Source organism: Pinus tabuliformis, chromosome 3_2 (genome assembly GCF_031772625.1).
Source record: "Pinus tabuliformis cultivar Carrire ecotype Pingquan chromosome 3_2, CPIR1, whole genome shotgun sequence".
NCBI lineage: Eukaryota > Viridiplantae > Streptophyta > Pinopsida > Pinales > Pinaceae > Pinus > Pinus tabuliformis.
The window spans coordinates 300793845-300938023 of NC_142302.1; positions in this window are offsets into that span (position 1 = coordinate 300793845).

The following is a 144179-nucleotide window of genomic DNA, read 5'->3' on the forward strand; positions in this document are numbered from 1 at the left end:
TTAGCCACAACCTTTTTAACCCATTTTCAATTACCGATAAGGTACGAAACAGGAACAGAACTCCTTACCAACTTCAAACAGACAACGGCCACTCACATATCTGATCATATACATGAGTGGTGACGTCATCGTAGGATGGTAAAAACGTACATCCCCGATCAGCGCTTAGCTGAATGGTTTATCAAGTCATTACTACCTTCCATCACGGAAGATGTGGCAAAGGGGGGAGTCGTAACGGAAGAGCAAGTTATCGCTCGTGCACAATACCTGGACTTGATCTATACTCAGTCCGGCACGCTCTATGACAAAATACCTGACGCCCCTAGACCGGAATTCTCAATTCCTCCTCCTCCTAAATCAAACAATGACTCTCACGCCGGTGATGGCGTGATTGGCACAACGGACACGAAATCGACAAAGGCTACATCCAAGAAGGCCCGTAAGATTTCAGGTCAAGATGCAAAAGACGAACTTCTTGCTTCGGAAGTAAATGCCGTATCGACAGATAAAGGCAAAGAAACCAAACAACCAGGAAGCAAGAAGAAAGGCAAAGGGAAGAAGAAGAAACAGGATGAGTCATCTCCTGAAAAACCTTCTACAAACCCTTCTGGGCAAAGGAAACCCCCTGCGGGGTGTCATATATGTGATGAGGATCATTGGACAAAAGAATTTCCATACAAAGCTGAGCTTAAGAAATTCTTTAAAAGTTCGAAAACCTCAGCAGTGTTAACTGATCCATTTCCAAACCCAGGAACGAATCTGGTTGAAAGTGGAAATGCTTCCCTGTCTCAAGTGCTAATGTTATCGGTATGAAAACAGCAAAATGATGCTTTGATATCGACAAGGAACAAAGATTACGGGAATCCACAGCTGCCGAACAACAAGGATAAAGATCAACCAAGTAGTTCGACAACAACTTCGACAGAAGTTGTGCCACCCACCATTCCTGAATTAACAATAAAACTGCCAAAGGGAGTAGTACACAAGTCGAAATTTAATCCCCGCGCTAGAGCGGCACAACATTATAACATAGTGGAAGATTTGGCCCAATCGCCATCCGCTATGTCAACTCTTGAAATACTACAAAATTGCCCATCCCAAAGGCAGACGTTATTATCAGCCATTGGTGGGATTGACCCAAAGGATTCCAATCTTGTATCCTTCGATCATAAGGGATACGATCCTCAGTTACCATCTCAACTAGCTTTCCTTGTTCAAGTGAAAGCCCTCAACAAAACTGTTCATCAAACAATTATTGATGAGGGGGCATCTACATGCATTATGTCGATGAGTTGCTGGAAAACTTTAGGATCTCCAACCTTGTCGCGATCTTCGACGACATTAAAAGCATTCGACGGAAGGACATATACCCCATATGGTATCCTAAGTAACTTGAAATTTGAACTAGGAGGGAAAACAGTAGAAATTGATGTTGAAGTAATCGACGGAAACCTTGATTACAACATCCTACTGGGAAGGCCCTGGATATATGCCATGGCCGCAGTTGTGTCGACCTACTTCAGGAAGATTGCATTTCCCTTCCAAGGAGGAATTACAATCATCGACCAACAAACATTTCTCCCCAACAGTTCACAAGTTACGGGAAGCATTCCAATGATCCATGGAAGCAATCATTCGCTCCAAAATATCGGAGTAGGTCTCCTAAAAGACCCTGCCTTAATGGGTACTTTTGCCCTACTGCCTCCGACTAATCTAGCGGAAGTGGCCACAGTGGAATATGAAATCTTCTATATCTAATGGATTTGGATTCCAAGGACGGTTCTTATCTCGTGTCAACCTCGTTAAAAAATGAAACAAGTTGTCATGAGGATAGTTCTTTTACTGTGTCAACCTCATTAAAAAATGAAACAAATCCCCTTTCCAAGTCTCAAAGGTAAACCTTCATTCCAACCACCGAGTTGAATGCAATGAAGCTTGGGGGGCATGCACCTCGATTTGAGTTATTATGTTGGGGGCATGCAAACTTAGTGATTTGACCAAGTTCATTAGGTCAAATTAGCCGTTAGAATTTTAACCGTTGGAGTCTCTGCACACTACATTTAATCGAGCTAAGCCAGATTGGTTCTTCAACTTGTCCTGACGATGAACCACACTGGTTGGTTCGAAACGCGTCGACAAAAGATTGGTTATGTGATTTTGCCGAAGACTATCTTAACAATGTTATGGATCACAGAAGTCTAAATTCCTTAATAGTTAAAGCTCGTTAAAAAATAAACATAAGACATGAGCAAGTGTTTCAATCCGCGTTTAAGCTCGTTAAAAAATGAACTATCCTCCGGTAAATAACCGTCGTGAATGTAGTACTTCAGCCATTAAAGCCTTGGTCGTGTTTGCACCGTCACCTCCACTTTTCCATTGGCCGATCATTCACCTCCATTTGATTGTTTACCCATTTTGAGGAACAGCTGCGAAGAGTGATTTCACTAGCCATCCTTGTGACACTGCCGTGATTGGAAAATTCCAAACCTTACCTGGAATCAGCTGCTACCCATTTTATCACTCGTTCCTCAAAAGACGAGTCTTCTTTAAGCTCTTTTCATTTGACTCGTAAAATATGAAAAGATTGCCGAGTTTTGGCCTTCCAGCTCGTTAAAGCGACGGGAAGTGCTATCCCTCCTCTAGATTTTAATCTTTTTGGACCTGAGGGATTATTGCACAAAAAGATCGAGCGCTTGTGTTGTTCGGCTCGTTAAAACTATCAAAAATTCATCCCTTATATATTGTTTTATACTTTTTCGGACTTAAGGGATTAGATGACAAAAAAGGAATTTCGGAGTTAACTTTACGTACCTTTTCAGACTCTCTAAAAATGAAAATGACCGAGTTATCTTTGTCGTTAGACTCGTTAAAAAAATTAATAGCGACAAACTTTTCTTTAGACGAGAACGAGTTTCACTATCGCTAGGCTCGTTAAAACATAGCGATGGGTTTGCCCGAAGGGAAAATTATAGAACAAGCATATGTTATCCTCCTCAAGCTTGACAAAAATAAAGAGGTACTGGTCAGCAATGACTGGGGAAAATTCGGAAAAACTCAAAGAATCTTTATTGGTAGCAAGTCGCTCTTGAACATGACACTTCCACTCCGTGCCTGAGTCGGGTTGGGTTGTTTCATTCACCGGTCACATCACCATGGTCACGCCATACCATCCACATTTGGGGTAAATGCTACCAATCCATCACATAAGTGTTGCTGATATGTTCAGGAGAAGTCATCCAGAGAAATCACCTGTGTCCCATCCACTACCATACATCATACTTCATTCTTTCATGACCGCCATCCTGAACCATATATCATCAGATCGTTTTCACCTCCATCAAAATCATTTGCTCCGTTCCATGTCATTGATGTGGGATTCATTAAGGCCCTCCTTTGACGGATCGCTTCTTGTCGACATCAACTCATTATCCAAGAAGTTGATCTAGGAACACCCCCTTCAGTACTTTGAAGCTTGCATGCCTCAATGGCAAGTTTCTCACTTCCGGCGATAGGTATACTTCAATGACCTTCGACCGAAAGATTTTGTGTGGTGTTCGACACCAAGTCCTTTATCCACACCACGTGAATCGTACTGCAGTACCTTGAGGGTCATCATCATTATCGGCGATTCCTCTCGCGCTTGTTAACAGTTTACATCATTGAATGGTAATCAAGCGATATCTTTCCATGTTCGACTTCAGAACATTTCTCACATGGATCGACTTGTACTTCGAGTGAAGATCAGACGAGATTGAAGACCCCGGATCTAGTTTCATCCATCCGGACTGCGATATATATTCAGGAAAAATGAAGACATTGAAATGTACAGCATTGCAGCACAGATAATCATCCTACCAAAAGGATGATGGCTCTATCAGAATCATCAGTCTACCATCAGACGATTGTCTGTCCTATGTACATGAAAATGAATTTATAAAGCTGAGCATGGGAATGCCCGCCTCAGCTAGATCATGAAAAATAGTATGAAGATAATGTATTGTATTTTATCTTATTACAGGTCTCCTCCCAGCATTGAAAGAACTTCGGATCCTCCTAATAAAGCATTTCACCCGATAAACGTCCTCATACTTTAGGGGGCAACTGTTATAGACATTTTTGTGCCTTACAGCTCTAAGCATGAAATGTCCATAAACCAAGGGATCCTAAGTCCCTAAAAGTGTTGTTCCTGCCCCTAAAGGAACAAGGTCAACAAATTACAGCTTCTCCCAGAAGTTCTCCACCAGAAACAGCTCAGAATCAGTCAAATCTGGATCATTTCAGCTGCTCCACTAGCTACCTACGTTGCATAGCACCCAAGTACACTAGCTAGGTGCGTTGAAACGCACCTAAATGCACTACCAAGGTGCATTGAGCGGAAAATGACAAATGGCAGTGCCATTCCGCGAGGTGGAAAGACAATGGAAGCTTCCAGAATCTTCCCCAATGGCACTTGCCTCACTGAGTTCGACCAAGGATGAGTAAGAGGCTCTCAGTCTCCAAGTGGAAGCAAGAACTGACAAAGAGAATACATTAGTCAGATGACAAGCTGACTCATCCTCTTTGCATACATCTATATATGGATCCCTCATCCCAGAGATCCGAAGGCTGGAATTTTGTACATTGCAGAGAATTGCTGTTGGTTTTGAGATTGATATCAGAGTATTGGGTGATTTATGCTTTGTTGGAGGTGAAGAGGGGATTCCTTTGCTGGGAGGGTGATGCTGGATCAGGAATCATCGGTTGTAACTCCTCTTGGATCTTCTTGTTATAACAATAAAACTATTTGAGTTTCTCCTACATGCTTGTGTATCATTGATGTTTGTTACATTTGTATGTTTAGCTTAAATATGATCCTAAGCTATTTATGAATATAAATCCATGTCTTTGTGTAGTTTTCTTCTTCTGTGATCTTACAGGAACTTGGTGAAGCTGGGCAAGTAAGGGAGCAGGTAGCTGGAAGCTGTCAAAGAGGAGAGAGATTGGATCAAAGGACTAGCACAAGACACAGGTTGGTTCATCCTATTCCTCTTCATTTATAGTTCATAAAGAAGAATACAAAAGTAGTTTTCTCTGTTTGTTGCTAAGGCACTATCACACCTTAGTGGGATAAGGTCGTTCTGAATAGACACTTTTCCCCACAACAACAACCCAAAAGATATTGCATGCTGGCTATTTCTGGCCATCTTTGTTTAAAGACTGTATTAACGTGGTCCGAAAATGCCACAACTACCAAATTTTTGATCGAAATATGCGTGCTCCACCTGCTCCTCTCCACCCTATAATTGTCGTTGGTCCTTTTACGAAATTGGGTATCGATTTTATTACATGTAACCCTCACTCAGCCGGGGGGCATGCATATATCATCCTTACGGTAGATTATTTTACCAAGTGGGCCGAGGAGATGCCTACATTTGAGGCAGACGGCAAAATTGCTGCGATTTTCATGTTTGATCATATAATTGCTAGGTTTGGTGTTCCACAAGCGATTATCACTGATCATGGGCATCATTTTCGAAATATTATGATGACTAAACTTACAGACCAACTTGGCTTGCGTCACGATAGTTCAACTCCATATTATCCACAGGCTAATGGTCTAGTTGAAGCCATCAACAAGTTCTAGTCATCATGGTCTGACGAATCATTGGGATTCATAGGTAGAATTGGCATAACATGCTATTTTCAGCGCTTTGGGCATATCAAACCTCAGTAAAAATGTCAACCAATTTCACTCCTTTCCAACTAGTTTATAGTTTGGAAGCTGTGTTACCCATTGAATGCGAAATCCCATCATTGAAAATGGCCATAGAATTACTTCTAGCCACTTCCAAAGAGGAAAAACGTTTGTTGTACTTGGCTCAGCTAGATGAGAATCGACGAGATGCTGCATTAGCAATCAAAACTCATGCCAAATGTATTAAAGCTCAGTATGATCGAAATGTTACACCTCATAATTTTTCGGAAGGAGACCTAGTCTTATTGTATGATCAAGCAAATGATAAATTAGGAGCTGGAAAATTTGTACCCATGTGGCATGGTCCTTATGTTGTTAAGCGAAAGCTGGCAAAAGGGGCCTATGAATTGGTAGACTTTGACGGGGTCTCTTTAGGTAAACCCAGAAATGGTCTTTACCTGAAGAGATATTATGCTTAAATCTGGGTGTGGAGATTTTTAGTTAGGGTAGTTTTCTTTCTAGCTGGTGTGTTTTAGATTAAAAAGTGTGCTTAGCTTAGAGAGTGTTTTTTGTCATTATTCCTTCTTATCTTGATTTTACTCTTGATATTGCAGATGTCGACGTCTCTCCAAACATACATTGGTTTTGCTGATGGTGCTTGTCGTAATACACGGAACATTTCTTCCGCATTTTGGTTCATTTATTCGCCCTCTGATGAGTTGGTATCTATGCATGGGGTAAGCCTCAGTCAAACAACGAAAAACATTGCAGAGTATATTGTAGTGATTGAGTTATTATCTGAATCCATCTCATTTGGGATTCGGAGTTTGATTGTGAGGTTAGATTCTGAACTCGTTGTATTACAACTTAATAGAGTGTATGCCATTAGAAATCCAGTGTTATTGAGATTATTTTTTAGAGTTCGTCTCTTGGAACGTGAATTTGACTATATTGAATATCAGCATATTCCAAGATATTTAAATACATTAGCAGATGCAATTGCTTCTCGAATGTTAAGTAGAACATTTGCAATAATCAAACAAGAAAATTTAAAAACATTCCATATGTTATGAAACCAGCTCAAGAAAAGATAGGTCAACGCCTTAGAATTTAGCCTCTTCGAGGGGGCAACCTCCTTTACATTACATAAATGAACAATTCTTGGATGAGACAAAGGAAAATACCTCCTTTCTATATATAGGAGTCTAAGGGGTCATAACATAATCAGAGCCGACATAACAATAATAATGTAAGGGCACAATAATAACAATAGTGGGCTTCTATGGGGCACAAGAGTAACAATATGGGCACTACATGGGTACATCAATATAATAAGTGGGTTGTACTAATAACAATAAAGGGTTACACTAGTAGTATAGGGGCCTAACATGCCCCTTTCCTTCAAAAAGCATTGTCCTCAATGCTTGAGTAGTTCTTGATGCTTCTGTATAAAATTCTTGTCCTCCCATGTGGAATCTTCAGCAGGTAGGTTCTTCCACTTGATGAGATACTCTAAAATTGATTGATTTCGTAGCTGTCAGGTTCTTCTTTCTGTGACTACTCCAGGTTCCAATATGATTTTTCCTTCCTCTTCAATTTCTGGCAATATTGTTTGAATTGGGATCTTTTGCAACTTTTGAATAAGTGGCCATACTTCTTTGTCATTCTTCCATTCATCCCTTGCTTCATTTCTCCAATCTAGTTGGATAATAGAAATAGCACAAAACAATGCTTCCACATCCTCATCCTTGAAGAGTCTTCCCATTCGGTAAGGTCGCCATTTTTTAAGTGCATGTAGTATTGCCAACATTTCCTTCTCATAAATAGCTTGCTTTAGATGTAGCAGTAAAAATACCCAATCACCTACATCAAAACATTTTTCACTATGATGTTGATCTACCTGTTGTTTCATTTGATTTTGCACCGAAGTGGCGTTATCCTTTAAAAGTTGGAGAAATTGTTGTTGATGCTCGATGTGATATTTCACTGCTTGAACCTTTTTCTTCTTGATATTTCCTTCTATCTTTAGAGTTTGAGGCGTGGTAATTTCTTCCAATCCTTTACAAGATATGGTTGGATTCATTTCTTGACGCTCAATGTGATCTTTCACTTCTTGAACATTTTTCTTCTTGATATGTCCTTCTATCTTGATAGTTTGAGGAGTGGTAATTCCGACCAGTGAATTACAAGATATGGTTGGATTCATTTCTTCTTTCTTCATGTGATCTTTCACTTCTTGCACCTTTTTATTCTTGATATGTCCTTCTATCTTGAGAGTTTTAGGAGTGGTCATTCTTGCCAATAGTTTACAAGATATGTTCTGATTCATTTATTCTTTCTCTAGGGTCGGGTCCTGGCATATATCCTCTTCTTTTGATGTTTCTTGATCCTTTTCTTCCTCCTTTTCATACTCTATGTAAAATAATTTCTTCTTAGCACACTTATGACCTTTAGTGCATTTGCTATCACAATTGTAACAAAGCCCTTTTTCTCTTTTTTCTTCCAATTGTTGTGGTGTAACCCTTGTAGGTTGTGGAAGGCTAGGAGAAACAACACGTCCATCTTTATAGTTGTGAGGGGTAGACTTCCTTGTTGCCATAATTTTACTTTCAAATATGTCACAAAGCCTTTTTACTCTTTCCAATTGTTGTGGTGTTTCTCTAAAGAAGGTGTTGCTCTTTGTATCCTCATAATGTGCTATCATTTCCTCCGTGAGAATTAACCACGTAACAAGTTGTTTACGAGAACAAAGCCCTTTATACCATAAAAATTGATCCGGTTCTAAATATGAAGATGCAATACATACCTTTTGTAACAGTGGTACACCATATAGATCAAAATATTGCTCCATCTGAAGTATCCAATTTACCGGATCCTTGCCATCAAACTTCCTCATCTTGCTTTTTCTTGATTTTAGGACCTCGATCTTGAAACGACTGTAACTCTGTACTTTCAGATATTTAAGTTCAGAAATTGCTACCTAGAGTAGCCCGCTGTTTCCTCTTTCTAATGCCACCAGTCTGATCCAAATTGGATTCTCCAAGAAAGAGTTATGCACAATCTCCCAAGATGACCTGATTATAGACCTTTCCAGAAGAGCGAAATTGTATGAAGTGCCACGTGTCAATTTTTTGACCTTTGGCTCTGAAAAATATATAAAAGAAACTACAGTCCGTCCTCTTTCTGTACCTTTTTATGAAATTTAAATTCAATGCTCAGAGAGAAAGTTATGACGATTTTCCCCAGGTCACCTGTTTGGAATGTAATTCAGGAGTCTGCAAAAAGACCATCCTCCTTAGATCATATCTCCGCAAATATAGCGCAAAAATCTCTGAAATTTGGACCCGAGGTTTAGCGTGATTTCTTCTCAAATGGGTTGTTTTTGTAACTTCTGAAACGTTGCAGAAAAAAGGTTATAGCGAAAATTCCACGATGACCTGTTTGGAGCAGCGAAACCCTAGAATCCAAAGCTCTGATACCAAATGTTATGAAACCAACTCAAGAAAAGATAGAAAAGATAGTTCAACGCCTTATAATTCAGCCTCTTCGAGGGGGCAACCTCCTTTACATTACATAAATGAACAATTATTGGATGAGACAAATGAAAATACCTCCTTTCTATATATAGGAGTCTAAGGTGGTCATAACATAATCAGAGCCGACATAACAATAATAATGTAAGGGCACAATAATAACAATAATGGGATTCTATGGGGCACAAGAGTAACAATATGGGCACTACATGGGTACATCAATATAATAAGTGGGTTGTACTAATAACAATAAGGGGTTACACTAGTAGTATAGGGGCCTAACACCATAACATGTTTTACAAGATAAGCCAGTAATAGTGATATAGCATAGCATAAAAGTGTGTCAAATATACATCGTCTTTGATCATAGGTTGAAAAACACCTTATGATCGGCAAAAATGATAGTACAAAAAGCAAAAATGTCATATGATTCTGCAACATGCGATCATCCTATCACTGGTGATGATCACGATAAGAAACCACTGTACGGGCCACCCTACAAAGGAACCTCCTGAAAGGTCCTGGGACCCCAATCACATAGCGTTGTAGCCTAAGAGGAATGTCATCTATGCTGGTCTCTGGAATGTACGCTTTCAAACACTCTAGATGGCTTTCCAATTCGGCCAAGGTCTCTGTAGATTCATCCTGTGGGGTTGGTGCTGCTGCAGCTGGCTGTTTCCTCTCATAGGGCCGGAGAGTGGTTGGTCATCGTGGACCTACATCTGCATTTGAAACTTTTTACTATCAATTTTGGGACGAAATAAAAACAAAAATTAAAAATTAAATTAGAAAATGTTGAAAATGATTTTACCTGAGTCATCCCATTGCTCTCCTAGTGGAAGAGCCATGTCTGGGTCACTACGATAATCTATCCCAGCACAAGGAAAATCCTGAATAGTAAATACTTGGCTCTCCAACTAATGAAAATACTCAGGTGTAAATCGAACGACTTTTGTTCCCTCCTCAGGATGACGAGCCATAACTGCAACCCAACGCATCAGTTTGGGCTCTCGGGGAAGTCCAGCTCCAACGGTAAGATGCTATGGGACCAACATTGGGACCCTCTATAGACCAAAGCTCATAACTAAAGCACCATATCCAAAGTTCTTCAGTTGTCCGTTCTTTGCTCTAGTCAATTGGCCTTTTACATTAGCCAACACAGCCTCGCACCAATTGAAGATGGTGCCTCAAAAACAGTCTACTGCCATCCGCATTTAGGATCTAGTGGCCACATGTAGTGTTGCGCTTCTGTAGAGCCTGGTAACAATAAATGCAATCACTTTGAGTTCAGGACGGGAGATGGTTTTGATATCAATCCCTTTGTCTCTAGTTTGGTCGTTACAAAACTCTAACCGGAGGCTATCGACAGACTGTCCACCTGGCCTAGTCCCGAATAGACTCAAATGTTCACCTCTCTTAGGCAAACCAGTCAGAAAGTAAATGTCTTCCAGCTCCATTTCGAGCTGGTGGCCACCAATAAAGAAGCAATGGTCCTGTATATTCCACCTGTCTACCAACCACTGCAAAAAGTCCACCTGGGCCCTCATGCCAAGTATGGCCCAGAATTTGTATAAACCGCATGCCTTCAATGCATCAATCAAAGGTTGATGATTAATTGTGGCAAGATTCACATCCTTGTGCTCCCGTTCCCGCCAGTCAAGCATGATGTATACCCTACATTCAATAAAAAGGCGGATTAGAATATTTAAAATCAAAATTTTTGGGTGAAATTTGAAAATTTTAAGTTTGAAAACATATTCTTCGGAGACCGCACCCTCTATATTAGAGACAGTGCGTAGGTCCGCACTCTGCCTTCACGGAAAGTGCGGACCCCTGTCTTTTTCCTTTTACAAAAAAGTCGGGGTCCGCAGGTTTCCTATGCTATGCCTGCGGACCCCCACGCGCGGGTTTTTAACCTAAAAATTTCCTAAAAACAAAATAAAGCCCTAAAAACAACTTTCAAACAGATGAAATGAAAGAGTATGATGATGTGGATTACCTAGAGGTGACGGCGTTCGATTCCAACGGATGGATTTTCCGCAATATTCACGGGAAGTTTTTGACCAAAAGCTCTCTTTTCTCACTCTGAAGTCAAACAGTAAAAATGAATTTACAAAATCCCTTTTTATAAGCTTTTTTGAATAAATGAATTTTTAATTTGTTTATTTTTCACTTTAAGGAGGTGACTTTTGAAGCATTTTTATCTATTTTAAACAGGTATGAGTAATGTTTGAGTTTTTGTGCAGGATAACGAATTTTTCAGGCAAAATTGATCATTTTTGACAAAAAACATTAGAGTCACCTTTAAACTCTTTTTCTGACTCCTAAAATATGAAAAGATTACCGAGTTTTTCTTTTTAAGCTCGTTAAAACGGAACTAAAAAGATGGTCCACTTACAGCCCTTTTCTGACCGTAAAAACATGAAAAGATTGCCGGATTTTTGTTGTTTCAAATTCGATATTGGTTATAAAACGACATGTCGTTGATCGCTTTTTTACTTTTTCGGATCAAAGACACTAATTATGAAAATTACTCCTTGGTCGTAATGGTCAAGCGGTTCTCTCAAGTATTATTTTATACTTTTTTGGGCTTGGGAGACAAAAATTTACGAAAAAGGACAACCATGGAGTACTCTCTAAAATTGAAAAACGCCGAGTTTCTCCTATACTGGACTCGTTAAAATTTAATAGTAAAGGACCTATTCAATTACAAACAGGAACGGACCACTCCTTCTTAGGTTCGAATTTAAACTAAGTTGGACTCATCCGAAGGATGAGCTTCTAATCAAGAAAATGTTATCCTCCTCAAGCTTGTTAAAAAATAAAGAGGTACTTGCCAGAAATGGTGGGGGAAAAGAGAGAAAAATGAGCCTATTTGTCATACTTTGTGTCTCAGAAAACATTTAACCACTCTTGAACACGACACTTTTTATTCACCTGGGTTGGGAAATCCTTTGCCTAACAGTTGACCAAACCATATTGAAAGTCTTCAGCCGGTTTCTGGGTATTAAATTTGGGTCAATTGTCACCAAACCATCTGCTGTGTCGTTATGTGTTGAAGAGGTCAGTGCAAATAAACCATTCATCTGCAAAATATCTGTCATCCATCTTGACCATCCCTGAGTTAGTCCTTGCAACTATATTTCTTCAAACTTGATCTATGAATTCGTGTTGTGGGCTTGCCTACGACGGATCGCTTTCTATCGAATTTAGCTCATTATCTAGAAAGATGATCTAGAAATCGTTAGTACCTTGGGATCTGCATGCCTCAATGGTAGGTTTCTCGCCTTCGACGATAGGTTGCATAATTGACCTTCGATCAAAGGATTCCGTGACATGTTCGACATCAACACATCTATTCACATCTCATGGATTGTACTGAGTACTTTGAGAGCCATTGACATTACTGGTGGTTTCTCCCACACTTGTTAACAGTTTACATCATTGACTAGTAATCAAGTGGTTTCTACCATGTTTGACTTCGACACATTCATTCACATGGATAGAATCGTATTTTTTCGGGAAGTAGAAATCAAAACCCTGGATCTAGTTTCCACCATCTAGGCTACGAGGAATTTTGTATTCATTATATAGTAGACTATTCATAAGAAGATAGCTGCATCCATACTGTGTCTACATGTGTCTATACTTGTGATGTATTACAAGATCATTCCTATATCAGAGCGGTAGTTAGTTTTCTAGTAAGTTTTGATCTGAGTATGGGAATGCCTACCTCAGCGACGATATGATCTCATACATATATTTTGTATTGAATGTTTTTACAGGTTCCAACCGGGCTCTCCACAAGATGATCCTCGAAATGATAAAGTACTTCACTCTTCTTAGATGATAAATGAAATCCTCATCTACTACAGACTTCACACTTTAGGGGGCAATCTGTTACACAAAATATTGTCACCATGACTATTTGCAGTCAGTATGGGTCTATCATCATTCATATTGTCCTCCTTACCAAGTCTCAAACCTCAGCTCTTCATGTCAAGCTTTAAAAATGAGAGAAATTCCTTAAAAATCAATAAAGCTCTAGTTCCACACTTTCTCTTACTGTTACCTGCGGTCCCGCACCCCTTGGTCATGTTACCTGTGGACCTGCCCGCTCTGTCTCTAAAGGAGTGGGTGCGGACCACTGTGAAAGTCAAAAAGGCACAAGTTTATTCTTAAAAACTCACTTTGGGTTAATTCTGGATGATTCTAGAAGGAATCTTGATGTGGATGGTTCGCTCCTAGGTGGTTCATGCATCCCAAAACTAAAGGAGCTAATCCCTTGATGAGAGGAGCTTATCCCTTTGAAGGAGGGTTTTATCCCTTTGAAGGTGGACCTAGTAACTTCCCTCCATTGCACTATAAATTAAGGCATTGGGCTGGTTGCTAGGGAGGTTAGAAGTTGAACATTTTTAAGGGTAAATGTTGTTGGAATTGAGACTTCCTAGTTAAGCTTGAGAGGAGATATTACATACCTTTTGGCCTCATTGGGAAGAGAGTCAAACTTGTCAAAGTAGAGGAGATTCTTGTTGGACCCTGGGAGGAGCTTGTACAACATCAAGTTACCAAGGTTGTAAAGTTCTTCTTTGATTAAAGTTAATACAATCAGATTCATTTTTCTCAATAAATTGTCTTATATGGTTTGTTTCATGAATTCCTTGATCATCATGATAAATATGCTTTGTTATATTGGCTTTTCAGGTGCTATTTAATGTGTGTGCTTGTTTGTGTTTGCAGATTCTTTACAAGGGAGCTCATTTGGATCAATGGAGCGTGGCTTCCACAAACTTGCGCTGGACCCGAGGTAGGCCTAAAACACTTGTTTGCCTTTATTTACAAATTGCATATTTAGAAAAGATAGAATTTGTTTGTTTTGCTTGTCGCTAGATATCATTAGATACTAGGGAGGTCGTTCTTGTCTGCAAGAACGACTTATCCGACCAACAATACTCACTAGGCACATGTACCTTGTTGTTTGAAGATACTAGTGTAACACTCTCATATGCTGACAGTTATAGTCAAGGAATATATTTAAGTATATGGGAACCGAGCCTTCATACTAGTTGGGACTCCTACACTAAATGATGTGAGGTCTAGTTTGGACTTCACATCAGAGAGATCCCCTTGGTTGACAGATTTTCGGCACCATCAACTCTACCAATGGCACAATTTTCAACTGGGCTAGCATACTCGTCAATGCCATCAAAACAAAGTTTCAGATAGTGAAGAACCAAGATGAAGGTGAACAATCACATTTCTACATGGCCTCATATCTTCTAGATGTAGTTTGTGCAAAATATTATTTGAAGTCTTAGGATTGAATTAGACCCCAATAGAATAGGAAATTGTGCACATATGTTACAAGAGTTTGTAGAACTGAGGTTACAAGCGCTCATTCGATAATATCTCAAATTATTTCATTTCTCCACTTCAGAGTGATTTTTTGGGTGATGATCCTCCATGTATGTTGGAGATGTGTAAGAATTTCCTTCACAATATTGCATATTGGTTTCCAACAAGAGAAGTTATTACATAAGAGCTTTTGGCACTTACAAACCTCCCCATGTTCTCCCTACACTAGCCATGGACAAAATAATATTACAAGAAGTTACATATCAATTCACTACAGGATTGTCGAAGACATAGGTAAAAGGTAAGAAAGGACCTTGACCTATCTTCCCACTACATATTAGAGCATATACAATACATAATTTCAAATAGGTCGAAGGCAAAGCTGACGATTTGTTACTCTTTCATTTTTTTTATTTAATATTTCACAAACCTAAGATGTGTTGCAAAAGCGCATTGTAAAGAAATCAAGTTTAAGTGGGATTATGCTCATTTTAAAGAATATGAGGAAGAAGCAATCAAAAACTTCTATAATACTACCAAAGTAGAGGATGAAATTGTATAGAATAAAAGGGAGAAAAAACAATAAGACAATGATACCCAAGAAACCTTGCGTCTTGAAGCAAAGGTGGTCATCCTCAAAAGTAAATAGGGAGAAGAGGCCAATGAATAAAATCAGAGGAAGAAAAAAGGCTTTCGTGTAAGAATCCCAAGAAAAGCAACAAGAAGAGGATTAAATTCTAAAGAAACATGAAGAGGAGAAAAGGATAAAAGAATCCATGAAAAAGTATAATACATAAATAGCTAAGAAGAAGAAGGAAGAGGAAATGAGAGAAAAGACAAGATGAAGAACAACTTAAAAGAAAAGTGGAAGAAGAACAAGAAAAGGTCGAGGAGGAACAGAGGAAGGTAGAAGAGTAAGAGAGACAAAGGAAGAAAGAAGAAGAAGATAGAAAGAGTAAAGAAGAAGAGGAAGTCAAAAGGAAGCAAGAGGATCTAACCAAGAAAATTGAACAAGATCTACTCAAAGAACAAGACAAAAAATCAACAGAGGATCAACAATCAAAATCTTCAAATATGCAGTTAGATATTCCTCCTTTGGACATCTACAATCTACTCCAATTATCGGTACACATGTCCCACTACAAGAATTTGGCATCCCATAAGAGGAAGAAGAGGAAATTTTGGATCTCACCAAGATCATTTTCAACCAAGTTTAATGTAAAACCATGCAATAAAGGTGCAAGTGATATGCATAGAATCTGACTAAGCCCATATCGATGGTAATGAAAAAGGAAATTGTCATGAATAGCAGCCTGAACCTAGAGTTGATAGCCTTACCAGGAACCACTTTTATGACTACTATAGAATTTAAAATGAGCCTATTAATGAAGAAAAATGTAGAACTAAATGCAAAGCTTGTTTCCTATGAAGAAAGGGTTATACAAGTGTAGGGTGAGAACCAAGCCTTGCTCGCTTCACACTCCCAAGGTAAATGCTTACAAACATCCATTTCATATGAATTATAAATACTAGCAAAATAAATGGACCTAGCTTATGATGAAATGATGACCTTGCATCAAGTCATGGCTTCATTCCCTAACATGCACAAAGAACCAAAAGAAAGGGGAGTGATGATCAAAGTAGCCAAAAAAATAGTTGAACATATACATGAATGGTCTGATCAATACCCTGATGAGCCTGAAGAAATTTCAAAGAAAGATTGGATGACAACAAAAAATGACATAGTGTTTGTGCACATGAAGATGTAATCACATGACAAATTGTCTAGAGATATGGAAAAAGTGATATCATCGTACCGACACTTACTTAGCCCACTACGGTCTCTTGTCAAATTACATAGGATTCCTTATGTGGGAACATTAGGTGAAAAAAAAAGAAGAGGAAGTTAAACAAGAGATTCAAGCATTCTTAGAGCCCATCAAAAAAGTCGCTACAATGGATAACTTGGAAGTTTTAAAGGAGATGGACACTCAATATGTGGTTGAGCCTATGAGGCTATACACTAAGCTGGTGACTCTCTCTAACTAGATACAGGGTAAGAAGCCCACACTAGTACCAAATTCACTTGAATGCCTACAAAAACATGGGGATGAGTTACATCATTGAGTTCTGACTCATGTAGGAGAGTATAAGTTATGGTAGGTATATTTGGTTCAAGATTTGCAACTCAGTGTAACAAACCTTTCTATTACTAGATTAGTTTACTAGCATTATTTAATTTCTTAATATGGATGTAAATAGTATTTGGCTGAGAATACATTATATCATAGAATAGGGAAATTTGTGTGGAATATGAAAAGTAATTGAGAGTAGATGAAAGGTGACAAAAGGTGCAAGGGTGCCTTATCTACTATAAATACGCCCTCGTGGATCAATGGAAATGACTTTTAGTTTTGGCTTGAATTGGTGCATATTATTTTTGAACTAATAGAACTTTGTGAATGCAAGTGGCAAATTTGCACTTCCACTTATGGATGTCATGGGATTTTTATGTGATGGTGTTATGTGTATTTCAACTTTTGAAGCTCTTTAGGCCTAAGTATGAAATTATTTCATGTGTCATCAATCATTGTAAGAGTTATGCTGTGGTGAACGTGGAATGTGTTGCACTTATCTTATGTTTATGTCAGTGAACTGCTTTATTTATTTAGGCATATATATTATGTATGGGATTGTGCACTCTCACATGCTTTCATGAGATTATTGATTATTAAATTTTTTATGATCAATGAAATAATTTCTATCAAATAGATCAGTTTTATTTGAAGTTTTCCTAACACTTTTCCTCTTAGGATCTATGTCAATCCTACTTATTCGTTGTTATATGCATAGTGTTTCACCTGTTTAAATTCCATAAGTCACTCATTTATGTTTGTTGAAGTATTTATTTTGTTGTCTAACGATTGTTGTTTCTTTCATCCAAAGAAAACTTTAAGAAATATGATGGTTGTCATGCCTACATACTGGATGGAACTGCCAAATCAAATGTTGTAGGTCTAGTTTGGATTCTACACTAAGGAGATCCCCTTATTGTTGGTGATATATTCCAATCCATAAAAAGAGTTTTGGCACTAGAAGGAGGGCCCACTTGTTGTATTACTAGTACTATTTCTCATTCTTGTCTTGACTCTTCACTATAGGCTAGTAATTAACCTCCTCCTCTTACTCCCATCCCTCCTACTCAGGAAACACCTACACTCAAAGTCTCACCTAATAATTCTAAATTTTCCTATGAAGTCGCCTATGAATAGCTGAGAGCTCTACATCCTATTACGCATCAATTTTTTAGGAGCCTTAGACTTGTCCCTATTGTAGCTTCCCTTACTCATACACGTTCAATGCAACCTTATCATACCATCAAGGAGTCCTAGTGAGTTCAACAGAGGAATTGGTTAATGTGACTATGGATGATTTTGCAAATGATCTTGAAAGACACTAGATTGAAGGCCTTGAAAATCAAGATATTTTGGAAGAAGAAAACCCTAGGGGAGAGAATTTAGAAGGTGTAAATTGATGATGACATGAGAATGTTGAAAGACTGTGGGGTGAAGGGAATATTAGAAATGGAGAAAATATAAGGAATGAGGAAAATCTTAGGAATGAAAGGAATCTCAAAAATGAGAGAAATGTGAGAAATCTAAGGGTTCTAAGGAATCTAAGGAACCAAGAGAATATACTTGATAGTAATGAAGGCTCAGGATCTGATTCAGAAAGTGACGAGGAAGACAACAACAATATGTCTCACAATCAACCAAGAGGAAATCAACAATAACCTCTAGCTTAGATGGCTTAGTCTCCTTTGGATATCTAAGGCCTTCTTCATGACATGACCCGGTATCCATAGAAGCATCTCCTGAAGTAGGGCCCAGAGAAAGGAACTACCACCGAAGATCACATCAATAATTTATACTTGTCATTGTAGATGAAGAGAGTGCAACACAATGATGTTGCATGTAGGTTATTTCCCAACACCTTAGAAAACAAACCTGCTACATGGTACCATTCCTTACCCTTGGCAACCATTTGGTATTTAGATGAGTTTCAAAATGCCTTCATCAAAACATTTTCAAAAGAGAAGACACCTTCGATGCTACTTACAGAGTTGAGTTCGTTGAAAATGGGAATGAAGTAAAAGGTAAAAGACGTTAATTAGTGATTTACAACAATCTTGAACAAGTTGTCAGTTGATGTTCTTACTCATGAATCCATCACTATTTATTACTATAAAAAGGTTTTGCCTTATGTTATTTCTATGTTTTTAAATAAATAAGAAAAAACTACATTGGTGGAGAACTTTGCAGATGCTCTTATGGTTGAGAAAGACCTCATGTCCATAGTAGCACTCGAGCATGCTTCACATGATGATTCAAAGGCCACGACTAAGAAATATTAGGCCTCATATAGTAAATCTCATGATAAAGACTCTTTTTAGTTTGAAGCTCTAGATGAATCTTTAAATTATTTAAGTAATGAAGTTCCTAAGTTGAAAAGAAGGACAAGTGAGAACTCATCTGGTAGCAAAATATCTAAGCTTTTATTCAAGAAAAATGGTAATCCACTAGAAAAATCAACTCAAATCTCTAATATGAATATGTTGTATCGTTTGCAACACCCTCCAAAATTTTGGCTTGCACTCAATTTTCAGAGCCTTCCTTGGTTTTTCCTTTATGGTTGCAAACACTTAGGCTCATTCTGTGAGCTCCCTTTGAGTTTTTTCACCCCTTTTGCTTGTTTAACCAATTGTCAACATTTGACATGTTGATTTATTTTTCATGACTTGCGGTATCATTCTAGTGAGTTTAAAGGTTTTTCTTTGTGTGTTTGAGTTGTCCTAGCTATGTATACATCTATCGCACTCATTCAAAAAGTTGTAATAATTGTCGCGCAACTGTTGTCACAATCGTCCGAAGTTCTATCTCAAGGGTCACAATTGTCACTTTTAGCTCTAAACAATCTCACAAAGGGCAATACTTTGTCTTGTTTTATCGGTGGTCAATGTCATCATGTTCTCGAGATATGCTAAGTTTGTGATCACAATGTCGAGTCCTCACAGGTACACTTGCTTCCCACACCTAGCCATTTTTCTCAAAATCCTTCCAACCGGACAACCCCCCTCTCACTGGACCCCAACTGGGATACACTACGTAGTCTCATCCCTTAGTGATATTGTTGTGCTGCCTAGAACTATGTAGTGCTTGAGGCTATCTTCCGGGGAAGTTGCACTATACAATCCCAAAGGTGAGAATCCTTCCTTCCTTCCCAGAATTGCACAGAAACTTCCTCAGAGCCCGAAGTGAACAACACACTTCACAATATTGGTCATCAAGCCTCCCCATTTCTAGTTGGAACCCCGCAATATGGAGAGACCTAAGCCTGCTTTACCTCCAAGAACTACGCAGATGTTTCCTCCCAGTGTCTTACCTCAGCCAAGACTCATTACTCTTAGAAAATATGCAGAGTTGTCCCTTCTTGTCCTTCTACTTCCCTGTCTTGTCTTCCCTTAGAAAATTTCATAGAGGGGCCACCCAGAGTCTTGTTGAGGCCTCGAAAATCACTACAACAACATGGGGAAAACCACCTCATCCGGACCTTAAAGAAATTCCTTTTCTGTTTGGAATAGTGGCTCTGATTGGTTTAACTAGGTCCAATTACCTTCTCCCAACCGCTATTAGCTTTAAATATGTCTTCAATTGCTAATATCTAGGACCATCAGATCAATTCTTTGAGATGATCAAGCAAGAAGAATGATCTTTAAGTTTTTTTGTGGAAAAACCAAACTAATCTAAATTTTTTCCTCAAAAGAGGACTTCTAGGAATGTAGAATTAATCTAAATGCAAACTAATTCTAAAATGTAAGTTCTATGATAACATATGCAATACTAAGTCTACAATTTAATTAATATAACCTATCCTGATTGAAGGAAGGGTTACCCTTCTCTCAATCGAGAGCCAACTTAACTTAATGGGAAAAGAAGCTTTAAACAATTAGAATTAAGATGGAGGCATTAGATCAAGGAGATAGCTCACAAGATCAGATTCCTCATTAGCATAAATACTAACAATTAAAAACTTAGTAAATAGTTACATAAGTGGCTATTGAAAATATATCTTCTGGCTTAGGGGGTCTTGACCGAGGTTCAAAGTTAGTTGCGCCAACCAACAAATCCCTACACTACTGGCCTTTTCGGCAACAACCCGCATAGCACAGGCTATAGTCTCACCCAAATCAATATGGAGGCATGCTAGAACCAATTTTCTGCATCCAGAGACTAGTGTGATGTCTTTTAGTGCCCTATATTTGCCTTTGCGTAGATCGATAAGCCCTTAGGGCTTGGTATTGCAACTCTATTAAAACATTCTTCAGACCTTCGCAAAGGTATACGATCAGCCTTTGCAGAGCCTTAAAAGTCGATTTATCCACTTACATGAATTAGAGAAAAATCCTTAATTAGTGTTTGTGCAGATCTACTTAATTTATTTAGTAAACATAACAGAATTCATCACACTATTCGCAAAAGTACTTAACATGCATTGCGTACATTTATTAAGACTTATTCAAGAGAACCGTGCACCATTAGATCAATATTCCATAAACAAATTATTCATAAACAACATCTATCATAAACTACATTAACATAAATAAATAGATATGCACAGGAATTCTTCGGTAACTTTCTTTATTGATCTTCAATGCAAATTTATAGACTCAAAACTACCTTGTGCACTCAACTGCAGGGGTCTGCGCACTCAACTGCGGATTCTACCTAGGCCTATGTGCACTCAGATGCAGAGATTTTATTCTCATATATAACCCACTTCTATGTGTTATCACTTCTCTTCTATTGACCCATTACATCCAAGATATCCATAATCTCTCATGACCTGCCATAGACTCTCTAAGACACACCTATTTATAGCCTTTTCCATACAATCCCATGGTCCTCGGACCATTGGTGGGTCTCAAAACTGACTCAAACTTTACATAAACAAGGGGCTAAAACTCCTTTGACTCTTGATCATCTACGCGCTCTGCATCCATAAATCGTGGGGACTTTACATTACTTACAAAAATATATCAAGACTTGGGTTATTTTAACCCAAAAACTGACCCAAGGGACCCTATCCCAACAATATCCAATTCCTTACTTATTATATGCATAAGAACTACAAATATTCATGATGAATTACTGAAATAGTTCAAATAACATATCATGTATGCAAGAAAACTAACATGTAGAAAAGGAGGGATGGTGCACTGCAGCTCCACCTGCTCAAACCCTAGTAGTAATTCTGATCATGGTTAGCCGCAGTCACTATAACCTCTGAACAACATCTACATCTCGTTGTTTCTCACCTGCACATATGCCCAACTACCGACGGTAATAGTCGGTCTACCGTTCCAAGGTATAGCATGGAGGGTATGGAGTTGGATGCCATAAATTAGTTGCTAGATCCCCACCCGGAGCAGGCCATCTTCTGTAACCCTAAGCCTAGATCGGTTCTCGCCTCCTCAGCACCATCCAGCTCGTATCCAGTGCTGGTTGTCTGCCTCCTCGGGCTTATGGCCTCCACAGTACACATTGGGACCCTCTCCATCGACTCACCCGCTCTAGACTACCCACCATTGTCTCCTAGTACCCTAAACCTACTGGCTACATGTTCGTCCCCTCTTTTCAACCCTGCACCGGCTGCAGATCTCTGGTTTTCCAAGATTCCAACATATCGTCTAGGAACTGACCTTGATGCGGCTGTAGAGACATGGAAGACTCTTGACCACCCTAGAGGCTGCGAGGCAACTCATGGCATAGCTCCTCCTTCTAGCTATTTCGATACCCCAGTAATCCAAGCTAGGTCGGTGGAGCCACACCTAGAAGAAAATAGCAACTTGGATCCATTAGAGGACCACCTTACTGCTCCACGTATAGGGTAGAGGAAGAAAAGGTGCATCAAGGCATCAGGCAAGGATTACACCATAAATTTTGGCGAACGACTCACAATTGGGGAAGTTGTCGACAAAGCAGGGAAAGTTCTAGTGGGCAGGGTTTGTGGAAGAACCTATATGGTGAAGTGATTGAGGTTGTGGGTTAAAGTTAACTGGGGAAATATTTTCATACAGCTCCCGGAGGTTCAGATACTGCCTCAAGGGTGGTTTGTGCTTCGTTTTTCCCTTAAGTAATACATGAACTTGGCTCTTGCATGATATTGGCATATCGAAATGGCTCTGGTGCTGCTCAAAAGATGGAGCCCTCTCTTTGATCTCAAAAGACAGAAGATTGGAGTTGGACCTCTATGGGTATGGTTACCAAGGTTACCTCTCTAGTACTGGTCTGAAGAAGTGTTTGTGCGGATCGAGAATACCCTTGGCACCTTCTTGGATTATGACAAATCCATATTACAGTCCAAAAATTGAACCCTAGCCTGCATTCTGGTGCATCCGGACACCTGAGAGGGCCTGAAATAAATAATTACCCTGCAATGGTGCAATTTTACTAGGGTTCAAATCCTTGATTACGAGGGTGTGCCATTTACATGCTGACGCTGCCACAAGGTTGGGCATCTGTATAAGGAATGTCCTCTGGTCTCGAAACCCCCGGAAGCAGTTATGAAAAAGGAGGTAGGAATTGGTAGGGATACCCTTGACATCCCCAGGAAGGCTCCATTTGTAGTACCTGCAACATCTCGGATGGCAACCCCATCCCAACTAGTCTAGAAATCTACAGGAAACTCTTCACGACTCCCATCTCCACCTCTAACTCGAGCCAGGGCAGCAGCTGAAGTGGCTCGAACATCGGGTACTCCTCTCCCCTCTTCCCCTGTTCTATCTTCTTCTCATGCATATTCTACATAGCATCTGCATAATGCACTGGTTCAGGATCACTCCACCTCTCCCTCATCAATTCCCTACCCCCTTCTCTCCCATCACCTGGTTTACTCTACTACTACCCCTACCATCCACCTGGAGGCCACCTCTTCCCCATCATCACCTTCCGTAGTTCCCCCACATCCTTACAACCTGTAATCTCGCCCTCCCTCTGGGAGTTCCCATTTAACACTCTTTAGTCTTGGCCTGTCCCTCCCCTCATCGACCATCAAACCCCTTCGTGGGTGCAAATCTTACCTTTCACATGCAATTCTCCAAGCTGGTGCTGAGGTGGTCTCGGGTAGGAAAACTTCATTAGATTGAGTTCTTAGAGCGAAGAATACCCTTGAATTGGTTCCCCCATGAAATGCCTATCCTTCAGTTGCAGGGGTATGGCTACCTTGCCCAAAAAGCTGGCCCTGCGCAGGCTATTTACCTTTGAGCCTGTAGACATTCTCCTTCTTTAAGAAACCCTCGGTGAAGCCCAACACATGAATCAGATTTTGTAGAATTTAAGCCCAGGATGGGAATTCCTTGCACTTGATGTTATTGGACGATCAGGTGGATTGGCGTTGGGATACAATCCCCAAACCATAAACCTAAATTTGGCGTGGGGAGGAAAGGGGTTCATTGGCATTGATTTTTTTCTGTTGAGCTGGGGATAGATCTCCATGTCATGAATGTTTATGGGCCATGTCAAGGATGCGAGGCTTTCTGGAATCAACTCCTAAATCTCTCTCTTACCTCACTAGACAATCTCATCTTGGGCGGGGACCTAAATTTTTCCATTGGATATAGTGAGTCTTGGGGATCATTGGCACAGATTGACCCACTCTCTGATATCATGGAAAATCTCCTTGATCAAGCTCACCTCATAGATATTCCTATGAATAGACCCCTGCCAACATGGAGGAATAGAAGAGTTGGAGAGGCTGCCCTCGCTAGAAGACTGGACTGTTTCATTCTTAAAAATCTGATGATGCAGTGATTATCTCATTATAGGCAATGGGTTGGAACCGGAGGCATCTTTGACCACTCGCCTATCTACCTTGAAATATCTGGTCCTCCTATCAAGCCCAAAGCCCCATTCAAGTTCAACTCATCTTGGCTTCTAGATCCCTCCTATATTAATCTGGTTACAGACTTCTGGATGCAAAATCCTCCCTCCCAAGGACACACTTGGGCTGGGTTTCTGTCAAAACCTTCTGCATCTCAAGAAGCTCACTATCAAGTGGGCAAAGGAAAAACTCCAAAGGGATTCCCATACCCTCACCTCTATTGAATCATCCTTGGTGCACCTTATGGATGACCACAATAGGGGATTCTTAAGTGTTGAAGCCAAGTTAAATTTGATTGAGTTAGAAAATCAAAGAGCCAGAATTCTGAAGGAAAGAGAGGAAACCTGGAGACTCAAGAGCCATGCGATCTGGCTCAAAGTAGGAGATGAGAACACAAGGTACTTCCAGAACTTTTCCAAGGGAAGAAAAGCCTCCAACACCATCTTGCAAATTCCCACACCAGATGTAAGTATTGCAAAAACTTTCAATCAAATATCACAGTTGGGTATCTCACATTTCAAACAGCTCTACAAGGAGCCACCTGCCTCAAACCTAGCTGATATCATTCAAGTAGTAGGGCACTTCCCAAGCTTTTTTGATCTGGAAGAGGCAGTTGAGCTAACATCTTATGTCACTAGAGATGAACTTGAAGGGACTTTAAAATGGTTTTAGAAAGATAAAAAGCCCTGGCCCAGATGATTGGCCCATTGAATTCTACTTAGCTTTTTTTTACCTCATTGGGAATGACCTTCTCAATGTAGTAGAAGAGTGTCGAACCTCTGGAAAGATGTATGAGGCTATCAATGCCACCTTTATTGCTCTCATCCCAAAATCTGACTCACCTGTATCCTTCAATGATTTCCAACCCATCTCTCTCTGCAATACCCTATACAAAATCATTGCAAAGATCATTGCAAATCGGCTACTCTCCCAACACATTTCTCCTGAGAAATTTGCCTTTCTCCAAAATAAACAGATCCATGAGGCCATAGGCACAACCCAGGAATCCATTCACTCTATCAAATCTAAAAATCTAAAAAACATTATCCTCAAGATAGATCTTGCTAAGGATTTTGTTCGTGTTAGCTGGCTCTTCATTAAGATGATCCTGATCCATTTAGGATTCCCTCTAGCTTTCACAAACTGGATTATCTGCTACATTACCTCGGCATCCTTCAGTGTACTTATTAATGGCTCTGCATCCCATTTCTTTCATGCCGAGCATGGACTCCGGCAAGGATGCCCCCTGTCTCCCCTTATGTTTCTAATAGTGATGGATGGTCTCAGCAAGCTCATTGGCACCGCAAAAAGGGAAGGTAGACTCAAAGGATTGAAAATGAACGAACTTTGTCATCTCATACATATCCTTTTTGTTGATGATGTTATGATCTTCTTGGACGGTAGCATCAGGGATTCTACCTCCTTCCATGAAATACTTATTCTCTTTGAAAAAGCCACTGGTATGGCTGCCAATCAGACCAAATCTACTATTACTTTGTCTCAAACCACCCCTCAAGAGGATAAAGAAGCCCTCCATTTTTTCCACTATCAATTGCACAATCTCTCAAACAATATAAAATACTTGACTTTTAGGATCAAACCCCATAGCTACCGGATTGCTGACTGGATCTGGTTAGTGATTAAAATTGAGAAGATATTGAAATTTTGGAATCATAGATTTCTATCAAGAGCTGGGTGCCTTGTCCTGATAAAATCAGTCCTGGAAGCCACTCATGTATATTGGATGTCGCTCGCCTAGATCCCTCGGGGAATACTCAGGCACATCCAACATATATGTTGTCGATATCTATGGAACGGACAAAGGGAAGGAAAAATTTTTGCTTGCGTAAGCTGGAAGAAAATTGCATTTCCAAAAAAATGGGGAGGGGGGTGGGATTAAAAGACCTGTTTGTTTTTGCCCAAGCTCTTGCAACCAAGATGAGCTGGTCCCTTCTCACTTCACAGAACCTACGGATGACTGTGTCATACCACAAATATATATAGTTGCAACAATTATTGGAATGGGTATGATTACCAGACTAGCCTCGTGTGGGCATTTCCATAGTATCAAAAGCAATCCTACAAACGATGCCCTTCATCAGATCAGGTTTGGCATGGTGCATTAACAATGGAGCATCTGTTCGCATTGGCATTGACCCCCGGATAGGAGGGGGAAATAGATATCAATTGCCACCTGATCTCATATAATACCTTCATCACAGGAATACCACGACAATTGCACACATCACTGATCCCGAGCACAACACTATTATCAGAAAAAACTGGAGGACAACACCTAAAATGGACATTCTTGCACAATGGCATCAATCCTGTGATTCATATGTGTCAGATTTGTTTGAAGCTCATATATATCTAAATCATGAGCCAGATGTACTAGTTTGGATTCCAGCTGATCATGGGAAATACACCCCAAAACATGGATACAACCAACTTCTCTTGGATCGAAAGCCTATACTCTCTAAAGCATGGTGGCAACAGATCTGGAAAATGAAAACTCCTCCCCATGCACGCCTCTTCATGTGGAGTGTTTTATGTAACAAAACTCCTACAGACGATGCCCTTATGTATAGATCTATTCACAGCCCGATCTGGTGCGTTCTAAAACAAGACTCTAAAAACAATGAGCACCTATTTCTGCTCTGTCCGACTGTCAAACAATTCTGGCAAGCTACAACACAACATCTCTCTATGCAGAACGCATGGCAAGGCACTTCTATTCTCTGAGCATGGAACAACTAGATTGCAGCACACCAAGGAGCTAAGGTACAATGCCTATTGCTCATCATCTATTGGACTATATGGCTTACCCAGAACAAAATTATATTCAAGAATGAAACTGTCTGCTAGGCTCTTCTCATTGCAAAGGTCATGGCAGCTTATCATGACATCCCAGAAGAGGCAAACCCTCACATTCGCAGAATCTCAGCACCTGGTCAGATTGATAAATCTAAGCCATGAGCTTATTTCAATGGAGCTGCGCAACCACATGGTTGCAGAGGGGGTTTCATGCTATAAATCTCTGAACATTACTTCTATAAGGTCCAATTAGGACTAGGGGAGGGAACAAACAATTTTTCCGAGCTTATTACTCTCAGACATCTGTTCCATTTTGCATTAGCACATTACTACACTTCTATTCAGATCTATTGGGATTCCAAAATAATTATCAACTGGTTCAACAACAAAAATCATTGTCATGCTATTTCACTACAAAGTATTTTGGATGAAGTCTACAATTACAAAGTAGTGTTTAACTCAGTCTCTTGTCATCATATATACATGGAATATAATGAAGATGCTGACAGACTTTCCAAGGAGGGCTCGCTACTACCTCGAGGCTTGTGGATAATCTGTGAACTGTTGGGAGCAGATTTCTACCAATATCACCATAGGCCATATATAGACCAAGATTACCATAGGGTGGAAAGGCCCTAATTATATATATTTTTGATGTTTTATCGGAGTTCTTTATCCAAATATGTATATACTTATTTCTACGGATATATAGACAACAATCTGAATATGTATAGGAAATGGCTTGGCCATTCATATTTTGATACAACTTGATTCGAATTGGTCATGGACCAACATTATTCGCATATGCCACATGCATCTACTACATGTAATTTTTCTACTTAATGAAAGATTATGATTTTTCTATTGGAAAAAAAAGTATGCAAGCAAACAATTATTATCCTAAATTAGAAGATATCTTGCCGATCTAAGATTATAACTACCTATTCCTATGAAAATTTCAACTCTCATATTATATCTAAAATTAAGCCTGTACAATAGTCTGAGCAGACTTTTAAATGAATTAACACTCAAGATTCAACAATAGTGCATGAATCCAATTATTAACGCGTACATTCAAAATATAAATTGAAATACTGAACTAAGAATTTATTTCAATTAAATCCTGTAAACAATAGTGTTAAACATCCTTCACTGAAATTATCCTTTATTAATAAATGAATTCAAATAACAAATTCTCACAAAACAACGATAGTGCACAATCCTTTGGAGTCTGTAATTGACCTTTGCTTGCAGAAAATGTCTCCTCCTTTCAGAAGTAGTGCATGATAAACAAGAGCTTCTCCACCAATAGATATAATCCACAGTTACAATATTAAAAGCTTCTCTCCCAATATTCAAGACCTATCATTCTATTAAAAATACTAAGAGCTACAATAGTGTAAGCCTCCAAGGCTTTCCTTTCAAATTCTGGACCTATATTTGATACAACAAGTAATATTAAATAGCATAAAACAAATGAATCTATTATGTAGACCATTAAGGGCATTTAAAAAACTCCCTTCAATAATGCTTAAAGGAAAGCAATTTTTTGGTAGAAGTTTCTGAAAGTGATTTGTTGTCTTCATCAGCTTTGTTTGTTCAATCGAATTCTCTGGATGTTTGTCTACTTGTTTGAACTGATCTGTCACTTATCAATACAATTGTCTTTCTCTGTCATGAACTTGAACATGGCAAACATGAATCGATAAGATAAACATAAATGAGATGATGAATGAATTTTATTTTAAACAAATCACTTTTGTAGGAAATCATGAAAACATAGAACGCAATAAATCTGACACTGACGTCATGGAGAGGAATGCGGAGTGAGGAGGTGGAACTTTATGGCTTATTGCAATCGAAAATTAGAGTTTTGGGGAAGATCATAAAATAGTTGAAATTAGAATTGAATCAGGGGAAAAACTTCAAAACAATCACAATTGGTTTAGACCAAGAGTATTTCATATAAAAACCAAAAGGGGGCCTTCTCAAATAAAATCATAATCCCAATCAGGATGGGCAGGAGTCAGAGAAATACTATTCTTTTTTTATTCGTGATAGCCATAGACGCAGGGATTTAAATGAATTGCAGCATATAATTCTATCGATTCTGGTCTAATCGCTATCGCAATAGGCAAGAGCCTTTGGAAAATGCGATAGTTTCGGACGCAGGGATTTATGGAATAGATTTTATAATCTCGTTGGGTCCAGTTATATCACATATCACAAATCGGCAGGGGTGAAGGATTTATTGTAAGCTTTGTCCCTATGAAAATTACGATTGCGAGGTCCTTCGATGACGTCGGGGATGTCGTCATAGTGATGTCACTATTACGTGGTGGATGACGTGGAATAGTGACATGGAAAATGACGTGACAGATGACAAGTAACGTGGAAGGTGACGTGACAATGATGTGGATCTAACATCACTGCTGACATCATATTGCAATCGGCATTGGGCTGAGGCATGAATTTTTAGAATTTTTTTCGATTGCAGTATAGGCCTGGGACATGATATTAATATAAATCATAGTGTATAATCCCAGCGGGTCCAAGCCTTATTGCATATCACAATTGGCAAAGGGAGTGGGGTATGGAATTAAGTTTTGTTATTCACGATAGCTCACGGATGCAGGATTAATATGTATTTTTATGTATTTTCCCATCAGGTCCCGGCCTTATCGCATATCACAATCACTAGTTCGGAAGGGTGTTAGACTTAAGTTTTTTCGGTCTTTGCGATGTCCCAAATGCGATATTTTAACTTGGCGGATTTAAATTTGTGGTTGGTTCTGGAGTGATATTGCATATCGCAATCGGTTAAGGTAGGGGCATGTACTTATAGCGGATCATGCGATTGCGATGAACGTGGGGTTCTTTTTGGAAACAATTAATAACCCATTCTGGTTTGGTCTTTCCTTATGTTTATTTATTATGTTTGATGCAAGGTATTTAGATTTTTATAAATATTTCAACCTTCCGGGATAAAAATTTTGTTTATTTCGTTTTTTCTTAAATAACCCATAATGTTTAATAGTTAAGCCTAAGTATGGTTTGTGTCTCGCGAGCTATTTAATTTGCTTTTTTGGATAATCAAATACTTCTCTAAAATTGAAGGGTCCTTAGTATAATAAATTTCATAGGAAATTTATAATATATTAAAATGGGGTTTGTTGAACAATACAACAATTAGCGATTCACTGGAAGAACCAGTTATCTCTTATAATAATGAAATTATCCAAAAATTTAGTAAAAATCATTTAAGAAGTGAAAACTATTTTTCAAAATATCTAGATAAATAAAAGTACTCTCGCTATAAAAATCATTAAATTGCAATTTCTTTTGAAAACCTTTTGTGAATGAAAAAATCATATTTACCTGTATCAGTCATTAATCAATTGTGAAAATAAAGTAGGGGTCCTTATACAACTTAGCTTTAAAATCTACTTGTTCGTCACGGGTAGAGCCACTACTACCAAAAGCCATTCATAGCCTCAATAGGGTTACCTTTTAACCAACAACAATCCAGTGTCCCATCCATTTAATAGTGTAATAATTAGAGATAAATTTTATTTTCCTTTTCTTTTCTTATTTAATGCTAAAAGACCATTGTCCTGGTTTGGTGGCCAGTTAATGACAATTCCATTCACCGGTAACAATCAAATTGAACAAGATGGCTCGTGATGAGACCCCTTGTCTTACAATTAAAAATTGTAAGCCATTACCCTGATTTGGTGTTCAGTGTCGTAATGTCAGTTTAATTGGTTCCCTATGAACATGGTAAGCAGGCTCGTGATGGGACCTCTTATTTTTTTAGAATTTTTTTTGTTTTTTTTGTTTTTATATTTTAGAATTACACTCTAAAAATTTCATTTTTAATGGATCAAGAGGATTGTTGACTCCTTAAGAGTTTTGGATGACAAATCTGAGTTGAAAGTGTTTTAGTCGTAAGACAGTTGTTAATTTTTAAGGATATCCTTTTTTTATTGAAACTAGAGTAAAAGGATATAATTTTTAAGGTTTTTAAATATTTTACAACTTAATGGAAAAAAAAAAAAATCAGAGTTAATAATTTTTATCTAATTTTCAATTTTCATAACCACTTCCTAAAAAATTCCTACTTTCAAATTGAAGAATCATAAAATGGTTTTCCATAGATGTTGACGAAAGGCCAAGAGTAAATGTGATATGATAACTGAATTCTCAAGATATAACAATTCACACGTATGATGATAAAATCACTCAAAACCAAATCTTAAAGGAAAACTTTACAAAATTGTTTATGCAAATTTCTTAACAAAAGAGGAAAAAGATAATGAATGAAAGATTCCTTCTTATGTCGAAATCTAGATAAATCAAATTTGCAAAGTTAAAAGCATTTAGTGATAATTCAGTTTGAAAGAAGAAATTTGTTATTTATTTATGTTTTTCAAAAGCAGAACTTGAAAAAGAATTTTAACCATTTTTTGATTAGAGTAATGCTTTTGAAGAAAAAGATTAAGGTTTAGAACTTCCCCATTTTGGCTGATTCGATGAAAATCGTTACTGCTTCTTTGAGCTCACAATTTGATCTGGTGAAGGTGTGAAAATGCTTGTGAATAGCTGCAAAAGAGAGTTTCATATCAACAGAAAATAAGAAAACAAAAGTAAAGAAATTAATGAAAGTGAGTATATGAGACTTACCATTGAAGAATTTTATTTAATCTTACCGGAAAGATATGACTTTCTCCAATGGAAGGCAATTAACTCAAAATCATTATTTATTGAATATAATCTAGACTAATCTACTCCTAATTCTAACTTAATGAAGGAAACATGACTATGTATAATCATGCTTCTAATGTAACCATTCTCTCGTTTTATTACCTACATGTATGTATAAGTCAAACGTTAATAACCAGATAATGAAAACAATCAAAATGAAACAAATTTTATTACACACATCTAATGTAAAATTATGTACAAAAACAAGTTTATTTATTATTAACATGTTAGTAAACCATGTTTTTTGAAAAGCATGCTCTAAACAAATATCAATTGGATCATCAAAGAATGGATGAATATTTGTTGGAGAATGAAAACTTTCCAAAGGAAATGATGGCAAAGCATGTTGTGAAGGAAGAACACTCTCAATATTTAAATTGATTAATCATGAATTGGAATGAATTTCTGAATGTCAAATTAAATTCAAAATGGAATATTTTTTTATATTCAGGATTATGAGAAACCAATTCCTCATTTTCACTTAATAAATCTCGATGATATTCAATATTGAAATATTTAACATGCTTGCAAAAAGAAAAGAAAATAAAATAAAAGGATGGAAAAACAATTAAATTGTTATGCAAGCTAAAATTACAAAATAATTTTACAAGGCAATTCTGGAACCTATCATGGATTTCAGTCAATGAATTGCCACTAAAAGGACATTCCCTGTAAAACTTATAATTCAAGTTTCTAAAATAAAATTAGAATGAAATATGTTAGAAACTCACAACATTAACTCATCAAAATTCTCAAAATTAAGTTTGTGTTCAGTAAGAGGAGACAAAATTAAAGTGTATGAATCTTTATAAAATAGATCAATTTTTGAAATTGGTGCACTTTGTACAAGATGTGATTATTTATCCTTGTTTTCATGATAATCACCGTAAATTACTTTCTTCTTCTGAAAATTAAATGGTTGATCTAAAGTAACAGAATCAGAAAATACAAAAGAAGAGGGTTTTGCAATTAAAAATTTATCATCCAAATGAGTAATAGATGCAAAATTTTCAAAACAAAGATTAGGAAGATTATCACTTGAAATATTAAGGTGATCATCATTGACTATATTCTGATTTAAAAACACATTAGGATAAAGAAAATAACGCATTCCAGAGTATAATGACAACTAAAATGAATCATTTATATAACTTTCCGTATTAACATGCCGTATTATAATCTAGGTTTAAGGAAGTTCTTTCAATTAAAGAAACATGTTTTGAATTTTCTGATTTTTCTTTGAAAGAAGATAAATTAATATGTTCATTATCCAAGTCTTGTTGTAGATTGGATTTTACTGGAACTACTTATTGATCACATGCATCATAAAAAATTGTTGTAATAACATTTTCAAATTTTGTATTTATATTGGAAATATTTGTTTTAGAAAGCAGAAAATGAGAATTGAATTTTTTTAAAGAAAAATGTTGTGATTTAATTACAATTTTAGGTTCGAGTTCCATAAAATTGTTTGGTGATTCAAGAATAGTTAATGAATTAAATGTGTCTTGTTCTTCATTAATTGATTCATTATCTTCAAAATGGGAAGAAACAAGATAATTGAAACGTTCAATTAAATCTTTAGTTGAAGGAAAATCATCTAAATAAAATCTGTAACAAAATGACAAAAATCTATTATAAAAATCATCTAAAGATTATCTAATTCTAAACACAAGCTATTGTAACTATAATTTTGATGTTCTTTGAGAAATACCTGGCAAAATTGTTTCTGTGAATGAATCGACTTCTCGGGAAGCACCAAGAACCATTTGCAAATTTGTCCTCTGAATGTGAGAGTGAAAAGCCCACAAATCTCATTATCAAAGATTATTTTAAAAGATTTACATCTATTAACAAAATCAGAAATATGATTTAATGTAGAAATATTAGTCTCGTCTTCGAACTTTAACTTTGACAAGGACTCAATCTGCTTCTTGGTCATGCCTCATGTAGGCTTAGGTGAAATGAACGCGTGACCAATTTTAGGAATGCATATGGGAGCCATGATTAGTTTTAAAAAATGATATAATAAAATTTAAACAAATAAATAATTCAAGGCCCTCCTTCTAGCATAAAAATTGTTGAGGCCTTCAAAATCACTGCAACAACATTGGGGAAAACTGCCTAGTTCAGACCTTAAAGTAGTTCCTTTTCTGTTTGGAATAATGGCTCTAACTAGTTTAACTAGGTCCAATTACCTTTTCCCAACCACTATCATATTTAAATGTGTCTTCAATTATTAATAGCTAGGGCCATAAGATCAATTCTTCGAGATGATCAATCAAGAAGAATGATCCTTAAGTTGTTTTTGTGGAACAACCACACTAATATAAAGTTTTTCCTCAAAAGAGGACTTCTAGGAATGTAGAATTAATCTAAATGCAAACTAATTCTAAAATGTAAGATATATGATAACACATGCAAGACTAAGTCTACAAAGTAATTAATCTAACCTATCTTGATTAAAGGAAAGGGTAACGCTTCTCTCAATCGAGAGCCAACTTAACTTAATTGGAAAAGAAGCTTTAAACAATTAGAATTAAGATGGATGAATTATATCAAGGAGATAGCTCACAAGATCTAATTCCTCATTAGCATAAATACAAACAATTAAACACTTAGTAAATAGTTACATAAGTGCCTATTGAAAATATATCCAATTCCTTATTTATCATATGCATAAGAACTACAAAGATTCATGATGAATTATTGAATTAGTTCAAATAAGGAATCATGTATGGAAGAAAACAATTATTATCTTAAATCGGAAGATAGCTTGTCGATCTAAGATTATAACTATCTATTCCTATACAAATTTCAGCTGTCATATTATATCTAAAATTAAGCCTGTAGAATACACTGAGCATACTTTTAAATTAATTAACACTCAAGATTCAACAATAGTGCATGAATCCAATTATTAACTCATACATTCAAAATATAAATTGAAAGACTAAACTAAGAATTTATTTTAACTAAATCCTATAAAGAATAGTGTTAAAACTTCATTAATTGAAATGGTCCTTTATTAATAAATGAAATCAAATTATAGATTCTCACAGAATGACAGTAGTGCAAAATCTTTTGGAGTCTGTAATTGATCTCTACTTGCAGGAAATGTCTCCCCCTTTCAACAATAGTGCATTATAAACAAGAGCTTCTCCACCAACAGATATAATCCACAGTTACAGTATTACAAGCTTCTCTCCCAAGATTCGAGACCTATCATTCTATTAAAAAGACTAAGAGGTAAAATAATGCAAGCCTCTAAGGCTTTCCTTTCGAATTCCAAACCTATATTTGATGCAACAAGTAAGCTTAAATAGCAGAAAACAACTGAATCTATTATTCGGAGTGTTGAGGGAATTTAAACAGATCCCTTCAACAATTCTTAAAGGAAAAAAAATAGGTAGAAGTTTCTGAAAGTGATTTGTTATCTTCATCAGCTTCATTTGTTCCGTCGAATTATCTGGATGAATGTCTCCCTATTTGACCTAATATGCCACTTATCAATACAATTGTCTTTCTCTATCATGAACTTGAACATTAAACAAGAATCGATAAGATAAACATAAATGAGATGACGAACAAATTTTATTTGAAACAAATGACTTTTGCAAGAAATTAGGAAAATGTAGAGCGCAATAAATCTAACACTAACATCATGGAGAGGAATGCGGAGTGAGGAGGTCAAGCTTTATGGATTATCACGATTGAAAATGAGAGCTTTGGGGAAGATCATAAAACAATTGCAATCAAAATTGAATCAGGGGAAAAACTTCAAAATAATCGCAATTGGTTTAGACTAGGAGTATTTCATATAAAATCCAAAAGGTGGCCTTCTAAAAAAAATCGCAATCACAATCGGAATGGGTAGGATTCTGTTATAGACATTTTTGTGCCTTACAGCTCTGAGCATGAAATGTCCATAAACCAAGGGATCCAAAGTCCCTAAAAGTGTTGTTCCTGCCCCTAAAGGAACAAGGCCAGCAAACCACAGCTTCTCACAGAAGTTCTCCACCAGAAACTGCTTAGAAACAGTCAAACCAGGATCATTTCAGTGGCTCCACTAGCCACCTGCGTTGCAAAGCACCCCAGTACACTAGCTAGGTGCGTTGCAACGCACCCAAATGCACTACCAGGTGCGCTGAGCGGGAAATGACAAATGGCAGTGCCATTCCGCGAGGTGTAAAGACAATGGAAGCTTCCAGAATCTTCCTCCATGACACTTGCCTCACTGAGTTCGACCAGTGATGAGTAAGAGGCTCTCATCCTCCAAGTGGAAGCAAGAACTGATAGAGAGAAAGGACACTAGTCAGATGACAAGCTGACTCATCCTCTCTCCAAACATCTATATATGGATCCCTCATCCCAGAGATCCAGAGGCTGGAATTTCGTACATTGTAGAGAATAGTTGGTTTGAGATTAGTGCATTGGGTGCTTTATGCTTTGAAGGAGGTGAAGAAGGGATTCCTTTGCTGGGAGGTTGATGCTGGATTGGGACTCACTTGGTTGTATCTCCTCCTGAACCTTGTTATTACATCAATAAAACTATTTGAGTTTCTCCTACATGCTTATGTGTCTTTGATGTATGATTGCATTAGTATGTTTAGCTTATATCTAATACTGAGCTAGTTATGAATATGAATCCATGTATTTGTGTAGTTTTCCCCTTTTGTAATCTTGCAGGAACTTGGTGAAGCTGGGCGAGCGAGAAAGCAAGTAGCTGGGAGCTATCAAAGAGAAGAGAAACCGAATCAAAGGACTAGCAAAAGACATCGGTTAGTCCATCTCATCTCTCTTCATTCTTAATTCATAAAGAAGAATACAAGAATAGTTGTTTCTGTTTTTTGCTAAGGCACTATCACACCTTAGGTGGATAGGGTCATCCTGCATAGGCACTTTTCCCCACAACAAATTGGCGACTCCACTGGGGACATCTGTCTAATTAGTTTATTTGTGCTTCTATTACTGTTTTTTTCATAGACTTACAAGTAGCAATCGAACTGCATCTGCCATTTTCAGATGCAAAGTAGACAACTGCTACTTTGATCCACTCACTGGATTTGTCTATGATTTGAACAATGGATTCAAAAATGATCTGATAACCCTTTGTGATAGCTCTTAGTCCTCCTTTAAATCATCCCTCTGATTGTACCTTGCTTGTTGCTTTTATTTGGCCTAAAACCGTAGATTAAACTGCAAACCGTGACCCAGAACCCGGAGAGAACTCTCATTTCTGCTCCAGCGCAGGCTCTGTGAAGAGACTCTGCATTTCAACGCAGGTCCCGAGAGGGCTACCTGCGCTGCAATTCAGTTTCTCTGTGCAACAGGTGCGCTGATCAGCCTTTGCCCTGTGCAGCTGAGGTTCTTTGCTCTGTTTTGTCCAGTTTTGATCTCTGTTTTTGCAGCCTGTGACCAGTATAGGTACCTATCTGAAAACCCCTTTTCTCTGCCTTAATTCCGCCTCCTTTGTACAAAAAGACTGTAGGTGTTTTTATGTGTTTGTGGCATCATTTACAGTTTTCCATTGAAAAGTGAAATAGTCATACTGTCGTCCTTTGATTTAGATCTGTCGTAACTGTCGATTTTGGTCTTAGGAGAAAGTTATTTGTTGTTGACAGTTGATTATACATTTACTTTTTCTTTTGGTTTGAATTTGTCTCTTTTAAGTGTCGAAACAAGTGTTTATTTCGAAAATCGTAAAGTGTCGTAATCTCTTCTACCTTTTGATTTCGAAAAGTAAGCTTGTTTGTATTTGTCATTTGAAAGCGAATTCAAAATTGTACATCAACTTTCTTTTTAGGCATCAATATTAAGAAAGTGAAAAACAAATACATGCACTTGTGCATTTGCATATTGATAGTTTGTATGGCTTGATTTAGGAAAAGTGCATTTACAGTGTGCTCTTTGCTCTTTGAGAAAAGATTGTGTCTTTCTTTTCCCCTTGTAGCTAGGATTTTCATTGTTGAAAAAGAGATAAAGATTTGCTTATCATCTTTTAGATTGCATTTAGGAATTACATCTACATCTCGTGGTGAACCTCAAAAGGCAAACTTCTAAGAAAGATCAACTTAAAATAAACTGAATGAATCTAACAACGCTTTGGAACTTAACGCACAACATAGAGGTCTAGGCTAGAGACGTGTTCCGGCGTCGTAAAACCTGGTAACTGTTGGCCTCACTGATGGTTGGGTGATTCCTCCTGAGAGACCAAAAGTGCCAGTACGGATTGTGCTCCCACGTACCGTCGAGTATATATTGGGAGACCCCTATAGGCTTAAAACCTTTTATCCATAGGAAGCCGTGTCGGCCGCCCTACTGATCGCAATGCACCGAACACAGCATTCAGGAAGATTGACTGCCGTACCGTAAAACGTATTCTACAGTTTTGTGATTGGTTTGGCACACCCTCTACCTAGATCTCCAGAGCAGTCCCTTTCGTTCCTTTTCAGACTCCTTAATGGAAAAGGTCCATCTGAGCACTTGTCACTTCAGGCTCATTAAAAATCGAAGGAGACTAGAGTCATCTTTTGTTTTTTCTTGACTCTTTAAAACTGAAAAAACAAGTTGTGTCTAAAGCATCATAAAATTTATTTTAAACGGAATACTCATCACCCTTATTCCTACGTTGATCTTTCAGTTGAGAAAATGGAGCCTTCCAACCAAGGAATTCCCCTTGGTGGAAATCCTAGTCCCTTCTCCTCTTGGGGAGATGTTGGAGTGCCCCGTATGGCCACATTGTCGCTTCCAGGACTGACAATCAGCTTGCCTGTCTGGCTCTTCTCAACAAATGTCGTTCAGAACACCACTATTCCTAAACAATTGAATCGGCAATTAGACGAATCTAGACTTGCCCACAAACCTTCTACATCCTCTAATTCTTCTTCTCCTCCTTCCTCTTCGCTTGATGGGGCTGGCAAAGCCAAAAGCCAGGTTCCTAAGGAGAAGAAGGAAAAGAAGAAGAAAGAAAAGAAGAAGAAAGAGCCAAAGGCAAATGGAGGGAAACAAGTGTCGTCTAAAGAAAATCCACACACTGCACTGACCAGGCCTAAATCGCCATGTGTCATATGCAAGGGAGACCACTTTCACAGAGATTGTCCTTGCATCCCTCGAATACTAAGGGCTTGGTCTCCCCGCTTGCACAATCCGGTGGCGTCGACCTCTGATAGCCATGTTGATTGCACACCGTCAACTAGCGAAAGTGAAGCCCTAAGACAAAAAGGGAGAGCTAGATCTCCCTGTAGACTGTGCGAGGGCGATCACGCCATCCACCGTTGTCCCTTCTTAGACGAAGCTAAAAGAGTTTTGGATGATCGTCCGGTTTCACCGTTAAGACTTCCTCCTGGATATAAAAAACTCTTGCCGAGTCCTTCATTAGTTGAAAATCCAGCTGGCCCGCTCAAGTGGTCGGCTGAAGAGCCTGTCATTGAAGATGAACCAACTGGAGCCATACCAGACGAAAGTCAAAAGGTCAAGGTGGCAGTTGACCCGGTCTTGCCTTCAGAGGTTCTATCTTTGAATGACTCAATCACTGAAGAGAACAAGGATGACACCATCCCAATCCTCTTCATCAACACAGACTCCGACGAACAAGGGGGCAATTTACCCATCCCTTTACCGCAGGAAGGAAGTTCATCAGAGCCGTACCCGGCCATCTATTCGGTCCCACCTCCAAGAAACCTAGTTGTCTCCTTCGACTGGAATCAACTAGGCAGACCCCGTTTACCAGCAAGCATACCATTCAGAATTATCGTCCAAATATATAGAATGGTCATGGCTGGTACCATCATAGATGAAGGGGCTTCTGTGAGTATCCTTTCCTCTACTGCTTGGAAAGCGCTTGGTTTGCCATCGCTTTTGCCTGAAATGAGAAATCTGACAGGCTTTGATAAAGGAACCAGTCGACCTTTAGGGATCCTTCCCAACGTGCCCATAACATTGAGAGGGAAGACTGTTCAAATGAACGTAATGGTAGTTCAAGGACCCTTGGATTATAACCTACTCCTTGGACGAGACTATATTTATTGCATGGGAGCCATCGTCTCCTCACTCTTTAGAGTAATGTGTTTTCCGCACAAAGGAAGAGTGGTCAAGCTCGTGGACCAGCTTTCATTTCCCGGATCACACATAGCAAATAGTCATATACCATCCTTAAATGGTCTCTTCACGCAAGAAGTGTCTCAACCCACGGTCCGTCCTCCCAATGAGCGCGAGTAATTCAGAGGGATATGACTGGAACCCAGGGGGCATGCATCCTAGTCTACTTCAGCAGGAAAACTTCGGGTATAAGGTAGGTTTCCGCGGGAGAATATGACTAGTCTGTACCCCGTCCGTCTTGGAAGAGGGGTTATTCTAGAAAAAGATTCTCTTGTCAAAGTTATGTGAGTTGACAGAACTTAGTCAATCACCTTTGTCTATTTCGGTAGACATCGTCGAGGAAGTGTTTTGTTTGCTGCGCAAATGAGACAATCTTTGGTAACCTGTAAGAGGTAGTACCCTTCGTGATAAAACGAATGTTTTGTCAGCTCGAATAAAGGGTGACCCTTCCTGATAAAACAAATGTTTTGTCAGCTCGAATAGAGGGAGACCTCGAAACTCTGTTTTATACCTGGGGGCATGCAAACCTTTTGGAGTGCAAGCAAGGGGCGTCTATTTATTTTTTAAATTTTTAGGTCCTCCCTTTAAACCTGTAGGCTAACCCTTTAAACTCGTAGGATTAGTCGTCACCTAACTTGCACAAAGAAAGGATGTGGGGCAAAAATCTAAACATTACCGTTTTATATGAGACTTTCTTATCATATGACTAGATAATCGAGCAGTTTTAGCGCATAGTTCATGCTCGTTAAAAAATAAACATAAGACCGAGCAAATGTTTCCACCCGCGTTTAAGCTCGTTAAAAAATGAACTATCCTCCGGTAAATAACCGCCGTGAATGTAGTACTTCAGCCATTAAAGCCTTGGTCGTGTTTGCACCGTCACCTCCACTTTTCTATTGGCCGATCATTCACCTCCATTTGATTGTTGACCCATTTTGAGGAACAGCTACGAAGAGTGATTTCACTAGCCATCCTTGTGACACTGTCGTGATTGGAAAATTCCAAACCTTACCTGGAATCAGCTGCTACCCATTTTATCACTCGTTCCTCAAAAGACGAGTCTACTTTAAGCTCTTTTCATCTGACTCATAAAATATGAAAAGATTGCCGAGTTTTGGCCTTCCAGCTCGTTAAAGCGACCGGAAGTGCTATCCCTCCTCTAGAATTTAATCTTTTTGGACCTGAGGGATTATTGCACAAAAAGATCGAGCGCTTGTGTTGTTCGGCTCGTTAAAACTATCGAAAATTCATCCCTTCTGTATTGTTTTATACTTTTTCGGACTTAAGGGATTAGATGACGAAAAAGGACTTCTGGAGTTAACTTTACGTACCTTTTCAGACTCTCTAAAAATGAAAAGGACCAAGTTATCCTTGTCGTTAGACTCGTTAAAAACAATAAATAGCGACAAACTTGTCCTTAGACGAGAACGAGTTTCACTATCGCTAGGCTCGTTAAAACATAGTGATGGGTTTGCCCGAAGGGAAAATTATAGAACAAGCATATGTTATCCTCCTCAAGCTTGACAAAAATAAAGAGGTACTGGTCAGCAATGACTGGGGAAAAATTGGGAAAAACTCAAAGAAACTTTATTGGTAGCAAGTCGCTCTTGAACATGACACTTCTCCTCTGTACCACACTCGGGTTGGGTTGTTTCATTCACCGGTCACATCACCATGGTCTCGCCATACCATCCACATTTGGGGTAAATGCTACCAATCCATCGCATAAGTGTCGCCACATGTTCAAGAGAAGTCGTTCAGAGAAGTCACCTGTGTCCCATCCACTACCATACATTATACTTCATTCTTTCATGACCGCCACCCTGAACCATATATCATCAGATCGTTTTCACCTCCATTAAAATCATGTGCTCCGTTCCATGTCATTGATGTGGGATTCATTAAGGCCCTCCTTTGACGGATCGCTTCTTGTCGACATCAGCTCATTATCCAAGAAGTTGATCTAGGAACAACCCCTTCAGTACTTTGAAGCTTGCATGCCTCAATGGCAAGTTTCTCACTTCCGGCGATAGGTATACATCAATGACCTTCGACCGAAAGATTTTGCGTGGTGTTCGACGCCAAGTCCTCTATTCACACCACGTGAATTGTACTGCAGTACCTTGAGGGTCATCATCATTATCGGTGATTCCTCTCGCGCTTGTTAACAGTTTACATCATTGACTGGTAATCAAGCGATGTCTTTCCATGTTCGACTTCAAAACATTTCTCACATGGATCGACTTGTACTTAGAGTGAAGATCGGACGAGATTGAAGACCCCGGATCTAGTTTCATCCATCCGGGCTGCGATATATATTCAGGAAAATAAAGACATCGAAATGTATAGCCTTGCAGCACAGATAATAATCCTACCAAAAGGATGATGGCTCTATCAGAATCATCAGTCTACCATCAGACGATTGTCTGTCTTATGTACATGAAAATGAATTTATAAAGCTGAGCATGGGAATGCTCGCCTCAGCTAGATCATGAAAACAATATGAAAATAATGTATTGTATTGTATCTTATTACAGGTCTCCTCCCAGCATTGAAAGAACTTCGGATCCTCCTAATAAAGCATTTCACCCGATAAACGGCCTCATACTTTAGGGGGCAACTGTTATAGACATTTTTGTGCCTTACAGCTCTAAGCATGAAATGTCCATAAACCAAGGGATCCAAAGTCCCTAAAAGTGTTGTTCCTGCCCCTAAAGGAACAAGGCCAGCAAACCACAGCTTCTCACAGAAGTTCTCCACCAGAAACTTCTCAGAAACAATCAAACCAGGATCATTTCAGTGGCTCCACTAGCCACCTGCATTGCAAAGCACCCCCGTACACTAGCTAGGTGCGTTGCAACGCACCCAAATGCACTACCAGGGTGCGCTGAGCGGGAAATGACAAATGGCAGTGCCATTCCGCGAGGTGTAAAGACAATGGAAGCTTCCAGAATCTTCCTCCATGACACTTGCCTCACTGAGTTCGACTAGTGATGAGTAAGAGGCTCTCATCCTCCAAGTGGAAGCAAGAACTGACAGAGAGAAAGGACACTAGTCAGATGACAAGCTGACTCATCCTCTCTCCAAACATCTATATATGGATCCCTCATCCCAGAGATCCAGAGGCTGGAATTTTGTACATTGTAGAGAATTGTTGTTGGTTTGAGATTAGTGCATTGGGTGCTTTATGCTTTGAAGGAGGTGAAGAAGGGATTCCTTTGCTGGGAGGTTGATGCTGGATTGGGACTCACTTGGTTGTATCTCCTCCTGAACCTTGTTATTACATCAATAAAACTATTTGAGTTTCTCCTACATGCTTATGTGTCTTTGATGTATGATTGCATTAGTATGTTTAGCTTATATCTAATCCTAAGCTAGTTATGAATATGAATCCATGTCTTTGTGTAGTTTTCCCCTTTTGTAATCTTGCAGGAACTTGGTGAAGCTGGGCGAGCGAGAAAGCAAGTAGCTGGGAGCTATCAAAGAGAAGAGAAACCGGATCAAAGGACTAGCGAAAGACACCGGTTAGTCCATCTCATCTCTCTTCATTCTTAATTCATAAAGAAGAATACAAGAATAGTTGTTTCTGTTTGTTGCTAAGGCACTATCACACCTTAGGTGGATAGGGTCGTCCTGCATAGGCACTTTTCCCCACAACAGATTCAGAGAAACAATGTTCTTTTATTATTCACCATAGCCGTGGACCTAAGGATTTAAATGAATTGCAACATGTAATTCTATCAGGGCCAGTCTAATCACTACCGCAATAGGTGGGAGTCTTTGGAAACTACAATAGTTCTGAATGCGGGGATTTATGGAATAATTTATATAATCCATTTGGGTCCAGTTATATCGCATATCGCAAATCAGCAGGAGTGAAGGATTTATTATAAGTTGTGTCCCTATGAAACTTGCGACTGTGGGGTCCCGAGGTGACGTCAGGGATGTCGTCATAGTGATATCACTATGACATGGTGGATGATGTGGAATGGTGAAGTGGTAAATGACATGACAACTAACAAGTGACATGGAAGGTGACATAGTGATGATGTGGATCTAACGTCACTGCTAACATCATATCACAACTGAGATTGGGATGAGGCATGACTTTTTAGATTATTTTTTATTGTGGTATAGGTCCCAAACATGATATCAATATAAATCACAATGTATAATCCTGACAGGTCGAGGCCTCATCGCATATCGCAATCGACAAAGGGAGCGAGGTATGGAAATAATTTTTGTCATTCGAGACAGCTCGTGGAAATGAGATTAATATGTATTTACATGTATTTTCCCGTCAAGTCCGGTCCTTATCACATATCATAATCGGTAGTTCAGAGCAGGGTCAGACTTAAGCTTTTTGGGTCTTTGAGATGTCCCAGATGCGATATTTTAACTTGGCGGATTTAAATCTATCGTCGAATCCAGAGTGATATCACATATCGCAATCAGTTAAGGTAGGAGGCATGGAATTATAGCGGATCATGCAATTACGATGGATGCGGGGTTCTTTTTGGAAATAATTAATAACCCATTCGGGTCTAGTCCTACCATATGTTTATTTCTTATGTCCTATGCGGGGTATTTAGAGTTTTATAAAGATTTCAACCTTCTCGGATAAAAAATTCATTTTTTTTCCTTTTTTATTAAATAAACCATAACGTTTCATACTTAAGCCTAAGTATAGTTTGTGGCTCGGGGACTATTTAATTTGGTTTTTTGGTAATCAAAGACATTTCTAAAATTGAAGGGCCCCTATTTTAATAAATTTCATAGGAAATTTATAATATATTAAAATGGGGGTTGTTGAATAGTACAACAAGTCCCACCTTGCAGCAACCACTGGTGACTTCAATTGCACAATCCTGTCTCCGAGTGGCCAACGTACAATTTTTCCCGATAGTGAAGATTATGCCCCAGAGTTTCTTACTTGAGCTTGAGTTGCGCTATGCATAGTCGCAGTGACTAGTCTCCCTCCCTGTCACCTGGAACTGTGCAATGTGTAGTTAATGGGCCCTCTTCCTAGCTTGTCATCTATCTCAGGCCCGGACCATGGAAAATAATGCATCATCTTAGACTAGGAGGCTTTGGATTTGATGCCATCTTGTCATGAGCGAATTGCAGGAACTAGTACACTGACAGATCATGTCGAGACGAAGAACAAGATGAAGGAGGAGTGCACATGCTAGAAGACAAAGCACATCCATCACTCAGCAACAATAATAGCTTGACATTGCCACCACAACCAACCAGTCCATGTTAGCAGTGTCATGTCAAGTTGTGTCATGAGTTTTCAAAGCCACATCACTACTATGGGCCATATATGTTGTATCCGAATGTAATGTAAATTTAAAATTTAAAGTCCAATAGATGCACACATGAAGATGAAGATTCATGTCAACTGAAAATTCATAGGAAGTTTAATGGTCATGAGGGTAGTCCAAGAGTCATAAGGGTCAATCATCACCCTTGGCTATATATACCCCTCCCATTATATGAGCATGGAATTTTTACCTTGGCTCCTCCCACATAGCTTGGATATTTTCAATCAGTTCTTTGAGGAGCGAGGGGTGGCTTCAATGTCCCACTACTGGGACTAGTGATGTATTGTGTACAGATGTGTCTTGGAAATTTTTCTTAATACAAAATCCTGTTAAGGCCAACACGTTTTCATGCACATTTTGTAGATGTTTGTAAGACTATTCTTTTGACTTTTGTAGTGCATGTTTGTTTCACCTGTACTAAGATAGTTGAACTACTTCGGTTGCTTTATTACTTACATTGTTGGGAATGTGTTGTATTATTTATCATTGTTGTCTTATCCTTATAGACTACTCCATAAGATATTAGACAAACCTTTCTTGGTCACTAGTTATAACAATCGTCACATCTGTGTGGACTATTTTGTTGGATGGTGTACGTTTTTTCTCTTGTAATTCAGTTTTAGTGACTGCCACATCTGTTGGATGTTGGACAAACTTGTTTTGGTTCGTGTGTGTCTCTTCATGGGTGGTACTACCACCTCTCACTTAGAGGCTCACTTTACTCTCCTCCTTTGCAGTAAGAGAACCTAGACACAAGTTACATTACACACTCACCAAACACACTCACATCACTTTTCAAAGATACCAACATAACACTCTCATGTGTTGAACATCAAGAGCTAAGGGAAATCTCTAAGATAATGGAAATTGGGCCATCGTACCAGATGGGACTCCTACACCAAAAGGTGTGAGGTCTATTTGGGACTTCATACTAGGGAGATCCCATGAATATTGGTGGATCTAACACCGTCAAACATTTATGGTGCTAAAAGGAGGGCCTCTAGTATTTTATGGCTTATTTTCCCATTGAACCCACTCATCCATCATCTGGTCAACGTAGTAACATTCACTCCCTATCCCCTATACACAATTATGAAGTTGGTCATTTATCACCTCCCATACTCGAACATGAAATCCCAAATCATCATATCCGAGTTGTCTATCCCATCACCTGTCAATTTGAAAAAGTTGTTGGACTGATTCTAGGAGTGTATGCTCTTCCATATTCTCATAGGAAGAAAAATTCTAGCCCCATAGGAGTGGTAGTTTCATCTGTGGAAGGAGCCATATTTTCCACTCTTGAAGAGCTGGTAGAAGTTGTGGAGAAAGAAGAGGAGCCTACAATCTTTTGAAAGGAGTAAGAAGACAACATATTACTCTCGAGCTCAAGTTCTAGTGGAGGAGGCGAAAGGGAAGGAAACGAAGGAGGATGAGAAGAGGACGAAGAACCGACAGACCCAAAAGAAGATCCATCAGATTCAGAAGAGGAGGACAAAGACGACGAAGAGGACAACATGGCATAACAAAATTTGGAATGGATGACTCGGGGCTCATTGGCACTTCTGGGTGTCCTACACAAGATGTACATTATGATGACGTTGCTTGCAGGTTTTTTCCATGTACCTTGGATAGAAGAGAAGTGTTATGGTACCACAACCTCCCACCAAATTCTATCCAGAACTAGGGGGTGTTCAAACAGATATTTCTTGAAAATTGTGTTGAAGACAAGACCCCTGCCATGTTATTGAAAGAGATGGATAGTCTCAAGATGGAGAAGAAATAAAAGTTTAAAGATTTCAACTAGAGGTTTAACCACATTCTGAACAAGTTCTCAGCAGACACCAAACCTCGTGACTCCATCACCATCGACTACTACACGTCTGGACTGTTATGCTCCTATACCAATAGGTGTCATATTTCATGATTGACTGGTTAAAATCCCTAATATGTTCATCCTTTCCCTGCTTCAAATGTTTTCCATATTTTGAAAAAATCAAAAAGTTAAAAAATGAAAAGAGGGTATGCCCTAAAAGAAAAATCAAAGGGAAAAAGAATAAGATGATCAAAAAAATGAAAAAATGAACCCCAAACAAAAGACCAGGAAAGTGTGCAAGTCCAAATGCCACTACTATTATATTTTTGCAATAAATTGATTGTGTGCAATATGTTGAACTCTTGCCACAGTTGATGAATGGCCAAATAGCTTAATCTTGGCTAGTTCATGTTTCAATTTCCTGTTTTAGTGATAGAGAATAAAATCTATCCAAAATGTTTAATCTTGGTAGATAAATAGATAGGTAGAGAAGCAAAGGAGCTCAACTATTCAATCTGAGCCCTTGGAAGAGATAAGTGCAGATTTAGATAGGCTTATCATGCAACTAAATGAAAATGGATAAGGGTTTGCCAGTCCAAGTGCACCCAATGGCAAAAGAAGAAAAAATGTTAGGTACTGTAGGCTGGGTAGGTAGTTTTGGTGTTGCAGAAGCATGCTTATGATTAATTTTTTCTCTCAAAGATGTTCATCTTATTGTTATCATAAGTACCATGGCAGATGTTTAGATATAGGCCAACCAAAGCATAACTAATTCCGCCTCCTCACCTCCCCAAAATCACTTACTAACCTCCCCCAAAGGATATTAAGATCTGCTCAATATCCCCAAATCACTTCATCTCATTTCATAAAAGGCCTAAAAAGAACCACATTTTTTCTTAGGCACAAAGCCACATTTCTTGTGTAAAACCCTTTTCATTCCCTTAGCCTAAGCTTCTTAACATTTGACTTAGCGCTCGTTTTCAATACATCTCTCATATTAACTCTTAACATTATTATATAAATCCCTATAGTTATTCCCCTTTCCCATATATTGTTAATATACTAAAAAAACCCTATATTCTAATATCCCCACCCCGGTTTATTAGAACCATAAGACTGTGAAATTGTTGTTCAAATATGGATTAGCAAGTTTATCCGAAACCTGTTAAGAACCATAACCCTATCTACACAACCATGGGATTAATTAACCTTTGGTTAATTAATAACCAAACCCACAACCTTGCAAACCAATGATAAATGACCCTGATGCGTTATAAAATTTAATATATTGTATGGGTCCCTCGCCATAAACCTCCGTTGCCTCCAACGAGTGCCAACCGTCCGATCGGCACCCTCCCATCAGACGGCTCCAGATCATATCACACCCCACTCCACTGTTGTACTTTAACTCCTGGGGAGTCGGCGGTATTGCCGTCGTACCGGGGACACATGTCAACCTCCCACCATGCTCGCTGCCTCTCCACCCCAAACCACTCCGGCCCATAAGCGGTGCGGGCCAAAACCGCTTACCGCCCTCCCGCAGGACCTCAGCTAACATCATGACCACATCACCTCTACGTCACCATCCCGTACCCCCGCGTCACGACAAGACGTCACATCTCGATGACGTCATCCGACCAAAAAGCGCCAAAAAGCCCCGCGAAAGCCAAATTTTGTTAAAGAGTTGAGGAAATGTCATTTTCGCCCATTTCTCTCTACAAACTACGTTCATGCAATTTACGTCCACTTCATTGCTCGAGCATACAGTTCACCACCTGGCCAAACAAAGTCCAATATCCTGCTCTGCAGCTCATTGGTCAACCTGTGAATTACACCGGTTCACCTCCAAAAACAGGTATTGACCCCAATTTGCCTCCTGAACCTGTAATTTCATTTTTCCTCTATGAATTTTACCCAACAAGGCCAAATTCAAGTAAAATCAGTCCATAACTCTCAGAAAAAGACACCCCAAACTGCTGTTTTACCCATTTTTCCACAGAAACTTGACCTCCAGTTTGAAAACACAGCAAACAAACATGGAAGCCCCTGTGGCCCTCAATGTCGTGCCCCTCAATGTGCCTCATAAAGACCTAAATTGGTTACCCTTGGCTGACAGATATTTTCAAATAAAAGAGTTATCTGGCGACATGAACCATCTCCAAGAATTTTGCCGAATTAGGAATAGCCATCTGAGCAACTCTGATATCTATGGAATATGGGAATCTAATCTTCCCAGGTATTACCTTCCCTCAGTCAATGTGTTCCCAGATATTATTCACCAATGCTGTGCCAACTATGACCTTGTCAGTAAAGCAGTTATGACCCCATACCAAACTATTCTCTTTTGCATAACTACTGAATCCATCAATGAGATGTTACACTTCCATCCCACTCATCCCCTTGCTCCTCTTTCCATGGGATTTTTGCTCGAGCAAGGTTGTCAATTGACCAATTCAGAAATAACCCGTATTGCACAAATGTTCATGAAACCAGATTGCCAACAGCAAGGCCCACCTCCCTATGTGCATTCCTGGTTCACTGAAACTGGCAGGCTTATTCTTGACATGATATCCTTTATCTTGGGATTCAAAACCATTGAATTTGTTGATGAGACCATCTTAGTTATGTTGTCAATGTTTACTCCAGGACAACCCCCTGCTGTCAAATATGATTATGCCTCTTTCATTGCCAGTAAAATCAATGAGCAATTCATAAATCTATACAGAGAAGGAGTCTTCAAGTACACCTCATTCATATACCACCTTCTGCTATATTATCAGCCAGGCAACTTTTCATTTCCCATCAGGAAATTGGATTCCAAAGGAGAGCGAAGGTCTGTGATCTTTTGGACCTTGGTCTTCCACAATGTTTGTCAATCCCCTTATACCTACTGTGAATTCATTGACTTGTTTGTGCATCCAACCACCACTCTATTGATAGGAGCTCCTCCTCCTAGGCTCTCTGGTGATATAAAGAAGATTTTACAGCTTTCCAAACAATACAACATAGGTGACTGGTACTTCTACCAGAGCCACACTGAAATCAGAATATATGGATGTGAATTATGCGCATTCAAGTTGCCTAGGTATGTGCCTATGAAGTTGTTTGCATTAGAGTATTTCAGGCAGCTTATCAATGCAGATTTAACCAACTTTTGCAATGCAAAGAAAACGGCTCAGCTGAGAATAAAAACCTAGTTAGGCCCTTTTATCATCCATAAGAGGGAGGCATGGGAAGATGTTGATAAGATATTAGGGGAAGAACTTAAATTGAAAAAAAAATCTGGTGGGTGCCATATGACCCAAATAGCTTTATAAGTGACAGAAGAGTAAGAAACAGGTTATCAACTTACATACATCATAGGATCCCTGAAATAGAACAATTTGCTAATCAGGATGACTGGGTAGAGGGTACATTAATAGAAGAAATCACTGAACAAGAAAAGATGGAAAAAGCTATGAAAGATTTAGAAAAAACCCTTGAGCCGAACTCTTTTGGACAGGTATCTTTCAAACTGCCTCGGCAAACCGGAGTTGGTACATCCTCTGCTGGAACTTCACAGCAACTTGTACAAGAAGCTAGCACACCAGTTACAAGGATGAAAAAGGGCAAAGAAGTGGGTTATATGGAGCATCCTATAATGGCAGATCAGCCAGCAATGTCCAAAGAACAGGAGCAAGTACAAATTCCTCCGGTCCAAACCAAAGCAGCAAAGATTCCTGCATTACAAACTCCTCTAAATGAGGAAAAAGACAAGAAAAGAGACAGAGAAGAGGCCACACCTATCAGTGGACCTGCTGAGCAACCAAGCGCAAAGAGGCAAAGATTGGATCCTCTATCTGAAGAGGAAATTATTGAAGAAACAATAGAAAGTCGAAGAGGTGAAAGGATAACTAGCCAGCAGACATCCCTGGTGGTGGAAATATCAACTAGCTCACATAGGCAGGAGCTATAAAGGCAACATAGTGTGGACGTTTCATCCACTAGGCCACCAAGTAAGCAAAACATAGATATCAAGAGGACATTCACAGAGATAAAGGCCAGGAACGATCCACTAAGACTTCAAATTTACAACCAGTATCTTAATATGGCCCCCACAAAGCAGCAAAGATTAATGTCAGCATATGACATTAAAGAGGGCAAAATGATCATGAGTTATTTCAAGCCCAAGGTGTAGCAACCACAATCAGCAGCTGATTACATCAGGACAAATCTGGAGGTCTTGGCCAAGTATATTCATCCAACAGACCAGATTGAGCTGCATAAACAAACTGGAGAGATGGTATACTCCACACTAGCTGATAAAGCTATGTTAGCTCGTAAATTGCAAAACTCCTTGAATAATACCTCTACTCAGTTAGATTTGGAGAAAGCTTCTTCTCTAGCAAAGGACAACAGGATCAAATCCTTGGAAGAAATTATCATTGAACTGGGACACGATCCCAAAGATTACAAAGGCATAAAGGCACTGATGAAGAAGAAAGAAGACAACATCGCTGCATTGAGAAAACAGCTTAAAATGCCTCCTTCCATGCATCCACAGACTGTTGATGTTGTATAGCAGAAATCAGAAGAAGGCATGATGGACCTGCTTATGAGACTAAATGAGAGGTTGAGTGAGACAGAGCAGGCATTGGAGAAATTTCTACAAGAAAAGCAGGGAGAGTCGACCTCCCAGCCACCTAAAGAAGTCCCAACAGTCACTACTGCCCCTTCCACACTTATAACAGTCACCATCCCACCTAATTTCTTCAAGTACACAGAGACTGACGAAACTTTGAGGAAGCTTCAGAGACATAAATTACCAGGACCAGAGTGGTGGCAAAGCATGTTAGAAATTCTATAAACTTATCTTTGGTATCCTAGGTCAATTGAAAATTTTGGACCATCTACTATAATGTGGAGAACAAAAATAAATCAGAGTCATGCAGGTCAAAGCACATCACATCAAGGCTAGGGAATATCCAGGCAACTACAGAGTAGCCATCGTAGAATATCAAAGCATGGCAACTGCAAACCAACTCGTAGCACCTACCTCCTGTACATCTCATAAAGACGGAACAACTAGCACAACATCAAATTTATTACATCGATTTATTGTTCCCATGTTTTCGAGACTGTCTATCTCTATCTGTGTAAAACGCATTAATTGTCATCAGATATTATTTCTATCAGATATTTTGTAACATATTTTAACATTTTTGTACAAATACCCCCCAAGACGAAGTATTGGGGGTTGGTTGGTGGTGGATGTTCATAGTTTTGACTGTAATACTGAAGTTTTCTGGAATAAAAGACTGTTGGAACCATTTTTGTCTGGCTTACTGAATGAGGAATTGATGCTGAGGACCATGTTACAGAATTCTTGAATCATTTTATGGATCAATAAGTCCCTTCTAACTTGTGTTTTACAATTTCTGTGTTTACTATATCATCTATGTTTCATGATCTAAATAATAGAGAAAAAGAATAACTCAGAATTTTCTTGATTGCACTCTGTGTTCAATCTTTGTTATTATTAATGTTTTCTTCAGAATTAGCATAAACAGTGAATTCTTAATTGCTCCTGTTTCCCCTGATTCTTTCATCTTGAATATTTGCTAAGGAATTCTTAATTGCTCCTTAGCAGTAATCATCCATTTTCCCTCTGTCAACATGATGAAGGATTCTTAATTGCCCTTCACCCATTGACTCCATTCCATCTGATTCCAGCCTATAAATTGTTCCATATTTGAGTACCTTGCTCTGTGATACCTCCTCTGATAAGAAACCTAACCTAGCAAGCTATCCTTCTTTGACTCTATCATGCCCAATGGACTGAAACTTTTCAGTTTTACCTCACTGTTCTATTGAATTTCCATCCCTCCAACCAAAACTCAAAACAAAACCCTTGCACTTCATAGCTAGCCTAATATACCTCAAACAAAGCTAAATCATAAAGAGAGAGCCCTCTCTGGATGCAGATTAGCTAGAATCTGTATCTAAAAGATTGGTCTGTGGTTACCTCAGCCATATTCCCTTTCTTACAACTTTAGGGAACAACCTGAGTGATAACATGGACTATCGACCAATATTGCACAGTTTGTCAAGCGCGCTGCGAGACCAAAATTGACAAAAAATTGTGAAGAGGCTATTATCATAGAGAAATACCTACACGCTATTGGAGTCATTGTGGATGACAAATCTACTAAGACTCTGAAGACACAGGCAAGAGGCCTCATATATTTGTGAGTAAGGATAAGGGAAAGGAAGCAAGTACCATTGAAAGTCTTATTCTTTTCATCAAGTCCCTGACTACCGAAGTTGTTAAGCTTAAACAATGGATGAACAAGACAACCATGAGAAATTGGCCTTCTAGGTTCTCTCAAAAGAATAATGTAGCTTCAGACAGCAACAGAAGCCAGCTGACCAAATTTTCACAGAGCTACAATTTGGCTCTAAACCTTGACCAACGCACGATAGATTCATACTACGCATTTCACCATGACAAGCACGTAGAAAGAAAGTGCTAAGAATGGAACCATGGAATGAGCAGCATGGCTACACAGTTGTCCAAAAACCTCAGGGCTAATGAGCAAGCTGAGCTTGACAATGAAGAAGAAGAATTTGTTGCATCCAATGAAGCCCCAAGTACTGGGCATGTAATAAACATGTATCAGCGTACTCGCGCAACCCAAAAGACCACCACCGAGAAGGACCCTCTGAGTAATTGTCTGGCCATGAAGAAAAACAATTTATATAAATTGAGAAGCCAAGGGGTCCCCAATGCGATTCAGATACCAATAAATAAATAAGTCCATATATATTAAGGACAGTAGGTCCACCAGTTAACTCAACACAAAAAACTCAAAGCAAGTCCGGGAAGACAACTACAGCAAAGAGTGTTTCCACAAGAACCAAAGATAGAAGAAGCCCACCGAAAACCACAAATGCATTTCCTCCCTCGAACACCTCGGTGAGTCTCCCCACTTTAAACTATAACATTGTAGAATACATGAAGAAGACTCTTGAAAACATATCCCTATATGAACTCACAAAAATCACGAGTCAGCGAGACATTCTTCTGCAAGAACTTGGGCAAACCTCTACAAGTGATACTACTTCTTCCAACAAGGAATCAAGTAAGTCTCTTAACAAGCTTGCATATGTGCTTAACACGCTCCTAATGGAGGAGGCGAACTCAGTCTACCCACCATTCTTGTTATCATTTGAATCTTCAATTTCAATGTTCACAACTGCTTGGTTGATTCTGGCGCATCAGTCAATGTCATTCCACTCCCCATTTCTAAGAAGATCAATGCTCAATGGAGTAATACAAGTGTGCAAATAATCCATCTAGACAGGACATGTGTACCAACCATTGGTGAGCTCAGAGATGTAATCATTCCATTATCGTCTAATGCAGGAGTTCATCAATGCATGAAATTTGTAGTCATGGACATCTCGGAAGCATACGACTTGATTCTGAGCAGAGACTAGTCAAAAAAGTTACAAGGATACTTTCCTAATGACTGGTCACACTTATGGATTCCATACAAGGGAAGAAACAACCAGATCTGCATCTCCTAAGAAGAGCATCTTCGTAGTCCCCGATGGTAACCTGCATGGACACATCATTGCCAAAAGTGGGATCAAGGTAGATCTGGACAGAGTTCGAACCATGACATAGATTCCTCACTCCGTGAATAAGAAATCCATGCAGTATTTATTGGGGAATATCAACCTCCTATTGTGGCCACCAACAACCCCCTCCTTATTTAGTATTAGCAATAACACTAGGTAAGTGGGGGCCCTTAGTAAAAAATTCAAAAATTCAATTAAAACTCATGTATTATACTCCTTAAGAAAATATCGCATAACGCGAAGAAGATATGACATTTCCTTGTGAAGTAGAATGATAAATTGCGAGAATGCAACACAAAATCCATCGCATCGCATGCATTAAGAAACACTCATAAACGAAAACTTTAAGAAATCGTCGATGGTCGATATTCTACATCGCATATCGCAACATCGCAAAAGCAGCACATAACTATTTAACGAATTGTAAAAATTTGTGATCTTGTGATAACACGATAATGCGATCGGCGATCTTGCGATCGCGCGAAACAGCAACCTGCAATCCTGCAATCGGCATGATCGGCTAACCCTACGATAACACATATTGATAAAATGCGATAACGCGATGATGCGATGTTGCGATGCGAATCGCAGAAATCGTCCATCGCAGATTTTCCCCGGCTCAACATTCAAGAAAAATTGAATACGCGCGTTAATGAAAATTAATGAATGTACGCCAAGTGTTAATGAAAGACAATTTTGTGTTTTTCAAAGAGTTAGTTCATGTCAGGTGGCATGTTTTTGTACATCCGTAGAGCTCAGAGCTTTCTTGTCAATTTTTATTATCATTACGCTCTCCTTATGTGTGAACTGCAGGAAGGAAAGACATAAACAATATGCAGCAATGTGCAAGGAGCGATTAAGGAAAAAGGTAAAGCTCCAATGCTCGGAAGCAAAGAAGAAATGCCCTCATGAACGGATGTCGTATGCAATACAACCGCAAATGTCAGAGCGCTATTGAGCTATTCATTACAGATCTATCAGTCAGAGCCATGGTTCAATGAATGGTTGAACAATGCTGATATCAACATGCGATTTAACGCTCAAGGGTAGAAGTTCACAAAAGCAGGATGTTTGCAAAATTTTAAAGCTTATACCCGGTTAAGGAAAACCGGGTAAAACGCACCAGAAAGGCCCGGATCAAAGAACAGAGGCAGTTTTTGATGCGTGATTAGCGCCTAGCGCTAATCGCGCATCGCTGAGAAAATTGCTCAAAAAGCAAAGTCCTTAATTGCTTAGTCACTCGTAAGCCCAGAAACGCAAGAAAGCAAAAGCATAGGCAATTTAAGGGTTAACCAAGTGGAATTTGGGTTATTACTGAGCATACACGGTAAATCCACATAGCCAGAGATGATTCTAAAGCATATCTGCTATTTTGCTGGAAAAAATGGTGCCAGCACTTGCCATTTCTGTTTGCTTAGCTCAACCAAAAGCGGAAGACAGTCAGCCGACTCTACCCAGGCAAATATTGAATGCTCGCAACATTAAGGAGCAAATGCAGAAACAGTTAGATATTAGATTTAATTTTTAGAAATAATTTTGCTTAGAAAAAGGGTAGTCATTTAAACCGTATCCTGAATATGTGTAATTAAGTTATTTAGTTAGTAGTATTTAAACCCTTCTCATGCATTTAGAGAGGGGTCCAGAAATTTACCAAAAACTTGTCCTCAGAACATGCACTTTTGCACCCTCCGAGGAGGTTTGGGTGAATGAATGGATCAGATTTGTTGATGTTTTCATTTGATATCTGCTACTGATGTTGCACTTCTGTACTCTTAGTAGATGTTAGAGCAAGGAGAAATAAATCATTATTGCTTGAAGCTTATGAGTAGGACCAGTCATAAATGGTACTTTTATCTCTTGACCATTTCGGCTTATATGTTAAAGTGATATACAGTTTTTAGTTGTTTATATGTTATTGCATGAATGCTTGAGTTACCATTTGGCACTTTTGTACGGTGGAACTATTTATTTATGTTTAATGTATGAATAGCTTATTATGCGATATGCTGCTCATAACTGTTTTTCCTAACTTCTTATGCGAAATAGTTCATCTTAATTGATTTCCTTTCTTATAATCGCTAAATGATCTTTATTACCAGTTGTTATATGAAATCTCTTTAGATCGCATAATAGAAGAGTTACATCCCGGGTTAGCATAGATTAGATGTTCTATTTTTATTAGATTACCATAGCATAGAATTAGATTAAAGTTTGAATTAGAATAGCTTAGATAGTTACAGTTAGATCAGCAACATCCAATTCTACACACACACACCCATAGGTTGGGAAACTGGTCCCATTATCCCCAGTCGAACCTGCTATACCAAATGGATAAGGAGCTGCCAACCAAGGTCCGGACTGGGTGGGTATCCCCCTTGTTGACGACTCGATTTTCGGGGCTTCAACATATTTGGCGCTAGAAGGAGGGCCTGAACTATGAATGGAAAGTAAATCCAAATTTGAATACCATTCTGAGAGTAAATTGCCCTCATCATCTCCCCTGACTTCCCCATTACATTTAAATCCAGAGTCAGAAGTCGCTCGAGTATCAACCACTGCTACACACCCTGAAATTTCAGACCAATCTACCATTGAACCTCCCGAAGTCGAATCCCTGATTCACAAACTTCAGCGATTTTCCATCTCCCCTCAAAGGTCTGATAAATATCAAGGCAGTGTGACTTCGCAGTACAACCCTGCTCATCCCCTGACCAGATTAAAGAGTGAAAATTTTGGCGTTCAGCCAACCGAATTACCTCTTCGCTAGGAAAAGAGCAAGGAAATCACTGCAAGAGTCTGACAGTGAGACTCTTTCGTCCGCATCATCCATCTCAACTACTTCACCGCGAAGTCAACCATCCACACCTCCACTCCAGATCATCGTTCATCCGTCCACTGGAACTCCCACAACCCCTATTCAATCATCTACGATCATAGTATCCTCATCCTCCCAGCCACAGGCATCATCTTCTGCACTTTCCTCTGTTAGCAGTTCAACGATGGCCCAGTCTCCATGGAACAACCCTGGGGTAGTCTTAATGCCTGCACCCTTGAGTCAAATACTGGCCCATCCTGAGAAATGGCTGCCCAAATTCAATCCCGAGGCAGGTATGCTAGCAAAAGAGCACATAAATAACTTCATGCTTTCCATTAATCTCAATGGGGTTACTAATGAAGATGTTGTTGTTCGGCTTTTTCCCTATACACTGGAAGGGACAGCCAGGTCATGGTACTTTTCATTACCCTCCGGATCCATTACAAGTTGGGATATCTTCCAGGACCAATTCCTAACAAAGTTTGGTGATGACAGATCAACGGCAATGCTAATCAATAACCTATTCAATCTTAAAGCCGAAGCTAGAGAGCCTATTAAGGATTTCAATTTACGGTTCAACAAAATTTTCAACAAAATTCCTACTGCTTCTCAGCCTAGCGAAGAAGTACGATGCGAATGGTATATTACTGCTCTGCCATCGAACATAGCCATCTTCGTGGACAGGGCAAATAAAACAACCTTAGCTGAAAACATGAAAGAGGCGACAGCAGTAGAAAAACGAATAATAGCCCTGGAAAAGAGATCTGCGATAGAGGAACGTAAGTCCAAAAAAGTCACCTTCAATGAAGACTCCAAGAAGAAACAGCCAAAAGATCCTTTTGATTTAGAAGGATTGCAGAAAGTTCTAAAGACCATGTCCAATGAGATGGTCGACATAAAAAAACAAGTAATGAAAACTTCTTCGAAAAAGCCCTACAGAGCTTTTAAAAGAGGTCCTTCAATAGACGCAAAGCCATCCAATGCTAAATCCAAGGAAGAAGAAGAGGAAATTGCCACTGAAGGGCAGACCGATGACGAAGAAGTTGTGGAATTACAAGGAATGTGGGACTTCATCCTCCCACAAGAGGAAGATCAAGAAGTATTTCCAATTAGCACACGAAGTAAAAATCAGCTTGATTCTCCCCAAACTACCCCTAAGCAAAAGAGCGCAAGCTCTGCAACAAAAGATAAAGTCGCAACAAAGAAAACGACATCCAAAGCGACTCAAACTAGCCCAATCCAAGCAGATGAAACGACTCCACCAAAAGCACTGATAGTCTCGGATGAAATGGAGTACAATATTATTGATGACATGAAAAAGACTAGGGCTAATATCACCCTTTACGAACTGAGCAAATTGAAACATCAACAAAAGATAATGATGAAAGAATTACATGCCGTGCGAGTTTCACCTTTGCCTGCCGCTGTACTTTCTCAAGCTTCCCACAACATGGGAAGACCTCCAATGAACGCGATCAATAAGATTGACCCAAATGACATCGCCTTGATTGGAGGAAGATCAAGATCTCACACTCCCCCATTTCTCCTTACTTATGAAATCTTCAATAAAAATGTGCACAATTGTTTAGTAGATTCTGGTGCTTCATCGAATATTTTACCAAATCTATATGTGCCAAATTAAATGTTCAACCATAGAAATCCGTAGTGCACATAGTTCAGCTCGATCAATCTCAAGTCGAAGTGATCGGCGAACTAAATCAAGTGACCATAAGATTGTCATCCAACCCGAAGGTATGTCAGGTTATTGACATTCTAGTTGCTGACATCCCAGAATTCTATGGCTTAATCCTTAGCAGGGATTGGTCAGAGAAACTCCATGGATACTTCGCAACTGATTGGTCGCACATGTAACTGCCTTACAACGGTAAACCGAATCAAATAAAAGTTGAACGAGAGCTGCACCAGAAGTACATAGTAACGGAGTTAGAGGGAGAAAATGAACCGGTAGTGTATAACAGCAGTATCATTGGCAATTATTCGGTAGATTCCTTCCTCGACAATTTCAATGTTCATGCGTCACCTTATTTAGAAAATTTTGTTTTGTCCCAAGTTGAGAATTTTTCTCGAACTGATAGTTCGAAATGTATTAATTTTTTAGATAAACCTGTAAAGACATCTTTGTTTTGGAAATTATTTTTTGATGGCTCTAGATCTAACAAAGGAGCAAGAACAGGATGCGTTCTGATTAGTCCAAAAGGAGAAAAGATCATGCTTACATGCAAACTCGAATTTGATTGCACAAACAATATAGCAGAGTACGAGGCTTTGGTTCAAGGCCTGTATAAGGAAATTGGGTTAGATGTCAAGTATCTTCAAGTTTTTGGAGACTCTGAGATTGTGGTTAAGCAGGTACGTAACACTATACATTGCTTATCAAGTCACTTAAAACACTATCAATCTTTAGTACAATATCTGACTGAGCATTTCATAGCATTTAATATTTCTTCAATCCGCAGACTCCAAAACGCAAGTGCAGATCTTTTGGCTAACGTAGTTTCTAAGCTTATTCCCTCTGAAGATTTTAGTCCAGATAGATTCTCAATAGAATTAATCTTTAGACCATCCATTCCTGACAACATCACAAATTGGAGAGTATTCAATGATGATCCAGATATCATAAATTTCCTCTCTGAAGGATCCTACTCCAATCAAATAATCGACAAAGACCAGCACGATTGACAATTGCAACAAAATAGCACTAATAATGCTATACCAAAGTCGGTGGTTAAGTTAGAAGACTTATACGATTTGAAAGATCGGTTTAAGAGGTCTACCAATTCAAAACTCTACAGTTCAACTTTGAACTATGAATTAGTAAACCTAGGGACCAATGCTAAACCACAAAACATTAATCTAGGCCTCGACCTAGCCCCTAAAGAGAAACTAGCGTATATTCATCTTTTGAGATAATATAAAAATGTTTTTGCCTGGAATTATGATGAGCTGAAAACATACGACACTTCTATCATCCAACATACTATACCTATGATTGATAACGAAAAACCTGTCCAACAAAAACTGAGAAAGATCCACCCCAATTTAGAAAATCAGATAAAAACCGAGCTCAACAAGTTACTGAAAGCCAGGATAATCTTCCCCGTCAGACATTCCAAACGGGTCTCCAATATGGTACCCATTAGAAAGAAAAACGGAGACATTAGGATTTTCATTGACTTTCAAAATCTTAACAAAGCCTGTCAAAAAGAAAATTTTCCTCTTCCACCTATTGAGAAAATACTACAAGCGGTGGCAGGTTCAGAACTAATGTCTTTCTTGGATGGATTTTCAGGGTACAATCAAGTGTTGGTACATCCTGATGATCAGTTGAAAACCACATTCAGAACTAAATGGGGCACATATGCATATCGGAAGATGCCATTTGGTTTGATTAATGCTGGTGCTACATTTCAGAGAGCCATGGACATCGCATTCAAAGGTTTACTCAATAAATCTGTAGTAATTTATTTGGATGATATAATAGTGTACTCCAAGAAGCGAAGCGACCATCTCAAATACCTGAAACAAATCTTTCAACACTGTCTAAGGTATGGAATTTCACTTAACCCAAAGAAATCTTTTTTCGCATTAAGTGAAGGGAAACTTCTAGGATTCATAGTGTCAAAGTCCGGTATTCACATTGATCCCGACAGAATCAAAGAAATTTCTGAAATATCCCTACCTCATAACAAAAAAGCCATGCAATCTTTCCTTGGTCAAATCAATTTTGTAAAGAGATTCATTCCAGATTTTTCGCGAATCGTGTCTCCTTTGCAGACCATGATTAAAAAGAATTCAAATTTTAAATTGGGTCAAGATGAACATGAAGCATTCAACCTGTTCAAGCAAGCTATTATTAATGCTCCATCTTTAGCAACCCTGAATTTTTCATAATCTTTTATTTTATACACATTTGCCTCAGATAAGTCATATGCTGCGATACTAACTCAAGCGAATCAAGAAAAAGCGGAAGCTCCAATTGCGTTTTTTAGCTCAAATTTACAAGGTGCTGAACTCAATTATTCTGACGTGGAGAAACAGGCTTATGCTGTTTTCAAAGCGGTCAAATACTTCAGACCTTTCTTACTTAAAACCCATACTAAGATCATAGTACCGTTTTCGGTAGTAAGGAATCTTCTAGTGCAGAAGGATGTGGGTGAGAAAAGGGCCAATTGGGTTACTGCCTTACAGGAATACGACCTTGAGATAAAACCAGCAAACATTGTAAGAGGTCAAGGCTTCTGCAAAATGCTGGCCGGAGCATCGCAAATTTCTGAAACTCCATCTGAAGAGGTACAAATGGGTGAGGTAAGCCTAAACGAAGCAGAATCATTATATGCTGATATCATTTATTATCTTAGGAACGGGTATGCTCCTTCACACCTTGATCATACTAAGAAAAGAGCTCTAAGATTGAAAGCTAAACAATATCAGCTCATAAATGATATTCTTTTCAGAAAAAATTATGATTCTATTCTTCTTAGGTGTCTTGAAAAAACTGAAGCTAAAAAATTTTGCAGGAACTCCATGATGGGCCAGCAGGCAGACACTATGCTGGAGATGCTACTGCACATAAAATCTTACGCGCAGGATATTACTGGCCCACGCTGTTCAAAGACTCACACAGTTACGTGAGAAAATGTCAAGTCTGCCAAACTACTGCTGGGAGACAAAAGAAGTCGTCCCTGCCACTACAGCCGGTAAACATCAAGCAACCTTTCAGTCAGTGGGGCTTGGACATAATAGGTGAGATCGTTCCTCACTCTTCTAAGCAGCATAGATACATCCTCACGGCAACAGATTATTTCACAAAATGGGTAGAAGCAGTTCTGCTCAAGACAGCTAATTCTGAAAATATTATTGAATTCATAGATCAATTTATAATCACTAGGTTTGGATTGCCATCTGCTTTAATGTTTGACAATGCATCATACTTTTCTGGAAATGCAATGACTAATTTTGCACTTAAAAGAGGATTCAAACTTAAATATTCGGCCAATTACTATCCGCAAGATAATGGGTTAGCTGAGTCAACAAATAAAAACCTAATTAGGATTATTAAAAGAACAGTTGACCAGAATCAAAATAATTGTCACAAAGCTTTGGTATATGCTTTATGGGCAGATAGGATAACGCAAAAAGCTTCAATCGGCACTTCTCCCTTTAATTTAGTTTATGGGAAAGAAGTGGTTCTTCCAACTCACTTAGCCATTCCCTCTTTGTCTTTAGTACAATACATTGATGAAGTACCCACTTCCTCCTTACAGCTGAGACAAATGGAAATAATTAAATTAGAAGAACAATGAGAACAAGCTAAGAAAATGCATGCTCATCATCAAGCGCTTGTCAAATCCTCTTTTGATTCAAACATAATGACCAGAAAATATTTTCAGATGGGAGATTTAGTTTTAAAGTGGGATAAAGCTCATGAAGAAAAGGGAAAACACACAAAATTTCAAAGGATGTGGCATGGTCCTTTTCAGATTGTTGAAGTCATAGGTCCATCAACATTTGTGTTACAGGATTTAGCAGGTAGGAGGGATCCTTTGCCTGTTAATGGACAAATTCTCAAGAAATATTTTCCATAGAAGATTATTCTTTTATTTTTTTATTTTTTTGGTAGAATAGTTTTTCTTTTCATAATAAAACCAGTTTTAAGTGGTTACATCAGGAATTTACAAAAAAGACACCTATTCTCTTTCAGATTTTGAGCTTTTCACTTGTATAAATAGCAAATCTTTTGGAAAATTGATCTTTATTATTGACAGATACAGTTAAAAACTTTAGCCTAGATATGATACGAGTTTCATCTTCAAGGAATTTGATGAAAGCAACCTTTAGTGAAGAAATTGTTTTATATCAGCACAATGAAAGGTATCAATAACAAAATGAAGATTCTCTGTAGAACAGCTGTTTCCAAAACATCTATTATTGTCGTCCAGAGCCATCTTAAGGAAACAATGACTTCCTCCCTGCTAAAGGAAAATCGCAGCTTTCAGAGGGATAATCCAAGGATACACTATATCTTGAAGAATAAGAGGTCTCATCACGAGCCGGCTTATCATGATCACAAATATCATAACTTACTGACTTTGCCAATACTGTCTACCACAACAGGGCAATGACTCAATATTGTTGCAATCAAAAGACAAGGGGTCTCATCACGAGTCAGCTTGTTCAGCAAAATTATGAATCAAGTGAGTGACTCAGGAAAATCGCAGCTTTCAGAGGGATAATACAAGGATACACCATATCTTGAAGAATAAGAGGTCTCATCACGAGCTGGCTTATCATGATCACAGATATCATAACTTGCTGACTTTGCCAATACTGTCTACCACAACAGGGCAATGACTCAAGATTGTTGCAATCAAAAGACAAGGGGTCTCATCACAAGCCAGCTTGTTCAGCAAAATTATAAATCAAGTGAGTGACTGTGTCATAATTTGGCTACCAAACCAAGACATTGTTCTTTAAGAATAAAAAGAAAATCAAAGCAATAAGTGTAAATATGGATTTTTACTTGAAAGTTGTAGGTCACCTTAAGTAGGATACAGGATCATTGCTGGGTAACAGGTAACCCTGTCAAGGCTATAAACGCCTGTTGGTAGCAGAAGCTCTACCTACAACAAATGAGCATATTTAAAAACTCATTTACAGAGGAGACTTTATTTTATCTTTACAAGACCAAGTAATGAGTGATGTAAATACAAGGACTAGCCTAAGGAAGCAAATAATTAGAATGAAAAGAGGTTGAAACAAAATATCATTGACAGTTTAAAGTATAATGTACTCTATCTATCCATAACAAAGTTTAATTTTCTGAAAAATTTTCTCTTTTGGAAGTTTGAAAAATTCAATAGGAAAACAGAGATAATTGGTTCTTCCAAGTGAATCGCCAATTGTTGTGGCCACCAACAACCCCCCTCCTTATTTAGTATTAGTAATAACACTAGGTAAGTGGGGGCCCTTAATAAAAAATTCAAAAATTCAATTAAAACTCATGTATTATACTCCTTAGGAAAATATCGCATCGTGCGAAGAAGATATGACATTTCCTTGTGAAGTAGAATGATAAATTGCGAGAATGCGACGCGAAATCCATCGCATCACATGCATTAAGAAATGCTCATAAACGAAAACTTTAAGAAATCGCCGATGGCCGATATGCTACATCGCATATCGCAACATCGTAAAAGCAGCACATAACTATTTAACGAATTGTAACAATCTGCGATCTTGCGATAACGCGATAATGCGATCGGCGATCTCGCGATCACGCGAAATAGCAACCTGCAATCCTGCGATCGGCGTGATCGGCTAACCCTGCGATAACACATATGGATAAAATGTGATAATGCGATGATGTGATGCTGCGATGCGAATCGCAGAAATCGTCCATCGCAGATTTTCCCCGGCTCAACATTCAAGAAAAATTGAATACGCACATTAATGAAAATTAATGAATGTACGCCAAGTGTTAATGAAAGACAGTTTTGTGTTTTTCGAAGAGTTAGTTCACATCAGGTGGCATGTTTTTGTACATCCGTAGAGCTCAGAGCTTTCTTGTCAATTTTTATTATCATTACGCTCTCCTTATGTGTGAAATGCAGGAAGGAAAGACAGAAACAATATGAAGCAATGTGCAGGGAGCGATTAAGGAAAAAGGTAAAGCTCCAATGCTCGGAAGCAGAGAAGAAATGCCCTCATGAACAGATTCCGCATGCAATAGAGCCACAAATTTCAGAGCACTACTGAGCTATTCATTACATATCTATTAGTCAGAGCCATGGTTCAATGAATGGTTGAACAATGCTGATATCAACATGCGATTTAACGCTCAAGGGTATAAGTTCACAAAAGCAGGATGTTTGCAAAATTTTAAAGCTTATACCCGGTGAAGGAAAGGCGCTAAAGGCGAAAAACGCACCAGAAAGGCCCGGATCAAAGAACGGAGGCAGTTTTCGATGCGCGAGCATCGCTGCGAAAATTGCCCAAAAATAAAAGTCCTTAACTGCTTAGTCACTCGTAAGCCCGGAAACACAAGAAAGCAAAGGCAGAGGCAATTTAAGGGTTAACCAAGTGGAATTTGGGTTATTACTGAGCATACACGGTAAATCCACATAGCCAGAGATGATTCTAAAGCATATCTGCTATTTTGCTGGAAAAAGTGGTGCCAGCACTTGCCATTTCTCTTTTCTTAGCTCAACCAAAAGCGGAAGACAGTCAGCCGACTCTACTCAGGCAAATATTGAATGCTCACAACATTAAGGAGCAAATGCAGAAACAGTTAGATATTAGATTTAATTTTTAGAAATAATTTTTCTTAGAAAAAGGGCAGTCATTTAAACCGTATCCTAAATATGTGTAATTAAGTTATTTAGTTAGTAGTATTTAAACCCTTCTCATGCATTTAGAGAGGGGTCCAGAAATTTACCAAAAACTTGTCCTCAGAACATGCACTTTTTCACCCTCCGAGGAGGTTTTGGTGAATGAATGGATCAAGATTCGTTGATGTTTGCATTTGATATCTGCTACTGATGTTGCACTTCTGTACTCTTAGTAGATGTTAGAGTAAGGAGAAATAAATCATTATTGCTTGAAGCTTATGAGTAGGACCAGTCATAAATGGTACTTTTATCTCTTGACCATTTCTGCTTACATGTTAAAGTGATATACAGTTTTTAGTTGTTTATATGTTATTGCATGAATGCTTGAGTTACCATTTGGCACTTTTGTATGGTGGAACTATTTATTTATGTTTAATGTATGAATAGATTATTATGCGATATGTTGCTCATAACTGTTTTGCCTAACTTCTTATGCGAAATAGTTCATCTTAATTGATTTCCTTTCTTATAATCGCTGAATGATCTTTATTACCAGTTGTTATATGAAATCTCTTTAGATCGCATAATAGAAGAGTTACATCCCGGGTTAGCATAGATTAGATGTGTTGTTTTTATTAGATTACCATAGCATAGAATTAGATTAAAGTTTGAATTAGAATAGCTTAGATAGTTACAGTTAGATCAGCAACATCCAATTCTACACACACACACCCATAGGTTGGGAAACTGGTCCCATTATCCCCAGTCGTACCCGCTATACCAAATGGATAAGGAGCTGCCAACCAAGGGCTAGACTGGGCAGGTATCCCCCTTGTTGTTGACCCGATTTTCGGGGCTTCAACACCTCCTCAGAAAGTTCATCTGTAATTATGTGTAGATTGTGTTGTAGTAGCTACAACCACCCTCCAAAATTTTGGCTCGCATGCAAATTTCAGAGCCTACCATGGATCTTTTGATTGATCATTCCTTGGTGACTTATTGCCAAGCTGATGATCTCACTTCCTCCTCCTTGATTTAAGAGTTTTTCACATTCTCATCCTTATGTAGAAGGTGTCGTCTTTGGGCATAGGGATTATCATTTGTCATGCAAAGGGAAGTTTGTTCTGCTTCAAGGGGAAATCTTTGTGCATATGAGTTGTTCTCATTACATAGATGTGTTTCACACTCACTTCACACACCTTTTTTCACAAATATTGTTGCATCAAGAAGAGTATGTTTTATATGTTTTGGATGGTCTATGTTGTATCTCTAAGTGTTCAAATGTGTGATCGTAGTCAATGTTCTATCACTGTTCGTAGAAGTTCCACTGGTCCCACACTTAGCCAAATTCTGGAGTTCCCTAGCAACCTAACCTCATCCATCTTTCATGAACTGCACACTTTTCTTCTGCAACCCTCAATCTTTTTCCATTGCCTTCTGGAACTATGCAATGCATAGAGACCCAAACCTCCCTTAGCATCCAAAACTGTGAAGTGGTTTCCTCCAGTGTCCTTCCCTCAGCCGAAACCCAATGTCTCCAAAAACTATGCAATAATGTCCTTCAGCTACCCAGTCTGCCTTGCATCTAGAAACTACATACAGGTGTCTTACCAGGACCCCATCCCGCAACAATGTCTTTCATTCAGAAACTGAACAATGTTATCCTCAATTGTCCAATCTGCCTTGCATCTAGAATCTGCACAAAGGTGTCCTCCCAGGACATCATCTCGATAGCAGTCACTACTTGTTGAAACTACACATATGTGTCTCTTAATGATCACAAGGAAGGATGACATGCCAGATGACTATAAAGGAGTTGAGGAGAACAACCAAGGAACCGAGTTATCGCAAAAGATTGGGACCATATGAAAACTTCGTCGAATGCATAATCATCTAGAGGGTAAGTATAGTAAGTAAAGTACACCTCTTAGTGTATCTTGAAGTACTATTGATCATCATCATATCATTCTATCTTCAATGACATGCGTTGTTTCAAGCACTAAAAGTCATTCCATGTATTTCCTCTATGTGTCTTTCTCCCTGTCACTTGTTAGACCAGCGGCCATATTTTGGCATATGGATTTCTTTGTCATGCTTGCAATATTATTCTAATGACTTTGAATGTTTTGTTTGTGTGCATGAGTTGTCTTTGCTCTACGAACATCAGTTGTGCTCACACACAAAGTTTTAAGCATAATCGCACAAGTGTCGTCACAATCATCTAAAGTTCTATCTCAAGTGTCGCACTTGCTGCTCTTAGCTTTAAGACAGTCTCACTGAGCACATGTTTTGTCTTGTTAGTCTATGTTGTCTTGTCATAAAAATATGCTAAGTGTATGATCATATTGTCATTTTTCACAAATTCACTCACTTTCGACACATCCATTTTCCTGAAAATCTGCTCGACCGGAACCTCCTTCAGCCAAACCCCGACTGAGTTTCATTGTGTAGTCTTAGCTCTCAGTGACCCTACTCTACCACCCAGAACTGCACAGTGCTTGAGGTTGTCCTCCGGGCCAACTACACTACACAATCCTGGAAGTGAGCAACTTGTCTGCCTCCCAAAATTGTGCAAAAGTTTCCTCCACCCCTAATCCAAATTGTGCTTCTCGCAAGATCAGTTATCAAGCCTCCCTCTAGACTACCAGAAACTTTTACTGCACTGATAATTAGGGCTACACTTCTCTCCAAAATTGTGTTGACATGTCCAAATGACCCCCTTGATGCCTGCCCCGGACTTCCTTCAGAAACTGCACAGAAATTATCAGCAAGGGATCTCTTGCCATGCTCTGCACTGTCTCCAGAAATTGTGCATTCCTGTCTGAGAGGTCCTCTGCTAACTTTCTCTACACTACCTTATGAAAATGCGCAAAATTCCCAGCTCGTCTCCCTATGGCCTGCCTTGTCTTCCTCCTAGAAATGGTGCAAACACTAGCAGTCCCTCTGTAGGCATGTTTTGTCTTCCCTTCAGAAATTGCACAGAAATGCCCAACAACCTTGCTATGTCTCCCCCTTGGAAACTGTGCAAAAGTGCCCAACAGTCCCTCTATGGACCCGCTCTGTTCTCCCTTTGTAAATTGTGTAGAAGCTATCCCTTTTAAGGTATCATCTCATAGCCGACACTAGTGACTGTCACTGCCCAATTCTACCTCCCAGTGGTCACTATGTAGTTTTTCCTGATAGTGCAGACCGAGCTCAAGAATTCCTCATCGTGGCCTGAGTTGTGCTCTGTGCAGTTTCAGTGTCTTGTCCTCCCTCCCAATCACCTGGACCCAAACACAGAAAATGATGCATCGTGCTAGACTAGGAGATTTTTGGATTTGATGGCGTCCTGTCATGATTGAATTACAAGAACAGGTACATTGATGGAATATGGTAAGACAACGAACATGATGAAAAGGGAGTTGATGCTAGAAGACTTGCTTGTAGTTGGATGGAAATACAAATCACATCGAGTAGCAAGAAAAAGGAGTACATGAATAGAACCATCTTGTAGGACCAAGTACATTGGAGACCCCACAACACCAAGCTATGCAAAGGTGAAGACGAAGCACATCCAAGAACACATATATTACTCAGCAGTGTAGTAGCTTGACATGGACACCACAGTCAGCCAGTACATGTCATCAGTGTCATTTTGCGTTGTGTCATGAGTTGTCTCGGCCACATCTTTTCTATGGGCCATACTCATTGTAATCAAATGTAATGTAAAGTGAAATTCCAAGTGTTATTAGTAGAATGCAAACACTCATTATGTAATGTAAAGAGTTATATGTAATGAAGTTGAAGAGTCATGAGGGTAGTCCAAGGGTTATAAAGAGGAATGTCAAGTGTCACCCCACGCTTTGCTATATATAGAACCTCATAACTCATAGAAGGGGATTTTGGGAGCCAATATTTTGCTAGGCATTGTTTAGAACAGGCTTGGAGAGTATTGTGACAAGCCTTGGCTTCTCCATAGTGCAGAGCAAGTACATCTCTTTGGAAGAGAAGGTCTTGTTGACTGTAATGTTCCACAATTAGGGCTAGTGGTTGTCAATGGTGTATGTATCGATGGAACTTTCACTTTATATATGTATAAAAGAGCCATCACATCTTCATGCATATGTTTTTATTGTAGTTTGACTATTCTGGTTACTTTAGAAAAGTGTGTTGTTTAACTTACACATTTGCATATGAAATATTTTGTATATGATTGTATGAATCTTGTTGAAGTCGTGTTGTTGGTTCAACTTGTCACTTTGGATTGTCGACTATTCTTCTTTTCATCTTGTGATATCATTCAGCTCATGTGTTCCTTTCAGTTTGCGTACTATTATAGGCTTCTAAGGGACACACTTCCTTTTTCCCCTCCATGTGTTAGAATCCCCATGCATCTCACTTGAATCGCTTTAAGGTCACACACTTTCTTCTGACAAAGATATCACACTTAGCTCTGTGTGCTATCGCAGTCAAGGCATAGATTTATTACCCACTACTGTGACTCTTACTCCAAATGGTCTGAGGTCTAGTTGGGACTTCTTAACGGGGACATCCCGTGACATGTTGGCGGGTCCAACATCGTCAATAGATTGTTAAACCCATTCAAGAGATGATCAAGAAGGATGCATTTTATAGTTGGGGAAATAAGGAAAAGGATGCGTTCACCCATATCAAGCAAGCAATAGCAGAGACACCAACAATTTATAGCCCAAACTTCAACAAATATTTCTTGCGCTATACTTTTAGTTCTGACACTTCAATCGCTCCAGTGCTCAATCAGAGCGACAAGCTAAAAAATGAGTGACCCCTCTCCTTCATGAGTGCGAGCCTGCAAGGACCAGAACTAAACTATCCCACAATAGACAAATAAGCATATGCAGTGTACAAGGCAGTGAAGCATTTCAGACCCTACCTGTTGAAAAACCATTGCATTATCTTTGTGTCGCACACAAGAGTCAGATCACTACTTTTTCACCAAGAGTTGGGTGAAATAAGGGCAAACCAGATGATAGGACTGCAAGAGTATGATCTTGAAATCAATCTAGTTCACACCATAAAGGGTCATGGTTTTTTCAAACTAACAGTGGAAGGAGTACATGCGCAGGAGGAAGAATAAGAGCTCACAGGTTGGGAGCAAGAAATAGAAATTTACAATGTTGAGTGAGGCTCTCCCACTTCACATGGAAACTCTTGGTATGTAGAAGTGCACCAGTACCTTGAGCACAACACCGTCCCCTCTCATTATTATATCCAGCAGAAGAGGGCACTTTGATTGAAATATTTATCTTACCATCTAGTGCATGGGGTGCTTTACAGAAAGCACCACTATGGTATTTTTCTCAGGTACCTAAAGGCATGGGATTCGGAAAAATTTTACCTAATCTCCATGATGGAACAGCTAGGGGACACTTCGTGCGTAACACAACAACGCGCAAGGTTATGCAGTTCGATTTCTATTGGCCTACATTATTCAAGGATGCACATGCTTGTGATTGCAGGTATTCTATTTTTCAAAGATGCGTCAGCAAAAAGCAAAGGTCAGTAACCCCATTGTAGCTTGTTGCAGTGGAAGAACCATTCCAATAGTGGTGCTTGGATATCATTAGGGAGACTTTCTAACATTCATCAAAGTAGCACCGCTATATTTTGACTACCATAGATTACTTTGCATGGTGGACAGAAGAAATTCCGCCGAAACAAGTGAATGAACAGGAAGTCATCGACTTCCTACAACAAAACGTCATCTCCAAGTTTGGTGTTCCTGCATCACTTGTTTTTGACAATCCAATGTACTTTTCTTCATTAAATATTTATGACTTTACATTGGAAAATGGTATTTTTTGAAGCAATCTTATAATTACTACCTGTAGGGAAAAGGTCTTGCCAAATCTACAAACAAGAATCTCATTCACATCATCAAAAAGACCATTTACTATGAACAACGAAACTGGAACTCCTCTTTGGTGAATCATTTATGGTTTGACCGAGTCACACCTAAGCCTTCTCTGAATACCTCCCCAAACTTCCTGGTATAAGGAAAATAAGCCATCCTCGCGCCAAACATTTACTTTCATGCTCTCCAATTATCCTAAGAGTCCCAAGGTAAGATGTGTATTTTATTTCAGCTTAGGATGGATGCACTGCACAAGTTATAGGAAGAGAGGATGAAAGTAAAAGAAAAAATTACACTCCACGAGAACCGTATCAAGAGATGGTTCGATAGAAAAAATTACACTCCACTAGAACCGTATCAAGAGATGGTTCGATAGAAAGTCTGTAGGGACTACTAGCTTTAGTGTGGGTGACTTAGTTTTAAAGTGGGATAAAGCCCAGAAGGACAAAGGCAAGCACAAAAAGTTTTAATCCCTATGGATTGGTCCTTTTAAAATCCATGAGAATCTTTGCCAACACACTTATCGTCTTCAATCACTTAATGGGAAGATTAACTCTCTCATTCTGAATGGCCAAGACTTAAAATATTATTTTTAATGAGATATGGGGTCACACCCTGCGCTATGTACATAGTCTTTGCATTGCTTCATGTGTTTCTTTTGTTTATTGTTTTGTTTTCTTTGTTATTCCGTTGTTTTTTCTTATGTAAATAAGTGTTGTACCTCAATACGTTATGGATTCTGAATGTGTATGTGGCTGAAGTTCAAAGAGTCTTGTGACATTGCAGTGCTTGGCTAGTCCTGTGTCCATATTACTTGTGTTAGGTTGTAACTTTTGGCTGATGAAGTCTTGACAAAAAATACAATCCATCTGTAAGGAGAGTTTTGGTCAAACCATGAACCTATGTCCAAACTAGGAAACGTCATGCCTACACTCAGTTTTCTACTCTAGTGTGTTCAAGCTCATCCAACTAGAAGAAATGGAGAAGGGAGAAAACATAAAGGAGAAAACCTAAATTAGAGGTTTGCATATGTTTCTCTGAAGAAACAACCTCTCCTTCTCTCAATAATTCAAGATCCCTCTTCTACCCCAAAAATAAATAAATGCCTATGCACAGTTCTCTTTAAAAAATAACAAAGGCGAAAGAAGATTAAAGCTTCCTATGTAGAGAGGTGAAGTAGGCAACTCCACCAGGGTACTTTCCAAGCTCACTGATAATGGAGAAATTCTTGTGTTCCTACGTGACTCTGTCAGGGTACTATCCAGGCCTGCTAGTAGAGGAGCAACACCAGAGATGAAAAACTATACTATGAAAATCTTAAGCTCGCAAGCCAAACTACTCTTCCCGATTCGAAGCTCTATGATATGGCTAAATCTTATGTTTTGTTCAACTAAGAAGATACAAGGTGAACCATGTCTTTCCATGGGGTAAGTGGGGAAGTCGAAGTAATCTGCATGATGAATCACTACTCCCCGAAGGACGAAGGCCCTGCACTAAAAATGAACGAAAACAGAGAATTTGTATTCAACCAGTGTGTCGAGTGTTGTAGCAGCTGCAACACTGTTATGAAACCAACTCACAAAAGGATATAAAATATATATCAATGCCTTAGAAATAAGCCTCTTCAAGGGGGAAACCTCCTTTACATGACACAAATGAGCAATTCTTGGATGATACAAATGACAAGACCTCCTATCTATATATAGGAGTCTAAGGGGTCATAATATAATCAGAGCCGATATAACAATAATAATGTAAAGGCACAATAATAAGAATAGTGGGCTTCTATGGGGCACAATAATAACAATATGGGGATTACATGGGCACAACAATATAATAAGGGAGTTTTACTAATAACAATAAGGGGTTACACAAGTAGTATAGGGACCTAACATGCCCCTCTCCTTCAAAAAGGGTTGTACTCAACGCTTGAGTAGTTCTTGATTCTTCTGTATAAAATTCATGTCCTCCCATGTGGAATATTCAACAGGTAAGTTCTTCCACTTGATGAGATACTCTGAAATTGATCGATTTCGTAGCTGTCCAGTTCTTGTTGCTGTGACTGCTCTAGGTTCCAATATGGTTTTTCCTTCCTCATCAAGTTCTGGCAATATTGTTTGAACTGGGATCTTCTGCAACTTTTGAATGAGTTCCCACCATGATTTGTCATTCTTCCATTCATCCCTTGCTTTGTTTATCAAATTTGATTGGATAATTATACCAACCTCTAGAATTTTTGCAACCATACATTCAATTTCATTCCTTTGGGCATATGGATATCTGTAAGGCGTGATTTTTAGAGGAACACTTCCAGGAATCAAATGAATAGAATTGTCATGATCATGAATAGGTGGGAGGCCTTTGGGAGTCTCAAATACCTTGGAATGATTGTCCACGACTTTTTGGAGATCTGGATAAATAGATGATTTCGATGCAGGAAACTCTAGAAAACATAATTGTGCTATTACGCCTCATTGTTCTTTCTTTAGAAGCTTTGTCATTCCATTAGAGATGATTATCTTTCCCTGTTTCCCTGTGATACACCTTAATTCAACTTTCTTTCCTTCCGAAGAAAATTTCATGAAACATTCTTGAAAATTAAAAGCTATTGTACCCAAGGATTGTAGCCATTGGACTCCTAGTACAACATCGATAGCACCCATTGGAATGGAAAGCATTGGGATACTGAATACATATTCTCCCATGGATAGCTTGATATTATGGCACTTTCCAGAGCAATTTATGGTTCCTCCACTTGCAACCATCACTTGGCACTCTGATGTTGAATATAGGAAACAATTAAATTCCTTGGCTATCTTACAATGAATAAAATTATGGGTACTACCTGAATCAATCAACACTATTACCTTTTTCTTTTTGATATGCCCTTCTATCTTGAGAGTTTGAGGAGTGGTAATTCCTTTCAATGCATTACAAGATATGGTTAGATTCATTTCATCTTTCTCTAGTATTGGTTCCTGGTGTATATCCTCTTCTTTCGATATTCTTGTTCTTTTTCTTGCTCCTCTTCCCTATCTATGTAAATTAATTTCTTCTAAGCACACTTATGACCTTTAGTGTATTTTCTATCACAATTGCAACAAAGCCTTTTTGATCCTTTTTCTTCCAATTGTTTTGGCGTCAACCTTGTAGGTGATGAACGGATAGGAGCAACAATGGTTATATCTTTATAGTTATGAGTGGTAGGCTTCCTTGTTTCCATAATTTTTCTTTCAATTTTTCTTTCCAACCTGTATGCCTTCTCCAATGAATCAGGTTCCCAAAGGCAAACCTTATGTTGGATGTTATCAATTAAAGTCCTTATGAAGACTTCAATCCTATGCTTCTCTAAAATATCACTTACCCTTATATTCATTTCTTGGAAGTCCTCAATGTGCTCTGCCATTGAACCCTTTTGTTTGAGATTTATCATTTGGCTAAAGAAGGTGTTGTTCTTTGTATCCTCATAATGTGCTATTATTTCCTCTGTGAAAATTAACCAGGTCACAAGTTGTTTACGAGAACAAATACATCTATACCATACAAATTGATTCAGTTCTAAATATAAAGATGCAATATGTACCTTTTGTGTGTCTTGCACATTATGTAGATCAAAATATTTCTCCATCTGTAGTATCCATGTTACGGGTGTTGAAAATAATACTGAGAGGGGGGGTGAATCAGTATTATCAAGCAATTTAATAAATCTTCCTTATTTGATCTTTGAATTATTTTTGCATGTCAGTACCATAAAATAATGAGCATGGAAAACAGATAATCACACCAAAGAACACAAGATGTAAGGTGGAAACCCAATGTGGGTGAAAACCACCTGCTGCAATATGTCTCTATCTTCTTTCAATTTAGAAACTTCTTTTACAATGATTTTGTACTGGTGCAGTCCTTTACCAGTACGCAGGCTGCAACCTGCAGAGAGCTACAACTCTCTCTCTTTCTCGTTTTCCAGACTACTCCTGGAAGGGAGCTACAACCCCCTACTTCTTTTCATAAAGCATCAGATGATCAACAAGTACATAACAGATATAGACCACTACAGATATCAGATCAGCAATAACAGAAACAACCCAGAACACCTTATCAACAGAGAAAATCAGTCAACAGAACATCTTAAAACAAAGACGCAGTTTTTCTTTCTGTGGCCTGCGACCAGACGCCGTTAACTTTCTGCTACTCTGCGTCCACACGCAGATATCCTTCTGCTCCTGCTGCGTGCCCACGCACTGTTCCTGTGACTGCTCTGCGTTCTGTTGCTTCAGGGACGCACCCAAAGATACTATCACGCCGCGTCTTTCGCTACAGAGACGCACCTGAAAACATTATCGGGCCGCGTCCTCCTGCTTCAGAGACGCACCTGAACCTTGATCGCCCTGCGTCCCCACGCAGGTCTCTTTCTACTGTACTGCGTCTCGGCGCACTTACCCTTTACAGTATCAGCGTCCCGGCGCACTTGCCCTTTACAGTATCAACGTCCCGGCGCACTTTCCCTTCACTGAACCTGCGACCCTTCAGATGTAAATGATATGAAGACTTCAGAACAGACCCAAACAGTCAGATCTACAGATCTGATCATGCGCCATAGAGATCACAGTCCATTAGAAGATTCGCCCTCTTAGATCTGGACTAGATCTCACCAAATAAGATATTCAACCCAAGACTCTTGCTCAATCCAAATGAACACCTTTGCTTTATATAGGCAAGCTCCTCCCCAAAACATGGAACAATACCATGAGCCGACACCATAGAAACACAAAACCGTCGGCTAGATACCACACAAGAAACCCCCACGTGCCTTGAAATGTGTGCACTGGGTAGACGCACCCCCTGAACGGCTGGCCGGCGTCCCTGGACGCGGGTTCTGCATGGTATACCTGCGGGGACGCACTTTCTGAACCGATTGCCTGCGTCCTTCTTAATTTTTCAACAAACTGAGAACCTTACCACTGGAGTTGCCATCAAGTACAACATCTGTAACATACAGTCATACCAGAAAACATAATGCCAACAATCTCCCCCTTTGGACTTGATGGCAACCTCACAAACTTCAGCTTCATTCTCCCCCTTTGACATCAAGGGCAAAGGGTATGCTCCCCCTAAGCTCATGCTCCCCCTGAATATGAACCAGAACTGCAGCAACGCACCACCATGAAAGAGATAGAGACATATTGCAGCTATTTCCAAGATCTCCTTCTCCATAATGCCAACAATGCATTATGTGCTCCCCCTGAGCCTGTACCACCAATAAGAAAAATTTCAACAAGATGATGCATCAACAACCCCCAGCTTTTGCCTGAGGTATTCAAACGTGTCCCTGGGCAATGGTTTGGTAAGAATATCAGCAACTTGTTCCTTGGAAGGAACATACTCCAACTTGACTTTCTGTTCAAGCACTTGTTCCCAGAGAAAATGGTACTTGATTGGTATGTGCTTGGTCTTTGAATGCATAACCGGATTCTTTGAGATGCTGATTGCACTTGTGTTATCACATAAGATGGGGATAGGTGGTGTACAAGTGATTTGAAAATCCTGCAAAGTCTGCATCATCCAAAGGAGTTGAGTGCAACAAGATGCAGCAGCAACATATTCTGCTTCAGCTGTAGACAAGGCAATCGAACTCTGTTTCTTGCTGAACCAAGATACCAGTCTGGAACCCATAAAGAACGCACCACCACTTGTGCTTTTCCTGTCATCCACGCTTCCGGCCCAATCTGCATTGTATAAGCATGAAGAGTAAGATCTGTATCTCTAGGATACCATAAGCCATAATTTTGAGTCCCTTGAAGATATTTGAAAATTCTCTTTACTGCTTGAAGATGAGTCTCCTTCGGATTTGCCTGAAATCTTCCAACTATTCCAACTGCATGCATGATGTCTGGTCGGGTACCTGTCAAATATAGTAAACTTCCAATCATAGATCTGTAGGTTGGTTGATGTACTGCTGCAGATTCATCATTTGCACTGAGACTACATCCTGTGACCATGGGTGTACATACAGGTTTTGCATCTTCCATGCCATATTTCTTCAAAATCTGCTTGAGATACTTGGTTTGAGATAAAAAGATTCCTCCTTCCTTTTGTTGGATTTGCAAACCAAGGAAATATGTCAATTCTCCTAGCAAGGACATTTCAAATTCTTTCTGCATGACTGAGGCAAAGCTTTGACTCATAGCTTCTTCATTGCTGCCAAAAATAATGTCATCTACATACACAACAAGTATTAGCAATTTGTCATTTTCAACTTTTATATACAGATTGCTATCTGCTGAACCTTTTGAGAAACCTTGTTGATGAAGATATTTGTCCAACCGGTAGTACCAAGCCCTTGGAGCTTGTTTGAGACCATAGAGAGCCTTTTTCAATCGGCATACAAGATTTGGATCATTTCCAAGAATGAACCCATCTGGCTGTTCAATGTACACTTCTTCTTCCAAGTCTCCATTCAGAAAGGCTGATTTCACGTCCATTTGAAATACTTTGAAGTTTTGAAAACTTGAGAGAGCAAGGAACATTCGGATGGCCTCAAGTCTTGCAACAGGAGCAAAAGTTTCTTCAAAGTCTATTCCTTCTTGCTGCGCATACCCTTTACAAACAAGTCTGGCTTTGTTTCTAATTACTTCTCCATTTTCATTCAATTTATTTTTGAAGACCCATTTTGTTCCGATAACATTCTTATCCTTTGGTCTAGGAACCAGCTCCCAAGTGTTGTTCTTTTCGATTTGCTCAAGTTCTTCATCCATTGCTTTCACCCAACATTCATCTTTGCATGCTTCTTTCACATTTTGTGGTTCAGTAGAGGAGAGTAATGCCAAATAGCTTGAGGTTTCTGCAACTGTTCTTCTTGTTTGTACACCTGCTTCTTTCTGCCCCACAATCTGAGATTCTGGATGATTCTTCTGAACATATCTGGATGGAGTTTTCTCTTCTATTCTTGTCTGCTCCTCTGGTTCTTCTTGAGGTTCTCCTTGGGGTTCTTCTTCTTCATCATTCTGTCTTTGAGGGTAGCCTTCATCTTCTTCTATATCTTCATGATGTACTTGCCTAGGAATATATCCCTTCTCATCAACCACTACATCAATGCTGTCAACAATTCTGCCAAGTCTTTTATTGTAGCATTTGTATGCTTTGCTATGTGGAGAATAGCCAAGAAGAATGCCTTCATCTGCTCTAGGTTCAAGTTTGCCAAGCTGCTCATCAGTATTCTTGATATAGCATTTGCTCCCAAAGATTTTGAAGTGCTTTACCGAAGGAGTTTTACCACTCCAGAGCTCATGAGGAGTTTGAGTGCTGTTCACCCGGACATTTGTCTTGTTGAGAATAATAACCGCAGCATGTGCAGCTTCACCCCAGAAAGTTGCGGGAGTTCATGATTCATCAAGCATAGCACGAGCCATTTGTTGGATTGTTCTGTTCATTCTTTCAACAACTCCATTTTGCTGAGGAGTTCTAGCTGTAGAGAATTCTCTCCTTATCCCATGTTCATCACAGAAATCGAAAAATTCATTTGAAGTAAATTCCCCACCTCTGTCGGATCTGAGGCACTTAATTTTGTGACCTGATTCATTTTCAACCAAGGCTTTGAAGGTCTTGAATTTTTCGAATGCTTCATCTTTGTGCTTCATAAGTCCTAACCAGACAAACCTGGAGAAATCGTCAATAAATAATATCAAGTATTCCTCTCCTCTAGGTGTTCTTTTCCTGAATGGGCCACATGTATCTGTATGTACTAGCTCAAGAGGCATGCTAGCTGATCCCTCTTTCTCTGGAAAGTTAGTCCTGGTTTGTTTTCCAAATTGACATGATCTGCATATGGTGTTGTCAGGAATTTTGATATCTGGAAGATCGCGAACTGCCTGATATTTGCATGCTTTCCTTATTTGTGAGAAGCTTAGATGTCCCAACCTTCGATGCCATAACCAGTGCTCTTCATCCTTGCTAAGATAGCATTGTTGTTCTCCTTCTTCAAATATGTACAGATTATTTGGAGTTCTTTTGCCTTTGAGTACTGTTTTACCTGTATCAAGATCACGAACAAGACATCCATTCGATCTGAAGATAACCTCGGTTTTTTGATCACACATCTGGCTGACACTTAGAAGATTATGCTTCAATCCATCAACATACAAAACATTTCCAGCCTTGACCTTTTCTTTCAAAGGAGCAATACCTTTTCCTTTTATAGTTGCAGGAGTATCATTTCCAAAAGAAACTTTCTTTCCCTTTTCTAAAGTAGAATAAGATTCAAGTTTTTCTTTATCACCTGTCATATGTTTCGAACATCCACTGTCAATGTACCATAGATTTTCCTGTCCTTCTGCATAAAATGCTATCCCACATCTTTCTGTTTGAGGTTCCTTTATTTTCCATGTTTTGGTGCTTGTGGCTTGTTCCTTTTTCTCCTGAAACCTGCTCCTGCATTCAGAGTCTTCATGACCAAAATTATTGCAGATAGAACATTCAACTTCATTTTCAAGAACCGAAAAGTTGTTATAGGTCCTTTTTGTAATCCCTGTCATACTTCTTTGTTTTTGAGCTTCCCTAGTCATGATTGTTTTATATGCAACACATTGAGCTGCTTTGTGACCAAAGTTATGGCAAGAAAAGCATTGTCCATTGAAGAAGCTTCTGCGGTTATTGAATCTACCAGCCAACTGATTGTAATTTCTATTTTCATCTATTCTTGAACCAAACTGAGAAGATTTTACCTGTGGCTGGTTGTAGCTTTTGTTTACCCTTAAGATGGATTGTCCCTGATAGTTTCTGTTTGTAATTCATCCCTGCTTTACCTGATTATCTTCATTGTTCTTCTGCTCATTTCTTCTTGCTGCATCAAGATAACTTTTTGAGGTGGATGCTTGAGAAGTTTCTCCATTATAGCCCAAACCTGTCTTGTTTAGAGGAGACCGCTGCACATTGATAATCTCATCCAAAGTTTCAGATCCTTTGACAAACTTAAGATTAATAGCTTTTGTTTTCTCAATTTCTTTTCTGAGACCAACAATTTCACCTTCTAGTTTTTCAAGATGTTTTTCCTTTTCATCAATTTGAAATTGCAAAGTATCAATGATCACATTCTTTTCTTCTATGCATCTCTTGAGTCTAGTAATTTCATCATAGAGATTATCCACATCTACAGCATCCTCATAATCATCATCTTCAAATGCCATTAACAGCTTATATTTATTACCTTGTTCATCTTCATCACTGTTTGATAAGCCATCACTATCTTCATGGGTATAGTAGCTTTTTTTATTTGCACTTTGTTTCTTGTTCCATTTAGCAGGTTCTTTTCCTTTATCCTTATAAGGACATTTTGCAGCATAATGACCTACTCTTCCACAAGCAAAGCATTTGAAAGGTAGCTTACCTCTGAACCTTCCAGAACCCCTTTGAAGATTTCTGACAAAATTTGATTCTTCTTCCTCTTCTTCTGGAACATGGCTTGCTTCATAGTAATCTTCTTTGCCTGATGCCTTAAAAGCAGCTTCCCTTCTGTCTGATGGACCTCCCTTTCTCATTTCATAAGCAGTTAGAATTCCATGTAGCTGAGACATAGTGAGAACACGGAGATTTTCCTTTTCTTCTATTGCAGATACTTTAGATTCAAACTTGGGGGATAATGATCTTAGAATCTTTTGAACTACTATAGTCTCTTTTATTTCTTCACCCAAATTTTTCATACAATTAACAATCTCATCTACCCGAAGAAAATAATTAGCCACACTTTCATCATTATACATCTTGAGAGTCTCATATTGAATCCTGAGAGTTTGAAGTTTAGCTTGTTTTACCTGTTCATCTCCTTCATAGCTAGTGATCATTTTGTCCCATATCTCTTTTGCTGATTTGAAGTGCATGACCTTCATGAATTCTGTTTGGGATATACTTCCTAATAGAGTACTGACTGCTTTTGCATTTGTTTCATACTGCTTTTTCTCAGCTGGATCTGTAGGAGTAGCTGAAGGAAAAGCATAGCCTGTTTCTACAATGTTCCAAACTTCTGTACCAAGAGATTGAAGATATGCAGTAACTCTTACCTTCCAATAATTGAAATTTGTCCCATCAAAAATAGGTGGCCTGATTGATGCTTCTTTCTCGTAGTTGCTCATGATGAACGATCTACCTTCAAGCGATCAAGCTTCTCTGAAGGACCTGCTCTGATACCAATTGTTGAAAATAATACTGAGAGGGGGGGTGAATCAGTATTATCAAGCAATTTAATAAATCTTCCTTATTTGATCTTTGAATTATTTTTGCATGTCAGTACCATAAAATAATGAGCATGGAAAACAGATAATCACACCAAAGAACACAAGATGTAAGGTGGAAACCCAATGTGGGTGAAAACCACCTGCTGCAATATGTCTCTATCTTCTTTCAATTTAGAAACTTCTTTTACAATGATTTTGTACTGGTGCAGTCCTTTACCAGTACGCAGGCTGCAACCTGCAGAGAGCTACAACTCTCTCTCTTTCTCGTTTTCCAGACTACTCCTGGAAGGGAGCTACAACCCCCTACTTCTTTTCATAAAGCATCAGATGATCAACAAGTACATAACAGATATAGACCACTACAGATATCAGATCAGCAATAACAAAAACAACCCAGAACACCTTATCAATAGAGAAAATCAGTCAACAGAACATCTTAAAACAAAGACGCAGTTTTTCTTTCTGTGGCCTGCGACCAGACGCCGTTAACTTTCTGCTACTCTGCGTCCACACGCAGATATCCTTGTGCTCCGCTACGTGCCCACGCACTGTTCCTGTGACTGCTCTGTGTTCTGTTGCTTCAGGGACGCACCCAAAGATACTATCACGCCGCGTCTTTCGCTACAGAGACGCACCTGAAAACATTATCGCGCCACGTCCTTCTGCTTAAGAGACGCACCTGAACCTTGATCGCCCTGCGTCCCCACGCAGGTCTCTTTCTACTGTACTGCGTCTCGGCGCACTTACCCTTTACAGTATCAGCGTCCCGGCACACTTGCCCTTTACAGTATCAGCGTCCCGGCGCACTTTCCCTTCACTGAACCTGCGACCCTTCAGATGTAAATGATATGAAGACTTCAGAACAGACCCAAACAGTCAGATCTACAGATCTGATCATGCGCCATAGAGATCACAGTCCATTAGAAGATTCGCCCTCTTAGATTTGGACTAGATCTCACCAAATAAGATATTCAACCCAAGACTCTTGCTCAATCCAAATGAACACCTTTGCTTTATATAGGCAAGCTCCTCCCCAAAACATGGAACAATACCACGAGCCGACACCATAGAAACACAAAACCGTCGGCTAGATACCACACAAGAAACCCCCACGTGCCTTGAAATGTGTGCACTGGGTAGACGCACCCCCTGAACGGCTGGCCGGCGTCCCTGGACGCGGGTTCTACATGGTATACCTGCAGGGACGCACTTTCTGAACCGATTGCCTGCATCCTTCTTAATTTTTCAACAAACTGAGAACCTTACCACTGGAGTTGCCATCAAGTACAACATCTGTAACATACAGTCATACCAGAAAACATAATGCCAACAACGGGATCCTTGCCATAAAACTTCCTCATATCTACCTTTGGAATATGTTGGGTCTTCAATCCAAAGTTAGATTCTATGAAATCATGATTAATATTACTTTTGTTCTCATCATGAGTTTCCTCTACTATCTTTTCACCTTCCTTAAAACCTTCCATGTCTTTCTTCAAATCTTCCCTACATCTCTTCCAACATGATTTGATATCATTGATATCATCTTCCATAGAATAGATAAAACTATTTATATTAGCTTCGATCACATTGTTCAAATCATCCATCCAATTTTGATTACTAGGTGCTTCCATTTTCTTGATTTGATTCATTCTTTTTCATGCTTTTAGGACCTCTATCTTGAATCTATTGTATCTCTAAAATTGTGGATCTCCAAGGTATGAAATTGTGACTTGCAGTATCCCTTTGAGTCCTCTTTCTAACCTCGTAAGTCAGATCAAGATTTGATTTTCCTAGGAAGAGTTATCTAAAATCTCCCATGATCATCTGATTATAGACTTGTTCAGTAGAGTGAACTTGCACGAAGTGCCACGTGTCACTGTTACGACCTTAGGTTCTGAAAATGATACCAAACAAACTCCATTCTGTTTGATTTCTGTCACTTGTTACCAAATTTGAATCAGATTCACAGAGAAAGAGTTATGAGGATTTTTCCAAGGTCCCCTGTTTGGGATGTAATTCGAGGGCTCGCAAAAACCCTAAATTTCTGGCGCATTATATTTGAAAATATAATGAAGAAAAATATGAAATCCGGGCCTGAGCTTCACCAAGATTTCAGCTCAAATGGGTTTTAATTTCCAAGTCTGAACCTACGTAGAAAAAATATTTATAGCGAAAATTCCACGATGACCTGTTTGAGATGAAATTCTAGAGCTTGCAAAACCCCTAAATTCCTCAGCGTATAGATTTGCAAATATATTGAGACCAGATCTGAAATTCAGATCTGAGGTTCAGATCGATTTCTTCTCAAATGGGTTTTTTATTTAGCTTCTGAAACTTCGTAGAAAAATTGTTATAGCAAAATAGTTATAGAAAAACTTCCACAGTGACCTGTTTGGAGTAGCGAAACCCTAGAATCCAAAGCTTTGGTACCAAACGTTAAGAAACCAGCTCACAAAAAGATAGAAAAGATAGATCAACGCCTTAGAAATAAGCCTCTTCAAGAGGACAACCTCCTTTATGTTATAGACAATTTTATGCCTTGCAGCATCAGGCATGAATTGTCAATAATCCAAGGGATCCAAAGTCCCTAAACATGATGTTCCTACCCCTAGAGGAACAAGGTCAGCAAACCAACAGCTCTCAGATCAGTTCTCCACCTGAAAACACTCAAAAGCAAGCAATCCTGAAATCAAAGCAGGTGCTCCACTAGGCTTCTGCGCTGAAACTCAACTCCTCCATGGTGTACCTGCGTTGCAAAGCAGGTAGAACAAAGGCCACCTGCGCTGAGCGAGATGGGACAAGTGGCACACTGAGTCATTGCTATGGAATCTTCCAAAAATGACACTTGGATCAGGGATTTCACCTTGTGATGAGTCAGAGGCTATGTTTCTCCAAGTGGAAGCAAGGTTCTCCAAGTGGACTCAAGAACTGAAGATCAACTGAAGAGAGAGAGGACACAAGGCAGCTACACATCAGTTGCAAGCTGACTCATCCTTTCTCAATTCATCTATATATTGAGCTCTCTCCTATGAGCTGAGGAGGCTAGAATTTTGTGCAAAGTAATGATATGTTGTTGGTTTCACTATAGAACTATTGGGTGATTTCTTGAAGGAGGTGAAGAAGAGAAATTCTTTCTGCTGGGAGGTGTTGCTGGATTGGGGCCTTCAATGGTTGTAACACTCTCAGAACTTTACTTCTTCCATTAATAAAAGCTATTGAGGTTCTTCTATATGCACTTGTTTCAATGATGTATTTTGATAATTGTATATTTGATTTATGCTAATCCTTGAATCAGTTATGATTGCATGCTTCTTGTAGTTTCCTTCTTTGTTATTTTGCAGGATCTCATTGTAGCTGGGCCAGCAAAAGAGCAAGGAGCTGGGAGCAAGCAGCAAAGAGAAGAGTTTGGATTCGACATTAAGCGCAAGGCAACGGTTAGTGCATTTCTTCATTCTCTCTTGCTTTCATAAAGAAGTAAACCTTAAGTAGTTTTCTTTACAGTTGTTGCTGAGGTACTATCACCCTTAGAGTGGGATAGGGTCATCCGAGTCGGATACTTTTCCCTACAACAAACTGGCGACTCCACTGGGGATCGTATCTGTTTGATTGTTTGTAGTATTTTGCTATTCATTTCCTGAACAAAAGAGTACCAAATCGAAAAGCTTTTGACTATATCAAAAGCGAAGTAGAGGGCAGCTACTCTAGCTCAGTTCTGAGCATGTTCATGATTTGAAGAGCTGATCTACAAGGATCCTTGTAAGCTCTTAGTGATATCTTTTCATCCTCCTTGTCATCCCTTAGTGTGTGCTTGACTGATAGCTTCTGATTTGAGCAAAAACCGTGAATTTTTGAGAAAACTGTGACCCGGAAACTGAGAAAACATAAGTCTCATTTTCCAAAGCAGGCTGTACACAGGCTACCTGCTTTGCAACGCAGGTAGCCCCTTCGGGACCTGCGCTGAATGTCAAACAGGCAGTGTACTACCTGCTTTGATCCAGTTTTGCCTAGTGCTACTGGGGTTTCCTCCTGTTTCTTGCCCTGTTTTCACCATTGTTTTGCAGCCAGTTACCAGTCCATGTACCTATCTGAAACCAACTTTACTTGCCATTATTCTGCCTCAGTTATATAAAGAAACTGTACTTGTTCTTTTGTATTTCTTACATCATTTACAGTGTCCCATAACGAAAAGTGAACTAGTCTTGCTGTGGCCTCTTAGATCCAAACCTGTGTTAGGCATTTTTGCTGATCTTAAGAGTTAGTTTGTTTGTTGTCCATAGCTGATTGGTCTTTTGCTTTCGTCATATGGTTTGATTTCATATATTTCTAGTGTCGAAACAAGTGAATCTTAAGGTGTCTTTTGATTTTGGACAAGCTTGTTTGTTTTCACTTGAAATTGATCTCAAAGTTATATAACAGCTTTCTTTTTGTAATACATCAACATTAAGAAAGAGAAAAGAAATACTTGCATTGTGCATTTTGCATTTGAAAAGTTTGCATGTGATTTAGGGGAAAGTGCATTAGTTTGTGTTGTATGATCTGTGTGAAAAGATATGTCTTTCTTTTCCCTCAGTAGTTAAGATTTTCATCAGTCAAAAAGATTTGAAAAAGCTTGCTTCTCATCTTAGGCTGCATTTAGGAATTTGTCATATACATCTCGTGGTGAACCTTGAAAGGCAAACTTTAAAAAGATCAACTTAAAATATACTGAATGAACCTAACAATGCTTTGAAACATAACGCAAACACATAGAGGTCTAATCTAGAGACGTGTTTCGGCGTCGTTAAACATAGTGACTGTCGATCTCGAAGAAGGTGGGTGATTCCTCCTGAGAGTCGGTGGCACTAATACGGACTTGTGCTCCCACGTACCGTCGAGTATATATTGGCAGACCCCTATAGGCATATATCTTTTATCCTTAGGAAGCCGTGTCGGCCGCCCTACTAATCGCAATGCAGTGAACACAGCATTCACGAAGATCGACCACCCGTACCGTAAAACGTATTCTGTGGTTTTGCGAAAGGTTTGGCACACCCTCTGCCTAGATCTCCAGAGCAGTTTCTTTTGGCCTTTTTCAAACTCTATAACTGAAAAAGTCCATCCGAGCATTTGTCACTTCGGGCTCGTTAAAACATCAAAGGAGACTAGAGTCATCTTTAGCTTTTTCTTGACTCTTTAAAACTGAAAAAGCAAGTTGTGTCTAAAGCATCGTTATAAAATTTATTTTAAGCGGAATAATCATCACCCTTCCCTCGTTGATCTTCGAAGTTAGTCCACCACAAGTGGAAGTACCTGTAGAATCGCTAAGAAATCTTTTGGATAGACTAGATATGTCTGAACAACCGTCGACATCTAGGACTGTGTCGTCCGGCACAGCAGCAGCAGAGCCTCCTGCTGCTACTCCAACGATGTTCGCTGGTAAACCATCTGTCCCGGCAAATTGTCAACAACAAGCCGGAGTCCAATCAGGGACAACGACATGGTTAATCCCTATTTCTTCATCTGGATTATCATCTGGTGTTTCTTATGTTGAAACTCGCCAAATTGATCCATTTGGAGGTCAATCTGGGCAATCAATCCCCTTGAGTTCCGGATTGATACCGTATGGGGGGCAGTATGCCCTTTCATTACCTCATCCGGGAGGATACCCATACGTGAGTTCACAACAATGTTCAGGTCAAACTGGAATTACATCTAGCGGTTGGGTACCAATACTGCCTCAACAACCAGGAGTTGTATATTCGTTGAAACCAGTACACCCTGTGTCGAATATTACCACTACATCTGCTATGGTGAATGCGTCGCAAGTACAAGCGCCACCTGTTGTATGTCAACCCCAATCTCAAGTTGCAATACAACAGAATCTTGTCTCAACGACTCAATCACAATCTCAGGGTAGTGCCTCCTTATCTGGAGCGACTCAGGCTCAAACAACTACTGTGACTCCTCATCCTGGTCAATCATCCAGTATTGGTCAACAACTGCCATTCCAGCAATCATATCAAGGACCTGAGCAACAAGTCTTTGTAAGTAATGGGCAACCATACTATAATGGTTATGCCCATCAACCTTGCCAAAGTTGCCAGCATTATGCTGGTCTGCAAAGACCCATTGCTCAGGCAATCCCATCTTATCCTGGATATGCTTCGCCTAACCTGAATCAACAGTTGCCCTTTGTAGCAACTCTAGAATTACCGGATCTAAACCGGCTGACGAATGATCCAATTGCTTATGCCCCTTGGTGGCCAGCGATTCCACATAAACTTCCGTCAGATATTCCTAAATTTAATGGAAATCCGGGTGAAGACCCGTCGAATCATGTGATGACATTCCATCTATGGTGTTCATCGAACACCTTGAATGATGATTCGATAAGACTTCGCCTCTTTCAGAGGACGTTAACGGGTCCAGCGGCAAAATGGTACATTGAATTGCCTAGAGCTTCGTTCGACAACTTCAGTACCTTAGCTACAACCTTTTTAACCCATTTTCAATTACCGATAAGGTATGAAACGGGAACAGAACTCCTTACCAACTTCAAACAGACAACGGCCACTCATATATCTGATCATATACATGAATGGTGACGTCGTCGTAGGATGGTAAAAACATATGTTCCCGATCAGCTATTAGCTGAATGGTTTATAAAGTCATTACTTCCGGCCATAACGGAAGATGTGGCCAAGGGGGGGGTCGTAACAGAAGAGCAAGTTATAGCTCGTGCGCAATATCTAGACTTGGTTTATACTCAGTCTGGCATGCTCTATGACAAAATACCTGACGCCCCTAGACCGGAATTCTCAATTCCTCCTCCTCCTAAATCAAACAATGACACTCACGCCGGTGATGGCGTGATTGGAAAGCACAAAATTTCTAGTCAAAATGCAAATGGAGAACTTCTTGCCTCAGAAGTAAATTCCACGTCGAATGACAAGGGAAAACAACTGAAGCAACCAGGGGGCAAGAAGAAAAAATCAGGGAGAAAAAGGAAACCCCCTACGGGGTGTCATATATGCGATGAGGATCATTGGACAAAATATTGTCCACATATAGCTGAAGTTAAGAAGCTCTTTAAGAATTCAAAAACCTCAGCAGATCCGTTTCCTAATCCAGTTCAAAATCTGGTTGCTAATCAAAATGCTTCCCGATCCCAAGTGCTTATGTTGTCTACCTCAAAACAGCAGAATAATGCTTTGACAAGGAATAAAGATTACAGGAATCCAAAGCTGTCGAACAACAAGGTTAATGAACGGCCTAGTAGTTCAACAACAACTTTGACTGAAGTTGTGCCACCCATCGTTCCTAAGCCAATGATAAAGTCGCCAAAGGGAGTAGTACACAAATCGACATTTAATCCTCGTGCCAAAGGAGCACAGAATTATAATATAGTAGAGGACCTGGCCCAATCGCCGTCCACTATGTCGACACTTGAAGTACCACAAAATTGCCCCTCCCAAGAGCAAGCTTTATTATCAGCAATAGGTGGGATTGGCCCAATGGATTCCGATCTTGTGGCCTTTGATCATAAAGGATATGACCCTCAGTTACCAGCTCAACTAGCTTTCCTTATTCAAGTGAAAGCCCTCAACAAAACTGTTCATCGAACAATTATTGATGAGGGGGCATCTACATGTCTTATGTCGATGAGTTGCTGGAAAGATTTAGGCTCACCACCCTTGTCGAAATCGTCAACGATGTTAAAAGCATTTGATGGACGATCATACACTCCATACGGGATTTTAAGTAACTTGCAAGTTGAACTGGGGGGAAAAACAGTAGGAATAGATGTTGAAGTAATTGATGGAAACCTCAATTACAACATCCTACTAGGAAGGCCCTGGATCTATGCCATGGCCGCGGTTGTGTCGACCTACTTCAGGAAGATTGCATTTCCCTTCCAAGGAGGAATTACAATCGTCGACCAACAAACTTTTCTCCCCAACAGTTCACAAGTTACGGGAAGCATTCCAATGATCCATGGAAACAATCATTCGCTCCAAAATATCGGAGTAGGTCTCCTAAAAGACCCTGCCTTAATGGGTACTTTCGCCCTACCGCCTCCAAGTAATCTGGCGGGAGTGGCCACGGTGGAAACCTACAAAATGAAATCTAATCCAATCTTTTGGTTGGATTCGGAAGATTCCTAAATATTTTGTCGGCATGGATCATCGCCCTAATAAAAATACTGTAAATACAGTGGGCTCCGAGGACGGTTCTTATCTTGTGTCAACCTCGTTAAAAAATGAAACAAGGAGTCGAGGATAGTTCCTATCTTGTGTCAACCTCATTAAAAAATGAAACAAATCCCCGAGGTAAACCTTCATTCCAACCGCCGAGTTGGATGCAATGAAGCTTGGGGGGCATGCACCTCGAAATTGCATTATTATGCTGGGGGCATGCAAACTTATCTCCGAGCAGTTTTAGCACATAGTTCATGCTCGTTAAAAAATAAACATAAGTTATGAGCAAGCTTCCCCTAGGGTTCAAGCTCATCCAGAAAAAATGAACCGGTAAATAACCTTGGTAAATGTAACCTTTGACAGCGATATTAAAGCCTTGGTCGTGTTCTTGCAGTCTCACCTCCACCGTTCATTTGGCCAATCGTTCATCTCCATATGATTGTTTACCCATTTTGAGGAACAGCTGCGAAGAGTGATTTCACTAAGCCATCCTTGTGACACTGCCGTGATTGGAATATTCCAACCTGTACCTGGAATCTGTTGCTGCCCTGTTCATCACTCGTTCCTCAAAAGACGAGTCTTCTTTGAGCTCTTTTCACTGACTCGTAAAATATGAAAAGTTTGCTGAGTTTTGTCCTTCCAGCTCGTTAAAGCGATTGGAAAGCTATCCCTCCTCTAGATTTTAATCTTTTTGGACCTGAGGGATTATTGCACAAAAAGATCGAGCGCTTGTTTTGTTCGGCTCGTTAAAACGATCGAAAACTCATCCCTTCTGTATTGTTTTATACTTTTTCGGACTTAAGGGATTAGATGACGAAAAAGGAATTGTGGAGTTAACTTTTTGTACCTTTTCAGACTCTCTAAAAATGAAAAGGACCGAGTTATCCTTGTCGTTAGACTCGTTAAATTCATTAAATAGCGACAAACTTGTCTTTAGACGAGAACGAGTTTCCCTGTCGCTAGGCTCGTTAAAACATAGCGATGGGCTTGCCCGAAGGGAAGGTTATAGAACAAGCATATGTTATCCTCCTCAAGCTTGACAAAAATAAAGAGGTACTGGTCAGCAATGACTGGGGAAAAATTGGGAGAACCTCACAGCTTTAATGGTAGCAAGTCGCTCTTGAACATGACACTTTGTCCTCCGTATCACATCAGGTTGGGTTGTTTCATTCACCGGTCTCATCACCATGGTCCTCGCCACACCATCCACATTTGGGGTAATGCTACCGATCCATCACATCAATGTCGTTATATGTTCAAGAGATGTTGTTCTGCAAAGAGTCAACCATGTCCCATCCACTGCCATACATTGTCCTTCATCCATTTCATGACCGCCACCCTGAATCATACATCACAGTTTGTTTTCACCTCATCACAATCACTAGCTCCGTTCCGTGTCACTGATGTGGGATTCATTAAGGCCCTCCTTTGACGGATCGTTCCTTGTCGACATCAGCTCATTATCCAAGGAGTTGATCTAGGAACAACCCCTTCAGTACTTTGAAGCTTGCATGCCTCAATGGCAAGTTTCTCACTTCCGGCGACAGGTATACATCAATGACCTTCGACCAGAAGATTTTGCATGGTGGTCGACGCCAAGTCCTTTATTCCCACCATGTGAATTGTACTGCTGTACCTTGAGGGTCATCATCCTTATCGGTGATTCCTCTCGCGCTTGTTAACGGTTTACATCATTGACCGGTAATCAAGCAATGTCTTTCCATGTTCGACTTCAAGAAATTCTCACATGGATCGACTTGTACATCGAGTGAAGATCGGAAGAGATTGAAGACCCCGGATCTAGTTCCATCCATCCGGGCTGCGATATATATTCAGGATATAAAGACATTTGATGTGTACATCATTGCAGCAGATGATCATCCTTCTCAAAGGATGATAATTTCAGCAGAGAATTATCAGTCTACCATCAGACGATCGTCTGTTCTATGTACCAAAATGAATTTATAAAGCTGAGCATGGGAATGCCCGCCTCAGCTAGATCATGAAAAAGTATGAAAAATAATGTATTGTATTGTATCTTATTACAGGACACTTCTCAGCAGATTGAATGAACTTCGGATCCTCCTAATAAAGCATTTCACCCGATAAACGACCTCATACTTTAGGGGGCATCTGTTATAGACAATTTTGTGCCTTGCAGCATCAGGCATGAATTGTCAATAATCCAAGGGATCCAAAGTCCCTAAACATGATGTTCCTACCCCTAGAGGAACAAGGTCAGCAAACCAACAGCTCTCAGATCAGTTCTCCACCTGAAAACACTCAAAAGCAAGCAATCCTGAAATCAAAGCAGGTGCTCCACTAGGCTTCTGCGCTGAAACTCAACTCCTCCATGGTGTACCTGCGTTGCAAAGCAGGTAGAACAAAGGCCACCTGCGCTGAGCGAGATGGGACAAGTGGCACACTGAGTCATTGCTATGGAATCTTCCAAAAATGACACTTGGATCAGGGATTTCGCCTTGTGATGAGTCAGAGGCTCTGTTTCTCCAAGTGGAAGCAAGGTTCTCCAAGTGGACTCAAGAACTGAAGATCAACTAAAGAGAGAGAGGACACAAGGCAGCTACACATCAGTTGCAAGCTGACTCATCCTTTCTCAATTCATCTATATATTGAGCTCTCTCCTATGAGCTGAGGAGGCTGGAATTTTGTGCAAAGTAATGATATGCTGTTGGTTTCACTATAGAACTATTGGGTGATTGCTTGAAGGAGGTGAAGAAGAGAAATTCTTTCTGCTGGGAGGTGTTGCTGGATTGGGGCCTTCAATGGTTGTAACACTCTCAGAACTTTACTTCTTCCATTAATAAAAGCTATTGAGGTTCTTCTATATGCACTTGTTTCAATGATGTATTGTGATAATTGTATATTTGATTTATGCTAATCCTTGAATTAGTTATGATTGCATGATTCTTGTAGTTTCCTTCTTTGTTATTTTGCAGGATCTCATTGTAGCTGGGCCAGCAAAAGAGCAAGGAGCTGGGAGCAAGCAGCAAAGAGAAGAGTTTGGATTCGACATTAAGCGCAAGGCAACGGTTAGTGCATTTCTTCATTCTCTCTTGCTTTCATAAAGAAGTAAACCTTAAGTAGTTTTCTTTACAGTTGTTGCTGAGGTACTATCACCCTTAGAGTGGGATAGGGTCATCCGAGTCGGATACTTTTCCCTACAACACTTTACATCACACAAATGAATAATTCTTGAATGATACAAATGACAAGACCTCATTTCTATATATAGGAGTCTAAGGGGTTATAATATAATCAGAGCTGACATAACAATAATAATGTAAGGGCACAATAATAAGAATAGTGGGCTTCTATGGGGCACAATAATAATAATATGGGGACTACATGAGCATAACAATATAATAAGGGGGTTGTACTAATAACAATAAGGGGTTACACTAGTAGTATAGGGACCTAACAAACACCCTCCAAAATTTTGGTCTGCAATCAATTTTCGAAGTCTTCCTTGGTTTTTCCTTTATGGTTGCAAACATTCGGGCTCATTCCATGAGATCCCTTTGAGTCTTTTCACCCCTTTTTCTTGTTTGAGCAATTGTCTTCTTTTGGCATGTTGATTTCTTTTTCATGACTTCTGATCTTATTCTGGTGATTTGAAATTTTTTCTTTGTGTTTGAGTTGTCCTAGTTATGTATACATTTGTCGCACTCATACAAAAATTTGTAAGGATTGCCATGCAAGTGTCGTCATGGTAGTCCGAAGGTCTATCTCAAGTGTCACACTTTTCACTTTTAGCTCTAGACTGTCTCACAGAGGGAAATTTTTTGTCTTATTTTCCTAGTAGTCAATGTCGTCATGTTTTTGAGGTATGCTAAGTGTGTGATCACAATTTCGAGTCCTCACAGGTACACTTGCTTCCCACACTTAGCCATTTTCTTGAAAATCCTTCCGACCGGACAACCCCCCTCTCACCGGACCCCGACTAAGCTGCACTGCGTAGTCTTAGCCCTCAATGATATTGTTCTGCTGATTGGAACTACACATTGCTTATGGTTGTCCTCCCAGGCAATTGCAATGTGAAATCCCAGAGGTGACCAACCTTCCTTCCTTCTCAGAATTGCACAGAAAATGCCTCAAAGCTTGACCTGAACTACGCACTTCACAAGATCAATCATTAAGCCTCCTCCTTGCTTATTGGAACCCCGCAATGCGTAAAGACCTAAGCCTAATTTTCCTCCAGCAACTTCACAGATGTGCCCTCCCAGTGTCTTCCCTCAATCCGAACTCACTGGTATCAGAAACTACATAGATTTTTCCCTTTTGGTCCTACTACTTCCCTATCTTGTCTTCCCTCAAAAGAAATTCCCATAGGTGCCTCCCACGGTCCCACCTTGCAGCAGCCACTATTGACCTCAACTGCGCAATCCTGTCTCCCAGTTGACACTACGTTGTTTTTGTTGATTATGAAGATTGTGCCTCAAAGTTCCTCATCCAAACCTGAGGTGCACTTTGCACACTCTCAGTGACCAGTCTCCCTCCCTATCACCTAGAACTACGCAGTTACTAGGCCCTCTTCCCAACCTTTCATTTTTCCTAGGCCCGTACCATGGAAAACAATGCATCATCTTAGACTAGGAGGTTTTGGATTTGATGTCATCCCGTCATGGGTGAAATGCAGGAATAGGTACATCGATATATCATGGCAAGATGACGAAATGGATGAAGGAGGAACGCACATGCTAGAAGACTCACTTACAACTGGATGGACAAAAGAAGCTCATCAAAGAGCAAGAGAAATGAGCACATGCCTGTAACCATCTTAAGAGACCAAGACCATTGAAGACCCTGCAACACCAAGCCATGCGAAGGAGAAGACAAAGCACATCCAAGAGCAAATACATCACTCATCAGCAACAACAGCTTGACATTGCCACCACAACTAGCCAGTCCATGTCAGTAGTGTCATGTCAAGTTGTGTCATGAGTTATCAATGCCACATCACTACTATGGGCCATATTTGTTGTAACCAAATGTAATGTAAAGTGAAATTCCAACAGACACACACATGAAGATGAAGAGTCATGTCAATTGAAAAGTCATGGGAAGTTGAACGGTCATGAGGGTAGTCCAAGAGTCAATAGGGTCAAGCATCACCCTTGTCTATATATACCCCTCCCATTCTATGAGTAAGTACTTTTCACCTTGGCCACTCCCACATAAACTTGAGAGATTTAGCTATATCTTTGAGGATTGAGAAGTGGCTCCAATGTCCCACGATTGGGACTAGTGATGTATGGTGTACAGGTGTGTCTTGCTAATTTTTCTTAATACCGAAGCATGTTAACGGCAACATGTTTTCATGCATGTTTTGTAGATGTTTGTAAGACTATTCTTTCAACATTTGTAATGAATGTTTATTTCACTTGTACTAAGATGGTTGAACTACTTCAGTTGTTTTAATACTTACATTGTTGGGAACGTGTTGTATTGGTTATCATTGTTTTCTTATCCTTGTGGACTACTCTACAGGATATTAGATAGAACTTTCTTTTTCACTGGTTATAACGACTGTCACATCCATGTGGACTACTCTGCTAGATGATGTATGTGTTTTCCCTTGTACTTTGGTTTTAATGATTATCACATCCGTTGTGGACTATTCCACTAGATGTTGGATAGACATATTTTTGTTCATGTGTGTCTCTTCCTGGGTAGTACTACTACCTCTCACTTAGAGGCTCACTTTACTCTCCCCCTTTGCAGTAAGAGAACCTAGACACAAGTTACATTATGCACTCACCATGCACACTCACCTTGCTTTTCGAAGGCACTAGCATAACACTCTCATGTGCTGAACAGTAAGAGCTACGGAAAATATCTAAGAGAATGGAAACCAAACCATTGTATTGGATGTGACTCCTACACCAAATGGTGTGATGTCTAGTTGGGACTTCATACCAAGGAGATCCCCTAAATGTTGGCGGGTCTAGCACCGTCAACAGAATATTAATGTTAAAGAACTTGGTATGGAAAACTATTGTACTTTTCACCAAGCCGCTTATTCATAAAATATGTGTCCACAATGGATACATAATATAACCACTTTGGTAAGTAAAGTGATTAATAATCAAATGATTGGAGGAGAAGATAAGAAAACCAAAGATGAAGAATAAGAAGCCTCTCCTCCTGAAGATAATGTTGGTTCATCTATGATGACATTTAAATTTTTCCAAGGCGGTGAACTTCAGTTTATTCAAGAAGCCCTAGTTGGGGAAAATACTCCTCCTAAACCTACAAAGACATATTATCTGAGGAGTAAAGGACCCATAGTTGAACCCACACTAGAAGAGAAGAAGAAGGCATTGCTAAGAATGATTTTTCCCCCAAGCAATCATACCTAGCCATCATCTTCTAAGTCATAAAATGGGAAATCCTTGAAGACTACCTCAGCAAGCACTACGAGTGACTCTAACGCTCCCAAAGTTGTTTCCAAGTCTTCTCAACCAAATACCATTGCTCAATCATTCTGATATTGGATATAACATTATTTCACTTTATGAGCTTTACAAGCTAGTTGGGTAGAGGGAGTTGATTGTTAAAACCTTCACTTCCATGTATTATTCCAGTAAGGACCTTACCTATTAGAATTTTAGATCTTTAACTATAATGTGTGTAACTATCTCATTGATCGAGGTACATCCACCAATATCATGCCTATATCAATTTGTAACAAGCTTAATATTGAACCAGAAAAGATAGATGCAAAAATTATCCAAGTCAATAGATCTCAAGTTCCAATTGTTGGAGATTTGAATAATGTATTGATCAGACTCTCTTATGACTGAAGAGTGCATCAATTCATAGATATTATGGTCATTTATACTCCTAAATCATATGGGATGTTGCTATGCAGAGAATGGTCTACCAAGATCTAGGGATACTTTGCTACATATTGGTCATACTTGTGGCTCCCCTATAAGGGAAAGAATAATAATATGAGAGTAAATGGTGATTCATACATGAAGCACATGGTAACCAAGCTGGAAGCACCTAAAGAACCAATCAGTTTCACTCAAGAATAATTGGGGATGTATTTCTTGGAATCTGGCATTGGTTGTTACGAATATATACAATTTCTAGTCACATTAGATATATAGTTTAAACTCCTTTGCTGACCTCCAACTGATCGTAAAGAACCCTATATTTTAGATGTAAATAGTTTTAGATTAGGTTCTAGTCATACTTAGATGTGCAATTTATACTATGATGGCTCTAAGACTCAAGATGGAGTAGGTGCCAGTTGTATCTTAATGGACCCATAAAAAAATAAGTTTTTTTTTTTTTTTTTTTTTTTTTGTAGATTAGAATTTCAATGCACTAACAACACCATAGAGCATGAGGTGTTGATTCTTGGGTTGAAGAAAAACATTGAACTCAAGGTTGAATGTTTAAATGTAGTTTATGTTTCTGACATCATTACAAGGCAGTGATGCAACACCATCCATTGTTTATCATCACACCTAAAAATTTACCAACAAGAGGTATGGCAGATGATTTCTTCTTTTAAATATTTCAGTATTAAATTAGTTCTCACGATTAACAATTCCACTATTGATAAATTAGATAATGTTGCAGGTAGGTTTACATCGCTTAGCATATTTTATACTGAAATTGTTTATAATCATGTTGTCGTAGATAACATAACTAAATTCTTCATGTTTAATGATGATTAATAGATGCTCAATTTCATGGCCAACATGGATGTGTTCAAGGATGTGGAAATAGATGAAGAAGAACATGATAATACTTCATTAGAAGAATTTCGATGCGTGGAAGGGAAACCCCATGCCCAAAGGTGTTGTTTCTCTCTAGAAGTTATTTGACTTACATAATTGGTTCCGGAGACTACCAAACACAAAGGCTCAAAGTTCCACATTGTTGAACAAAAAAATAAACATTGGAATGGTAGCTAATCCAAAGTTTATCAATCTTGGTACTTGTTGTTTTCTTGCAAAAATACAAGCCTTTATTGAGTTATTCAAGAAGTATCAAGATGTATTTGCTTAGATGTATGAAGACTAGAAAATGTATGACACTTGTATTATCTGGCACGTGATACCCATAAAGGAAAGGGTCGAATCATTCTAGGAAAAGGTAAGGAAAATGCATATAACATTGGAGCCTCTCATACTGTTATAGACATCTTTGGGCACTGCAACCCCAAACTCATATGTCCATAAACTAAGGGCTCCTCAAGTCCCTAAAATTGTTGTTTCACACCCTAAAGGATCATGGTCAACTGATTACATCATTTCCCAGAAGATCCACCTGAAAAACTACTCAGAACTGGCAAAACTAGACCATAAAAACTACTCCATGGGCAAGGTGTGATACATACTGACTGCCTAACTGGCCAGGTGCGATGCATACTCAAATGGCCTTATGTGGGGTGCGATGAGTGAGAATAGACAAATGGCAGAGACATTTTTCAAGGTGGATGATCATGGAATCTTTCAGAAACTTCTCCTATGACACTTGCCTCTCTGAATTCGCCCAGGGATGGGTAAGATATCATGAAATCTCCAAGTGGAACCAAGAACTATCAGTGGAATGACACTAATCAAAAACACAGAGGTGACTCACACCCTTGCAAGACATCTATAAATGGATCCCTCATCTGAGAGATCTAGAGGCTGAAATTTTGTATTTTGTAAGGAAGTGTTGTTGGTTTGTTGGTGAGAAGAGACATTCCATTGTTGGGTGATTTGATTGTTCATGAGGTGAAGAGGGTTTCTACAGCTGGGAGGATGATGTTGGATCAGACAGCTGGGTTGTAATCCTCTCTTACATTACTATTAATAAAGTTCTTTGAGTTTTCCTCCATATGATCTTGTATTTGTGAATCTTATTGTTTATGAATGCAATTGTATGGTCAATGTGTTTCTAATTCCACATTGTTTATGATGTTTTAGATAGATATGCTTTGATAGTTTGTTGTTACTTTGACTCTACAGGTACTCTTTGAAGCGGGACAAGTAGGAGAGGAGTGGCAAATTCTATCAAGGAAAGGAGAAATCAAGCTAGGATCAAAGTGAAAGATCCAAGTTGGTTCTCTCTTCTTCTCTTCCATCTATCACACTTAAAGGAACTCTTGAAAAGCTTTCATTGTTTGTTTCTAAGATAGCTACCTGTCTTAGTGGGACTAGCAATTCAAATCGACACTAGTTTTCCCTTAAACAAAATGGCGACTCCACTAGGGAACGAATAGTTTGTTTTGTTTATTTATTATTTCTTTATAAACTACAAACAGAGCCTGAAGTTAGCCAGCTAGCCTTCGAAACTCCTTTGCTATGCAATTGCAAAGTAGATAAACGCTGCTTCAGTCAATCTCCGAGTTGGTTTATGAACTGAACATTTGACTTACAAAGCATCCTAAGTGCCTTTTTGGTAGCTCAGGACCTCATCAGATCCTACCCTTATTCTTTGTGTTTATTGTCCATCATTACTCAGCCTAAATCACTAAACTTAGCTGCAAGTTTTGAGAAAAAACCAAGCTCAATTTCACTCCCTAGCCCATCGCACTGTCTGTAACTGTGCAACCTGGATGCATCACACCTCCCGTGTGTTGCAGGTGAGATGCATCCCTATTTCCCTGTGTTGCAGGTGCGATGATTGAGTGAACTGTTTTTCTTCTCTGAAATTTGGTTTTTTCTCTTTGTTTTCAGCTTTATTTAATAGTTTTGTTGTTCATGATTAGTACCTTCTTGCTGTAACTATCTTCCTTGACATTATTTCAGCCTCCATCAGTTAGGAATTGTAAATGTTTTTGTGTATTTGTCAATCATTTACAATATTCCTTTGTCGAAAGTAGCCTAATTGAACTGTCGTTTTGATGCAAGTGTCGTAATTGTCATTCTGAATCAAAAGAAGAGTGTCGTAAAGTCTTCCTCTTCTAGATAGTTGATTGTACTTTTGTCATTGTGCTTGATTTTGAAATTATTAGTATTTCAAGTGTCAAAAATAGTTTTCAATTCGAAATCGAAAAGTGTCGTCTTAGTCTTCCTTTCATTTTGAAAAGAAAAATTGTTACTATTGTTGCTTTGAAAGAAAATAGTTCAGATTTGTACTTAGCTTTTTTTTTTGTCATTCACACATTAAGAGAGCGGAAAACAAATACATGCATGTGTATCTGCATTTTGACTGCTTGAGAAATTTGATTTAGAAAAGTGCATTTAGTGTGTGCTCTATGCTCTCTGCTAAAAGAAAATCATTATCTTCTTTCCTTTGTAGCTAGGATTTTCATTGCTAAAAGAACATAAATGATTGTTTATCATTTTAGATTGCATATCTAGGAATTTCACATCTACGTCATGTGGTGAACCTTGAAAGACAAAATTCTAAGCAAGATCAACTCTAAAATAAACCTCAATGAACATAAAAACACTTTTGAATCTAATCCAACACATCTAGAAGTCTAGGCTAGATACGTGTTCCGGCGTCGTAAAACCTGGTAACTATCATTTTCATCGAAGGTTGGGTGATTCCTCCTCTTTGATACGACAAGTGCCAGTACGAACTTGTGCTCCCGTACCGTCAAGTATATATTGGGAGACCACAATAGGCTGATATTATTTATCCTTAGGAAGCCGTGTCTGCCACCCTATCAATCGTAATGCACTGAACACAGCATTCGGGAAGATTGACTACTGTACATAAGTCCTTGGTAATTTCTCTATCATTTATCACCAAGGTTTATTTTGCAGTTTTACGATCGATTTGGTAAACCCTCTGTCTAAACTTCTAGAGCAATCAATGTTGTTCCTTTCGAACTCCTTAAAAGAAAACGTTCATCTAAGCACTTGTCACTTCAGGCTCATTAAAAATCAAAGGCGACAGGAGTCACCTTTATCTTTTTCTCGACTCTGAAAATTTGAAAAAGCAAGTTGTGTCAAAGTGTCTTAAAATTCATTTAAATCAGAATAACATTTTTCCCCTTTAATTTTTGAGTTGATCAAGTAATCCGCAATCGTCGAAGAAAGTCAATCAAAACCCCATCGTTCGAGGAGACTAGCGAGTCAACCATCTTTGACCCCGAAAATGAAACCATCCCGGGAAAAGTGTTCTCATTTAACTGAGTCGAATTCACCTGATTTACTTGAAACTTGTGTTTCAACATCGTCAAAGACTACATTTACTCCAATTATTTTTGGTACATCTTCCTTAATAGAAGAAGTTCCGCAGTTACAAGAGGACATTAGAACTGATCCTAGTGTAACGGTAGACACATCTATTCCTAAAACAGCTCCACTTAGGACTGATCCAGAAACTGAAGTTCACTTGCCTGAACATCTGGAAGTTGAATTCCAGAATTCAGAAGGTGTCACCCCTCCAATATTTGTTACTGCAGAAGCTACACTTTCTTCGAATCCAGAAATATTTTACGGACCTAATGGTCTACCTCTTCCACCTGGACTGATTGCTATCGAAGAGATAGTAGAGGATCTTCCACCCAGTACCCCAGTACATTTTGGAACTGGGATCCACTTACATCCTTCTACTAAAGAAGTTAGTTATTTTTCATCGCAAGTTCCTGTCGAATTGCTAGGAAATCTTTTGGATAGACTAAACATGTCTGAACAACCATCAACATCTAAGACTGTGTCAACTAACACAACTATGGCAGAGCTTCCTATTGTCGTTCCTACAATGGTTGCTGGTATACCATCTGTCCCGGCAAGTTATCAACAACAAGCCGGAGTCCAATCAGGGACTGTTTCAACGACATGGTCAGTTCCTATTTCTTCATCCAGATTCTCATCTGGTATTTCTTATGTTGAAACTCAAAAAGTTGATCCAATGTGTCTTCAAAGGCCAATCTACCATTTAATTATTAGATTACCACCATATGGGGGCAGTATGCTTTTTCATTGTTCTCTCCTGGAGAACAACCATATGAGAGTTTACAACAAAGTTCATGTCAAACTGGAATTACATCCAGTGGTTGGGTACCAATACTGCCTCAACAACCAAGGGTTGTATATTCATTGCAATCATTCCATCCTATGTCAAATATTCCCACTACACCTGCTATTGTGACTGTATCGCAAGTACAAGCGCTACCTGTTGTATGTCAACCTCAAGTCTCTCAAGTTGCAATACAACAGCCTCTCATCTCAGCGATTCAATCACAACCTCATGTTAGTGCCTCCTTATATGGAGCGACTCATGCTCAAACAGGTGCTATGACTCCACATCTTGGTCAATCATCCAGTATTGGACAACAGCAAATGGTCCAACAACCATGGCTGGTTTAATATAAACAACTGCAATTCCATCAATCATACCAAGGACCTGAGCAACAAGTCTTTGTACGTAATGGGCAACCGCATTTCCAAAGCAGTTATCAACAACCATACTATAATGGTTATGCCCATCAACCTTATCAAAGTTACCAGCATCAAATACATTATGTTGGTATGCAAAGACCTACTGCTCAAGCGATTCCATCTTATCCTGGGTATGCTTCGCCTAACCTAAATCAACAGTTGCCCTTTGTAGCAACCCTAGAATTACCAGATCTAAACCGTTTGATGCATGATCCAATTTCTTACGCCCCTTGGTGGCCTGTGATTCCTCATAAAATTCCCTCTGATATTCCTAAATTCAATGGAAATCCAGGTGAAGATCCATCGAATCATGTAATGACATTCCATTTGTGGTGTTCATCCAACACCCTGAATGATGATTCGATTAGGCTTCACCTTTTTCAGTGAACGTTAATTGGTCCGGTAGCTAAATGGTATATAGAATTGCCTAGAGCTTTGTTTGATAACTTTAGCACCCTTGCCACTACCTTTTTAACCCATTTTTAGTTACCCATAAGGTATGAAACAGGGACAGAACTCCTTACCAACTTTAAACAGACGACAACCACTCACATATCTGATCATATTCATGAGTGGCGATGTCGTCGAAGAATGGTGAGGACGTATATTCCTGATCAGCTTTTAGCTCAATGGTTTATAAAGTCATTGTTACCCTCTATTACAGAGGATGTGGCTAAGGGAGGAGTTGTTACAAAAGAGCAAGTGATTGCTTGTGCACAATATTTAGACATGATCTATACTCAGTCTGGCATGCTCTACGAAAAAATTCCTGACGCTCCTAGACCAGAATTTTCCGTTCCTCCTCCTCCTAAATCAAACAAAGACTCTCATGCCGATGATGGCGTGATAGGTATGACAAGCACAAAAACTGCAAATGCTACATTTAAGAAAACCCATACGGTTTCTAGTCAAAAAGTAGATGAGGAACCTCTCGCCTCGGAGGTCAATGCCGTGTCTGTTGGCATTATGATACATATGTTGTACTTGATGGCAACCCATTCATCTAAGATGATAAATTATAGTGCAGCAAAGTTCACGCACTTTCATGAAGATAAAAGTTTCTTTCATGTAGAGAAAAGTTCACGCACTTTTATGCAGAGAAAAGTTTATTTCATGTAGAGAAAAGTTCACGCACTTTTATGCAGAGAAAAGTTTATTTCATGTAGAGAAAAGTTCACGCACTTTTATGCAAAGAAAAGTTTATTTCATGTAGAGAAAGGTTCACGCACTTTTATGCAGAGAAAAGTTCACGCACTTTTATGCAGAGAAAAGTTTATTTCATGTAGAGAAAAGTTCACGCACTTTTATGAAGAGAAAAGTTTATTTCATGGAGAGAAAAGTTCACGCACTTTTATGCAGAGAAAAGTTTATTTCATGTAAAGAAAAGGTTTGATCTCACGCACTTTCATGGTTGGTTCATGGTATTAGTTCGACAGTTTTTGTTCCTATGGTTTTGGCCCGTGGTATTGCATCCAAAAGTGTTGATCTCACGCACTTTCATGGTTGGTTCATGGTATTAGTTCGACAATTTTTGATCCTATGGTTTTGGCCCGTGGTATTGCATCCAAAAGTGTTGATCTCACGCACTTTCATGGTTGGTTCATGGTATTAGTCCAACAGTTTTTTGATCCTATGGTTTTGGACCGTGGTATTGTGGAAGGCCTAAGACTATAAAAGAGGAAGGAGATCATTTGGCAAAGTATCATTGAATGAATTGAATATCTAATAAGTGCTAGATCTGAAATATTTGTGATTGGGTTATGGTGCAGATCTAGATTTGAATGAAGGAGGAACCTTAGCGCATAAAGAAGGATAAGTTCTTTTGATGGGTCATAATCTTTATGCTTGAATAATAGTATCTTTGCATGATTTTGATCTGTTATATGAGGCGCATGCTTGATCTATAAATCTGACAATCTGGGTTAATTAGTGTCTGAATATTTGAAAGAAGGAATTATCCTTTATAGATCTGCACGCAGGTTTCAGGTTGTTGAAGTAGCGTATATGTTTAAATTATGATCTAGATGCCTCTGTCTATTGCTGCAATATTCTGGGTTCAGAATTTGGTGTGTGGTTATTGTTACTGTGTTCTGGGTACAGCTGTCAGAGAAGTGTTTACTTGATTCAGTGCTAATTGGGAAAAGGAGATTGTTTGATGCAGATATACTTGATGATTGATTGATGTTCATGGATCCAGTCTGAAAATTTATGAAACGTGGTCCCTGGAAGAAAGAGAAGGTTGTAGCCTTCAGTAGGCCAGCACCTACGTACTAGTATCTTGGCTAGTACAAGAGCTAAGAGGGTTGTAGCTCTCTGCATGTTGTAGCCTGCGTACTGGTAAAGGACTGCACCAATACAAAATCATTGTAAAAGGAGTTTCTTATTAAAAGAAGATAGAGACATATTGCAGCAGGTGGTTTTCACCCACATTGGGTTTCCACCTTATATCTCGTGTTCTTTTGTGTGACTATTTGCTTTTCTTGTTCCTGCTCATTATTTTATGATACTGACATACAAAGTAATGATCAATATTTGAAGAATTATTCAAAGTATAAATAAGGAAGATATATTGAAAAGAATTTGATAATACTGATTCACCCCCCCTCTCAATATTATTTCCAACAGTGTCAACTGACAAAGGCAAAAATGTTAAGCAACCAGGGGACAAGAAGAAAGGGACAAACAAAAAGAAGAAACAGGAGGATTCGACTCCTGAAAAACCTTCTGGAAACCCTACTGGAAACAAGAAACCTAATCGGCCATGTTTCATATGCGATGAGGACCATTACACAAAAGATTGTCCACATCAAGCTGAAGTCAAGAAGTTTTTCAAAAAGACTTCAAATACCTCAGTAGTATTGACTGACCCGTTTCCAAATCCAAAAACTAACCTGGTTGCTAGTGATCGTGCTTCCCCATCCCAAGTGCTTATGCTATCCATCTCAAAACAACAAAATGACGCTTTGATATCTACAAGGAATAAGGATTATGGAAATCCACAATCGTCGAACGACAAGGCTACAGATCAACCAAGCAGTTCGACAACAACTTCATCAGAAGTTGTTCCACCAATCATTCCTGAATTAACAATAAAACTGCCTAAGGGAGTAGTACATAAATCGACATTTAATCCTCGTGCTCAAGCAGCACAGAATTATAATATAGTGGAGGATCTAGCCCAATCGCCATCTGCCATGTCGACACTTGAAGTACTATAGAATTTCCCATCCCAAAAACAGGCTTTGTTATCAGCGATAGGTGGGATTGATCCAGCGGATTCCAATCTAGTGGCCTTTAATCATAAAGGATACGAACCTCAGTTACCAACACAGCTCGCTTTCCTCATACAGGTAAAAGCCCTCAACAAAACTGTTCATCGAACAATAATTGATGAGGGAGCATCTACCTATATTATGTCAATGAGTTGCTAGAAAATTTTAGGCTCTCCACCCTTGTCACGATCATCAACAACATTAAAAGCATTCGATGGAAGAACATGCATGCCATATCAGATATTAAGTAACTTGCAAATCGAACTGGGGGACAAGACAGTAGAAATTGAAGTCGAGGTCATTGATGGAAACCTTGACTACAACATCCTACTGGGTAGGCCCTAGATTTATGCTATGGCTACTGTTGTGTCAACATATTTTAGAAATATTGCATTCCCCTTTCAAGGCGGAATCACAATCATTAACCAACTCACCTTTCTCCCCAATAGTTCTCAAGTTACTGGAAGCATTCCATTTATCCATGGAAGCTCTCAATCACTTCAAAATATCGGAGTAGGTCTCCTAAAAGACCCTTCCTTAATGGGTACTTTTTCCCTTCCACCTCCGAGTAATCTGGCAGAAGTGGCCACAGTGGAAACCTGTCACATGATATCTTCTACATCGTCAAAGATTAAGAAGAATTCTGAACATTTTGTTAGCATGGATGATCGCCAGGTTTTTCCCCCAAACCCTATAGAATTGTTGTAGAAATCAATATTCTGGGCATGGGCAGCAAACCCAAATCAATGCTCGGTAAGCGTTTGGATAGATAGGTCTCCAGAGTATGGTACCTCTTCTGATCCTTGGTCACATGTACATTCTACAGATGAAGGAATAATTCAGTCTATGATGATAGGAGAGACACCATGGGAAGATCACCACCATCATTCTCAACCTCAAGATAACAACGAGGATTACTCTAGCGACCTTAATCATCCTTCAGTTTTTTATTTTCTATCAAATACTGTAAATACGATGGATTCAGAGTGAAATTTGTCCAATATTGAAGAAACTATTGCCATTAATATCTCGACCAAACCAGATGTTGTAGAGAATATAAATGTTGGTAAATCTTGTTCTCCTTCAGAACTAGAAATACACTACGCTCTCTTTCGTCAATTCAGAGATGTCTTTGCTTGGTCATACGAAGAAATTCCAGGCATTGACTCGAGCATCGTTGAACATGAAATCAAGATGTATCCTAATGTCAAACCAGTACAGCAACGACTTCAACTGGTTCACCCGAAGAAAGCCACTGCCATTAAGGCAGAAGTTGAAAAACTTTTACATGCTGGTTTTATTTACCCCATTCCTCTCACTGATTGGGTATTGAATATTGTTCCTATGCTGAAAAAGAAAGGAACAATTAGAGTGTGTGTCCATTACAGAGATGTAAATCAAGCTTGTCCAAAGGACAACTACCCTACACCCTTCATCGACCAGAAAGTTGATGAATGTGCCAGACGTGAAGTCTTTTCATTTATGGATGGATTTTCCGGATACAATCAAATCAATATCCACCCACAGGACCAGTTGAAGACTGCATTTATATGTCCATGGGGCACGTTAGCGTATCGCAAACTACCTTTCGGTTTGAAGAACATAGGGGCAACATTCCAGAGGGCAATGAACTATGCCTTCCATGACATCAAACACATCATTCAACCGTATCATGATGATTTACCGGCTCATTCGCGAAAGTAGACTGATCATCCGCAGCATTTGAGAGCTATATTTCTACGTTATCAACATTACAAGATACGACTCAATCCACACAAGTGCGTGTTTTGTGTTGGCTCTGGTTGGTTACTTTGTTTCGTAGTTTCTAAGGATGGAATTCGACTCGACCCATGTAAGGTTCAGGCAATCATCGACATGCCTCCACCTTCTTTTTATCTCTTATCATTCATAAGACCATTTGTGTAGAACTTGGGGGGGGGATACAATATAAGAGCCTTATTTTATCGTAATTCTTATAAAAAGGCACATTACGGAATTGTACTTTTTTTATGCTCTTAAACCCCTTCTCTCTTAGTCCTCTTATTGCAAATCCACCATAGAAACAGGTGTCCTTTACAGTGGCTTGGGAACTTGGGCGCTGAAGCCTTCGAGCTCCTGTCGGAGGCCTATCTCCCTTTGTATTTATTCTTCCTCCCTTAGTTCCTTTCATTCTCCCACAAACAAGTTACACCAACACATCAGAGCTCCTTATTATCATAAAATTTTCAAAATGAAATTAGAAAAGAGTTCTAATATCTCCTTGCTCCGATATTCCTTCTTAGCACTTAGGTGCTCTGCCACCATAAGCCCTCGGTTATTTTGAGTTCTCATGACCCAGTACCACATAACATCGAAGCTCCTCTCATTGGAACACTTTCGACAAATATTTATAAAGAAGTTCCAATTTCCTCCCCTCTAAAATGTCGACATTCAAAATGACATCACACTGATGTCATCATCTCGACGTGGAGCCTCATTTGTGGTGACACATGTCACCCAAATTTTCTCCATTAGGCACTAAAAAATGCCAAAATAAACTGCCACATGTCCACTATACGACCACATCACGCTGACATCATTTGCCTCTTTAGCTCCTCAGAGCCAATTATCTATTTCTATGTGTCTTTTCTTGAGGAGAGAGAAAGGTTCCCTGGGGTCCTCAGATTTTCAACGATTTCCTTTGTATTTCCCCTTCTCAGCGATGTTGATGCTTATAAAGAATTATATTTTTAAAGGGTTACAAGTTCTCGATCTTTGATGTCCCGAAGTGATCGACCTCCGAGATTCAGGTTTTGATGTACCCTCTGCTCTAATGTTCAACCTTTTGGTATTGGGCCTTGATATACCTTCCTTCCCATTCTTCTGATATCGGGTGCCAATGTGATCGAATCCCAAATTTCGACGCTCTCCTTTTCAATTCAACCTTTGATATTTGAACACTTTCTTTTTTAGCTATGCTCTGAATTTCAGCTCCCAAAATTTCGGGTCTCCCATCTGATGTCGACCCCTAATATGCTAAGCCTTCTCTGAAATGGTCATTCAATGTGCTTCTTTTCCATTTCCCTTTGAACGACCAATACTGCACCTCTTCCTTGATGTATTAGGGATGGAAAACACGACCATTTGAACAAAATACAAAAAAGTATTATAGATACAACATTAGCTCGAATTGAGGATAATGTATTGCAAGCAATGCATTGAGAACCTGTAGATTAGTGCCTTCTATCCATTGGGCATGGATTTATTTTATTCAAGTACATGAAAAGAAAAACAAAAAACATTAATAACTTAAAGAATTACTAGTATGCACAATGTCTCACCGATATATATAGTGGATGAAAATGGACCTCTTTAATGCTTGAAAAAAGATTGAAAAACTGCCCATTCACAGGTAGTTCAATCACCTCACCATCCAAATTTTCCAGCAAGAAGGTGTTATTCCCTTTTCCTCAGATATCTTGAAGGGTCCAAACCATAAGGGATCAAACTTCCCATGCTTTCCTTTGTCATCTCTTCTGACATCCCATCTAAGAATGAAATCTCCTCGCTACAGGGATCTGTCCCTTGATTTTCTGGAAAAGAGAGATTTCATTATTTCTTGATAAATGATCACATTCTGGTTTACTTGTTCCCCAATTTCTTAAAGTTCTACCAGCTGATTGATCCTCCTGGTTAGAGAATTTGGCTCCGCCTCAACATCCTGTAGAATTTTAGCTACTGGAATTGCTAATTGTATAATGAAAACCACAACTTTCCTATACACTAATTCAAAAGGGGATTTCCCATAGGACCTCTTGGTGGTAACCTTGTTACCCCAGAGGCAAAACTTCAGCTTTGAATCCCAATTCTTCTGATTTTCTACTATTGTCTTCTTCAGAATTCTTACTAAAGTTTTATTAGAAGATTCAACCAATCCATTTCATTGTAGGTAATAGGTAGTGGAATGGCCTACTATAATGTTGTACCTTTGGAAAAAACCAATAAATTTGGTAGACTTGAACACCTTAGCATTGTTAGTGACAATTTTGTTTTTGGCAGCCAAACCTGGTGAGGAGTTTTTCTTCTATAAACTTGATGCCTGCTACATCAGTTGCATTTCTAGCTGGGGTAGCTTCCACCCACTTGGTGAAATAATAAGCGGCTGTGAATATCCATTTGTGCTGGCCACTAGAAGGTGGATGAATTTCTCCAATGAAGTTTAACCCCCATTTCCTGAAAGGTTATTATACAAAAGAAAGGATTAAAGGAAGGGGATCCAACCTCTATTTTTATGCAAACATTTGACACTTCTCATAGGACCAAACATAGGTATGTACTTCATCAAAAAACTTAGGCCAATAAATCTCTGGTTTGAGAATTTTGCGGGTTGTAGCTCTCCAACTATAATGTCCTTCACAAAGACAATTGTGGAACTCATCAATCACTTTATGGATCTCTTCTTCAACCAGACATAAGAGAAAATCCCCACTGGGTCTTTCCAATATAGTTGGCCATTTGAGATCACAAATTTATGGGCTTGTAGCCTCAAAGCCCTGTATTTAACTTTATCAAAATTTATTGGGTAGTTCAGAAAAAGGTAAGTAATGAACAAGATGTTTATACCAATGTGAGACAAGGTACTTCATTTGAATTCGTTGTGTTGAAGTATTGACATTATTCTTCTCCTTTTATCTTTTGCTTTCTCCTTCCTTATTTGTCAACAAATTTATATCCAGGGCTTGGTAGTTATCCTTAGACAACATTTTATCCAATCCATAGCCCTTGATCAACTTAGTGGGTCTGATATCAACATTTTATTCTTAGATTTTGGAAATCCACCTGCCCCTCTTACCCTCACTATCTCTCTTTACAAGAATGTCAGAGTGGCAGTTGGAACATACGCTATTGTCTTGGAATGCAGTACATAAATTTGGAAGGCCTTCAGGGATTTGACCAAGGCATAATCTTGTTTCTCTAGGATGTTATACTTTAGCTCTGCATCTCACAAAACCTGACTAAAAAATGTAATCGGTTGATCCTGTCCCTCATTTTTTTTTGCAATAGAATAACTGCCATTGTGTTAGGAGAGGCAAAATAGAAAATGAGGAATGACCTTTGATAATATGGGCTAGCTAAGACTGGGGCTTCTCTAAAGGATTTTTTGATTCTGGAGAATGATTCCTAAGCTTATATAGTCCACTTTACTTCCCTAACTTTTTTCAACATCTCTGTGATTTCTTTGACCATCTCAACATTATTTGGTATAAATCTTCTCAAAAAGTTGATTCTTCCCAAAAAGACATAAATTTATTTCATGTTTCTTGGTAATGTAATGTTGTTGGTGGCTTCCACCCTTTTTGGATCAATCTTTACTCCTTCCTTTGCTACAATATGGCCCAACAACTTGTCTTCACTTAAAGAAAACTCTGATTTCTTAGGATTTAAGGACATGCCACACCTTCTACATTTTTCGAATGTGAGATGCAAATGCTTGAGGTGCTCTTCATTTGACTTGGTGAAAATAGTTATGTCATCTAGGTAGATTACTACAAATTTATCCTGATCTCCAAAAAATTATATATACATAGCTCTCCGAAAAGTGGTTCCTACGTTTATAAGGTGAAAGGACATTCTTGCATACATAAACGTTCCCCAGGGTCTAGTGAAAGTAGTTTTCTTATGATATTTTGGGTGCATAGCAACTTAATTGTATTCAGAGAAGCCATCCATCATGGAGATCTAAGCATACCATACCACCTTCTACAAAATGTAGTCCATCTTAGGCAAAGGGTAATTATCTTTTATTGATGGCTTGTTTATATTCCTAAATTCAACACATAAACTTATTTCACCATTCTTCTTCCTAAGAGGAACCAAATTTTCTACCTAATAGGAGTACCTTAAGGACACAATTATCTTAGCTTGTAACAATTTCTTCACCTCCTTCAATGGATGGGAGCAACATAGGATTAGTCTACTTGAGCGTCTGCTTAAATGGCTTCACCCCATCTTTTAAGGGAATTTTGTGTTGTATGATGCCATGATCAAAAGCATTTAAACCATCACATGAGAGGAAAACACATCCATGTACTCCTCAAAAATGTCCAAGTACTTTCTTTTGTATTCCCTAGGAACTCCTTTAGCTAATTTGATGAATCTCAGATCTCCATCTGTGCCAATGTTACAATAAGCTCTTTATTAGTTGGCTTAGTAGCCACATTATTTGAGTTACAAAGCCTTTCCAATGGAACTTTTTAGTGTCGGTATCTTCATCCCTCCATGAGTGATCAAAATTCTCTTGTTGCATTGCATTTTAGGTGTGTCATCCGATCAACTGCATTCCATTAGGGTCATGGATCATTTGATGGCAGTGGCATATTATAAATTTTCCCTCATGGTCTTTACCTGCTGGCCTATTTTCACAAATTCAGGTCATTTACCGTCATTTTCTGCCATTATATTTGCAAACACCATTTTTAGGGTTTTAGGTCTCATTACGTCTAGGGTTTTGCCATCAAAGTCTTGTAAAAGCTCAATAATGGTCAGTAGACACATGAGGAGGTCAAATAAGTTCTCAGCATCAAAATTTCAATAATCACATGTTCAGTGATTGATTTTTTTTTCTTCTATGTATATAAATTTCATGTAATTTTATTCTTCCTATATGTAATACGTCCAGAAATGCAGCCCTGGTCACCTTGCCAAGCTCCTGCACTTCAGCTCCTAAAAAAGAGACAAGAGATTCAAAGCATTAGTCCATCAATTTTCAAAAAAAAAGTCAAACTACCAAAACAGAGTTTTAAAAGCCAAAGTGAAAGGAAAACATTAGAAAAGTGGGTTTTTGTAAGTGAAAAATTAAGGTCCCTTGTATATAAAGTGTTTCTTGGGTTGAAGAGTTCATTTGTGCCAAAGAGTGAGAGAACAAAGTCAAAATCGCGATTTGGTGAGCAAAAGGAGAAATCGCATCAAAATTGTGCCAAGCTTCCTGGCGCGGCGCACCTGGGTTGAGGTGCAGCGCACTTGGTCGACGCGGCGCACAGAAGCTCAGAAAATACATTGAAGTTTGAACTGGCATGGTGCACTAGTCCTCCAAACATAAACTTCATCCAATCAATCGTGCCAAAGCTCTAAAACTTTGCCCATACCATTTTACAAGTAGGTAAATCATCTCTAAGTGCCATTGCAACAGTTTTCATCCTCCTTGATGGTGTTTAGATAGGTGCAAATTCAAACCCTAGTTTGTTGCACAGTTCATTGAAAAAGCTATCTAGGGTTTTCAAAAATTGTCATTGTTGTTGTTTTCTCCCTGCAATCATTTTCACATTCCTCCACTACACTCCCCTCATTTCATATTCCTTACCCCTCTCTCATTCACATTCATCCTACCCCCCTATCCCCAAAATCCTAAACCCTAACAACAAATTCCCATTATTACCCTAAACCCAAATCCTCATTCCCCAAACCATATCACTCCCTTATAACCCTACAGTCAGCACAAAATCCCTCATTCACAGTCCCACTCATCGATTCCATTGGTCAAATAGCAAACGCTTATTCTTAATATAAAATCTCTTCATACTCATCATTGAAACACTAAACAGTGGCAAATGTGGAAACAAATTCACCTTATGAAAGGGATGAGGAAACTGTGAGTGATTCCTCCCAAGAAATTCATGCACCAAGAAAACCACACAAGGGAGGAAAACAAATCTGGGAGGAGCCCACTGCACTCACAGAGCTATTGGCTTGTCCTCTTGTTGTAGCATGTTTCAAACATCAGTCTTGATACCAGTTTTGTGAGATGGTGGAAAGAGTCAAATACCACCATGAGCTTGCAAGACTTTTTGTTCTCCATCTTCACAATGGCCAGGTCAATTTGGTAGGTGTTACATTTACTTTGACACCTGAAACTATAGCTGAAGCAACATGTATTTCGAATGTGGGTGAACAGTGGAACAAGGGACAACTGGTGGACAAAGAACATTATGAGCCTTATATCAAGGCTGGCTATCAGAGGCAAATCAGTAGGGTCTTCCCTTTCAGATACCTACATGATACATATGCTCCACTCATGAAACTCATAATCAAATACTTCAGCTGTGAAGGGAGATTTTCTCGTTTGTACACTTATCATGTCAGATTATTGATGCATTTCACTAGAGTGAGGATGATGAACATCCCGTATTTCATTTGCAGAAACATTGAGAAAATGACCACATTGGTGCAAAGGAAACCTCCTCATCAACAATACAACAACATTTATCATTTTAGATTGATCAAGATTATGGTTTTGCATCAGCTGAGTTTGCTGAATGTTTCATGGGATGATTTCATTTCACATGAGGTTTTCACAAGTCCTCAAGTGACCCCATCAATTCTTCATGAGGCAGCAGGGCCTTCACATCAGCAAGAGGTGCATGAGACTCAAACCACCAGTGTGCCAGTATTTGTCACTTACCAAAAGGGCACAAGGAGACTATTTGCAACATTTTGTGGGATTCTTGTGGCAAGTTGATTTGGTATTGTTTTTCCTTCTGTAATTCAAGTTTACATGTGTTTATGTATGCCATCATCTTTCTCTTTTCAGCTGAACTAAATGAATCAAGGATAAAGGTAGAAATCATTGATTTTAGAGTGCTCTACTTAAGGTTTGTTTAGTTTTTCATGTTTTCAAACGTTTGGAGAGGATTCCTGAGATTTTCATGCCCTCTCCAACTCCTCACCAGTCTTAAGACTCTCCATTTCATTTAATTCAAAGTACTAAACCATTTGCCTACCTCACCCCATAGAAACCTCTGCAAGACTGAGTCCATTCCTCAGACCTAAATCTTCTTTTCACATTTGAGATAGCAAATCAACATAAAATTCAATCAAAATTCTCTAAGCATATACCTAGGCTAAAATTAGTCTTTATATCAGTCATCTCAAGCCTCATTTGCTATATTTTCCTGAGATTGACAAGAAGAGAGACCTGGTAGGCTAGCTACCGTGTGGTTTGATGTTACCCTAGATCCTGCCTTTCTCAGCTCGAGGTAGATTTAGGCAATAACAGAACAAATCCTCTGGGGATGATATTCCCCTTTAGCTATAATATCTTGTGACCAGCGATGGTTTCTTACCAACCTGCCTGTTGTTCACATGTCATCTCCTCATCCTCCTGGTCAATCAATGAGTTTGAAAACTCTCCAATGACCTCCATGAAGCTTTTGATTTGTTACTCATCTTCAAACACCTGCCAATACTTGACATTGTCTGGTATTGAAGTTTTGTACTTGACCTCAACTTCGTATCTGAGCAAGGGGGTTTTAGGAGGCTTGAAGTTACTAGCAGCTACAGTCAATGAGTTAGCCATCTAATTTATATATTTGGGAAAAAAATGGATATTAAAGGCTAAAAATAAAATTATAAATCAGATCCCATACCTCATTTAGGTAATCCTTCAATCTTGGATGTTTAGTTTTTCATTGATTTTTGATTTGCTTCGCCACTAGCTCTGAATCTCCAAACAATGCCAAGCACCCAATGTTGAGATTTATGGAAGTTTGCATCCCTAACAACAAATCTTAATATTTAGCAACACTATTAGTGGCTTCAAACTCTAGCTTGAAAGAAAGAGGAATCAGGATGCTTTCTAGAGACATCGGCAACACACCCGACCCATTTTATTCCATGGAATAAGCACCATCAAAGTATAAATTCCATACCTTATTATAGTATAAATATTTTTTAATTAGCTGGATAGAACATTCCACTTGTGTTTCATCCATGATTTGATCAATTTAGTATAACTAAAAACAAGTGAAATCCTTCCCTTTACCATACACTGGAGAATTATTTGAACAATCAACCATTGTAACTATCTTTACAAATCTCGATTATCTATACAGTCAACATTCCTCTCCACCAAACACAAGAATGGTGGCATATGACAAATCCAGTTTGATAGATCCCCCAATTTTCGCCCCGTGACCTGAAAAAAAGCATACCAAACCTTGCAGGGATGTCAGTAACTACAATATCCATTACAATGCTTTTTACAAGGATCTGAGCCAAATTGACCACCATTTCTTTAAAAATCCCCAAGCATTTTACTCTCTTAGAACCAAAGGAGTATAGGTCTTTATATGGTTTTGCTATTTACATCCCCAACTGCTCCATGATAGAGAAGGGCATCAAATTATGAGAAGATCCAAAGTCAAGCATATAGTTGTGCAGCAGGAGCTCATGAATTTCCAAGGTAACATAGAAAGTGGAAGTGGAAGAGTCTTTCTCCTCGACATGAGGTCTACAGACAACCACATGTCTTTCGTCTTGGTGGTTCTGACTATCTTGCATAGAAGCTATGGTAGGCATACACATGAAATGAGATACTTGAGCTTTATCATTAGTCTTTTTTAACATTTCAGTTACGGGAACTTAGATCTTGACCTTCTCCAACTCATTTTGAATATTAAAGGCAGAGGGATTCCTATCAACTGTTACATCTTAAACGAGTTCCTATCACTAAAGACTAGCATGGTTTGGGTAGACAATTGCTCTATTTTGGGGACTTCAGGATTATGAGAAATAGGATTTGAGGAATCCTTCTTACTTGGTGGGATTGGGTCAAGAAGTTTCTTTCCCTTCTCTATTGACTTAGGGGGATTTGAGTGGGGAGGCTCTTAATTTTTCTCTTTCATTCTAGACCTTTTCCTAGAAGTCATAAGGTCATATTTATGCATAATTGGGTTTGCATGAAGTCATCAAATTTCCTACAATACTTGTCAATCTCACCATCATCTAGTGGGGCATCCAAGTCATCCCCTTCTTCCTCATGCACTTCTATTTCATGTTGCTCATTAGAAAGGGAAGAGAACTAGTTTTCTTGAACCTTTATGGTTTATTCAACATGTTCCTTTGGATCATATTCCATATAAAATGGTGGCTGAAAATGATCTTTATGTTCCTTTCTCTCCATTTTCAAGAGCTGCAAGGGTGGTCTTCTATATTGAGGGTTGAAATTTTGGTTTTGAGATAGTTGACTCTGTCGATGAGGGTTTTTGTTTTTCAACTCTAGTTTTACAAGCTTGTTAGACAAATTTCTTATCAACTTATTCGTCTCCTCAAGCTTTTGTTATTGGGTTTCCTTCCCATGAATCGAAGAGTTGGATTCCTCTTTTCGCCTCCTCCTATCACCATACTCAGTTTTCCCTTTCCATTTCCCGGTGGAGGTGAAATTTCGTTCAAATTCTAAAGCATCTATTTGAATCTGGTCCAAGGTACGAGAATTTATTTCTCTAAGAGTGAACCCAAATTTAGTTTCAAAATTCCCAACAAAAACCAGTTTGGTAGCAACCTGTGGAGGTTTAATTTTAGCTGGAAGACTATTGTATAATTTGTTAAACCTTTTTATGAATTATAAAACATCTTCACTATTTTTTTCTTCATTGCATTGAATTCAGTGAGGATGTACCCATGGTACCTTTTCTTTCCCCATTTATGCATAAAATAATTCTTCATCTTCTCCCAAGTAGTGATTGAATAATTTGGGAGGGATTTGAACCATTTCCTGGCATCCCCATCTAGGGACTAGACAAAGAGTCTTAACACCACATCTATGTGTTCTACATTCAATTTTTTTGCAAATGCACAAAAGGTTTCTATATGTTTTTTAGATGAGATATCATCTTCTCTAGTGAATCTTGGAAATATCTTAAGGTAATCTTGTGGCACGCCATTTAGGGATTGTGGAAAGTCCAATGGAGCATATTTATTTAGGAGAAAACTAGGGACAACCTTATTTGCAAGGGGGGTGGTAGGAGATTTATTGCCATGGCCTTGCTGAGGAGCTGTATGAGTTGCAGATAACTAAAGCTATGTTGGAAATATATTTATGCTTAGTGTTGGACTACTTATGGGAATATATTTGACTTCTTCAGGTTCTGGGAGGGTATGAAATGTGAAGGGAGGTGAGCTAGAAGAAGCTTCTTCAATTTTGACTCTTGAAGAAAATGAGACAAACAATGCACAAGATTCCTTAGGATATTCCAAAACTTTGGAGGAAGACTCAGAGTAATTTATCAAAACCTTTTTTAGAACTATAGGATGATACTTATAGGAAATAGGTCACAAGGACTGGAGTGACATGAGTTATTTCTTTCCAGACTCTCCTAGATATTATCTTTTCAAGGTCAAACACAGGAGGAGTTCTCTAGTGTGAAGTATCATGCGAATGTGTGGCCTTTTGAAATCCAGGATGCTCAAAATGAGATTCAAACAATGGAGTCTCCAAGGTGAGAGATCTTGAACCCATACCCCTTTATGCTCACCTTACCAAAGGGTGTACAAATGTCATACCCAGGGAGAATATTCTGATTCATCCCCGACAATGACACCAAAAGATATTGTAGCTCCTAGAGACAACCCCTAGGTTGAAGAGAGGTCAGTGTCTAGGACATATTAGTCTCTCTTAAAGATAATTCAATGCTTCTCAAGAGATAAATGAAAATGATTTTAGATCTGGTTCAATTACCTTATCTTAGAGGCATATACAGTATATGTAGTAACATGACATCATTCACAAGAATAAATGTTTCAGGTATGGTGTTTGATACATATAGAATGCATCTTAAATTTTTCGTTGCAGTAAATATGGTAAGGAGAAATATAAGGGAGGAACCTAGTGTAGACGGTTGGATAAACATAGAATCATACGCAAAAAATCCCATCAGAATTATGAAAGAATAAGGAAATGAAATGCAGAAATTATGAAGCTCATTTTAAGGTTTCCAACTCAATATTTCATGGGTACATTATGTCACAATATAACATAGTAAATATGTAATCTCACAGGTATTGTCTGTTACAATATAACATAGTAAATCCATGATTTATAAGTGAATCCAACAACTACTACTTACACAATTTCTAAGGAAGAGAAACACATATGAAATGACATACAAAGGAAGAACACATACTTCATATCCAAAATGCTTGGAATCACCATAACTTCTTCATTAATATTCTAGAATGAAAACATATCACAAACCTAAAGTGGTGAAATTTTCAAAAGGAACAATATCAACCTCAGGAATAAGAAATTAGAACCAAATTTGGAACCTCCTCTGAAAACAGAGTTCAGAACTCTTTAACTCAAACTTCAGAATCTATGAGAGCATAATTTTGGAACCCTTTTAATGAGTTTCCTCCCTATTTTTATAAGGAGAACCAATGAAAAACAATTTACAAAACATATTCAAATGTTACAGTTGTCTGATCGACTCAGTTTTCTAAGCATGCAAATGTCGTAATGATTACAAAACATTTCCGATTCTCTTCTCGAAAATGAAAAAATTTACAAAATAACAAACATGAGAAACATGAGGCATTGTGATGGACACAACAAAATATATCCATGCTGATTCCTCGTATTTCCTTAGGTAGACTCAAGCTTCAATGTCTGGATTAGTGGTGGGTTGATAATCTAGCTATACTTTTATTACGATATTCCCCCATGGTTCCCGACCAATTCACCTGTCACTTTCTCCCTATAACAACTTGAAACTTCTGCTCTTGGAACTGGTCGTGATTAGGCATGGTGGCATTTAAGGTGGCTCATTACCTAGTTTCTAACCCATCCATCCCTTTATTTCATCTATGGTATGATATCAGGTCCTGATACATCTCTTAACACTTCCATGGTGCAATTTCAGAGTCGAGGCACATCATAACTTTAAATAAAATGTAGTTACGTGAATCCAAAGTTTTGATGCCTCAAGCCCTCCTATGCTTAGCTCCTTGTTGCTCATATGCCATAGAACCACCACCTGTGACCATTGATATAGTGCTTTTGGGGCAGGGGGGGGGCTGGAGTATTAAAACCTTCCTTTATCATAACTCTTATAAAAAGGAACATTATATAATTGTAACATTCTGATGCTCTTTAGACCCTTTTCTCTTAGCCCTCTTATCGCAATGTCACCATAGAATTGGGTGTCGTGACCAGTGCCTTGGGCACTTGGGTGTTTAACCCTTCATGCTCCTATCGAGGGTCTATCTTCCTTTGTATTTTTTCTTTCGTCCTTGGTTCCTTTAATTATCCCACAACTGGGTGCCACCAACACATCAGAGCTCCTTATTATCATAACCTTTTCAAAATAAAATTAGAATAGATTTATGATATCTCCTTGCTGTGATATTCCTTCTTATCACTTAAGTTCTTTTCCCACCCTAAGCCATCGGTTCTTTTCAATTCTCATGACCTAATGCAACATAACATCAGATCCCCTCTCATCAGAACACTTTTGAGAAAGATTTATAAATAAGTTCTGATTTCTCTCCCCTCCGAAATGTTGACCTCCAAAATGATGTCACATTGATGTCATTATCTCCATGTGGAGCCTCCTTAGTGGTGACACGTGTCACCCAGATTTTCCCGAATAGGCCCTCAAAAACACTGAAATCAACTGCCATGTGTCCATCGTATGACCACATCACGCTGATGTCATCTTCCTCATTAGCTCCTCAAAACCAATTAACTATTGCCATCAGTCATGTCTTGAGGTGAGAGAAAGGGTCCCTGGAGTCCTCATATTTTCAATGATTTCCTTTATATTTCCTCTTCTTAGTGATGTCGACTCTTATAAAGAATTATATTTTTAAAGGGTTACAAGGACCCGATCTCTGATGTTCTGAGCTAATCGACCCTCCAAGATTCAGGTTCCGATGTGCCCTTTGCTTCGATGTTCAGCCTTCCGGTATCAGGCCCCAATATACCTTCATTCGCGTTCTTCTGATATTGGGTTTCGATGCGATCGACTCCTGAATTTCAACACTCCCCTTTTCTTTTCTACCTCCGATATCTCAACACTTTCTTTTTCAACTCTGCTCTAAATTTTGAATTCTAAAATTTTGGGTCTCCCATCTAATATTAGCCCCCGATATGTTGAGCCTTTTTCAAAATGGTCATTCGATGTGCTACATTTCCTTTTTGATTTCCATTAGAATGACCAAGAATGCACCTATTACTTGCTAAATTAGGGATTGAAAACATGACCATTCGACAGAAATACATGAAAGTATTATAGATGCAACAAAATTCATGACAAACCAGCCATAAGATCAACATAGTAACCAACACAATTGAAATTCATCAATAAAAATAAGAAAATAACTTATATTAACATATGAAAAAGTCAACCAAGTCAGGGACTTCCATGTACCACCTGACCATAGATTGGGCTGAACTAAATCTCACTTTCAACCAATCACTCCCATGTCGTATTCTAAGCATGAATGTTGGGCCATATGGGTTAAACCAAAATAGAACCAACTAGGGATTCTATAGGCCAAATCACCTCAATCCTCAACCACAGTGATTTCACCTAAATTGCTCTAGAAATCAATAACATCAAAACAAGCTTGGATGTCTCTGACTTCCTTAATCGACTCCAAATGAATTTTCTTTTCTTCACCCATTTTTCAAGAGTTCTAGGAGAAATCCCATCTAATGAGCAACATGAAATAGAAGTGCATGAGGAAGAAGGGGATGACTTGGATGCCCCACTAGATGATGGTGAGATTGACAAGTATTGTAGGAAATTTGATGACTTCATGCAAACCCAATTATGCATAAATATGACCTTATGACTTCTAGGAAAAGGTCTAGAATGCAAGAGAAAAATTAAGAGCCTCCCCACTCAAATCCCCCTAAGTCAATAGAGAAGGGAAAGAAACTTCTTGACCCAATCCCACCAAGTAAGAAGGATTCCTCAGATCCTATTTCTCATAATCCTGAAGTCCCCAAAATAGAGCAATTGTCTACCCAAACCATGCTAGTCTTTAGTGATAGGAACTCGTTTAAGATGTAACAGTTGATAGGAATCCCTCTGCCTTTAATATTCAAAATGAGTTGGAGAAGGTCAAGATCTAAGTTCCCGTAATTGAAATGTTAAAAAAAACTAATGATAAAGCTCAAGTATCTCATTTCATGTGTATGCCTACCATAGCTTCTATGCAAGATAGTCAGAACCACCAAGACGAAAGACATGTGGTTGTCTGTAGACCTCATGTCGAGGAGAAAGACTCTTCCACTTCCACTTTCTATGTTACCTTGGAAATTCATGAGCTCCTGCTGCACAACTATATGCTTGACTCTGGATCTTCTCATAATTTGATGCCCTTCTCTATCATGAAGCAGTTGGGGATGTAAATAGCAAAACCATATAAAACCTATACTCCTTTGGTTCTAAGAGAGTAAAATGCTTGGGGATTTTTAAAGAAATGGTGGTCAATTTGGCTCAGATCCTTGTAAAAAGCATTGTAATGGATATTGTAGTTACTGACATCCCTGCAAGGTTTGGTATGCTTTTTTTCAGGTCACGGGGCGAAAATTGGGGGATCTATCAAACTGGATTTGTCATATGCCACCATTCTTGTGTTTGGTGGAGAGGAATGTTGACTGTATAGATAATCGAGATTTGTAAAGATAGTTACAATGGTTGATTGTTCAAATAATTCTCCAGTGTATGGTAAAGAGAAGGATTTCACTTGTTTTTAGTTATACTAAAAGGATCAAATCATGGATGAAACACAAGTGGAATGTTCTATCCAGCTAATTAAACAATATTTATACTATAATAAGGTATGGAATTTATACTTTGATGGTGCTTATTCCATGGAATAAAATGGGTCGGGTGTGTTCTCGATGTCTCTAGAAGGCATCCTGATTCCTCTTTCTTTCAAGCTAGAGTTTGAAGCCACTAATAATGTTGCTAAATATGAAGCTTTGTTGTTAGGGCTGCAAGCTTCCAGAAATCTCAACATTGGGTGCTTGGCAGTGTTTGGAGATTCAGAGCTGGTGGTGAAGCAAATCAGAAATCAATGCCAAACTAAACATCCAAGATTGAAGGATTACCGAAATGAGGTATGGGATCTGATTGATAATTTTTTCTTAGCCTTTAATATCCATTTTTTTCCCATAGATATAAATTAGATGGCTAACTCCTTGGCTGTAGCTGCTAGTAACTTCAAGCCTCCTCAAAACCCCTTGCTCAGATACGAAGTTGAGGTCAAGTACAAACCTTCAATACCAGACAATGTCAAGTATTGGCAGGTGTTTGAAGATGAGGAACAAATCAAATGCTTCATGGAGGTTATTGGAGAGTTTTCAAACTCATTGATTGACCAGGAGGATGAGGAGATGACATGTGAACAACAGGCCGGTTGGTAAGAAACCATCGCTGGTCACAAGATATTGTAGCTAAAGGGGAATATCATCCCCAGAGGATTTGTTCTGTTATTTCCTAAATCTACCTCGAGCTGAGAAAGGCAGGATCTAGGGTAACATCAAACCACACTTAACCTGGTAGCTAGCCTACCAAGTCGGGAGAGAGCTCTCTTCTTGTCAATCTCAGGAAAATATAGCAAATGAGGCTTGAGATGACTTATATAAAGACTAATTTTAGCCTAGGTATATGCTTAGAGAATTTTGATTGAATTTTATGTTGATTTTCTATCTCAAATGTGAAAAGAAGATTTAGGTCTGAGGAATGGACTCAGTCTTGCAGAGGTTTCTATGGGGTGAGGTAGGCAAATGGTTTAGTACTTTGAATTAAATGAAATGGAGAGTCTTAAGACTGGTGAGGAGTTGGAGAGGGCATGAAAATCTCAGGAATCCTCTCCAAACATTTGAAAACATGAAAAACTAAACAAACCTTAAGTAGAGCACTCTAAAATCAATGATTTCTACCTTTATCCTTGATTCATTTAGTTCAGCTGAAAAGAGAAAGATGATGGCATACATAAACACATGTAAACTTGAATTACAGAAGGAAAAACAATACCAAATCAACTTGCCACAAGAATCCCACAAAATGTTGCAAATAGTCTCCTTGTGCGCTTTTGGTAAGTGACAAATACTGGCACACTGGTGGTTTGAGTCTCATGCACCTCTTGCTGATGTGAAGGCCCTGCTGCCTCATGAAGAATTGATGGGGTCACTTGAGGACTTGTGAAAACCTCATGTGAAATGAAATCATCCCATGAAACATTCATCAAACTCAGCTGATGCAAAACCACAATCTTGATCAATCTAAAATGATAAATGTTGTTGTACTGTTGATGAGGAGGTTTCCTTTGCACCAATGTGGTCATTTTCTCAATGTTTCTGCAAATGAAATACGGGATGTTCATCATCCTCACTCTAGTGAAATGCATCAATAATCTGACATGATAAGTGTACAAACGAGAAAATCTCCCTTCACAGTTGAAGTATTTGATTATGAGTTTCATGAGTGGAGCATATGTATCATGTAGGTATCTGAAAGGGAAGACCCTACTGATTTGCCTCTGATAGCCAGCCTTGATATAAGGCTCATAATGTTCTTTGTCCACCAGTTGTCCCTTGTTCCACTGTTCACCCACATTCGAAATACATGTTGCTTCAGCTATAGTTTCAAGTGTCAAAGTAAATGTAACACCTACCAAATTGACCTGGCCATTGTGAAGATGGAGAACAAAAAGTCTTGCAAGCTCATGGTGCTATTTGACTCTTTCCACCATCTCAAAAAACTGGTATCAAGACTGATGTTTGAAACATGCTACAACAAGAGGACAAGCCAATAGCTCTGTGAGTGCAGTGGGCTCCTCCCAGATTTGTTTTCTTCCCTTGTGTGGTTTTCTTGGTGCATGAATTTCTTGAGAGGAATCACTCACAGTTTCCTCATCCCTTTCATAAGGTGAATTTGTTTCCACATTTGCCACTGTTTAGTGTTTCAATGATGAGTATGAAGAGATTTTATATTAAGAATAAGCGTTTGCTATTTGACCAATGGAATCGATGAGTGGGACTATGAATGAGGGATTTTGTGCTGACTGTAGGGTTATAAGGGAGTGATATGGTTTGGGGAATGAGGATTTGGGTTTAGGGTAATAATGGGAATTTGTTGTTAGGGTTTAGGATTTTGGGGATAGGGGGGTAGGATGAATGTGAATGAGAGAGGGGTAAGGAATATGAAATGAGGGGAGTGTAGTGGAGGAATGTGAAAATGATTGCAGGGAGAAAACAACAACAATGACAATTTTTGAAAACCCTAGATAGCTTTTTCAATGAACTGTGCAACAAACTAGGGTTTGAATTTGCACCTATCTAAACACCATCAAGGAGGATGAAAACTGTTGCAATGGCACTTAGAGATGATTTACTTACTTGTAAAATGGTATGGGCAAAGTTTTAGAGCTTTGGCACGATTGATTGGATGAAGTTTATGTTTGGAGGACTAGTGCACCATGCCAGTTCAAACTTCAATGTATTTTCTGAGCTTCTGTGCGCCGCGTCGACCAAGTGCGCTGCACCTCAACCCAGGTGCGCTGCGCCAGGAAGCTTGGCACAATTTTGATGCGATTTCTCCTTTTGCTCACCAAATCGCGATTTTGACTTTGTTCTCTCACTCTTTGGCACAAATGAACTCTTCAACCCAAGAAACACTTTATATACAAGGGACCTTAATTTTTCACTTACAAAAACCCACTTTTCTAATGTTTTCCTTTCACTTTGGCTTTTAAAACTCTGTTTTGGCAGTTTGACTTTTTTTTTGAAAATTGATGGACTAATGCTTTGAATCTCTTGTCTCTTTTTTAGGAGCTGAAGTGCAGGAGCTTGGCAAGGTGACCAGGGCTGCATTTCTGGACGTATTACATATAGGAAGAATAAAATTACATGAAATTTATATACATAGAAGAAAAAAAAATCAATCACTGAACATGTGATTATTGAAATTTTGATGCTGAGAACTTATTTGACCTCCTCATGTGTCTACTGACCATTATTGAGCTTTTACAAGACTTTGATGGCAAAACCCTAGACGTAATGAGACCTAAAACCCTAAAAATGGTGTTTGCAAATATAATGGCAGAAAATGACGGTAAATGACCTGAATTTGTGAAAATAGGCCAGCAGGTAAAGACCATGAGGGAAAATTTATAATATGCCACTGCCATCAAATGATCCATGACCCTAATGGAATGCAGTTGATCAGATGACACACCTAAAATGCAATGCAACAAGAGAATTTTGATCACTCATGGAGGGATGAAGATACCGACACTAAAAAGTTCCATTGGAAAGGCTTTGTAACTCAAATAATGTGGCTACTAAGCCAACTAATAAAGAGCTTATTGTAACATTGGCACATATGGAGATCTGAGATTCATCAAATTAGCTAAAGGAGTTCCTAGGGAATACAAAAGAAAGTACTTGGACATTTTTGAGGAGTACATGGATGTGCTTTCCTCTCATGTGATGGTTTAAATGCTTTTGATCATGGCATCATACAACACAAAATTCCCTTAAAAGATGGGGTGAAGCCATTTAAGCAGACGCTCAAGTAGACTAATCCTATGTTGCTCCCATCCATTGAAGGAGGTGAAGAAATTGTTACAAGCTAAGATAATTGTGTCCTTAAGGTACTCCTATTAGGTAGAAAATTTGGTTCCTGTTAGGAAGAAGAATGGTGAAATAAGTTTATGTGTTGAATTTAGGAATATAAACAAGCCATCAATAAAAGATAATTACCCTTTGCCTAAGATGGACTACATTATGTAGAAGGTGGTATGGTATGCTTAGATCTCCATGATGGATGGCTTCTCTGAATACAATTAAGTTGCTATGCACCCAAAAGATCATAAGAAAACTACTTTCACTAGACCCTAGGGAACGTTTATGTATGCAAGAATGTCCTTTCACCTTATAAACATAGGAACCACTTTTCGGAGAGCTATGTATATATAATTTTTTGGAGATCAGGATAAATTTGTAGTAATCTACCTAGATGACATAACTATTTTCACCAAGTCAAATGAAGAGCACCTCAAGCATTTGCATCTCACATTCGAAAAATGTAGAAGGTGTGGCATGTCCTTAAATCCTAAGAAATCAGAGTTTTCTTTAAGTGAAGACAAGTTGTTGGGCCATATTGTAGCAAAGGAAGGAGTAAAGATTGATCCAAAAAGGGTGGAAGCCACCAACAACATTACATTACCAAGAAACATGAAATAAATTTATGTCTTTTTGGGAAGAATCAACTTTTTGATAAGGTTTATACCAAATAATGTTGAGATGGTCAAAGAAATCACAGAGATGTTGAAAAAAGTTAGGGAAGTAAAGTGGACTATATAAGCTTAGGAATCATTCTCCAAAATAAAAAAATCCTTTAGAGAAGCCCCAGTCTTAGCTAGCCCATATTGTCAAAGGTCATTCCTCATTTTCTATTTTGCCTCTCCTAACACAATGGCAGTTATTCTATTGCAAAAAAAAATGAGGGACAGGATCAACCGATTACATTTTTTAGTCAGGTTTTGTGAGATGCAGAGCTAAAGTATAACATCCTAGAGAAACAAGATTATGCCTTGGTCAAATCCCTGAAGGCCTTCCAAATTTATGTACTGCATTCCAAGACAATAGCGTATGTTCCAACTGCCACTCTGACATTCTTGTAAAGAGAGATAGTGAGGGTAAGAGGGGCAGGTGGATTTCCAAAATCTAAGAATAAAACGTTGATATCAGACCCACTAAGTTGATCAAGGGCTATGGATTGGATAAAATGTTGTCTAAGGATAACTACCAAGCCCTGGATATAAATTTGTTGACAAATAAGGAAGGAGAAAGCAAAAGAGAAAAGGAGAAGAATAATGTCAATACTTCAACACAACGAATTCAAATGAAGTACCTTGTCTCACATTGGTATAAACATCTTGTTCATTACTTACCTTTTTCTGAACTACCCAATAAATTTTGATAAAGTTAAATACAGGGCTTTGAGGCTACAAGCCCATAAATTTGTGATCTCAAATGGCCAACTATATTGGAAAGACCCAGTGGGGATTTTCTCTTATGTCTGGTTGAAGAAGAGATCCATAAAGTGATTGATGAGTTCCACAATTGTCTTTGTGAAGGACATTATAGTTGGAGAGCTACAACCCGCAAAATTCTCAAACCAGAGATTTATTGGCCTAAGTTTTTTGATGAAGTACATACCTATGTTTGGTCCTATGAGAAGTGTCAAATGTTTGCATAAAAATAGAGGTTGGATCCCCTTCCTTTAATCCTTTCTTTTGTATAATAACCTTTCAGGAAATGGGGGTTAGACTTCATTGGATAAATTCATCCACCTTCTAGTGGCCAGCACAAATGGATATTCACGGCCGCTTATTATTTCACCAAGTGGGTGGAAGCTACCCCAGCTAGAAATGCAACTGATGCAGCAGGCAACAAGTTTATAGAAGAAAAACTCCTCACCAGGTTTGGCTGCCAAAAACAAAATTGTCACTAACAATGCTAAGGTGTTCAAGTCTACCAAATTTATTGGTTTTTTCCAAAGGTACAACATTATAGTAGGCCATTCCACTACCTATTACCTACAATGAAATGGATTGGTTGAATCTTCTAATAAAACTTTAGTAAGAATTCTGAAGAAGACAATAGTAGAAAATCAGAAGAATTGGGATTCAAAGCTGAAGTTTTCCCTCTGGGGTAACAAGGTTACCACCAAGAGGTCCTATGGGAAATCCCCTTTTGAATTAGTGTATAGGAAAGTTGTGGTTTTCATTATACAATTAGCAATTCCAGTAGCTAAAATTCTACAGGATGTTGAGGCGGAGCCAAATTCTCTAACCAGGAGGATCAATCAGCTGGTAGAACTTTAAGAAATCGGGGAACAAGTAAACCAGAATGTGATCATTTATCAAGAAATAATGAAATCTCTCTTTTCCAGAAAATCAAGGGACAGATCCCTGTAGCGAGGAGATTTCATTCTTAGATGGGATGTCAGAAGAGATGACAAAGGAAAGCATGGGAAGTTTGATCCCTTATGGTTTGGACCCTTCAAGATATCTGAGGAAAAGGGAAATAACACCTTCTTGCTGGAAAATTTGGATGGTGAGGTGATTGAACTACCTATGAATGGGCAGTTTCTCAATCTTTTTTCAAGCATTAAAGAGGTCCATTTTCATCCACTATATATATCGATGAGACATTGTGCATACTAGTAATTCTTTAAGTTATTAATGTTTTTTGTTTTTCTTTTCATGTACTTGAATAAAATAAATCCATGCCCAATGGATAGAAGGCACTAATCTACAGGTTCTCAATGCATTGCTTGCAATACATTACCCTCAATTCGAGCTAATGTTGTATCTATAATACTTTTTTGTATTTTGTTCAAATGGTTGTGTTTTCCATCCCTAATACATCAAGGAAGAGGTGCAGTATTGGTCGTTCAAAGGGAAATGGAAAAGAAGCACATTGAATGACCATTTCAGAGAAGGCTTAGCATATTAGGGGTCGACATCAGATGGGAGACCCGAAATTTTGGGAGCTGAAATTCAGAGCATAGCTAAAAAAGAAAGTGTTCAAATATCAAAGGTTGAATTGAAAAGGAGAGCGTCGAAATTTGGGATTCGATCACATTGGCACCCGATATCAGAAGAATGGGAAGGAAGGTATATCAAGGCCCAATACCAAAAGGTTGAACATTAGAGCAGAGGGCACATCAAAACCTGAATCTCGGAGGTCGATCACTTCGGGACATCAAAGATCGAGAACTTGTAACCCTTTAAAAATATAATTCTTTATAAGCATCAACATCGCTGAGAAGGGGAAATACAAAGGAAATCGTTGAAAATCTGAGGACCCCAGGGAACCTTTCTCTCTCCTCAAGAAAAGACACATAGAAATAGATAATTAGCTCTGAGGAGCTAAAGAGGCAAATGATGTCAGCGTGATGTGGTCATATAGTGGACATGTGGCAGTTTATTTTGGCATTTTTTAGTGCCTAATGGAGAAAATTTGGGTGACATGTGTCACCACAAATGAGGCTCCACGTCGAGATGATGACATCAGCGTGATGTCATTTTGAATGTCGACATTTTAGAGGGGAGAGAAATTGGAACTTCTTTATAAATATTTGTCGAAAGTGTTCCAATGAGAGGAGCTTCGATGTTATGTGGTACTGGGTCATGAGAACTCAAAATAACTGAGGGCTTATGGTGGCAGAGCACCTAAGTGCTAAGAAGGAATATTGGAGCAAGGATATATTAGAACTCTTTTCTAATTTCATTTTGAAAATTTTATGATAATAAGGAGCTCTAATGTGTTGGTGTAACTTGTTTGTGGGAGAATGAAAGGAACTAAGGGAGGAAGAATAAATACAAAGGGAGATAGGCCTCCGACAGGAACTCGAAGGCTTCATTGCCCAAGTTCCCAAGCCACTGTAAAGGACACCTGTTTCTATGGCGGATTTGCAATAAGAGGACTAAGAGAGAAGGGGTTTAAGAGCATCAAAAAATTACAATTCCGTAATGTGCCTTTTTATAAGAATTACGATAACATAAGGCTCTTATATTGTATCCCCCACCAAGTGCTATTCCAAATTACGCTGAAATTGCTAAAGGTTATACATGTCTTTTGAAAAAAGAAGTTCCCTTCAACTGGGATCAAGTTGTGCAAGCTTTCTTTGATGCTTTGAAAAGTTCAATAGTAAAAGCATCATTAATGTATGCTCCTGATTATCAAAAAGACTTTAACCTGTATCTTTCTGCCACAGACACAACCATCACAATGGTTTTATTACAAGAAGACAATGGAATAGAACATCCTATCTATTATTTAAGCCGCAACTTAAATGATACAAAAATCAAGTACTCCTATGTTGAAAAGCTGGCTTTGGAAGCTGTTCAAGTAGTACAGAGATTTCGACACTATATACTCTTTCACAAAACTACCATCTTGTCAGATTACAACCCTATGACCTACATCTTATCGCGTCAATTGCTAGGGGGCAAGTATTCAAAATGGATAGCCATTTTGCAAGAGTTTGATATGGAATTCACCAAATCCAAATCAAAGAAATCTCTAGTTTTTGCGGATTTACTTTGCGACCTCCCATTGTCGTCCAACGATTTAACATCTAAAGCATCGATCGTGGATGAAACATTGTTTCTGATATCATCAAGCGACCCGTGATATGGAGAAATACTAATCTATCTCCAAACCCAAACCTTTAGGCCTAACACCTCTCACTTAGAACAGTGATGTACTCGATACCAAGCAAAACACTACATGATCATCGGTGATACACTTTACCATCGTGGTGTTGATACAGTTCTGTGAAGGTGCCTCGCGCATGAGGAGGCCGAAGAAGTCCTGAATGACTGTCATCTAGGCACATGTGGGGGGCATCTATCTGGCTATGTTGCTGCATAGAAAATCTTGCGAGCTGGCTACTTTTGGCCTACTATCTTCAAAGATTGCATAATAGCAGTAATAAGTTGCCATGCTTGTCAAATGTTTTATCGCAAAACCAGATTACCACCCACACCGCTGCATCCAGTAGTTGTTTTTGGGCCATTCGCCAAATGGGGCCTAGATTTCATGACATGTAACCCCACCTCGGCTAGGGGGAATGGGTGTATCATAGTCGCTGTTGACTATTTTACAAAATGGTCTGAGGTGATGCCTACATTAAACAACAGCGGCAAAACGGCTGCTCTTTTCTTTTTCAATCATGTAGTCTCTAGGTTCGATGTTCGACAGGCTATAGTCACAGATCATAGATCGCATTTTCGCAATCACATGATGGTTGAATTGACTGCCAAATTAGGACTGTCCCACGATAGTTCTACTCCATATTATCCGCAGGCTAACAAACAAGTTGAAGAGATCAACAAATTCCTCAAGCGCATGCCGCAGAGAATGATTGGAGCCCACAAACGGGATTGGCATTTAATCTTGTACTCATCTCTATGGGCATATAGAACCTCGGTGAGAAATGCGACCGGATTTACGCCCTTTCAGTTGGTGTAGGGCCTGGAAGCTGTCTTACTGATTCAGTGTAAGATTTCATCTCTAAAGCTCACAATCGATCTACTCCCCATAACTTCAGAGGAAGAGGATCATTTCTTGGAACTAATCCGCTTGGATGAAACCCGTCGTGACGCCGCGCTGGCTAACGAAACGCATAAGAAACGTGTCTAAGCGCAATTTGACAAAAATGTCAAACCTCGTGTCTTCTCCGAAGGTGACCTGGTCTTACTCTACGATCAAGAATCTAATAAATTGGGAGCAGGTAAGTTCCAATCATTATGGATGGGCCCCTACATTGTTAAATGGGTATTAGCAAAAGGAGCCTACGAGCTGGTAGATTACGATGGAATTCCACTATCACAACCTCGGAACGGGTTGTATCTTAAGCGATACTATGCTTGATCAAGTGTAGTAATCTCTTTATATGCTTTTGTTTCATTTTTGTTTTCGTCAAGAGTTGTCATTTTGGTTAAGTAATCCACTTTACATTTATTGCAGATGTCAGACTTTTTGGAAACATTCGTTGGGTATGCCGACGGAGCTAGTCATAGAACGCAGAACCTATCTTCTGCAGCCTGGGCCATCTTTGATCCAAGCGGCGAGTTAGTGAGTTTCAGAGGGATATGTATTGGTCAATCAATGAACAACATCGCTGAGTACAGCGCGTTGATAGAGCTTCTATCTGATACCATTTTGCATGGCATACGTTGACTTATTGTCAAGCTAGATTTGAAACTCATCATTCTACAACTTACTGGCATCTATTCAGTTCGGAACCCAGCTATCTATCATATGTTCCTAAGAGTCAAGATTTTGGAAAGGCAGTTTGATTCCATTCAATATCAACACATTTCCAGAAACTTAAACACTTTAACTGATTCATTAGCGAATTATGTGTTAGACAGACATTTGCAACATTTGTAAAGAAAAGCATTTTACATCAACATTTGCATCTGGATCACATAACTTAACCAGAATAAACTCCAAAATTCAAAAATATATAATTGTTTATAGTTTCACATAATTTTTTGTGTACAAGGCAAAATCAGTCATGCGACCAAGAAACTCAAAAGTAAATGCAGAAAAGCATCCTATACTAATGATGCTAGTGATAACATGTCACCGCCTGTGCGATCATACGCAGGAGCCTAGTCCATCGACTCGGAACGCCAGTAGTATGGCACTGTAGCCTCAGAGGTAACTCGTTGGTCCTCACATCCCGAATACCAAGGGTAGGACCCTCGATCTGATCCTGCAATACTACCAGGGTCCCTGCTATGTCCAAATCACAAAGGATAGCCCTCCTTATAGCTTCTCCTGCTGGAATGCCAGCTGCCACCCTTGGGTGTGCCGCTAGTCTCACTGGCCCAACATCTGCACAAGTACATGAGTTCAATTAGTCTTGATAAATCACAAAAAACATTATAAAACTGATAAACAAAGATATGGTCAAAATCTTTACCTATCATACCCCATTGCTCACCAGCCGGCAACGCCAAGTCCGGGTCACCTCGAAAGTCCATCCCGACATACGGATACTCTAAGAAGACCATCTCTTGATAGTCAAACCACTCAAAGAAGGCATCAGAGAAAGTAATATGTGGCTAACCAGCATGTCTGGCCATGAGATCAACCCATCTCTGCATCCTGGGTTCCCTCGGTGCTGGAAATCCTAGTGAAATATGATGTGGCTGCATCAGCGGGATCCTCTCTAAGGCAAAGGTAGTCAAAATGGAACCGTATCTGAAGTTCTTGGATCTTCCATTCTTTACCTTAGAGAGTTGTTCTTTTATCACCGGAAGTACTGCCTCACACCTGTTGAATACCTTTGGTTCCAGGAATTCTAAATCATACTGCACATAAGATCTGTTCGCAAAATGAAGAGCTACGCTACCAGCCAATCTAGAAAAGGTGAATAAAATGGTCCTCAAAGACCGATCAGTGACATCCCGGATATTGATCTTGCCATCTCTACTAGGCTGAAATCCATCTCTACAAAGCTGAGGGATATAATCTCTCACCGATTCGCCCCCACGAGCAGATCTGGACAGTGAAAGAGGGGCAACACTTCTCGATAGCCCTGTCAAAAAGTAGATGTCCTCGACTATCAGTGGGATGGATTTACCTCTAATCTGGAACACCTGGTTGACCGGATCTCATGCATCGAGGAAATACTGCGACAAGCTGATTTGTTGCCTCATGCTAGATATATGAAAGAATTTGAGTAAACCACAGTTTCGCAATACAGTAACAGTGCCCTGATCATGTAAGGCAATCATGTATTCTTCTTCATGCTCACATTCACACCACGTGATGACCATCTTGATCCAACAAATATCAAAGTCACAAACAAAAGATGAATTAGGACCCAAATTTGAGAAAAAACAGGCAAAAATTTCATGAGAAATCACTTTGCAAAGTTTCCCTTCTGCGCCCATCGCACCCTGCCTTTGGACTAGGTGAGATGCATACTAACTGGCCAGTGTACAACTCAATATGCATCACACCTTTCAATATAGGGCAGGTTCGATGATGGGAGAATGATTTCTTTAAACCCTAGGGGCTCAGAAAAAGGTGAAAACTTGCTCAAAATCAGAAAAGGATGGAATGAAAATGAAGAGCTCAGGGTTAGCTCCTACCTGGTCCTGATGGCGCGGAGAATAGTCCACCAAATCTCCCGAAACCAACCGATGAAGTTTGAGGCAGAAAACCACTCCAGAGCTCCAAATCCCAAATTTGAAATGAAATGGTAAAAATGATAGGTAAAACTACTTTTTATGTTACTATTCACGTACTTCAAGTAAAATGTTAGTTTTTAATTCATTTTTCAAGCATATATATGTGTATTTCTAATCAATTTGATGGAGCAATTGAGTAGGTTGAATGATCGAGAAAAGAATCTAACGTGTTAAACGATAAACTGAATATCATTGACCAATATCAAGAGCAATGTTCCCGCAAGGTTCAAGCTCGTTAAAAAATCAACCTGCACTGAGCACATGTTGGCACAAGGTTCAAGCTCATTAAAAAATAAACCCGCCTTTGGTAAATAACCTTTGTGATCGCTTTTCTATCTGCCCTTTGTGAACTTTGGTTGTGCTCCTTCCGTCACCTCCATTTCATTCGGTCGACCATATGCTTCCACTTGATTGTTTACCCTTTTGAGGAACATTTGCGACGAGCGATTCTGATTGCCACCCTCTTCACACTGCCATGTTTTGAGAAGTTCCAAACTTACCTGGAACCAGTTGCTACCCAGAAATATCACTCGTTCCTAAAAAACGAGCCTCTTTTAAACTCTTTTTAGACTTGTTAAATACAAAAACATTATCAAGCTATTGGCCTTCCCAGCTCATTAAAGTAAGGGGAACGCTATCCCTCTCATATATTTTAATCTTTTTGGACTTGAGGGATTATTAAACAAAAATATCGAGCGCTTGTCTTTGTTGGCTCATTAAAATTATCGAAAAGTCATCCCTTTCGTATTATTTTACACTTTTTTGAACTTAAGGGATTATGCCACGAAAAAGGACTGTTGGAGTATCCTTTTCGTCCATTTTCAAACTCTCTAAACATGAAAAAGACCGAGTTATCTTTGTCGTTAAAACAATAGCGACAAACTTGTCCACCCAGACAAGAACGAGTCTCACTGATGCTAGGCTCGCTAAACACGAAGCGACAGGTTTTCCTGAAGGGAAAATTATAGAACAAGCATATGTTAATCTTGTCAAGAATAAAGAGGTACTAGTCAACAATAACTGGGGAAAAATGGGAAGAAAACTTGAAGAACTCTATTGGTAGCAAGTCGCTCTTGAACATGACACTTTCACTCCATCACCATGGTTGAGTTGGGTTGGGTTTTTCCGTTCATCGTCACCATTGGTTCGCCGTGCCATCGATGGGGTTAACGCTACCAGTCCATATCAGTGTCGCCAATATGTTCAAGAGAAGTCATTCAGAGAATTTACCATCCAGCAAATGCCTCATCCACTGCATTACATCCACGCTTCATTTTTTATGACCGCCATTCCTGAACCTCATATCATTCGATCATTTTCACCTCCAGAAAAAATAATTTCCTCCGTTTCACGTCATACATGTGGGATACATCAAGGCCCTCCTACGACAGGTCACTTCTTGTCGACATCAGCTCATTATCCAAGAAGTTGACTTAGAAACAACCCTTTTAGTACTTTGAAGCTTGCATGCCTCAATGGCAAGTTTCTCACTTCCAGCGACAGGTTTACATCAATGACCTTCGATCGAAAGACTTTTGTGTGGCGTTCTACATCGGTTCATATATTCACACCACGTGAATTGTACTGTAGTAACTTGAGGGTCATCATCATTATCAGTGATTCCTCTCATGTCTGTTAATAGCTTACATCATTGGCTGGTAATCAAGCGATGTCTTTCCATGTTCGGCTTCAAGAACATCTTTTCACATGGATCGACTTGTACATCGAGTAAATATTGGATGAGTTTTGAAGACCCCGGATCTAGTTTCATCCATCTAAGCTGCGATATGTTTAGGAAAATAAAGACATCAATTGTACACAGAAGCTGCACAGATAGTCATCTAAGCCAGGGAAGATGACTCTTCATGCGAAGAATCACAAGTTTGCAACAGCAGACAATTGTCTGTCCTATGTACATGAAAATGAATTTATAAAGTTGAGCATGGGAATGCCCGCCTCAGCTAGATCATGAAAATAATATGATGATGATGTATTTTATTGTATCTTATACAGGTCACCTTCCAGTTCGAATAACTTGGATCCTCATGAATAAAGCATTTCACCCGACATCAAAAGATTTACGACCTCATGCTTTAGGGGGCAGCTGTTATAGACATATTTGGGCACTATAACCCCAAACTCATATGTCCATAAAATAAGGGCTCCTCAAGTCCCTAAAAGTGTTGTTTCACACCCTAAAGGATCATGGTCAACTAATTACATCATTTCCCAGAAGTTCCATCTGAAAAACTACTCAAAACTTGTCAAAACTGGACCATATAGACTGCTCCATGGGCAAGGTGTGATGCATATTGACTGCCTAATTGGCCAGGTGCGATGCATACTCAAATGGCCTTCTGTGGGGTGCGATGAGCGAGAATAGACAAATGGCGGAGATAGTTTTCAAGGTGGATGATCATGGAATCTTCCATAAACTTCTCCTATGACACTTTCCTCTCTGAATTCGCCCAAGGATGAGTAAGAGATCATGAAATCTCCAAGTGGAACCAAGAACTATCAGTGGAATGACACTAATCAAAAACCCAGAGCTGAATCACACCCTTGCAAGACATCTATAAATGGATCCCTCATCTAAGAGATCTAGAGGCTGGAATTTTGTATTTTGTAAGGAAGTGCTGTTGGTTTGTTGGTGAGAAGAGACATTGCATTGTTGTTTGATTTGCTTGTTCATGTGGTGAATAGGGCTTCTACAACTGGGAGGATGATGCTGGATCATACAGTTGGGTTGTAATCCTCTCTTACATTACTATTAATAAAGTTCTTTGAGTTTTCCTCCATATGATCTTGTATTTGTGAATCTTATTGTTTATGAATGCAATTGTATGGTCAATGTGTTTCTTATTCCGCATTGTTTATGATGTTTTAGATAGAGATGCTTTGATAGTTTGCTGTTACTTTGACTCTACAAGTACTCTTTGAAGCGAGACAAGTAGGAGAGGAGTGGCAAATTCTATCAAGGAAAGGAGAAATCAAGCTAGGATCAAAGCGAAAGATCCAGGTTGGTTCTCTCTTCTTCTCTTCCATCTATCACACTTAAAGGAACTCTTGAAAAGCTTTCATTGTTTGTTTCTAAGATAGCTACCCATCTTAGTGGGACTAGAAGTTCGAATCGACACTAGTTTTCCATGAAACACATACAGAAAAAGCTGAAGAAGTTGTTGGTTGCATAAATCATTTTTAGAGTCAGACACTCCATTTTGGTCTCCAACCGTGTACATGTAAGGAATAAGTCGATCAAAATTCATTTGTGAATTGATTTATGAGACCTTAACAAGGCTTCTGATAAAGATAACTATATTGTCCCTTCCATGGAGCAAATCCTGCAAACATTTTTTTGGTTTGAAATGTTCTCTCTTATCCATAAGGTTTCTGGTTACCATCAAGTATTGGTTGTTGAACCACATAGTTTGAAGACTACATTCAGAATGAAATGGGGGAATTTTTATTTTAGGTGTATACACTTTGGTCTCATCATAGTCAGACCTAATTTCCAAAGAGAAATGGATATCGTTTCTAGTGGACTGATTGAGCAAAGCATAGTGGTATACCTCGATGATGTGACGGTATTTTCAAAGAGATCAAATATGTCATTTGAAGAAAAAATTTGAGCTTTATAGAAAATATGGTATATCACTAAACCCCAAGAAAATTATCTTTGTTGTGTTTGAAGGGAACCTCTTGGGACTTATCATTGCAAAGAGTTCTATCATTGTGGATCTTGAATGTATCAATACTATCACACAGATCTCGTATCCAAATGGCAAGAAGGCGATGTAGTATTTTCTCTGTAAGATCAATTTTATTCGCAATTTCATTTACGATTATGCTCATATTGTAGAATTGTTGCAGAATATGATATAGAAGGATACAGTGTTCCAATGGAACCAAGAAAAGAAGGAATAATTGCGCTAATCAAACAACCTATAACAGAAGCCCGTACTCTTTTCAGTCTGGATTTTAGTAAATATTTTGTGTTATATACTTTTCCTTCAAATTCATCATTAGCGGTCATTTTGACATAGAAGGATGATAAAGGTAATGAATGGCCTATATCTTTTATTATTACTTCCTTGCATGGTCCAGAGTTGAATTATCCATACATGGACAAGTAGGCATATGTTGTGTATAAAGTTTTCAAACACTTCAAGCCTTATATCTTAAAAAATCATGTAATAGTGTTTGTACCTCAACCTGCAGTGAGATCACTTTTTGTGAAGAAAGAGCTAAGTGAATTCCGAGTTAATTGGATGAAATTGTTGTAAGAGTATTATCTTGAATTTAAACCTTCTCACATAGTCAAATGACATGGCTTATGCAAGCTTGCTATTGAAGCCTATGATCAACCTGAAGAAAACATACTAGGATGGGAACGGGAAATTGAGATGTATCAAATTGATTCAGTACCAACACCTAGTCCATCCTCATCTTGGCATGGAGACTTAAAAAATATCTCAAATTTGGTATTTTGCCTTCTTCCTTGTCAACAAAGAAGAAGAGGGATGTCATATTAAAAGCTTCATCTTATCAATTGGTACACAAAGACTTATTTCATAAGAATCATAATGGTGTCCCCTTAACTAATTAAGTGTTTCAAAGCAAGCCAATTAGTGTAATGAAGGGTATGTCTCCTTTAATGAAGGGTTGTACAGTGAATTCAGTGGTACTCATGAGTATATAACAATACTTCTAAGGGTAGTAATTCATCTTGGATAAAGGTTTGGAAAAGATTCTAAGGTCCTACAAATGTATCGCTGATTGTTATAGATGATACAACAACCCCAAAATTTTGGTTCTCTCGAAAGTTTGGAGACCCCCATACTAAACTTCCTATTGTTATTTATCCATGATCCCCTACAGGTTTCATAACTCTCTAGCTTAGCTAGGGTTTCCTTTGAATCTAGAAAGTATAAGCATAGGAGGTTGAATCCTAACTTATTTCTCTATGTTTCAAATTCGCAACTTTAGTTTGCAATGACAATTCTACTACCCTTTCATTTTTATATTCATGACCCCCTTATACTCCTAACACTAAATTCATAAAGTCGCAACCTATATCCCTAGTGTCTCCTCCTTGCAATGGCATATCATAACTTGTGACCTCCCTCTTCTTGTCACACACGACCAAAGCACTACGCACCTTCAACTTACGACCTCTTTTAGGTCAAAAATTGCATTCACGCTCCACATCACCTCTCCACTGATATTTTCCCATGAGACATGTCACCTCCCCATTATACTTTCCACATGTAATAGAAGCATCATGCAAGTCAAAGGTGTGACCTGCCTCCACACGTGTTATCCCTTATAAACTTTGACACCCCCTCATAACCTTCACTCTTGTTTCCAAATAATACATGAATGAATCCTCTCTAGAAACTAGTAGTAAAGTGTGATTCCTCTTGTAAGTATGTAGTTCATGCATTGTAATCATCTCTTTTTGTTGAAAAACGATATGGGATTGATTCCTTTGCTTCATTTCTCTATGTATACCCATCCTGCTATAGTTTACCTTTGATCCAACCTAGTTTTTGGGACACTGTCTGTAGGATTGATAAGACAACACCATTCACTTGGGAAGAAATTTATTCTAAATTTGCAAATAAAGACATCCCAAGAGAACAAGAATATTTTCAATTTTATATTAATGTTAAGATATCTTCGTTATACAAGTAGCATTACATCCTCATGTCTTCCCATGTCCCAAAACAATAGATTGGATCCTTCAGTATACTAATGAGGCACAATGGGATGTCAAGAAACATGATGGGGAAGTCATAGCTTATTTCACTACTAGAGACATTGCAGAATACTATAATCTTCTTAATCCTCAAGATGTGTTCAATACCAGGTGGTTATCTGAATTTAATGAGTCCAATAAGGACATATTGAAAAATTAGAGGCAAGATCCTAGTAAGTTAAAATTTAGTGCAGATGGAATCTACAAGACCAAATCCATAAAGAAGGTCTAGTAATTAATGGTTGCTATGATGAACATATTATATGGAAAACTAAATATTGGCACCTTATAAAGAACTCGGGCTCCTATTATGCACACAATAGCTACCAAAGACACAATTTTCAACTAAGCTAGCATCCTCTCCCATTCCATTAAAACAAATGTTCAAATAGAAAAGAACCCAACTGAGGGTGAACAATCACAATTCTACATGGCCTCATATCTTCTAGATGCAGTTTGTGAAAAATGTGATTTTGAAGGCTTAGGTTTGAATTAGACCCGAGCATAATAAGAACCAATGCACATCTATTACAATGTTTTGTGGAACTCAAGCTACAAGCACTCATTAGAGAATATCTCATGTTATTTAATTTCTCCATTTTATAGTGAGTTGTTTGGTGATGATCCTCCATGTATGTCGGAGAGGTGTAAGCATTCCCTTCACGATACTACAGATTGGTTTCCAATAAGGTAATATACCTATAGAAGATTTTTTGATACCTACAAACCTCCCCATGCTCTCCCTATACTAGCCACAGAAAAAATAATATTGCAAGAAGTTGCATATCACTTAACTACAAGATTGTCCAAGACATTGGTAAAAGGTAAGAAAGGACCTTGGCCTATATTCCAATTTCATAATTGAGCATATATGATCTATAATTTTGAAGAGGCTGGAGTGGAAGCTAAGGATTTGTTACACTTTCATTTTGTTGATTCGAGATTTCAAAATATGACCTAAGAGGTGTTGCACAAGAGGATTGTAAAGAAATTGTATTTAAGTGGGCTTATCCTCATTTTAAAGAAGATGAGGAAGAAGAGATAAAAAAATTCTACAATGCTACTAGAGAAGAGGAGGAAACTGTATAGAATGAAAAGGAGGTAGAACAACCAGATAGTGAAGCCAAAGAAAGCTTGAGTCCTGAAGTAAAAATAGACATCCTCCAAGGAAACAGAGACAAGAGGACAATAAAGAAAAGAAGATGAAGCAAAATTATGTCAATAAATAAGCCCAACAAAAGAAACTAGAAGAGGAAACCCTAAAGAAAAAAGAAGAGGATAAAAGGTGAAAATAATCCATTAAAAATAAGAATGCATAACTAGCTAAGAAGAAGAAGGAAGAGGAAATGAGAAAGAAAATACAAGAGGAAAAAGAGCTTAAAATAAAAGTAGAAGAAGAACAATGCAAAAAAGAAGAACAACAAGAAAAGGTTGAGGAGGAACATAGGAAGAGAGAAGAATGAGAGATACAGGGGAATAAAGAAGAAGGAGATAGAAAGATTAAAGAAGAAGAGGAAGCCAAAAGGAAACAAGAATATCTAGCCAAGCAAATTGAGCAAGATATGCTCAAAGAACAAGAGAGAAATTCAATAGAGGACCAACAGTCAGAAGCTTCAAAGATGCAATTAGATATGCCTCCTTTGGACATATCACCTTCTACTCCAATTATTGGTGGACATTTCCCACTACAGAAATTGGGCATCCCACAAGAGGGAGGAAGTGTTGGATCTCACCAAGGTCAGTTTCGACCAAGTTCAATATAAAATCATTCAGGAAAGGCGCAAGTGCTATGAAAAATATAGGTTAAGCCCATATAGGTGGTCACAAAAAAGGAAATTTTCATGAATACCACCATGAACCCTAAGATGATAACCTCAATAGAAACAACTTTTATGACTACGATAGAATTGAACATGAATATGTTGATGAAGTAAAATGCAAAATTAAAGGAAAATCCTACTGCCTCTGCATGAAGGGTTATACAAGTGCAATGTGAGAATCAAGCCTTACTCCCCACTCCTAGGGTAAAGGCTTACAAGCATCCATTTAATATGATTTACAGATACTAGTGAAAGAAATGGACCTTATTTATGATGAGATTATGACCTTACATCAAGTCATGGCTCCATTCCCTACATACCCAAAGAATGAGAAGAAAGGGGAAAGATGATCAAAGTAGCCACAACAATAGTTGAACATATAGGTGAATGGTCTGATCAATACTCTGATGCACCTGAAGGACTTCCAAGGAAATATTGGATCACAATAGAAAATGACAAAGTAGTTGTGTGGATGAAGATGCAATCACCTGAAAAATTGGCTAAATATATGGACAATGTGATAGCATCATAGCATCACTTACTTGGACCACTAAATTCTCATGTGGAATTGCACAATTTTCCTTCTATTGGAACATTAGGTAAAATAAGAACAAAATAAGAAGTTAAAAAAGAGATTCAATCATTCCTAAAGCCCATAAAAAAAAGTCATTGAAAGGGATGACCTGGAAGTTACAAAGAAGGTGTTCACTCAATATTTGGCTAAACCTGTGAGGCTACATGCTAATCTTGTGACTCTCTCAAACCAGATACAGCGTAAGAATCCCACCATAGTACAAGATGTGCTTGAGTGCCTAAAGAGACATGGGGATGAGCTACAACATCTATAACAAACGCCTGATTGATTTTCCATGTAAATAAAAATAAGACCAAGGTCATGGGAGACATATTCCAAGCTTAATGGAGGGACAAATATTATAGTGGGCATCACTTGGGATTTATTAATGGTTATGAAAATTGGCAAAGGCATTGGCAAAGGAAAATATGAAATAAATGGCATTTGATGAAGGAAGTGAAGGAAAATAGGAGAAATGTAAGGTGAAGAGACACAAATATGCATGCAAGTGAGATTAAAGAAGAAATGAAGGAAAATTAAAGAGAAAGGGTAGACATCAATGATAAAAAAGGCACTTAGAAAATAGTTGATAGATTTTTCTCACCAGTTGATCAGGTTTAACAAAGGAGGAGTAAGCACTTGGAAAAACAAGCAAGAGAAAGAAAAGGTGCACAAGAGGATGTTTGGATAGTGGAAAGTAAGGACATAAATTACTTGTGGATTGCATGTAACAGTGTGCATATGAAATTTAGCACACTGGGATTCAAATGCATGGTGCATGCACTATTATTTGTGGGACTGCAAAGCAGGGAAGGGAAGGGAAGGGCAATAAATTTGTTTTGGGCATTACCTTTTCCAGATGGAATCAAAAGCACATTGGGAGAGTGCCCTGGAACAATGAGCTGGTAACTAGAGCAAGTAGCATAAGGATTGTGGCGCTATACATTGCAGGTTGGCTTTGATTTTAGAAACATATTTTGGGCTTCCTGGGAAGGAGGTGAATCATGGTACTACTTTTGAGGGTGGAGATGTGAACCTCTGAATTCCCTTATTGTCGATGAAGGTATCATATCATTTTATTTGTTGGTTAAAGAAAAAGTTCATATTTATATCTATGTATATTAATGTAAATATTGTGTCGAGTTATGATTATAAAGCTCCATAAACATTATGCTTATTTACTGGTTGAAGAAAATGTGTATAATTATATATGTGTTTGTATTGTAAACATTGCATCAAGTTGTGTTATAAAGTTGCATAAGGAGTATGTTTTATTGGCCATAAGTGTCATAGAACACCGAGGATGGTGTCTCCCCAAGGGGCGGGGGGGTGTAACAACACCTTGTTTATTTTCCATGTAAATAAAAATAATAAGAAGGTCATGGGATATGTATTCCAAGCTTGATGCAGGGGAAAATATTATAGCAAAAATCACTTGCAGTTTAAT